This window comes from Triticum urartu, chromosome 3A, assembly GCF_056163025.1.
Source record: "Triticum urartu cultivar PI428250 chromosome 3A, HENAU_Tu73, whole genome shotgun sequence".
NCBI classification, from domain to species: Eukaryota; Viridiplantae; Streptophyta; class Magnoliopsida; order Poales; family Poaceae; genus Triticum; species Triticum urartu.
The window spans coordinates 429,455,579-429,599,757 of record NC_141875.1 but is presented as its reverse complement, the minus strand read 5'-3'; the positions used below and the strand labels follow the sequence as shown (position 1 = coordinate 429,599,757).

Below are 144,179 nucleotides of genomic sequence, written 5' to 3'. Positions count from 1 at the left end.
AAGGAGAGTGCATCTACATACCCTTGTAGATCGCTAAGCGGAAGCGTTCAAGTGAACGGGGTTGATGGAGTCGTACTCGTCGTGATTCAAATCACCGATGATCCTAGCGCCGAACGGACGGCACCTCCGCGTTCAACACACGTACGGAACGGAGACGTCTCCCATGCCTTGATCCAGCAAGGAGGAGGGAGAGGTTGATGGAGATCCAACAGCACGACGGCGTGGTGGAAGTAGCGGGATTCCAACAGGGCTTCGCTAAGCGCTGCGGGAGGAGGTAGATGTGTCACGGGAGGGAGAGGGAGGCGCCAGGCCTTAGATTGGTTTGCTCCTCCTTTTCCCCACTATATATAGGGCCAAGGGAGAGGGGGAGGCGCAGCCCTTGACCCTTCCTCCAAGGAAGGGTGCGGCCAAGGGTGGGGAGGAGTCCATCCTCCCCAAGGCACCTCGGAGGTGCCTTCCCCCTTTAGGACTCTCCCCTTTTTCTCTTCTCTTGGCGCATGGGCCTCTTGAGGCTGGTGCCCTTGGCCCATATAGGCCAAGGCACAACCCCTACAGCCCATGTGGCCCCCCGGGGCAGGTGGCCCCACCCGGTGGACCCCCGGGACCCTTCCGGTGGTCCCGGTACAATATCGATGACCCCGAAACTTGTCCCGATGGCCGAAATAGCACTTCCTATATATAATTCTTTACTTCCGGACCATTCCGGAACTCCTCGTGACGTCCGGGATCTCATCCGGGACTCCGAACAACTTTCGGGTTACCGCATACTAATATCTCTATAACCCCAGTGTCACCAAACCTTAAGTGTGTAGACCCTACGGGTTCGGGAAGCATGCAGACATGACCGAGACGTTCTCCGGTCAATAACCAACAGCGGGATCTGGATACCCATGATGGCTCCCACATGTTCCACGATGATCTCATCGGATGAACCACGATGTCAAGGACTTAATCAATCCCGTATACAATTCCCTTTATCTAGCGGTATTATACTTGCCCGAGATTTGATCGTCGGTATCACGATACCTTGTTCAATCTCATTACCGGCAAGTCTCTTTTACTCGTTCCGTAACACATCATCCCGTGATCAACTCCTTGATCACATTGTGCACATTATGATGATGTCCTACCGAGTGGGCCCAGAGATACCTCTTCGTCACACGGAGTGACAAATCCCAGTCTCGATTCGTGCCAACCCAACAGACACTTTCGGAGATACCCGTAGTGCACCTTTATAGTCACCCAGTTACGTTGTGACGTTTGGTACACCCAAAGCATTCCTACGGTATCCGGGAGCTGCACAATCTCATGGTCTAAGGAAATGATACTTGACATTAGAAAAGCTTTAGCATACGAACTACATGATCTTGTGCTAGGCTTAGGATTGGGTCTTGTCCATCACATCATTCTCCTAATGATGTGATCCCGTTATCAATGACATCCAATGTCCATGGTCAGGAAACCGTAACCATCTATTGATCAACGAGCTAGTCAACTAGAGGCTTACTAGGGACATGGTGTTGTCTATGTATCCACACATGTATCTGAGTTTCCTATCAATACAATTCTAGCATGGATAATAAACGATTATCATGAACAAGGAAATATAATAATAATCAATTTATTATTGCCTCTAGGGCATATTTCCAACAGTCTCCCACTTGCACTAGAGTCAATGATCTAGTTCACATCGCCATGTGATTAACACTCACAGGTCACATCGCCATGTGACTAACACCCAAAGAGTTCTGGGTTTGATCATGTTGCTTGTGAGAGAGGTTTTAGTCAACGGGTCTGAACCTTTCAGATCCGTGTGTGCTTCACAAATCTCTATGTCATCTCCTAGATGCAGCTACCACGTTCTATTTGGAGCTATTCCAAATAACTGTTCTACTATACGAATCCAGTTTACTACTCAGAATAATCTGGATTAGTGTCAAAGTTTGCATCGGTGTAACCCTTTACGACGAACTCTTTTACCACCTCCATAATCGAGAAAATTCCTTAGTCCACTAGTTACTAAGGATAACTTTGACCACTGTCCTGTGATCCGTTCTTGGATCACTCTTGTACCCCTTGACTGACTCATGGCAAGGCACACTTCAGGTGCGGCACACAGCATAGCATACTGTAGAGCCTATGTCTTAAGCATAGGGGACGACCTTCGTCCTTTCTCTCTATTCTGCCGTGGTCGAGCTTTAAGTCTTAACTTCATACCTTACAACTCAGGCAAGAACTCCTTCTTTGACTGGTCCATCTTGAACACCTTCAAGATTATGTCAAGGTGTGTGCTCATTTGAAAGTACCATTAAGCGTTTTGATCTATCCTTATAGATCTTGATGCTCAATGCTCAAGTAGCTTAATCCAGGCTTTCCATTGAAAAACACTTTCCAAATAACCCTATATGCTTTCCAGAAATTCTACGTCATTTCCGATCAACAATATGTTAAAACATATACTCATCAGAAATTCTATAGTGCTTCCACTCACTTCTTTGGAAATACAAGTTTCTCATAAACTTTGTATAAACCCAAAATCTTTGATCATCTTATCAAAGCATATATTCCAACTCCGAGATGCTTACTCCAGTCCTTAGAAGGATTGCTGGAGCTTTGCATACCTGTTAGCATATTTCAGGATTGACAAAACCTTCCGGTTGTATCACATACAACCTTTCCTCAAAAATCGTCGAGGAAACAATGTTTTGACATCCTATCTGCAAGATTTCATAAATAATGCAGTAATTGCTAATACAATTCCAACAGACTCTTAGCATCGCTACGAGTGAGAAAGTCTCATCGTAGTCAACTCCTTGAACTTGTCGGAAAACATCTTAACGACAAGTCGAGCTTTCTTAATGGTGACATTCACCATCATTGTCCGTCTTCCTTTTAAAATCCATCTGCACTCAATAGCCTTACGACCATCAAGTAGTTCTTCCAAAGTCTACACTTTGTTTTCATACATGGATCCTCTCTCGGATTATATGGCCTCAAGCCATTTATCGGAATCCAGGCCCACCATCGCTTCTCCATAGCTCGTAGGTTCATTGTTGTCTAGCAACATGACTTCCAAGACAGGATTACGTATCACTCTGAAGTAGTACGCATCCTTGTCATCGCACGAGGTTTGATAGTGACTTGATCTGAAGTTTCATGATCACCATCATAAGCTTCCACTTCAATTGGTGTAGGTGCCACAGGAACAACTCTTTGTGCCCTGCTATACACTAGTTGAAGTGACGGTTCAATAACCTCATCAAGTCTCCACCATCCTCCCACTCAATTATTTCAAGAGAAACTTTTCCTCGAGAAAGGACCCGATTCTAGAAACAATCCTTTATTGCTTTCGGATCTGAGACAGGAGGTATACCCAACTGTTTTTGGGTTGTCCTATGAAGATGCATTTATCCGCTTTGGGTTCGAGCTTATCGGCCTGAAACTTTTCCACATAAGCGTCGCAGCCCCAAACTTTTAAGAAATGACAGCTTAGGTTTCTCTAAACCATAGTTCATACGGTGTCATCTCATCGGAATTACGTGGTGCCCTATTTAAAGTGAATGTGGTTGTCTCTAATGCTTAACCCATAAACTATTGTGGTAATTCGATAAGAGACATCATGGTATGCATCATATCCAATAGGGTGCAGTTATGATGTTCGGATCACACTATGGTGTTCCAGGCTGTATTAGTTGTGAAACGATTTCCACAATGTCTTAATTTTGTGCCAAACTTGTAATTCAGATATTCATCTCTATGATCATATCATAGATCTTTTATCCTCTTGTCACGACGATCTTTCAACTTCACACTGAAATTACTTGAACCTTTCAATAATTCAGACTCGTGATTCATCAAGTAAATGTACTCAACATCTACTCAAATCATCTGTGAAGAAAGAACATAACGATATCCACTACATGCCTCAGCACTCATTGGACTGCACACATCAAAATGTATTACTTCCAACAATTTGCTTTCTAGTTCCATTTTACTGAAACCGAGGCTTTCAGTCATCTTGCCCATGTGGTATGATTTGCATGCCTCAAGTGATTCAAAATCAAGTGAGTCCAAACGGTCCATTTGCATGGAGTTTCTTCATGCATATACGCCAACAGACATGGTTCGCATGTCTCAAACTTTTCAAAAATGAGTGAGTCCAAAGATCCATCTACATGGAGCTTCTTCATGCGTTTTATACCGATATGACTTAAGTGGCAGTGCCACAAGTAGGTGGTACTATCATTACTATCTTTCGGCATGAACATGTGTATCACTACGATCGAGATTCAATAAACCATTCATTTTAGGTGTAAGACCATTGAAGGTATTATTCAAATAAACAGAGTAACCATTATTCTCCTTAAATGAATAACCGTATTGCGATAGACATAATCCAATCATGTCTATGCTCAACACAAACACCAATCTCGATGGTAGAAGGAGCGTACGATATTTGATTATATCAACACTGGAAACACTTCCAACACATATCATCAGCTCACCTTTAGCTAGTCTCCGTTTATTCCGTAGCTTTTATTTCGAGTTACTAACACTTAGCAACCGAACCGGTATCTAATACCCTGGTGCTACTAGGAGTACTAGTAAAGTACACATCAACACAATGTATATCCAATATACTTCTATCGACCTTGCCAGCCTTCTAATCTACCAAGTATCTAGGGTAATTCTGCTCCAGTGGTTGTTCCCCTTATTACAGAAGCACTTAGTCTCGGGTTTGGGTTCAACCTTGGGTTTCTTCACTAGAGCAGCAGCTGAATTGCCATGTCATGAAGTATCCCTTCTTGCCCTTGCCCTTCTTGAAACTAGTGGTTTCACTAACCATCAACAATTGATGCTCCTTCTTGATTTCTACTTTCGCGGTGTCAAACATCGCGAATATCTCAAGGATCATCATATATGTCCCTGATACATTATAGTTCATCACGAAGCTCTAGCAGCTTGGTGGTAATGACTTCGGAGAAACATCACTATCTTATCTGGAAGATAGACTCCCACTTGATTCAAATGATTGTTGTACTCAGACAATCTGAGCACAAGCTCAACAATTGAGCTTTTCTCCCTTAGTTTGCAGGCTAAGAAAATCGTCGGAGGTCTTATACCTCTTGACGTGGGCACGAGCCTGAAATCCCAATTTCAGCCCTCAAAACATCTCATATGTTTCGCGACGTTTCAAAAACGTCTTCGGTGCCTCAATTCTAAACCGTTTAACTGAACTATCACGTAGTTATCAAAATGTGTATGTCAGATGTTCGCAACATCCATAGACGACGTTCGAGGTTCAGCACACTAAGCGGTGCATTAAGGACATAAGCCTTCTATGAAGCAATGAGGACAATCCTCAGTTTACGAACCTAGTCCGCACAATTGCTACTATCAACTTTCAACTAATTTTTCTCTAGGAACATATCTAAACAGTAGAACTAAAGCGCGAGCTACGACATAATTTGCAAAATCCTTTTGACTATGTTCAGGATAATTAAGTTCATCTTATGAACTCCCACTCAGATAGACATCCCTCTAGTCATCTAAGTGATTACATGATCCGAGTCAACTAGGCCGTGTCCGATCATCACGTGAGACGGACTAGTCAACATCGGTGAACATCTTCATGTTGATCGTATCTGCCATACGACTCATGCTCGACCTTTCGGTCTTCTGTGTTCCGAGGCCATGTCTGTACATGCTAGGCTCGTCAAGTTAACCCTAAGTGTTTTGCATGTGTTCCGAGGCCATGTCTGTACATGCTAGGCTCGTCAACACCCGTTGTATTTGAACGTTAGAATCTAACACCCGATCATCACGTGGTGCTTCGAAACACGAACTGTCGCAACGGTGCATAGTTAGGGGAGAACACTTCTTGAAATTGTTGTAAGGGATCATCTTATTTACTACCGTCGTTCTAAGCAAATAAGATGTATAAACATGATAAACATCACATGCAATCAAATAATAGTGACATGATATGGCCAATATCATATAGCTCCTTTGATCTCCATCTTGGGGCTCCATGATCATCATCGTCACCGGCATGACACCATGATCTCCATCATCATGATCTCCATCATCGTGTCTCCATGAAGTTGTCACGTCATCTATTACTTCTACTACTACAGCTAACGGTTAGCAATAAAGTAAAGTAATTACATGACGTTTATGTTGACACGCAGGTCATAAATAAATTAAGACAACTCCTATGGCTCCTGCCGGTTGTCATACTCATCGACATGCAAGTCGTGATTCCTATTACAAGAACATGATCAATCTCATACATCTCATATATCATTCATCACATCCTTTGGCCATATCACATCACATAGCATACCCTGCAAAAACAAGTTAGACGTCCTCTAATTGTTGTTGCATGTTTTACGTGGCTGCTATGGGTTTCTAGCAAGAACGTTTCTTACCTACCCCAAACCACAACGTGATATGCCAATTGCTATTTACCCTTCATAAGGACCCTTTTCATCGAATCCGATCCGACTAAAGTAGGAGAGACAGACACCCGCTAGCCACCTTATGCAACTAGTGCATGTCAGTCGGTGGAACCTGTCTCACGTAAGAGTATGTGTAAGGTCGGTCCGGGCCGCTTCATCCCACGATGCCGCCAAATCAAGATAAGACTAGTAACGGCAAGCATATTGAACAAAATCAATGCCCACAACTACTTTGTGTTCTACTCGTGCATAGAATCTACGCAATAAACCTGGCTCATGATGCCACTGTTGGGGAACGTAGCAGAAATTCAAAATTTTCCTACGTGTCACCAAGATCTATCTATGGAGAAACTAGCAACGAGGGGAAGGAGAGTTCATCTACATACCCTTGTAGATCGCTAAGCGGAAGCGTTCAAGTGAACGGGGTTGATGGAGTCGTACTCGTCGTGATTCAAATCACCGATGATCCTAGCGCCGAACGGACGGCACCTCCGCGTTCAACACACGTACGGAACGGAGACGTCTCCCATGCCTTGATCCATCAAGGAGGAGGGAGAGGTTGATGGAGATCCAACAGCACGACGGCGTGGTGGAAGTAGCGGGATTCCAACAGGGCTTCGCTAAGCGCTGCGGGAGGAGGTAGATGTGTCACGGGAGGGAGAGGGAGGCGCCAGGCCTTAGATTGGTTTGCTCCTCCTTTTCCCCACTATATATAGGGCCAAGGGAGAGGGGGAGGCGCAGCCCTTGACCCTTCCTCCAAGGAAGGGTGCGGCCAAGGGTGGGGAGGAGTCCATCCTCCCCAAGGCACCTCGGAGGTGCCTTCCCCCTTTAGGACTCTCCCCTTTTTCTCTTCTCTTGGCGCATGGGCCTCTTGAGGCTGGTGCCCTTGGCCCATATAGGCCAAGGCACAACCCCTACAGCCCATGTGGCCCCCCGGGGCAGGTGGCCCCACCCGGTGGACCCCCGGGACCCTTCCGGTGGTCCCGGTACAATATCGATGACCCCGAAACTTGTCCCGATGGCCGAAATAGCACTTCCTATATATAATTCTTTACCTCCGGACCATTCCGGAACTCCTCGTGACGTCCGGGATCTCATCCGGGACTCCGAACAACTTTCGGGTTACCGCATACTAATATCTCTATAACCCCAGCGTCACCGAACCTTAAGTGTGTAGACCCTACGGGTTCGGGAAGCATGCAGACATGACCGAGACGTTCTCCGGTCAATAACCAACAGCGGGATCTGGATACCCATGATGGCTCCCACATGTTCCATGATGATCTCATCGGATGAACCACAATGTCAAGGACTTAATCAATCCCGTATACAATTCCCTTTATCTAGCGGTATTATACTTGCCCGAAATTTGATCGTCGGTATCACGATACCTTGTTCAATCTCGTTACCGGCAAGTCTCTTTTACTCGTTCCGTAACACATCATCCCGTGATCAACTCCTTGATCACATTGTGCACATTATGATGATGTCCTACCGAGTGAGCCCAGAGATACCTCTCCGTCACACGGAGTGACAAATCCCAGTCTCGATTCGTGCCAACCCAACAGACACTTTCGGAGATACCCGTAGTGCACCTTTATAGTCACCCAATTACGTTGTGACGTTTGGTACACCCAAAGCATTCCTACGGTATCCAGGAGCTGCACAATCTCATGGTCTAAGGAAATGATACTTGACATTAGAAAAGCTTTAGCATACGAACTACATGATCTTGTGCTAGGCTTAGGATTGGGTCTTGTCCATCACATCATTCTCCTAATGATGTGATCCCGTTATCAATGACATCCAATGTCCATGGTCAGGAAACCGTAACCATCTATTGATCAACGAGCTAGTCAACTAGAGGCTTACTAGGGACATGGTGTTGTCTATGTATCCACACATGTATCTGAGTTTCCTATCAATACAATTCTAGCATGGATAATAAACGATTATCATGAACAAGGAAATATAATAATAATCAATTTATTATTGCCTCTAGGGCATATTTCCAACATGGATTGCCTACCAAAGATGGCAATACCTAGATCTATCCTCGCTTTTATGCCTAGCTAAGGGCGTTAAACAATAGCGCTTGTTGAGAGGCAACCCAATTTTATTTTTATTCCTTGATTTTTTTCTCCTGTTTAGTAATAAATAATTTATCTAGCCTATGTTTTGGTTGTGTTTTTGTGTTTAATTAGTGTTTGTGCCAAGTAGAACCGTTGGGAAGACTTGGGGAAAGTCTTTTTGATCTTGCTGTAAAAAACAGAAACATTAGTGCTCACGAGAATTGCTGTCATTTTTTATTAGAGAGTGATATTTAGTTAATTCCTTTTGAAGATGATTAGTAGATAAATTCCTCACGTCCATAAATTTATTTTAGAATTTTTGGAGTTCCATAAGTATTCGAAACCTACAGATTACTACGGACTGTTCTGTTTTTGACAGATTCTGTTTTTCGTGTGTTGTTTGCTTATTTTGATGAATCTATGGCTAGTAATAGAGTTTATGAACCATAGAAAAGTTGGAATACAGTAGGTTTAACACCAATATAAATAAACTATTATTTCATTACAGTACCTTGAAGTGGTGGTTTGTTTTCTTTTACTAACGGAGCTCACGAAGATTTTCTTTTAAGTTTTGTGTTGTGAAGTTTTCAAGTTTTGGGTAAAGATTTGATGGATTATGGAACAAGGAGTGGAAAGAGTCTAAGCTTGGGGATGCCCAAGGAACCCCAAGGTAAAATCCAAGGACACCAAAAAGCCTAAGCTTGGGGATGCCCCGGAAGGCATCCCCTCTTTTGTCTTCGTTCATCAGTAACTTTACTTGGAGCTATATTTTTATTCACCACATGATATGTGTTTTGCTTGGAGCGTCTTGTATAATTTGAGTCTTTGCTTTTTAGTTTACCAGAATCATCCTTGCTGTACACACCTTTTGAGAGAGACACACATGAATTGGAATTTATTGGAATACTCTATGTGTTTCACTTATATCTTTTGAGCTATATAGTTTTTTTCTCTAGTGCTTCACTTATATCTCTTAGAGCACGGTGGTGGTTTTATTTTATAGAAATAATTGATCTCTCATGCTTCACTTATATTATTTTGAGAGTCATTTAGAACAACATGGCAATTTGCTTTTAGGCATTATAAATACTTTCATATAAGTGCATTGAATACTATGAGAAGTTTGATACTTGATAATTGTTTTGAGATATGGAGATGGTGATATTAGAGTCATGCTAGTTGAGTAGTTGTGAATTTGAGAAATACTTGTGTTGAAGTTTGTGAGTCCCGTAGCATGCACGTATGGTGAACCGTTATGTGATGAAGTCGGAGCATGATTTATTTATTGATTGCCTTCCTTATGAGTGGCGGTCGGGGACGAGCGATGGTCTTTTCCTACCAATCTATCCCCCTAGGAGCATGCGTGTAGTACTTTGTTTCGATAACTAATAGATTTTTGCAATAAGTATGTGAGTTCTTTATGACTAATGTTGAGTCCATGGATTATACGCACCCTCACCCTTCCACCATTGCTAGCCTCTCTAGTACCACGCAACTTTCACCGGTACCATAAACCCACCATATACTTCCCTCAAAATAGCCACCATACCTACCTATTATGGCATTTCCATAGCCATTCCGAGATATATTGCCATGCAACTTTGCACCGTTCCGTTTGTTATGACACACTTCATCATTGTCATATTGCCATGCATGATCATGTAGTTGACATCGTATTTGTGGCAAAGCCACCGTTCATAATTTTTTCATACATGTCACTCTTGATTCATTGAATATCCCAGTACACCGCCGGAGGCATTCACATAGAGTCATATTTTGTTCTAAGTATTGAGTTTTAATTCTTGAGTTGTGAGTAAAAATAAGTGTGATGATCATCATTATTAGAGCATTGTCCCAGTGAGGAAAGGATGATGGAGACTATGATTCCCCCACAAGTCGAGATGAGACTCTGGACGAAAAAAAGAGAAAAGAGGCCAAAAAAAGAAGGCCCAAATGAAAAATGAGAGAAAAAGAGAGAAGGGACACTGTTACTATCCTTTTTCCACACTTTGCTTCAAATTAGCACCATGATCTTCATGATATAGAGTCCCCTATGTTGTCACTTTCATAAACTAGTGGGAACTTTACATTATAGAACTTGGCTTGTATATTCCAATGATGGGCTTCCTCAAGTTGCCCTAGGTCTTCGTGAGCAAGCAAGTTGGATGCACACCCACTTAGTTTCTTTTGTTGAGCTTTCATACACTTATAGCTCTAGTGCATCCATTGCATGGCAATTCCTACTCGCTCACATTGATATTTATTGATGGGCATCTCCATAGCCCGTTGATACGCCTAGTTGATGTGAGACTATCTTCTCCTTTTTGTCTTCTCCACAACCACCATTCTATTCCACCTATAGTGCTATGTCCATGGCTCACGCTCATGTATTGCGTGAAAGTTGAAAAGTTTGAGAACATCAAAAGTATGAAACAATTGCTTGGCTTGTCATCGGGGTTGTGCATGATTTAATATTTTGTGTGATGAAGATAGAACATAGCCAGACTATATGATTTTGTAGGGATAACTTTCTTTGGCCATGTTATTTTGAGAAGACATAATTGCTTAGTTAGTATGCTTGAAGTATTATTATTTCTATGTCAATTTTAAACTTTATCTTGAATATTTCGGATCTGAACATTCATGCCACAATAAAGAAAAATTGCATTGAGAAATATGTTAGGAAGCATTCCACATCAAAAATTCTTTTTTATCATTTACCTACTCGAGGACGAGCAGGAATTAAGCTTGGGGATGCTTGATACGTCTCCAACGTATCTATAATTTTTGATTGTTCCATGCTATTATATTATCTATTTTGGATGTTAATGGGCTTTATTTTACACTTTTATATTATTTTTGGGACTAACCTATTAACCGGAGGCCCAACCCAAATTGTTGTTTTTTGCCTATTTCAGTGTTTCGCAGAAAAGGAATATCAAACGGAGTCCAAACGGAATGAAACCTTCAGGAGAGTTATTTTTGGAACAAACGTGATCTAGGAGACTTGGAGTGGACGTCAAGAAACAATGGAGGAGGCCACGAGGCAGGGGACATGCCTACCCCCCTAGGCGCGCCCTCCGCCCTCGTGGGCCCCTTGTTGCTCCACCTACCTACTTCTTCCTCCTATATATATCCATATACCCCGAAAACATCCAGGAGCACCACGAAACCCTATTTCCACCGCCGCAACCTTCTGTACCCAAGAGATCCCATCTTGGGGCCTTTTCCGGAGCTCCGCCGGAGGGGGCATTGATCACGGAGGGCCTCTACATCAACTCCATGGCCCCTCCGGTGATGTGTGGAGTAATAGTAGTAGATGCAGGCATGAGTCGGTCTACTTGTCACGGACGTGATGCCTATATACATGATCATACCTAGATATTGTCATAATTATTTGCTTTTCTATCAACTGCTCAACAGTAATTTGTTCACCCACCGTAATACTTATGCTATCTTGAGAAAAGCCACTAGTGAAACCTATGGCCCCGGGTCTATTCTTCCATCATATAAGTTTCCAATCTAATTTATTTTGCAATCTTTACTTTCAATCTATATCATAAAAATACCAAAAATATTTATCTTATTATTATTATCTCTATCAGATCTCACTCTTGCAAGTGGCCGTGAAGGGATTGACAACCCCTTTATCGCGTTGGTTGCGAGGTTCTTATTTGTTTGTGTAGGTACGAGGTGACTCACGCGTGGTCTCCTACTGGATTGATACCTTGGTTCTCAAAAACTGAGGGAAATACTTACGCTGCTTTACTGCATCACCCTTTCCTCTTCAAGGGAAAACCAACGCAGTGCTCAAGAGGTAGCAGTCCTGCACCGCGACGTTCAGGACGGCCGGGCCGGCTCCTGGCGCCCAACCAGGCGGAGCGGAGCTCGAGGCTTCGGTGTCAGCTCCCGGCGAGCTCGCGGTCGCAGCCTCTACCGGCCTTGGTGCGGAAGCCACCCGCGACGGGCGCAAGCGCGCAGAGGCACGTGTCGTCAGGGCTTGGCTTGTCGCCAGCCCAGCACCAGCCAAAGGCCCCTCCGGCCCTTCGGGTTGGTGGCCTCCCCGCTCGTCAGCACCCGGCGCGCGCTGAACCACCTCCACCTCCGAGACGTCGGGGCTGGTCGCCCCTAGCTCTGGGTCGTCTAGTCGGCTCCGGCCGCTCTAGTCGGCGCCTGGATCTCCACCACCGGTGGCTCCGACTGCTCCAGATCGTTGGCCTCTGGGGCCACGTTGCGGGCCGGGTCCTTAGTTGTTTTAGCGTTGGCCTGCGCCTGCGCCTTGGTCACCACCTCAGCCTCCGCCTATGCCACGGTCGCTGCCTCGGCCTCCGCTCGAGCCACGGCCTCCTGCTTCTCCCATGCCTCTTGCACGTTCCTCTCCGTCGCCTCCCGAAGGGCGGCGGCCGGGTCCATGCGGCGGGCCTCCTCATAGCCGCCCGCTAGCCCGATCAGCGAGGCAGAAGGAGCCTGCGATATGGAAAGGGGAGCCCTGCGCGGTGAAGCAAGCAAAAATAAGAAATTTGCAAGAAAGAAACAACCAAGCCAGAGCAGTCAAAGCACTTACCGGGATACCATCGGACGCTCCTTTGGGGTCCTCCGGGTGACGGCTGCCTTTGCGGCCTCTTGCCGCTTGGTCGCAGCTGTCGGCTTGGCCTTCTTGGGTGGCTTGCTGCCAAACATCCCCTCGGAACGGCGCTGAGGCGCGCTGGGGGCACCAGTCGGCACTCCGCCTGTCGGCCACGTCGTCGAGGAGCCAGCACCTGCCCTGTCGGCGCCTTTGGGGCGGCGTTGTCCATCGCTGTCTTCATCATCATCCGGCCAGTCCCGGACATTGCCGCCTCCTTCGTCGCCGCCTCCTCAAGTGGAGTCATTGTTGCCCTCTTCATCCAATGCGCCCGCCCCCAGCTCGGGGTCGCCCACGTCGCTCTCCTCGTGGTCCGCCATCCACTGGTGGCCTGGAGCCGGCGTTCTGGCTGCTACCTGGCCAGGGAAGCGCTACACCACGTCCGGGTGGGTAGGACGAATGAAGAGCATGGCATTAGCAAATAAGGGGAACCAGATACTAACCTGTGGCGGCGGATTGGCGCGGCTATATGGCTCCTTGCCGAAGCTCCAGTCGGTCTCACTAAGTTGGCTGCCGAAGAAGTAATTGACATGGCGGACCACCTCCACAGTCGGCAGCTCCTTAGTCGACATCCTGCATGGGTCTCGGCTACCGCTCATGTCGCAGATCAGATGAGGTCGGGCTTGGAGGGGTGACACCCGGCGCTGGACGAAGGCGACCAGCAAGTCCGATGGCTTGAGGCCCTCCAAGTCCGTCATCTCCTGAAGCCAGATGAGGACATTGGTGATTGCAGCCAGCACCGGCTTCGGCTGCTGGCCCCAGTTGTTCCGTGGCTCGGGAGGTCGGCCGGCTATGTAAGCCGGCAGGTTGATGTAGTCGCGTGTCGGGTGGAGGTTGTGGACATAGAAGTAAGACTTCTGCCATAACTTTGCCGACTCCAGCACGGTGATAGCCGGAAAGCGGGTCTTGGAGCTGGTGCGTCGCACGACTACGCAGGCGCCGCACTAGGCCGGCTCGCCCTTGGCCTGGGTGCCCAGCTTGAGGTAGAAGAACCTGCCCCACAGCTTGACTGTGGGCAGGATGCCAAGATAGCCCTCGCAGAAAGTCACGGAGGCGGAGGGCAACACCACCATATTTGGAGTGAGGTGGTGAGGTTGGAGGTGATAGGCGCCAGCGAGATCTCCCTCGCTTCGGGAAGGCGCGTCCCCACCATCACCACGATGGGAAGCCTCCGCGTCACGCGGAGGAACTCGATGTGCCCCTCATGGACGTTGGAGCTGTCCAGTCGCCTTGTGCCATGTCTCGGTTGTGGTGGCTGGGCGGTGGCGCGGTGAGGTTGGGCGGCGGTGGAGTCGCAACAGCGCTTCGACAGCGACGGGGCGACCGAAGCGTTTCAATGGCGACAGGGCGGCGGCAGTGCTTCGGCAGCGTGCGATGGCGCAGCGCTGGCGAGGGAGCAAGGAGCAAGAAGCAAGGAAGAAGAAGTGAAGGGAGGGGGCGCGTGTGTGTCTGGCCGCCCCCTCCTCCCCTATTTATGCAGCCAGAATAGCGGAGCCGAGGCGACGCATCATGGGGGCGTGGGATTAACTGCGCCCACGCTCCGCACGACCCCGCAAATCACGCGCCTTAAATGCGCGCCATTACTTTGCCCTAGAAGGGCAACCACCCACCTCGGCCGCAGCGGATCCGCGTGCGTGCCGAGGCCCTGTAGTGGTGAGCCTGGGCCTGTGGCAACATCCCGTCGCATGCGTGGGCTGGCGGGCCGGCCAATCCTGCCGGCAACGCGTGGCAAGCATGCAACGGGCGGCAAGCGCGCCACCCGGCGGCGGCAGCCCGGTGCCCGCCACGGCGGTTCGAATCCACTAGGCGTCCGACTCCTGGCAGACGGATTCTTCAAGATGGACGAAGCAAAGGCACAGGATCTCTCAGAGGAGGAAACTGCTGAGGCACTCCGGCATTGAGCGTGGCACCTCACCAGCTTCTGGGAGTACTGTCGGGGGGATAGACCCCAGGTAGCCTCATCTGTACCCCTTAACATTTCAAGACATTGGGGCTAGCATAGCCCCACAAGCCTATTGACCAAGCGGCCACCTTCCAGAAGACGACGTCCCCTTAGAAGGCGGTCCGGACCACGTGGCCAGCCCCTCCTTTCCCTCGGAGTCTGCACTCACCTGCTCTAACAAGACGGGCATGGCTACAGGGCCACCTGCTTCCCCGAATCCCGGAAGAGCGTGGCTACAGTGTGAGCTGACCAAGCGACCACCTACCTGCCAGACGCGGGACTGTAGCCATGTGGCTCATGACATGGCCCTCGTCAGCAAGGGCCATGCTACCGCTAAGGAAAATCAGTACGGCCCGCAGGCCACGGGCCCTACCTATGTGCGAGTTCCCACAAGACAATGCACCCATAGAAGGCGGCTTCGGGGGTGGGCCGGCATCCAGCAGCCAGCCCTTCCCTCCCCTCGGAGTCTGCACTCACGTGCTCCGACGAGATGGAGCATGGCTATAGTGTGCGTTGACCAAGCGGCCACCAACCCATCTGACGTGGGACTGTAGCCATATGACTCCTGACGCGGCCTCCGTCATCAAGTACGAAGCTACAGGAAAAGGCAATCAGCGTGGCCCACAGGCGGCGGGGCCTACCTGTCGGCCGGATTCTCGGTAGCCGGTGAGGCCCTCCAGAGGCGGGCAGCAGCCGGCGAAGACCCTGCGACCTTAGACACTCACGTTCGGGTCCTACACCCGACTGTATTACCATTGTACCCCTGGGGTGGCCTATAACCCCCCCCCCCACCAGGGCTCACCCATGCAAAGGGTTTGGCTCTCATTCCACACACACATCATAGCTAGGAGAAGCAAGGTACAAGCTCTGCCCTTCTTCCTCCTCTAGCAGCACAGCTCAAGGAGCAACCTTGTACACCTTTGATCTTAGTCATCACAACAGGAGTAGGGGTGTTATCTCTCCAGAGAGCCCCGAACATGCTTCCGGAACCCGACGACGTCCTCATGGCTCCACCCACGATAAGCCACTCCCTGGCATCTGACATGAGATTACCACGACAATATGTGATGAACATGTTAGGCAGCATTCCACATCAAAAATTCTGTTTTTATCATTTTCCTACTCGAGGACGAGCAGGAATTAATCTTGGGGATGGTGATACGTCTCCAACGTATCTACGATTTTTGATTGTTCCATGCTATTATATTATCATTCTTGGATGTTTTACAATCATTTTATAGCAACAGTATATCATTTTTTGGGACTAACCTATTGACATAGTGCCCAGTTCCAGTTGCTATTTTTGCTTGTTATTTACTTTGCAGAAAATCAATACCAAATGGAGTCCAAATGCAGTGAAACTTTTTGGAGAATTGTTTTGGGCCAAAAGACATAGGATGGGCCAAAGAAGTACCAGAGGGGTTCCCCAAGGGGGCACAACCCACCTGGGCGCGCCTGGGCCCTGGTGGGTTGTGCCCACCTCGTTGGCCTCCCACACCACCTCTTTGCTCTATAAATACCCCAATATTCCAGAAACCCTAGGGGAGTTGACGGAAATCAATTCTAGCCACCGCAAGTTCCAGAACCACCAGATCCAATCTAGACATCATCATGGAGGGGTTCATCATCCTCATTGGTGCCTCTCTGATGATGCGTGAGTAGTTCATTGTAGACCTGCAGGTCCGTAGTTAGTAGCTAGATGGCTTCCTCTCTCTCTCTCTCTCTCTCTCTCTCTCTCTCTCTCTCTTCTGATTCTCAATACAATGGTCTCTTGGAGAACTATTTGATGTAACTCTTTTTGCGATGTGTCTGTTTGGATCCGATGAACTTTGAGTTTATGATCAGATCTATGTTTTTATCCATGAAAGTTATTTGAGTCTTTTGATCTCTTATATGCATGATTACTTATAGCCTCATATTTCTTCTTCAAATCTTTGGTTTAGTTAGGCCGACTAGATCAATTTTTCTTGCCATGGGAAGAGGTGCTTTGTGATGGGTTCGATCTTACGGTGCTTGATCCCAGTGACAAAAGGGGAAACGACACGTATGTATCATTGCCATTAAGGATAACAAGATGGGGTCTAATTCTGACATGAATAGATCTTGTCTACATCATGTCATCGTTCTTATTGCATTACTTCATTTCTCCATGAACTTAATACACTAGATGCATGCTGGATAGCGGTCGATGTGTGGAGTAATAGTAGTAGATGCAGGCAGGAGCCGGTCTACTAATCTTGGACGTGATGCCTATAGAATGATCATTGCCTGGATATCATCATGATTATTTGAAGTTCTATCAATTCCCCGATTGTAAATTTTTTACCCACCGTATGCTATTTTTCTTGAGAGAAGCCACTGGTGAAATCTACGGCCCCGGGGTCTCTTCTTTATCATATTTTCCTTCAAGATCTATTTTTATTCGCTTTTATTTTCAGATCTATATTTCTAAAAACCCAAAAATACCTTGCTGCCCTTTATTTTATTTTGCATTTATTCGAGATCTATTTATCCAATCTATCATATTTTTCTCCCGTCAACTTGACAATTTCTGGCACTGTTACCCGAAAGGGATTGACAACCCCTTTAACACGTCGGGTTGCAAGTATTTGTTCTTTGTGTGTAGGTACTATTTACGTAGTGTTGCATGATTCTCCTACTGGTTCGATAACCTTGGTCTCATCACTGAGGGAAATACCTACCGTTGCTGTGTTGCATCATCCCTTCCTCTTTGGGGAAATACCGGCGTAGTTCAAGCCGCAATCACGTAACAAGCGACATAAAAATGGAAAAGTTATACGCAACAAGCCTCATCTCGTAGCTCAAGCCTACACACAAGTCGAAGGTATGGACTATGGTGTGACCTATGCCCCCATTGCTAGACTTGAGTCCATTCCCATTTTACTTGTTTCTGCCAATCACCATGATATCACCCTCTATCAGTGGGCATTAAAAGTGCTTTCCTAAATGGTTAAATTGAGGAGAAAGTTTATGTTAAACAACCTCCCGGTTTTTTAAATCCCAAGAAACCAAACCATGTCTATAAACTTCATAAAGCTCTCTATGGTCTCAAACAAGCTCCTAGAGCTTAGTACAAATGCTTGACAAAGTTCCTTCTTGAAAAAGGCTTTGAGATTGGTAAAATTGATACAACCTTGTTTACTAAGAGAGTTAATGGTGAACTATTTGTATGCCAAATATATGTTTGTGATATCATATTTGGTTCTACTGACTCTCTCTTTAGTGAAAAATTTGGAAGGTTGATGTCGGAAAAGTATGAGATGTCCATGATGTGTGAACTCAAATTCTTCCTTGGCTTGTAAATCAAGCAAACTAGAGATGATACCTTTGTTTCACAAACAAAAGTATACCAAGGACTTATTCATGAAGTTCAACATGCAAGAAAGCAAAGGCATGAAAACTCCCATGCCTACCACCGGACATCTTGACTTGACAAAGGATTGCAAAGTCGTCGATCAATAGTTTTATCGTTCCACGATTTGTTCATTGCTATATCTATGTGCCTCCTATCCTGACATTATGCAAAGTGTGTGCATGATATCAAGCGGCACCAAAAGAGTGTCATCTTAAGGCCATGAAAAGAATTGTAAGATATTTGATACATACACCGAACTTTGGCATTTGGTATCCCAAAAGATCTTCTTTCAAACTTGTTGGCTATTTTGATTCGGGCTATACAGGAGACAGGGTTGATAGAAAAACCACTTCAGGTACATGTCAATTTCTTGGTAGATCTCTTGTGTCTTGGTCCTCCAAGAAACAAAATTCGGTATCTCTATCCACCGCCGAAGCGGAATACATTGCAGCCGAATCGTGTTGTGCTCAATTACTATGGATGACACAAACTCTTAAAGATTATGGGATACATGTGACACAAACTCTCAAACATTATGCTAGATCCCTTGTCTCTTGGTCCTCCAAGAAACAAAATTCGGTATCCTTATCCACCGCCGAAGCGGAATACATTGTCGTCGGATCCTGTTGTGCTCAATTACTGTGGATGACCCAAACTCTTAAGGATTACGGGATACATGTGAAACACGTTCCATTGCTTTGCGACAATGAGAGTTCTATTAAGATTGCACACAATCCCATGCAACATCCTTGAATTAAGCATATTGAGGTTCATCACCATTTGATTCGAGATCATGTTGGTAAAGGTGACATTGACCTCAAGCATGTTTGTACCAACAAACAATTGGTGGATATCTTCACTAAACCTCTTGATGAGAAGATATCTTGTCACTTGAGAAGTGAGTTGAATGTCATTGACGCTTCCAATGTGAACTAGAAACTCACTTGAATGCATGCAAGGGCATGAGATTCTATGACTAATCCTTGATAATTCTTTTATGATTATATTATCACATCTTGGATATATTACTCCCTTGTATTGCATATAACCCCTTTTAGGTACTTGGATATACACCATTCCATAAGTTTTCTCGCAAACTCCCATTTTGGGCAAACAAGGTTGGACCAAGTATCTAGATCTTTGGTATGCCCAAGGAACAAGACAACACAAACATATCCTTTGACAATATATGACTTTATGCTTCATTCTTCTCATTTTGGATACACATGTTACTTGAAAGTCTAACCCATGTAGGAAGATGAACTACAGACGAAAAAGGGTAGCTCTCGACTTCACTCAATGAGCGCCCATAACAAGTTCAACTACATCATACATATCAACACCGAAACCCAATATAAGTTCTCACATCTTAGAGAAGCTTTACTCAAAGACATGAGCCAAAGCATCTCAACAAGATGTGAATACATCAACATGCTTAAACGAAAAATGGTGACCCCATTTTGAGCTTAATGATGAGTATGACCTATGTCAAGTGTTCCCACGTGACTCCTAAGTCAATATACTCTAACATAGGTGACCAAGTCGCCGACCCTCTTCTAGATGAAGTTCCTAGTATCTCTTCTAGTTTCTTTTTCTTGTTGCATTTGGTTGTTTTGTTTCCCTTTTCAAAAAACTTCATCTAGATGTCTTTCTCTTTCTTTCTTGTGTTAGTTTCTTTACTTCCAGTCAATCCATTGCAAATCCTATTCGAATTCCTTGAATATCTTTGTGAGAGTCCTTTGCCTAGTGAGATGAGTAGACAAATTTTCTCTCTGCATTGAACTTGGTCCCACCAACTTGAAACACCTTGTACACACCAAAATGCGGTTAACACTACATATTAGTTCATCGGTACAACAGGCGAATTCGGATCCATCAATGTGATCGTTCAGTGATGTACCCATCTCAGACTCACTGAACAATACAACTCAGAGTCGCCGACTTCGCTGCTGAAAGAACATTTTGTCAAATCATTTCTCTTTCTTTTGCCAGCCCCACTCAATGATTATTTCCCTCTGCCTGCATCTGACACTAAAACATAGCTAGTTGTGCCTCTCGAGGACCACACCCACTTAGCCAATAACCTTGAGGCTAGACCCTTCTTGGAAATTGATGTCAAATGGGAGAGAGATGCACATCAAAGCCTTCTGCAATCTCTTCTATATCAAAAGGAATATCCTAAGGGAGAGAGATGCATTTTATAAAAGGGGAGAATTCTACATGTTTCTAAGAGGGGACAAAACATGGTTCCTAGTTGCTTTATTTGCTCTATCTGTTGCTCTAATTTTGTCTTACCCTACCTACTCCCGACATCCAATGTTAGATTCAGGGGGAGAGTAAGTTCATGTTAGGGGGGGAAATCTTTGAAAGCTTGTTGCAAATCTTATTTGATCTGTTGGGGACATGATTGCACCTAAAAGAAGTACTCACCCAGTGATACTTTCTTCTACATGTCATCCCAATCTTGGTAGTCTGATCTTGTGTCTTTTCCTTGGAGAAATTATCTTGTGTTATCTAACCCTGTTTTCTCAAGTGTATTTCTTCAGGAACTAGATCAATCACCTCATGGTAAGTATATGCATCACACTCATGTGCATGATGATCTCTTGCTTGTTGCACATATTGTATGCAAGAAAGAACCATGGACATGAGGATATTCCCTTTCATCATGTTGCTCTGACGCATATAGCCAAGATACATGTAACACACTGCAATCCCTTCCATTCTGCATCTACTCTCTATTGACTATCATCATTTAACAGCTGCACACTTGTAGGAGGAGCATATGCATGTTACATGTTTCCTTCAAAGCTTTCATACAACATTTTGTTAAATCTTTATTTGAAGCTTTCATGTATGTTGCCATCAATTACTAAAAAGGGGGAGATTGAAAGTACATTTGCTCCCTTGGAGGTTTTAGTAATTCATGTCAACATACATATTGTTGGACTAACAACTTTATCTAGTGCATTTCAGATAAGTTTAATAGTGGCATGGCAAGGACATGAGGATGTGGACCCCTTCAAAATGCAAAGACAAGGATTGGAAAGCTTCAAGACTCTTCAGTTTTGGTTAAGTGATCCAAGATCACATTCACTCCTATAGGAAAACCAAAACTATTAAAAGGGGATGAGGTACTGATGACGAGTTTGTTGCTCAAGTGCTTAGAGATATTGCTCCAAAACCCTCAACCACTTTCTCCACATCACATCTCTCCAAACCCTAAAGTTTCATCTCGGTCTCACCAAAATTCTCTATACCGGACTCACCAAGATGACCACATACACTGCCAGAGCCAAACCCTAACATTTATGTTCTACCGATATGGATCTCGGTCTCACCGAGATGGCGTAACCAAGTTTCTGAGGTGAAGTTGCTTCATTTTGGAATTATCGAGATGAAATGATCGAAACTAACTAAATGAGGTCCTGCCCTAGCCATTGCACTTCGGTCACCCCGAGATGTTCCGCTTCGGTCTCATCGAGACCTCCAACGTTCGAATCTTTTACACTAATCGGTCTCAACGAGTTCTGGTCCGGTGTCACCGAGTTGGGTCAAAAGGTTGTAATGGTTGGATTTTTGGGTGAAGCCTATATATACCCCTCCACCCCCACTTACTCTCGAAGAGATCCATCAGAACAAAACACAACTTCCACTATTCATTTTCTGAGAGAGAACCACCTACTCGTGTGTTGAGATCAACAGATTCCGTTCCTACCATTTTAACCTTGATTTCTAGCCTTCCCTGATACGTCTCCAACGTATCTATAATTTTTGATTGTTCCATGCTATTTTATTATAAATCTTGGATGTTTTATAATCATTTTATAGTCATTTTTTGGTACTAACCTATTGACATAGTGCCCGGCGATAGTTCCTGTTTTTCCATGTTTTTACATCGCAGGAAATCAATATCAAACGGAGTCCAAATGGCACGAAACTTTATGATGATTTTTATGGGCCAAAAGGAAGAGGATGGGCCCTGGTTGCACCTAGGGGGTGCCCCGAGGAGGGCACAACCCACCAGGGCGCGCCAGGAGGCCCTGGCGCGCCCCGGTGGGTTGTGCCCACCTCGGGTGCCCCCGGACTGCCTCTTTGCTCTATAAATACCCAAATATTCCCAAAACCCTAGGGGAGTCGACGAAATATTCATCCAGCCGCCGCAGAGTCCAGAAACACCAGATCCAATCTAAACACCATCACGGAGGGGTTCACCACTTCCATTGGTGCCTCTCCGATGATGCGTGAGTAGTTCTTTGTAGACCTTCGGGGTCTGTAGTTAGTAGCTAGATGGCTTCATCTCTCTCTCTCTCTCTCTTGATTCTCAATACAATGGTCTCTTGGAGATCCATATGATGTAACTCTTTTGCGGCGTGTTTGTTGGGATCAATGAACTTCGAGTTTATGATCAGATCTATGTTTTTATATCCGTGGAAGTATTTGAGTTTCTTTGATCTCTTTTATGCGTGATCTCTTATAGCCTCATATTTCTTCTCTGGTATTTGGGTTTTGTCTGGCCAATTCGATCTATTTATATTGCAATGGGAAGAGGTACCCGGTAGTGGGTTCGATCTTACGGTGCTTGATCTCAGTGACAGAAAGAGAACCGACACGTATGTATCGTTGCTACTAAGGATAAAAGGACGAGATCTATATGTACCGCCATATAGATAAACGGATCTTGTCTACATCATGTCTTTGTTCTTATTGCATTACTCCGTTTTTCCATGAACTTAATACACTAGATGCATGCTAGATAGCGGTCGATGTGTGGAGTAATAGTAGTAGATGCAGGCAAGAGTCGGTCTACTAATCTTGGACGTGATGCCTATGTAATGATCATTTCCTGGATATCGTCATAATTATTTGAAGTTCTATCAATTGCCCAACGGTAATTTGTTTACCCACCGTTTGCTATTTTCCTCGAGGGAAGCCACTAGTGAAACCTACGGCCCCCGGGTCTTATTTCTCATATATTTGCCTTTATGATCTACTTTTTCCTTGCTTTTATTTTCAGATCTATTAAACCAAAAATACTTTGCTGCACTTTATTTTATTTGCGATCTATTTATCCAATCTATTACAACATTTTTACCGTCACGCACCAATTTCTGGCGCCGTTATCCGAAAGGGATTGACAACCCCTTTAACACGTCAGGTTGCGAGGTGTTGTTATTTGTGTGCAGGGGATGTTTACGTTGTGTTGCTTGGTTCTCCTACTGGTTCGATAACCTTGGTTTCATAACTGAGGGAAATACCTACCGCCGCTGTGCTGCATCATCCCTCCCTCTCCAGGGAAATACCGACGTAGTTCCAGCTGCCATCATTCCCCAGGTTGCTTTCCACTCAAATCCTTCTCCTACCATAGCCATATCTGTAAGAGAGTGATTGAGTGTTGGGCGTATGATAGCACCACTTGTCGGAACCACGCCAAACATAGTCGTGTCTTCATTGCGTTTGATCTTCCATATCTACGCCTTACTTTTCGCATGATTGCATGTTTTAATATTTCCGCTGCCCTATGTGTAGGAAGTCTTGGTGATATCTTAACTAGTGCTAAAATCTTCCTAAGTTTCAAGAGAACTAAAACCACACCTTTGGTTGGTTAAGAGTCTATTCACCCCCCCCCCCTCTAGACCTATCTTCTCCGATCCTAGATCCCCCTTTCGAAAAAAAACTATGAAGGGCATTTTTAATAGAAAAGGCCAAATGCCATATATTAAATAGCACATAACCTTACAAATGCACCCTTATAAAAGTTGAAAAATACAACCAAACTTTTTGGGGTGCCGAAGTCTTCTCGCATCCGCTCGTGGTGCCCTGTGAGCGGAACCCATTGTCGCCTCTCGGCCTCCGCCTCAAGGGCGTAAACTTATTTAAATCTAGAAGTTTGTACAAGTAGCGGCTGAGAAGTTGTTGATGCAGACGAGAAGACGCCAATGGATGCGATAAGCGTAGCAAATCGTGCCGAAAGAAGAACGCCGGAGAGGACACCTAGAACGCCCCAAATCCTGACCAGACAAAGTTGGGGAACACAAATCTCATGTGCTCCCGTATGAGACTAGGGTTGGTCAACCATCGTCGATCAAAACAGGGCCAGAGGAACAGGACGTACAACCACGTTACCGCTCCGGAGGATAGTGCGGCGGATACGAACCCACAAAAGAAAACTTTAAACCCCGAAGAATCAAATTTGGGAACACATGATCTTCCACGTGCCTCCCAACGATATGAAGAAGCATCATCGGAATGAGGGCATGGCGGGGAGACTTTATTCCACGCCGAAGATGACATGATTGTCTCTCCACCACCGAACGGAGATAACCAAAAAATTATTCTTAACCCTTCCACCACCATACCAAAGCCCAGGGATTCCATGCCCATCATCCCAGGGGCCACTGACAGAGGGAGAGGGGCCCCTCAAACTCATAAAGGGTAAGGTAGATGAGCCACTCCCGCTCCTAGATCAGGGACAAGGAGTCCTAGGATGAAAAATCATCATGGCAGCTAGCTTACAACACATGCAAATTTTGGTACTACCCAATTTTATAGTTGATGATAACTCCACTGTGTGTTGACCGAAATGGTATTCCTATTACTCCCTCCATTTCGAAATATAACTCTTTCTAGAGATTTCAATATGGACTACATGCGAATGTATATAGACCTAATTTAGAGTGTAGATTCACTCATTTTTGCTCTGTATGTAATCTATATTGGAATCTCTAAAAAGGCATATATTTAGGAACGAAGGGAGTGCCGATTGATAGTTGCAATATTCCAAAAATATGTGGGATGGTAGTGTAATATTTAAATTACTCACACATGTGCAATATTTCTTGTATAACTTGTTCAGGGTAGTACCCAAAATTTGAATTATAACCATCATAGTGTTAATTGTTTCAACCTAGTATCAGTTGACAGCTACAACTATAATATGGTAATTGTCCACTATTTTATACTGGGTTATAGTGGAACCATTTTTCAGTATATGCAATTTGTAACTAATCAACAGTCCTGATGGTTGCAATGTATTTAAACTAAGTCTAACCACAAAGATTCTACATTTGCAGTACGCAGTCTTAGATAAGTAGTACATGCTGAATTGGAAATAACAACACAAAAAATTCCCAACATAAACAAAACAATGCATGATATAATAATGTCGAAATTTGATGTAGTTAAAAATCTATGATGACCCTTGGAGCGCTGCCTAAACACATTATAATGGCTGCACCATCTTAAATTAGTTACTTGTGGAGGTATTTATGTTAGAGTTTTGTCCAAAGGTAGGTTACAATTGTACTCCTAGTTGTATTGTGTTTAGACAGGATATTAAATTGTGTCCTAATAGGACACTTGTGTGCTAGGCCTCTTGTATAACGAGGGGCTAGACACGTTATGTAACCCATGCCAACATAATAGCACATGCACACAGGGGGAGTCGGCGGCATGTGTCTGCGCCCGGATGGCCGGTGTGCGGTAGTATGACGGTGTCACGAGGAGCGCCTGTAGTCATGGCCCGAGCAAGTACTCTTGTTGGTCAACCTCCTTAACAAATTTTGGTGTCGTGCCACTTGTGATTGCTTGGTCTTCGGATGTTTGACTATGTGCCTTGGATTAATTCTAAGAAGTGGTATCATGATCAAGATTGTGAGGTCTGGGAGGCGGTCGAGTTGATGAGGCTGATCTGGTATGCTGATTTTGTTCATCATGATGATCGAGTATCAACACAGGAAGCGGCGGGCGAAGCAATTAGAAGCATCAATGGAATCGGTGTGGACGAGGCGAGGACCGATCGGTATGGAAACTGATCGGATGTCTATAAGCAAGTCCGTCTAAAGCAATCGATGGTGAGAACAGCGCAATCGGCAAGTTGCCACAAGCGTCAGATCAGCGGAAGGCGCGTGCGCGTGCCTGAGGCCAGCGGGATGTGCAGCGATCGATTGGATCGATCGGTCAAGCGTTAGGTTTTTTTTGAGTAACAGCCCACTCTTTATTGATCGAAATCCACATAATGTGGAATAACACATATGTCATGAGGTTGGCCAAACCACACATGACGTCCCGGAGCTAAATTCAAAGCAAACCTGGCTAACTTATGAGCCTCTACATTATTGTTCCTACCTTCATAAATAAAATTACAAGAAAAGGAAGTTCTTCTAGCTACAATTCCTTTGATAATTGCCGCTTGTTTTCCTTTGCTTCCCCGGTGTATATCAGCGATCACCTATTTAGCATCTGATGCCACCACAAACTGCTAGAGAAGCAGGTCCTTGGCTGCACAAAGTGCTTCTCTGCAAGCCATTGTCTCCAGGATAGTAGAGTCGTCCACTCCTTGTACCACAATTGCTGAACTCCCCAAGTAATTTCCATTTGTATCTCGGCAAACCACCGCAGCCGAGCCGCCCCTTCCTACTCTCACTGCCGCATCGACATTGATTTTTTCATGATTTAACGGTGGTGCTCGGGGGCGCCTATTGGTTGTGTTTCTTGCCGCTGGGGCTGCTGCAACCTTCAGGTCCTTCTCATTGACAATCTCCAACTCAGCTAAGTATCTTGAGATGAAAGAATGCATAGCTTGTGGACTCTAAAAGACTCCCTCATGAATGGCTTTCCTCCTTGCTGTCCATATTACCCACAGCATCACGGCGAGCTTCGCGAAGTGCCCATGTGATAATGTATCAATCAGTGAGAATAGCTAATGCTTCGCATGTCATTCTGTGTTGGAAACCAAAGCTTGCCCTAGCTCTTCCTCTGCCAAGGCTCAAGTGCATCTAGACATAGTACACTCTATCAGCGAGTGCCGCCATGAATCCGGAGCACCACAAATACCGCAAGCTGAGGTAGTTGACATATGTCGGGTAGCACGTACGTCTTCCGTCGGCAGCGATTGTTTTGATAGTCTCCATAAGAACATCCTTAACTTGGCTGGAACTTTTGTATTCCACAAAGATTTCCAATGCTTCTCCTCTCCCCTTTCGCTAGATGTGGTCGTTGAACCATCTAACCATGCTTCCCTTCTCTGCTTCGTTGCCACCAACATGTTGTAAGCAGATTTTACTGAGAATTGACCCTTCTTCTTAAAATGCCAGCACCAAAAATCTAGAACATTGCTAGTACACATCAGTATTCCTGCTATCACCTTCGCGTCGAAAGGAAGGAAAACTTGATGGGCCTTCTACATGTCCCAGGTCGCCGTCGTTGGGTCTATCAGCTCGTCGGCGCATTGAGGTGGGTCCTGCGTCAAACACCCGTACGGTCTCAACATCTCATCTCTTGGCAGCCAATTTTCTGACCAAATCAGTGTGTCTTCCCCATTACCAATTCTCTTTATCAAGCCTTGATTAAGAATATCTCTTTCATCAACAATTGCTCTCCAGATTTGACTTGGGTGGGATCCCAAGTTTGCATTCAAAATTGTTTGCCCCGAGTAGTAAACCCCCCTCAAGATACGGGCACTAAGGGACTCCGGGTTCTGCAGCAAGCGCCATGCTTGTCTGGCTAGTAGTGACAAGTTAAAAAGCTCAATGTCTTTAAAGCCTAGACCCCCCATGCCTTTTGGTTTCATCATCTCTTTCCTTGACACCCAATGGGGTTTTCTCTGACCATTTTTGCTGCCCCACCAGAATTTTCGTATCAGCGTGTTGAGGTGCTCGCATAACACTCTCGGTAGCCTAAAACATGACATTGAATACACTGGCATGGCCTGAGTCACTGCTTTGACGAGCACTTTTTTACCTGCAGTTGATAAAGTCATCTCAATCTATCCTTGAATTTTGCTCCATAAACGGTGGCGCGCGTATGTTCTCAGACCGCGCGCACCTAGCGGCCAACGAGCACAAGGCCCATGGTGTGTCGACGGCAAGCCCATCGACAAGGAGCGGGTGCTAGGCGAGAAGGTCCCTAGCTGACGCTCGCTAGTGTTAAAAAGACGAGCTTTCGCGCAGGGGCGATCTGAGTGGGCTGGCCCATTCGATGGCGTCATAGGGAAGCCGCTACTAAAGATAAAAAGAAGAAAAACGCTCTATCCAGGATTCGAACTCGTAACCTGGCATCGGTGAGGAAGCGTTTTTCACCTGTTGAGCTGCTAAGTGTTCGCGCTTAGTAGGTCGCGCAATCTTATTTGAACTCCATGTGGTGGCAGATCCAGGAAAAAAATAATCAACCATTGAACATTTTTTTAAATATACCATGGACAATTTCTAAATAGACATTGAACAATATTGGATACATGCTGAACATTATATATGCTGAATATTATATTAAATATACATTTATGTTTTGAAATACAAATTGAATATTTTTGTGAAATACGCTGACTATTATATTAAATATACATTTATGTTTTGTAAATATACGTTGAACATTTTTGAACTACTCATTGAACATTTTTGTGATATAAGCTGAACAATATTTAAATAGATATTGAACATTTTTGTGATATATGATGAACAATTTTTAAATATACATTGTACATTTTGTAATACACGCTGAATAATTGCGATTTTTTTAGAAAACTAACTTTTTTCAAACTGTGTACAAGTTTTAAAATCATGAACAAAATTTGAAATTTCGAACATGTTTCGGAACAAAGAATAAAAAATTTGCAGACTAAGGCATAGCCTAGTGGTGGGGAAGGGTTAATGTCTTCCCACCCACCTAGGTTCAAGGTATGGTATTTGCAATTTGGGTTTGTTGCACTGATTATACTATAAGGGGTTCCCATATAGTCTTTCTATCTTCTTTTTTTGCGATGACATATAGTCTTTCTATCAACAAAGAATAAAAAAAATAAAAAATAAAAGGAAAATAAAAGAAATAGAAACAGAAACAGAAAAAAAAAACAAAGTAAAAGATACAACATGAAAAAACCGGTTCGGGGACCCTCTAGAAGGTTCCCAAAACCGTTTGCCTGGCCCTGCTACAACGGCCGAAATGGGCCGGCCCGTTCGCACTGCTCGCTCGCGCGCTTCAGCGAAAGCGCAGCAGACGGACGCACACGAGCGTCAAATAGGGTTCGCCCGCGGGGGATCCTATACAGCGCGAGCGACTTGGCGTGCACCCCGTAGCGCGCTGGCAGCTCGTATGCCTGCGCCATTTTCCTTTTGTTTTTTCTTCCTTTTTCTTTTTTCTTTTTTTGCCTTCCTTTTTCTTTTTTCTTTTTCTTCTTTACCATTTCACATTTTTGTTAATTTTCTTTTCAAATTGGCGAACATTTATTGTTCATCGAATTCAAAAAATATTAATCAATGTAAAATAATGTTCATCGAATTCAATTTTTATTTCATTGGATTTAAAATTGTCATAGGAATTCAAAAAAATATATAACTAAAAAAATGTTCATAAATTAGAATTTTGTTGATACTTTTCAAAAACTGTTCATCCATTTTTCCAAAAACTGTTCTTGAATATAATTGTTTCCATCAAGTTCAGAAAATGTTCAAGAATTCAAAATTTGTTCATCAAATACAAAAAAGGTCATCGTTATTAAAAATAGTTCATAAAAATTAAAAAATATGTTCATTAAAATTAAAAATATGCTCATTCTTTTGAAATCGCAAATATTTTCAATTCAAGAATGGATTTTTACAATTCACACTTTCTTGAAATTTTTGAACCTTTTTGTAATCCTGAATTATTTTAACACAGAATAAAAAAACAAGAAACAAATAAAACAAAAGTAAAAAACGAAAAACAAGGAAAAAACACAGGGATCGTCCCACCCCGCCTCGCGCCCAGGTCGCGAAATAGGGGCACATGAAAGGGAATTTCCTAACGGACAGTCATTGCGGCAACTTGGCGCTGATTCGCGCAGAGCAAGCGACTGGTTTTGAGAACCTTCTAGAAGGTTCCTCAAGCGGTTTCCAGTGCTTTTTATTTTTCTTTTTCTTTGTTTCCTTTTCCCCCTTTTTTTCTACTAACTTAATTTTTTTCCTATTTTTTTCTAATTCCTTTTTCTTCTGGATTTTTTGTGTCTATTTTATTCAGACTTTCAAATACTATTTGAAAATTCCGAAAATGTTCAGATGTTCAAGAAAACGCTGTCATAAATTTCAGTTCACAAATTCAAAAATAATGTTGATTTTAAAAAATGTTTGCATATTTGAAAATGTGTCATTTCAAAAAATGTTTTTGTTTTAAAATTTTTTCACAAATTAAAAAATATTTGCAAATTTCAAATAACGTTTTCCCCCTAATTTTGTTCATAGTTTCAAAATTTGTTCACGTATGCTTAAAATGTACCTTATTCATAAAATGTCCATTTTTTTCAAAAAATGATCCGCTTGTTCAAAATTAGTTAACAAATTCAAAATCCTTTTCATTTTTTAATTTGTTGGCAGATTAAAAAAATTCACATGTTTAAAACTTGTTCGTGATTCTCAAAAAATGTTACCATTTTAAAAAAATCACAAATTCAAAAATATTCCTATTCTCAAAATTTATTCGGAAATTCAAAATTTTCCTGTTTTATAAAAGTGTTCACGAATTAAAAAATGCTCGCATTTTGTCAAAACTTGTTCGTTATTGTCAAAAATTGTTAGGAATATTAAAAAATGTTCATGTTTTTTCCTGATATGTTCCTATTTTTATATTTCGTTTGGAATTCAATTTTGTTTTGCACATTCTTAAAAACCTTTTTGTGTTTATAAAAGTTGGTCAGAATTCAAAAAAAAATGATCCTATTTTTCAAAATTTGACCACGTCTTCGAAATATTTTCTGTTTTTAAAATTTGAATAATTGCTAACATTTTTTTAAGCTCGTGTGTTTTTGTCAAGAACGTACGGAGTTTGTAAAGATTATTTTCAGAATTTAAAAGAAAGATTAAAAAAAGAGAAAAAAATCTGATCTGCGGATATGGCCAGTTCTAAAGTATTCACATTGCCTTTTGGCCACTGAAATGAATTAGCCTTAGTGGCTAGCAATGTCGCTCCGCATGAGCGTGGCCAAGAGTTCGAATCTTAGTGAAGATTAAGACTCTGCAATTTTTGTTGATTTTTTTAACTGCATGCGTGCGGTTGAGCGTTCTCGACATCTACACGATTGCCTGCGTGGCCCGGCCCAGTCGGGGGACTAACCTGTGCGACACCCGTCCCAGGCGGAAGTGTGGGACCCTAGGGGGGCAATTCCTATTTGGCGCTGCAGGAGCCCGTTACAGTGCAATCTGCAAACGGCCGCCTGCAGCAGTCCGAGCTGGGCCGGCCCGTTCTACGTTTTTCTTTTCTGGAAAGGATAAAAAAAGAAGCGTGCAACAGATTCAAACCCCAGACCACTCCATAGAAAGCAAATCAAAGTAACCACTACGACACAACCATGGGTCATGCAATCTTTCTTCTTTCCACCATTGTATTCCTTTCTGTTCGCGAAGCTTTCCTTTTTCTTTTCTTTTTTTCTTCTTCTTAAATGCGCAAGTATTTATTTTAAAGAAAAATTGAAATTCGCCATAACTTTTTTTCTAATTCTATTTTTTTACGAATTCGGTGACTTTTTTGAATTCGATGAAGTTTTGTTCAAAATCTATGAACTTTTTTCAAATCTGGTGAACTTTTTTCCAAACCCGGTGAACTTTTTTCGAATCTGGTGAACTTTTTTACAAATCCGGTGAACTATTTTCAAAATATGATGAACTTTTTTTTGAAATCCGGTGAACTTTTTTCAAAATCGATGAACTTTCGTTTCAAATTTGATAAACTTTTTTTTTGCAAGCGATGAACTTATTTACAAAATCAATGAACTTTTTTCAAAATGACGATCTTTTTTCTAATTAATTCAAAAAAATTAAGTGGTACAATAGATGAATAAAATAGCGTTGCAACCCTGTTATTATGCTATCGCCTTTGGTGCTAATCAACAATGGCAAGAAAGTCGTCTGGCTAGTGGTCACCCTGGTTCGTGGGGCGGGCCAGTCCGGGGCGCTGCAGGCGCCAGGAGCGCGAACCGGTGCCTGCAGCACCGTATAGGAGCTCCCCCCCCCCCCCAGGGGACCTCCTATTTGCCCACAGCAAGCTGTAAAGTGTCCATGATTTCATAAAATATGTTCGCGAATTCAAAAAACGTTCATAATTTTAAACTTATTCACAAATTAGTAATGTGAAACATGCTAATAATTTAAAACAATGTACAGAATTTTAAAAAAAAATGTAAATATTATAAATAAAATTATTAATGATTTTTAAAATATGTTCTTTAATTCAGAAAAAATGAATTTGTAATGCGAATTCCAAAAATGTCCCTGCTTTTAAAAATGTTCATGAATTTGAAAAACAAAATTCAAAAATATGTTTGTGAATTAATAAATATTCATAATTTCAAAAAATGTTCAAGAGCTTGAAAATGTTGGTAAAATGAAAGAAAAAGGAAAAATAGAAAATAAACGTAAAAAGACAAATAAAAAAGTAAACATAAAAGGAAAATACCAAAAAACAGTGGAAAAAAAATGCCGGTTAAGGGAAGGTTCTAGAACCCTCCCAAAACAGGCATGGGGAAGAATCAGGAATGGACTGGTCCAAAAGAGGACCATGCGCATGAGCAGGCACGTGCTAGGTCGTTAAGTAGCAACCTACAATCAACTAGTAGAATGCCCGTGCGTTGCCACGGGCTCTTGAAATAGTTTACAAGAGTTACATGTTAAATTCCACACGTATAAAGAATATAACACAAACACAATTACTTAATAACTGAAGTCCATTATTGCAATATAATTGCATAACATAAAAGAAAAATTAATGACATGTCCATGTAACAAACTGAGTGATGTTCCAACTAAACATCTATTACAAAACTATTAATATCTAGATGATGCGTTTAAGAAATTCTTTCACAATATCAGGAAAGTTTCCTCTAGCTTCATTCCCACGATGTTTTAGCAAGTATAATAAAAAATGCTTCCTCAATTCATACCCATCCTGCAGAAACAAGACACGTAGTTAGTATGACAATTTCACGCCGAAGGTCTTAACACATGTAACGCACAATACTCACCGCACAAATCGGCTTCACCAATTCTTTACCATTTCACCAGAGCATAAAATGAAAAATAAAATAGCCAGACACATTCCTGCAAAAATTTGAATTAATAATATAAAAAAATATAGTGATAACAAAAGTAAATATTCTTGTTATGAATTCATTACCCGTCCACACTCGTTGGAACGCCGAACGGAAATAAACATTGCCATTTAGATATATCATAATTCCAACCAGACATCTTTATTCCGAGTGCTTCTTTGAAATCCCTTGCAAAACTTTTTAATTTCAGTGAATGCCTCAAGTTGTTATCCTCTGACGATTGTGATGTTTGAATAGGATCCATAATATATAGACGACGTGCCTCTTTGTCAATGATGTACAAGATGTATCGGCCGATGAATGCATAGGGAAGATAAATCTACAAGTGGAGTTATTATAAACAACAATAAACCATGATAACGATGGACAAAATATTTTATTTACCTTATTGCAAGATGAGATGTCGATCTCCATCCCAGGCCAGCTATCAAATAATGTTGCCAACGTCTGGATAGTTTCCTTCTCACAAAACTTCTGACCTCGTGTTGACTCTAGCATCATGGACTAAGTAAAAGAAGAAATATTGTTTAAACATGTTGATACTAATGTCACATAGAACGAAGAGTTACGATAACTTACACAAAATCGTAGATCCATGTAGTGTATAGGAGGGTCTGTGAACAATACTCCCTCATCACATGCCAGCATACGCACGGCAGTGTTGAAGCAATCATTGTCCATAGGTTGTTCCATCTTAAGTATGCACTGAAGTTTCTTAAGACTTAAGCTCATTGGATCGGGTGTGCAGGTCAAGACCCATACCTTCCTATAATTTGGATGGTAAGAAGAACAATAATATACATCCGCACATTAAATATTGATACATGATACTTATTCCAAACACCCGGCATCATCGATCGACATGATGTACTTGCAGAGGTCGGTAAGTATTTGACGTTGGTCCGTGGGAATGATAGTGATTGGGGCAGGATGTTTTTCTTCGACTATGTCAGAAGGATTATCCAGGATCTCGATATCAGAATTACCTAAAGTTTCTTCGCTGACAGGTTGATGGTATATGGGACATCCTTTTAGCTTATTAAGCTCTGAATTGAGCAAAATGACTGCTAATTTTGACGAAAATGTTTCATATCCTCCTACAAAAATTTTATACAAAAAAATTATATAATATTTTCATATAAAATAACGAGATAATGTATAAAAATGAAATACCTGGGTGAACTGGTCTGACAGTCCATGAGATGTCCAATATTCCATATAATTTAGCATAAACAATCCACATGATACGCTATAATATTATAAAATAATGCTTTAGAATATCACATAGATGAATCAAATAAACAAACTATTTTAACAATTGCTTACCCATCGGTTTGTATTGCCTCCTGAACTTGCTCTTCAATCGTCCATTTTGTAACATTGAGATCGGGCCACTTATCACCTCTGATAAACTCCGGACTCTGCTCTGCAAGTTTCAGCCATTTCTCGAGCCCCCGTAACTATCATATGAGAAATGTTAGGGATGAAGTCAAACAAAACAAATGTTAAGATGAGTAAAAAAAATAGATAGTTACCGTAGTAGCAAGGTCATTGCGTTTGACATTCTCACCAAGTGAGTCCAATACTTGGATCTCTCGTTTTTTGGCATTGGCAACTGCTAGATACCAATGGTAGCCTGGCATATTAATCGGAATGAATAACTGGTGTAAATATCATACAAATCACAATCACAATTAGATATAATTATTAATATATCATCACACATATGAACTAAAAAACATTCCATAAGACAAAAACTAACCATATCTTGTTGTATATAAGTATTAACATGACGCACGATGCGACGATATTTTGATGGGTCGATGTCTCTTTCACCTTTTATCTGGCCAGATACAAACGTGCTAATAATGTGTACCTTTTCACCCGCTCTGTCTTGTAGATGGTCGTGAGCAAGCATGCAATATATGTAAGCATTTATCACCTGTAAACAACATTTAGAATATATTAATATTTTATGATATTATATATTGATCATATTATTGATTACAAAGTTTGTACAATTGGTCTTACACCGTCATGTAAGAACATATCATTTTTTATAAGGCATTTCAAATCGTCAGTTGCTAACAAGGCATCTCCCATGTCCACGAACTGGGTATTCTTGGGGGCAGACTTTATTGATTCGATGACTGTAATATCTCTAGGGGTACAAACATAGTCTGTCAAATTCATAAAAAGTGAGACAACTTAGTAACACAAAAAAATAACCAAATTAGTTGAATACAAAAGGCAAGATCACAAAAATAAGATCGATAATGATATAAACATATACCTTGTGGGATAACATGCAATTTAGCATCCTTTTTTGGTTTGTTATGAGATATAACCTCTTCGATGTTATTATGTTGTGAATGTCCGGCCCCTTCCAGCGACATTGCATCTGAAACCTCCATGGATTCTTTCTATGCATCTCCGAAGTCCATATCCATGTCTCCTATATTCTGATTAAACAAGAATATAAATAGACCATTCATATTATCATCTATAATATACATACAGAGTAAGGTTAGCTATATGCACCTCTTCTCGTGGTGTATCAGTGCGGACTCTCATCGTTACATCAGTGCGTATGTCGGAACCCATCACTTTATATCTATGCTGAAATATAAATAGGATTTGTTTATGCATCATATAATATGAAATTAACACAACTATTTTATCTGTGATAAAAAAATGCTTTTGATTATATTAGAAAAATATGCAGTTCAAATCATTTTACTAATACAACAATTGAGGGAAACAACAAATTATAATGTTCATATATAAGTAAGTGGTCATCTGAAATTGCTTAAATGATTTTAAATTAATTACATATGCTATTGAAATTTGAGAAACAAACAAAAACATGCTAACTAACCAGCATTAACCAAGTATATGTGTTTTTTCTATTTTTTTGATCCTCTTAGTATATGTAATAAGAATAATCACAGCCCGGCCAGGTTAACATGTGGTAAGCAAAATACGAGAGCCTTTTAAGCATGGCAGGGGGCGACTGGGACGGCCCATTTGGATGTAACGAGCTCCAGCCGTGTAGAAAACTGGCTAAAAACTAACAACATGTAATAAATATTAAAAAAAATCTAAGGAACTCTTGTAACCCGCAAAAAAAATCTTGCGGAGCGACATATTAAGTATCAAACTTATTTTGAAAAAACTCAAAAAATGCATAGTGATGATAAATATTGTAATATAAGTTGAACAATTTTTTTAATACAGTTTTCAAATTATTGTAATATACACTTAACCAATTTCAAAAACACAGCTGAACAATTTATAATAAATGTTCAATAATTTTTATATATTCACTTAACATTTTATAATAAATGTTGAAATTTTTTGTAATGGATGATGAACTATTGTAAAAAACCATGAACATTTCCTTAATACCGTTGAACACTGTTGTGACATGCAATGAACTCTCTATATTATAATACAAACGAAACAATATAAATAAAGAATAGAAAAGTATAGGAAAAAATTATAAACAGAAAAAAACAGAGAAAAATGAAAAGAAAATAAACAAAAAACAAAGCGATTATATATTTGTGTAATATAAGTTGAACAATTTTTTAATATATATTTCATTTTTTGTAATATACACTTAACAAATTTAAAAAACACAATGATTATATATTCACTTAACATTTTATAATAAATGTTGAACAATTTTGTATTGGACAATGAACTTTTCAAAAAAACATGAACATTTACTTAATACCGTTGAACACTTTTGTGACATGCATTGAACTCTGTATATTATAATAAAAATCAAACATTATAAATAAAGAATAAAAGAGTATAGGATAAAAATATAAAAAAAATAAAAAAAGACAAAAAGGACAAGAAAATAAACAAATAAACACAATGATTATATATTTTTGTAATATAAGTTGAACAATTTTTTAATACATATTTGAATTTGTTGTAATATACCGTTACAAATTTAAAAAACACATTGATTATATATTCATTGAACTTTTTATAATAAATGTTGAACAATTTTGTAATGGATGATGAACTGTTGAAAAAACCCATGAACATTTCATTAATACTATTGAACACTTTTGTGACATGCAACGAACGTTGTATATTATAATAAAAACAAAATAATGTAACTAAAGAATAAAAAAGTATAGGAAATAAAATATAAACAGAAACCCAAAAAAATAAAGAGAAAAAAAGAAAAAAAGCCAGGCCCGCCACGACGGGCCTGTTGCGCGGCCCGCCACCACGGCCCACCTGGCACGCAGGCCTCTAGGGCGGCAGTAGAACTAAAGCGACGCGGCGTCGCCCGTTCCCCTCCTCCCGCTGCATTTTACATATCCTCTCGTCTCGCTCACTCTCTCATCTCGTATCGTCTCACTCACACAAACCCTCTTGCCCTTTCCCCTCCCCCCGCCGCATCGCCGCCCGCGTCGACGAGCAGGAAGCCCCACTCTCCCCTCCGCCGGCCACCGCATCGGTCTCCTGCATCCACTGACCTTGGGGCTGCCTGCTGTGGGCTGCGTGACCGAGCGGGACGGATGGGGCGCGCTTCCTAGAGCACCTGCGGGTGATGGATGCGTTCCCGTTCCGGTCGGATCCGCGGCGGCGCTACTCTCCGGCGATGTCGCAGCTGGATCCGCAGCGACGCGTCACTACCTGCAATGACACAACTCCGGTAAGCCACTACCCATGCCTGGCAAATCCATTCAACGCGGGCTGCTCAGATCCGCCCCTCCTCGTCTTCTTAGCCACTGAATTCCTTATCTGTTCTCTCTGTGCCGCGGCGCCATGAGCAAACCTCACATGGACGGCGAGGACAACGACTGCTGGGGGAGGGGAAAACATCACAAGAAAAGCATGCAGAAAGGAGGAGGAGACCGGTAGCTAGCTAGCTTCCTCCACTGCATCGGAAGCCAAATGTATTCCCTCGCCTAGGTAAGTAAAATCTTGGCCTATATTTTCTTGTTTTAATCCGTTGTTTATTTAGTATATTTGGTTGCCTTTCCTCCTACCGGTCGATTGTTTGTTTGATCTCAATTAGATTCTCTGTTGCTTGCTCGGTTGCTTGTTGTTGGGTACAGTCCAGTCCAGGGAGGGGGCAGATCATATCCGATGTCATGGATTTGGATCTCAACTGCGCGCCGCCGTCGCCGGAGCCCGCGCCCCAGGACCACTGCCTCGGCCACGCAATGCTCCGCCAAGAACACGCCTACCGCCACCAGGTGCCTTCCCCTGCTTACCTACTTGCTCCCTGCAAAAATCTCTTCTTTCCTCACAAGCCAGCCCGTGTAAATCACGATTAAAAATAATATATAGCCACGAATAAAAGTCAATTGTTTTCGCAATTTCTTCGGCAGATTCGGTAGACGTAAAGCTAATTTGTTTGTGCTGTGAAATATTTCCCTTGCTCATGTGGTTGCATCTGATTTGGTGTTTGTAGGTCGAGGAACTGCATAGGCTGTATTGGGCGCAGAGGAATCTCAGGCCTGATGTGCCCTTCTGGGAGCAATCCCATGATGTCCTCTATCCCACCCATTCCATGCCCATGGCTACTTCCTCCCAATCCGACATGGTGAGCTACGCTATTCAGGCCAAACATGAATCATCTAAACTTTCCCCAAATTCCTACTGCTACAATCTAAATCAACAAGTCTCTCTGCTTTGCTGCCATCTGGGATCTGCTGGGTGCTTGTTCTCATGAGCTACGAGGCAAGCAGGCCATTTGGTGTGGCAATGGGGTTGCAGGGAAATTGGGTGTTGAGGGCTCAGTCAGGAGAAAACCTGATCATGGTGGTGTACACGGGAGGTCTGGTTACCGCCATATGATCGATCTGGAGAAACCAGCGACATCAGAGGACGACGATGATGATGTGTAAATCTTGTCTCCTGCTCGGTTCAGTGACTATGCCAAGCGCAATGCTGGGTTTGCGGATAATTCTCAGTGTTATCCAAGGGAGAATGCTGCCCATGTTCATTTCGGTGAGTTCAAGAGCATTCCTCCCTGCCCTGCCCTGCCTAGTTATGTTAATATAACTATCATTGTCTACTTTGGTAGAGTAAAACTGTTTGTCAAGCAAAACTAAGAAATGTAGAGCCTAATGCCTTCTTAATAATGAGTTCTTCTGATAGAATGGTCCTTGATATTACAACTCACATTGTTCTTCTAAAATGAATCTGTGAGTAATGAATCTTGATTTATACATGTAGGCTGCAGTTATGTGCTTTGGGTTCAAACTTGTGTCCTGCAAGGTTGCATTGTCAATAATGTTCACACCATGCCATTGTATTGTAGGCTAAACTTTTCTCCATTCTTTCTATACATTCCCAACCTTTTAAGTTTCATAGTAAAAGAACAGGATGGCCGGAAAATTCTATGTAACACTTACGTAATTGTGTGTTATGCTAGCTCCAGTTTTTACAGTATAGCTTTTACGTATAGCTGTAATTTGTGCCTGCAAGCTTGAATCTTCTAGTCTTGTTGTGATGAAACATCAATTTAGCCTATTATTTGTGCCTGCAAGCTTGAATCTTCTAGTCTTGGTTTGCTGAAACATCTCTTTAGCTTAGTTCGAAGAAAACATCCATTTATAGCTTATTTATAGGAAAAACATCCATTTAGCTTCAACGGAATGTGTGCTCTTGTTGTAATTCTCTATACTCGTACAAAATAACCTCTTGCCAGTCGCAAGCCTGGATCTCTCTTTCTGTTTGTTTAGTCAGTTGCAAGCCTGGATCTCTCTTTCAGTTTGTTTTTCTAGGCAACAGTTCATTTATCTATCTTGATGAGACGTGAACATGAAAAGGCTTCTTTGATTTATTTATTTTCCCGTCTTTACGTAGTTCCTTTATCCATTGTTTGTAATACAAGAGTCTAGGAGACACAGTATTATTACTTACTCCCTCCGTAAGGTAATAAAAGAGCGTTTAGATCACTAAAGTAGTGTTATACATGCTCTTACTACCTCTGACCCGAGACGACGACTGCTTGCCGACACCGCCGCCCTCGCCGAGGAGGGATGACATGCACAAGCACTCAGCACATTGTGCGCCGACCGACGCGCCGCGGGGACACAACCACCTCAACCAACGGCGCTTCTGACCACCCGTCCACATCCCCACCGCTCCAGCCAGCTGGCCAGAGGACATCGCTCTGTGCCCGCCTCATGCTGCTGCACCCCTCGGCAGCAACTCCCTCTTAGCAACAGCTAGCTCGCACGGATCCTGCTTATCTGATGGTAAGCAAATTAATCCTTAATCTGTGGCAGCATCTCTGCATCCTTAGCTCTATTTTGAGGGTTTGTGGAGATGTTTCACTGAATATTGAGCATTTTAGTTTCCATATGTTTGTGTAGATGCTTGCTAGATGTTTGCTAGGGTTTTGGAGATGTTTGCTAGAACCTTGAGCATTTTTTAGGGTTTGTGCAGATGTTTGCTACAACTTTGAGCATTTATTGTTCCTCAGTGCGTTTTTAGAGTATCTTTAATGACGCTGCAAGTGTTCTAAACTAACCAATATGGTTTCTTAAAAGAAGTTTCCAGCTAAATATATATGCCTAAATCATCCCTTTGTTTGTGAGCAATTTAATAGTTTGACACTTTCTATAGGTGGATATTTTAGCAGTTCAGCTGTCCAAAAGAGAAAATGAGTTGCTTCAGCAGAAAACCGAGGTCACGAGAATAGCGACTTCACTGAAACTGGTGAGTTGATCCTTGTACTTTGGAAGTATCTTTATTCTATGGACCTTTGTAAGCACATTTTAGTACCATGATCCATTCTGTGTTCTCTGTTTACAATGTACTATCAAATGCCATGTGTATTTTCCCTGCTTGCTACTGGCTTTGGAGGAAAATTTAGTTCTGTCATTTTTAAATGTTAATTATCTGCCATGATTAAGCATGGCAAGCTAAAGTTTTGCCTTTGTTGGGACTTATGAAACAGACTATCAAACAGTACTACAAATTTGAAATGGTTTTCTTTTCTTGCAAATGCACAACAAATTTTCAGGGGCCTGCCGATGGTTTGTTGAACAACAAATTTTTAGGAGTTTTGCCTGATTTTCTTACCATGGTTAAGAAAATAACATGCTGGCAATGATTTGTGCGTAAAGCATGTTCCAATTCCTCTTGGATTCACAATCGTTAGTATTTTTTATAAACATCATTTATCCATATAAAGTATGCTTAATCTTGGTATATTCCCATTTTTTGATTTTTCACAAATCACTCTTTCTATATCGTTCACAGGCTTCTGAAGATGCTATTAGAATTGTTGACGAAGAACGAACTAATGCACGCATGGAGATTGAAAATGCTAGAGCTGCTGTACAAAGAGTTCAAAAAGTACTTAAAGTGAAAGAGAACAGTTCACAAATAATTGGAAAGCAGGTAAATTGTATATAATTATATGAGCAGCATATTATCTTGTTTTATGTACTTTAGTACCATGCTTACCTGGAACTTATGCCTGAATCTGTATTCCTTATATGTTCTTTTATTTATGTCATATACAATTACTCCCCTGGACTTCTGTACAGTTTTTTCTGTTCAAAACCAGTGGTACTCCCTCCTTCCATCTATATAGGGCCTAATACATTTTTCGAGGCTAACTTTGACCAAATATTAGAGCAATAAAATATGACATGCAACTTACACAAAGCATACCGTCAAATTCGTATGTGAAAGGAGTTTTTGATGATATAATTTTCACATTATGCATGTCATGTACTATTAATTTTGTCAATAGTCAAAGGTTGTCTTAAAAACGCATTAGGCCCTATATAGATGGAAAGAGGGAGTAGTTTATTTTAATTTGACTATGCAACCTTCTACGTACCGCATCATACAGTAACAGATCTTCCTGCCCAACTTTGCTTTTATTGCTTGCTTGTCCAGATGATGTGCTTTGACACTGTCCTCAATTTGTTATATTCATTGTATTACTTGCTCTATCTTGAGAATGTAGATTCATTCGGTTGGGATATAGTTGGCATTAGAGTATTACATATCCATTGTGAATAATTTTAGACTATTCCATCGAAGCATTTTGTCCTCATGCAATTTCTATTACATGTAAGGACTTAATATTATGACTCTGATGATATATATATTCAAGCAGTCCTATTCTATTTGTTTGTTTTCTGGCATGTTGAAACACTTAATAAGTTATTTGTTTGTTTTTCTGGCTCAAATATATATATGAGATTTCATTAAAAAGTTAGGCAGTCAACTATGGTCATGACTTAAAAATTTAGGTGTATGACACACGTGCGATGTCCAGAATAGACTGTTAGCATATAATATCTGAAAGAACTGTTTGTATTCAGTTGCAGCCCACCTAATAGGACTGCTTGATTATATCTACAATCAATTGTATTGGCTATGATCTTTTTATAAGATGGCACTATCTCCACTGGTGTGTTTTTTTTGGAATCTGATGGTATGCCTGACCAAACATGATCCTAATCTAATACCTGTTACCCTTTTACAGAAGAGAAAGATCCAGAAAGTTGCATACCTAGAGGAACTCGCCTTCTTGATGCCCCATGCTTACTGAAGGTACTCCTCGGGAATTTCTCCTCCAAGTCTGGGTATTTTGATCCTTTGATATCTGTGATGGGGGAAGGGAGAGTAAGGAGGGGGGTGAGGGATGGCACATGAGGTTAACATATATAGGTAGGCCATGCAGGGGAAGGCTGGGTAGCAGATATCTTTCCTTTTTTTAGATATATACTTATGTATGGTGCAGATATCTTTCCTTTTTTAGATATGTACTTCTGTATGGTCAGATATCTTTCCTTTTTTCATCAAACGCACACATCTTAATCAATTAGAAAATATGTCAGAAATTAGAACTTACTAAATAATTAAATTGATGTATTAATTAAATAAACAACTTATCATTGATTGCATGCCACTAAGTTACTTATTAGTTCTTATGAGGTATAAAATTTTCCCATATATAAAAACGAAATATCTTATTTGTCTATTTAAATATTTATTCTTTTGTTAATATTGTTCAATTTGAAGAGGTAAACATGAACTTTCTATATAATTTATGTGTATTTAATCAGTCCAACATGTACTATATATCAAGTTAAAATAACAAACAAACAATCTTAAATGTTTTGTTTCTGAAATATGGCAATTAACAGCCTTCGAATTTTGTTGTTTGCACAATCAAAACACAAATGCACCTAATGCATCATCGATCTTTTGCAAGGTCGACATCGACTAAGTACAAGCGACCGTAGGTCACAAGGAGGCGTGGAACTGCAGCAGCCCATCTGTGACAGAGCAGACTCCTGCGAATTTGCCCAGTTAGGTACATCCGATACATGGTAGCAACTTGAAGAAAATTCTTCCTTTTTGCTTCCATGACCTGATATCCTCCTCGCTGATGTATCGAGGAGCCGTGACCCGGCCTCACAGGCAGGGCCAGGGCGAAGACGTATCCCCAACGGCCAAGACACAACCACGGTGGTGATTTTTGATGGTGAGACAGAGCAGACTCGAGCGACTTTGCCCAACCAGGTACATCCCCTACACAACTACACGGTAGCAAATTGAACAAAATGTGACTTGATTAGTATAGTAGCTTAGTAGTTGTAGGTTCCTGTACTCGCAAGTTGTCGAACATTCACTGCACCGGATATGCAAGCCTGGGATTATATATGTGTGGGGGTTTATGATATTGTGAGTGGTCTTATATATGTTAAGCTTGATGATATTTGCACAAACTGTGTAAGACAAACAGACTGTTTGATTTGTTATTTTTTCTTTCACGTGTGAAGCAAAATGCATCGTCATCTTGGTTGGCTAGGATCCAATTAGCCAACCCAAATTTCATATATAAAACAGTACCAGGCTAGTCTGTTTAGTAATAAGATCCATAGATATTATGGGTTTCCAAATAATTTATAACAAACACTATGAATTTAATTAAATGAGAACTAAAACCTAAATTGCTTGATGATTTCCTCATTTGAAATATTAATATTACTAAGCTCAATTATGGTATAATAGCATTGATTAAAAAAACAATGGCGTTAAGAAAATTTATAAGTTCCAATGTATTTGGCCGTTTAATATCAGTCTCTTTTTTTAATCAAAATTCTCATGAATATACTTTGGTGTCGTGGTGGCTCATTGATTTCCCTGTACAAATGTTTGTTTTCAGTGCAAATGTGTTCCTTGATCAACTAAACTTGGTGAATGTACAATCAGGATCAGCCTTGAAGCCTTATCATGTAAGAGTATGCTCAACTAAATTTTGATAAGTGAGTCCATTAAATCATTCTAATAGGGTCAAGTTACACTTAATTTGCAGGCAAAGCATGCAGGAAATGATCGTTGGATTTCAGTAAGACTTGAACATGAGGTACATACTTTCCATCACCCTATGATTTACGACAACTGCTTTTCTTTTAGTGCTGATTTTGATAAGTAGGCATTGACATGATAGTTATATATAGTTCGTATTGCCAAAGAATAGTTCGTGACATCATTGGATGCCTTGAGCTTGCCAGCCAGGCAGGGAAGTAGTTTTAGGTGGGAAACAATCTTCTGGTGGGTAACAGAGATGTTGTTGGCGTCAACAAGTAAGGGGTGAAAGAGAGGGAGAAACAACCGTCAATCCACACACATCCTCCTCCTTCTCTGGATCCTCTCCATACAATACAAAGATCCTCATCCCCTCCTCTCCAGCAGCTCCTCATCCTCCTCCTCTCCAGTAGCTCATCCTCCTCCTCTTCAGTACAACAGCAACCAGCAACAGCAAGGAGACAACACCTCTGCCTCCCCATTCTCCCCCACCATCCTCTGCTCTGTATCTTCCATGTTAAGTTGTTAATTGCTTGTTGTTTTCAGTTGTTCATTGTTTCCTAGTTTGCTGGTTCCTCACTGCTTTGCGCTAGCTGCTTTGCTGGTTGCTCACTGCCTCTGTTATAGTGGTTACTGTTGGGGAGAAGAGAAAGTGCAAAGAGGATGGATCCTATATGCGCTCTACAACCAGCAGCAAGTGCAAGATGTGTAGTGTTTATGCCTAGTTGCCTACCAAATTCTACTTCATTCTACTGCTTAGAACTATCTAACGCGTCCGCGTTACCTTATGCCTTATCGCTTAGGCGGTGAGGCCCCCCCTCCAGCGCCTTGCCTCGCCTTACCACCTTAAAAACATCGCCCTTACCGCCTTCAAAACAATGCATGACTTTATTGTACTCATTGACGTGATATTTCGAGTTATAGTTCTCATATCTTGGATCGAGTTATACGATACAAGGAATTATAGGGTGGGTCACAAAACCAACGTTTAATATATCCAAAACACCAAAAAGTATTTAAACCTATATGTATATATAATCCAATGCATTATATAGTTATTCGTATTGCCAAATAGATAATTCTCACTTCAATCCCTAAGATAGCTGTAGTATCCATTTTTTATGACATATGAATATGCATCGATCCATATTCAGTCATTTAAAACCCTCAAGGCCGCTCTAATTCCAGCCGGTATGTTTCCAGCTGCTTCATTGTTTTTGATCGTCAGCATCTGGACCAACAGGTTCTTTCTGAGCTGTATTGAATCCTATAAAATTGAAAAAAAAATTAATAACTTGCTGGAAAATAAATTGCATGACAAACCTTGTTATTGTGTACTTACACGAGTGGTCATCCTACCAGAATGAGCAGTACCATTCTGGTGGGCCATCTCCTGTAGGACAAGGAAAGCGGAGTCTTTGCTGTTACAAAAAAAGTAACTATATTAAAACTATAACTGTGTGCTTATAAAGTATGTGATAAATTTAGTATATTACCGCCTGCCGTTAGAAGACTTGCCGTTCACTGACCAGTCCATGAGATTGGTATTCCAACCAGGGATCCTCATCTGCAACACATTGTTGAACTCTTGCTTCAACATTGTGACTTCCTTCCTCGTTTCAGTGCTATGAAAGCTGTATGGTCCACCATAGGCGTCGATACATGGATCAATTGGGAGAACCCTCCTACTTTCCATGTTGACTACAAATAGTCCCTAGGAAGAATCCACCGAAACAAATGGTAGTAGATACTACGGTAAATAGACACATGTTAGTAGCTAATATAATAAGCAAAATAAATGATAAGAATGAGTCTCTTACAATGTTAGAGTTGAACACATCATATTTAGGAAACGGCCGGACAACGACATTGTCAATCAGCACTGCGGTGCGTGATTCTTGATTCATCCAAGAGTGTCTGAGGGCCCGTGCCTGAGAATGAAACTGCAAGTCGAAAAAATGTTTGTTTCCAAGCATTCTTGTACCTGCAGTGCTCTCTACTTCAGCACTCGCAAGCTTACGAACTGCAAGATTGAAGCATTCGGGATGAAATTGTCCAAAAAGCAAAATTGTTTCCTGGAGCATCCGTAGGCTGATTTCAATCGGATACGGTTGTTCACTTCTAATCCAAATTGTGCTGCCAAAAAAATGCAGACCAATCTTTACCAATAAACATCACATATAGTTTAACTCTTTTGTATAATAAGGATCAGTGAAATTTTTTATTTAATTAAAAACATGCTAACTCCTTTGTGATAATCTGTTGCAATTTTTGTGTGTACAAAATTAACATGGCAACATGTACCATAGGTAAAAAAGTGTAGGAGACAATGAACACTCAAGGTAAAGCAACATTAATATAAGGAGTTATAATTAGAAGTAATCAATTAAGGTAAAAGCAACAAGCAAATTGTAGCATTCATCAACATATTCCTAATAGTCAGTACTACACAAGTCTAGATGAATAGCTAATGAGGCAATAAATATGTTTTACCTGTACATGACTTCAACACTTAGATTATATAATTATCACTATGCAATCAGAAGCCAAGCATATTGAAACCAAATATTAGGTAGAGCAATACTACTTACTTTAGTGCCTCATCGTCTTGGACAGCAGTGATAGATTGAAAAATGTATTCAACGGCATCTGCTAGGGCATTAACGTTGGCCGCATCCTCCTGAGGGGCGGGCAAAGCTTCTTGTGGTGCGACTTGAAAACCAATTGCTCCGTGGACAACCTCCATTGATGAGAGTGGTGAGTGATCGGAAATTGGTGAAGAGACCACGTCCAAGGTGTTGAAACCGGAGCTCGTCGAAGGTTATAAGAAGGGATCACGTCCTGATTGACAGATGCATCTTCGAGACTTAAGTGCCTTCCAAATAATAAGGCAACTTCCATTTTTAAAGCCAACTAATAAGCAAACTTTTGATTCCACCTGATTTTCAACATCGGGGGCATTAAAGACTGACAGGACATGGTCGCTCAGGCAGATGGAAGGTCCCCATATCCTTCCATACGTGCATGCTTTCCATTATTCATTTCCTAGTATGAATTATTTTCACCTGCGTACGCAAGATATTCTCAACTATCTTATATGTTAGGAAAAGACGTGGTTCCATTAGAGTAGCTTAATAATAAAATTATTCTTACCCCTAAGATATACTATAAATAAGTTAAAACATGTCCAACGTGTTTGTATAAATGTACGAATAATTTTACACATTAATTTTTTTTATTACATGTTCAATTTTTAAGATAGATTTTTTTCTTTTTTTGAATACATGATGAACATTTTTCAAAAACACATATAATTTGGGGCATATACTTTTTGATCTGAATGTCTTTTTCAATAGGTGTTGTGCTGATTGTCCTTACTGTCCTATCCATACTTTTGATCATGTTATTGTCCATTGTATAGCCTTATTTTTTTGTGTAGTCCTCATTTTTTCCCAAATGCATATGTTCTGACACAAAAGCTTCATGAACTATTGATTTTTGTGCTCTTGATTAAACTGGCGTAGCTTCCCATATTAAATGCCTCCTAATGTCAGTCCTTGCTATATACTTAACGTCTGTATTTGTTCTGTACTAGTAACTCCACTCCTACTGTAACAAGTAGCAATGTAGTGTTAATTGATATGATATTTGACTGTGTAGAAGTACCTATTCACGCACTTTGTTTATCTTTTCTTGTATGATATTCTTTCTGCTTGTCTTGAGATATATAACAAATGCAGCTCTAAAAGCACACCCAGGCATGTTTATCGATAGTAACATGTTTGACATATGCCATTATAAATTTTCCTGTAACAAATTTTTGTTACGGAAATTATATTAGGATTAGGACTATTATTCTCTAAGCCCCGGATGAATGGCACCAACCCACCAGGTTCCCTTTGAAACCACTTAGCCCGGCCTGAGTCAAATACAAGGCCATTGTCATCTTTGAAACCACTTAACCTCAGATAAGACCCCCAAGGTTGATGGTTTTAGAATGTTGATGGACAAGTATGAGGGGGCCAAACATAAACAAAACATTTTTTATCTAATTTTCATCACCCCTACTTGCTGAAGATCCTGCAAAAGTGTACGGGCAAAATGTGTTGAGATCAAATGGTTACTTAGTTTGTTTTCTTTACAAAATACCGTAGTTTTCAAATGACAGCTTGCTTATGGTGTACAGTTTACACAGGTATCAGATAAAATGCACACACTCGTAATCTTGTTGCACAACACTGGGATCAGATTTTTGACAACATTATACAGTAGACTGAGTAAGATATAAGTAGGGAACATTCTGTAATGTGCTTATGGATATTGATAGCAGAACAGATAACAAAATTGACTTGAAGCACAAGCCCAAACCACTGAAGCTTCTGGTGGCTGATGCAGTCTAACTTCTCGCCCATCTCGTGACTCATGTGGTTCACCCAGTCCCCTACTCCTGATTTCCTATAAACCAGGAATTACCAAAGTAAACTTTGTTTCCGTGGCTAACGGCACCAACCTGGTTAACTTATAGGCTGGTAAGTGTCACAAAACTGGAGAGTCTCACCACCTCTTTAGCAACACCAGAGCTCTATCCTCCTCTTCAGTCAGTGCCATGCTGAGGAATTTAGCTAACTTGCTCACAACTTGCAACGGGTTTGAGGACGTATTTTACACCGAGGCACCCGCGGTGTATGTAACTCATTAAATTATGAACTTATCATTGATTTGTATGCAACTCATTAAAATTCACGGCCTGCACACTAACGTATCTACTGTTACCATGGTTTTACTTTTTTTACTGTAGGTACTGATCAATAAGAAAAACTATTCATCTCTCATTTTTGTTACTCTATTCAGGAGCACATAAAAGATAATAAGCGTTTATTCGCTAGCTGGAATTAAAGGCAAGGCGCGAGAGAGCAAGATCAAGGACACCTTCAATATTTAAGAATACATGCAAGGTACGTGCCGTATGACCGTCATATGTTTATTGACTATTCTCTAGATGGAATGTGATTATTTCGGACTAAGAAAACCTCGTATAGTATAACAATGTGTGTATGGATGGAGTTATACTATACGAGGTAGTATATGGTGCCTGTATGACCGTCATATGTTTATTGACTATTCTCTAGCTGGAATGTGATTATTTCCGATGAAGAAAACCTCGTATAGGATGGAGTTATACTATACGAGGTAGTATATGATGCGAGGCATGGAATGTTTGAAAACATCACCTGCCGGACTTTGAGTACGTTGTGAACCTGCCATGGTCCAACACAAAAGTACTTAGGTTCACATGGAGCAAACCTGGTCCAAACTGTCTGGTCTACAACCATAACATTTAGATAGAAGGAAAGATAGATATACAACCAACATAGCTAGTGGATGCCACCATCAATCACTCTTTAAACTTTAAAAATATTTCAGAAAATGTCATCTGATCATCTAATCAGAACGGGCATTCAAAAAGATTATTACCTAGCAAGCAACTAAACATCACTTTATTTTTAGGTATTTATCGATGCAGCAGTCCTCCTTAGCCACCAATAAATCTCAAAGCTGCTCTAACTTGATCTGGAATGTTATCCTTTGCTTCATTCTCCCTGACCATCAGCATCTGGACCATTAGTCGCTTCCTGAGACTTTGTGGATCCTTCATCTTATGCATAAACAAAGTTAGAAGAAATATTTAGCAAATATATGAAAGCTGTAACCTCATTACAAATGCACTTACATCGGCCCTAGGCATGTTATGAACCATGTCATTCCCGATGGTTTCATACAGATGGGCCATCTCCTGTAAAACTTTGAATCCAAGAGTCCATGCTGTCACAAAAAAACACCATATTGTAATAGCTATATTAGAGAACGCACTAAAACATAAGCCAAATTTAAAATAGTACCGCCGAGGTGAAACATGAATGTTCTCTTGTTCGGGCCATTCCACAAGTTGGCTGTTCCTATCAGGGGCCTCCTGTTGCAAGACAAAGCTGAATTCTTGCTTCACTAAAAGGGCTTCCCTCTGAAGTTCGGTGTTATGGAAGTCCTCCTCAAACTGAAATAAAGCCTGGTTTGAATAATCAATAACAATAGTCCTTTCGATTTCCATTTTCACTGCTAAAAGACCGTATGACGAGTCCACGAGTGCCAGTGGGAGAAGATACTGCATTTGGTAGACAAAGGTAAATGGCAAACAAAGAAACAAAACTATTTTTTAAGAATGAGAACACTTACAATTGTAGGGGTGCGAAACATGTCGTATCTCGGAAAAGGCTCAAGCACGACATTGTTAATCAGCGCATTGGTGCGCTGTTCTTGGCTTAACCAAGTTTGCCTTAGCGCCCGTGCTTGCTCATGGAATCCCAAATTGAAAAAATGTGTCTTTCCAACAGAGCTGGTGCCTGCGCTCCTCTCTGCTGCGTTGGTACTAATCTTACGCACAGCTAGATTGAAGCATAACGGATGGACAACTCCATCTCCTCTAATGGTGTCTCGCATGATCCGTAGGCTAATCTCGATAGGGAATGGGCGGGGGCTATTAATCCAGATTGTGCTGTAAATAGGAAGAACAAGGTTCATAAAAGTCATGAGTTATAGTAAACGTAAACTCAAACGATCATCTAGTTATAAGATCTCGATACTACGAACTTTAATAGAAGTGACTGCAGTGGACTTATACGATCACGTGTATAAACAATATATATGTAAAGGGCAGTGGACTTAGACGATGAAGTGCAAACAAGAACAGATATGTAGGGTTGCGAGAACTTACTCTAGTTGTTCTTCGTCTGAGGAAAGCGTGATGAAATCGTACACAAAGTCGACTGCCTATCGCACTCCCCCAAAAAATCGCCATTGCTTCCATTACTGGGACAAATGTTTGTCATAGCACTGGTAATGCGAGGGAGGGGTCAATGGACGACGGTGAGGTCAGGACCGTAGGCTTTTATTGAGTAGAGATGAGGGCCGTAGGGAGTTGTGCGACAACAGATAGGAGGGTGCCCCTTATCGTTCCTTATTTGCATGTTTCCGTACGAAAAAACTATCAACAATTAAGGCAAGATCTTTATTTTGATTGCACTATGCAAATAAATCAGAGATAGATTAAATTTTTCCTAATATATACCTCCCTTTCACCATAACTTTCCCAAATGAAAAATAGAAGGAAACATGATTTACTCTTTCACGAGCCATCGCTGCGACGCTCGATGCCCACACGGAAAGCGTTGATGGCTGCGATTGTTGTGGGACCCAGTGTTTTACTTCTAATATTTATGCCCCCCTCTAATTAAATTTGCACCCCCATCATTTAATCGGTGGGGCACTGATTTCTTTCCATAATAAATCTGCCCCCCTCTTTTCAACGGTGTGGCCTGGTGCCTTTCGTCTAATAAATCCCGGCGACTCATCTCATATTGCGTCAAACCCTATTAGCCCTGTACAGCTTCCCAGATGGGTCTCACTGCTACTTCATGGCAGACAAACGAATGATTCGTTCATGACGTTGCAACAAAATATTAATAATCCAACAGTATTGTAGTAAAACCAAACTTCAACATTACCAAAACACCATAAAGTTTGGATAGTTTGATAATACCAAAACATCATAATTTTTTTAAACGTACGTGTATAGAAGACCCCATAAAGTAATTATCTAACTATTCATATCAAAAATAAATAATTATCAAATTGATCCCTAACAAAGCTGAAGTATAGGATTTTTTTGGCATATCTGCATGCATTAGTCCGTCTTCAGTTGCTTATAACCCTCAAGGCCGCTCTAATCTCTTGCGGGATGTTTGCAGCTGCTTCATTGTCTTTGACCATTATCACCTGGACCGTAACTTGGTGTCTGAGCTGTATTGGATCCTAGGAAAGGTGCAAAATTTCAATCAATTAATAAATTGGTTGGATAATAATTAGCACACAGCAAGTGATTGTATATGTACTTACGCTAGTGTTCATCCAGCCCATGCTACGCAAACGACCTATCTGGTGGGCCATCTCCTGTAGGACAAATAAGCCAGAGTGTTTGCTGCGACACAAAAATTAAATATTAAACATTATAATGGTCTGCATCTTATGTATGCGATCAATTTATTCCATTACCTACGACTAGCAGAAGACATGGTTTCTTGTTCCCAATCCATGATTTGGGTATTCCAACCCGGGATCCTAGTCTGCAACACATTGTTGAATTGTTCCTTGAGCAAAGTGATTTCCTTCCTCATCAATATGTTATGAGTGCTATCTTCAGGATCAAACATGTTGAAGGATGGATCCATCACGACAACCCTCCTCCTCAGCCGGTTGACTACAAGTAACCCGTACGAGGAATCCGAAAGTTTCAACGGTAGTAGATACTGTGGCAGGTCGACACATGTCAATTACTATTATAATAATTAAAACTAACTTTAAGAACGAGCGTCTCTTACAATTATAGAGTTGAACACATCATATTTAGGAAGAGGCTGGACCACAACATAGTTAATCAGCATCATGAAACTGCAAGTACCTCAGGGGCCTGTGACTGAGCATGAAACTGCAAGTCGAAATAATGTTTGCTTCCAACCCAGTTGGTGCCTGCGGTCCTCTCTACTCCAGCGCTCGCAAGGTTACGAACAACAAGGTTGAAGCATTCGGGATGAAGTTTCTTATGAAAAAAAGGGTGTCCTGGATCATTCGGAGGCTGATTTCGATCTGGTACGGCCGGGCGCTTTTTATCCATATTGAGCTTCAAAAAAATGCACAACAACATATAGCAAAATACATAAATGGTCCTCTTCTAGTTTAACTTTGTCTACATTAACCTATAAACCGAATTCATGTTTAGATTGCATGACATTGCACGAGGTCAGATTGTCCTCACCTAGATGTATCTACACGTATCAAATATAGAATCTGAATTCATGGCCTTTGCATGACATTGCATGAGGTCACATTGTCCTCACCTACACGTATCTACACGTGTCAAATCAACTAAAAACGTATACATGTACCTATGCATGTTTTAGGATTGCCAGTCTAGCTATCTTTCCTTGATGTGTACCAGAGTGTTCCAACATGATTTGTATGTAGCAAAAGACAACTTACTTTAATGTATCTTGGTCTCGAATGCCCATGATAAAGTGAAATATGTATTCGAGTGCATCTTCCATGGCATGCATTGGTGGAGGCAGATGATCCATGGGCGCAGGCACATCCTCCTGGGGCCTGGGAACATCCTCCTGGGGCACGGGTGCACCTTCTTGGGGTGCGTGCGCAGCGCTCCCAATGATCGCCTCCATGCGATAGAAAATTCGTTCTTGATCAGAAATTGTTGATGGGATATATGTGAACTTAGGTGGATGGTGAAATAGTAGGCAGATGGAGTTTATCATTTTGTTACCATGAAATCTAATATATTGGAGAGTTGATATTGAGTTCCAAATGATGAACGCCGTTTAATTAATGCCGTTATTCATTTCCTTGTAGAAATTATTATTAATTGTGGACGGATCTTATATATCTCCCAATATTAGATAATATCTTCCCAATTCCATTATTTCAGCCCACTTCCTTTACATGTACAAGCATTATTTCTTTATTAGGAAAATCATATCTCTAGATTTAATACAATCTTATTTTTCTATCCCAGACAAATGAAATATTTAATGTACGAACTCATATTAATGTATATACACCGAAGGATTGCAACGGAATACATCTGCTAATAAATTAGATAAGATGTAAAAGATCCAAACTTGATAAAACAATTTAGTTTATTTATTTCCCAAATCCACGCACATTTTTTGATTTTCTCTTTCCTGTTTGAAAAAGACACCTATTTTTTCGTCCTCTGAATCAGTTATTAGTGCCTCCTTTATTTTATTATTTTATTGTTATTTAACGTCATATCTAGGAATATATGGCTATTCTGTTTAGAGAAAGTTCATACATAGAACACAAAATATTTTCGATTATATTATATTTGAAAAAGATGTGACTCCATTAGAGTAGCTTAATAATAATTTTCTTCTCCCCACCTCAAATTAGAAAATGTTGGTCACGTATATTGTTTGTCGGAAAATGCTGGCACCGTATTGTACTTTATGTAGTCAATAAGAAAACACCCTGGCGGGGACTTATTTTGGTTACTCTATTCAGTAACACATACAAGATAATCAGCGCGTTATCAGAAACAAAATGAACACGACAGAGATATGTGGATCACGTGCGAACTTGAAGATTAAAGGGAATGGAAGCAACGTGCCTTATAACAAACATGTTTTTTAGTTGGCTATTCCATAGCTAGCATGTGACGATTTCCGACCCAATAATCCTACACTTACGGGGCATTGGACACGGGAAAGAGGTTACGTGCTAACGTGCCTACTCTTCATTAATCTCTTCCACCTTGAATTTCGTTGAGGGTCCCATCACTAACTAACCACAGATTTGCACTTTCATCGGTAACTCCTTTCGTGTCAAAACAGTCCGTAAGTATAGCATTTCCCTTTCCGACCCTTATAACGTATAGCAGTGCGTGTATGGATGGAGTTACACGATATATGATGTGAGGGATGACTGAAAACCTCATTTGCCGGCTAAACCTGCCATGGTCCATTCCAAAATGCCTCCGGTTCACCGGGAGCAACAAACCTGCTCCTGACCGCACCGGTATTATAGTACAAAATATACGTAGAAGCCAAATTATATAGATAGAACCAAAACAAGCAGACAACGTTGAAGCGAAGACGAAGCTAGAGGGTGCCATCGAAGCATTTATTCCCTACATATATATAATCCAATACATTATTCATATTGCCAAAAGGATAAATATGATATTTGATCCCTAACAAAGCTATATTGGCTTATTATATCTGCGACATTTGAATATGCATCAGTCCATAGTCATTCGTCCAAAAACCTCAAGGCCGCTGTAATTTCAGCTGGGATGTTTCCAACTGCTTCATTGCCTTTGATCGTCAGCATCTGGACCAGCAAGTTCTTTCTGAGCTGTATTGAATCCTAGAAAACATAAAAAAATGAATTGTTATATATATGTAGGGAATAAATTGCTGAAGAATGAATTGCACAACAAACCTATGTGAGTGGAAGAACATAAATTTATATTCAACAAATATATGGAAGAGAGAAACTTGATATATATGCACCTACCAAAGTCCTGGAAATGTTATGCCCGAGAGTATCATCTTGGTGAGCCATCTCCTGTAGGAGTTTGAATCCAGAGTCCAGGCTGTGACAAAAAAACTCCATATGTTAGAACCTATACCAGTGATGCTATAATGTGCATGGCCAATTAAAAATATTACTGCGGGGCTGTAATATAGGTATGATCTTGTGGCCAATCCACGAGTTGGGGATTCAAACCAGGCCTCTCCTGTTGCAATACACTACCAAATTCTTGCAGAACTATCAGGGCTTCCTTCTTAAGTTCCTTGTCATGAAAGTCCTCTGATCCTAGGAATGACTCGTTAGAATGATCAATCAGGAGAGTCCTCCTATTTTCAATATTAATTGCAAGGAGGCCGTAGGAGGAATCCACCAAATACAACGGCAATAGGTATTGCAATAAGTATACAAAGTTAATGGTGAACAGATAGTATACACACCAAATTTTAAGAAGAAAAATCCTTACAATGGACGGGGTCATGAGCACGTTGTATTTCGGCAAAGGCCGTACAATGACATTGTTAATCAACAAGTTGGTGCGTTCAGCTAGGCATAAGCCAGTCTGACTCAGCACCCGTGCTAGGCCATGGAATTGCAAATCAAACATATGCGTGGAGTCAAGAAAGTCTGTTCCTGCGTTCCTCTGTATCGCGTCGCTACTAAGCTTACGCACTGCAAGATCGAAGCAGCTCGGATTGATCCATGTATCACCTCGCATGTGTCTTGGATAGTCCGTAGACTTAACTTGATCACGAATGGACGAGGGCTCCTTATCCATATTGTGCTGCAAACAAACCGGCATGATAAAATCAGGGTATCATAAAAATATTGTACTTCAATATGTGGGCAAACAATACTTAGTATTCACAATTCTAGAAAGGTCTGAAATGTATGTACCTAAAAATTGGAGTTGTCGTGTCATTTGAGGAAATAAATACTATTTCGTAAGATAACCAAATTTATTATGATATGTTCGGTTGCAACTTATTCCTATTACAGATATGATAAAATCTATAGATGGTACATGTATCATGCACCAGGACCCGTTGCAATATACTACAGTTCATTGAAAATTTGTAGTTTAAAATAACGTGCTGTGGATGGTACTAACATGGCGTAATGTAAAAGGATAATATTAGCGCATGACCAGATTTTTGTAACCACTACGTTAGATCTTAAGAACCGTATGGACTTAGAAAGGATCGCATGATCCTAACCAGTGCATGCACGCAACAACTTATGAACGTGACCAACTCATCGACGTGGATTAGGTGAAAGAACATATTTTTACTCGGGTTCAAAATAAGATGCCGGTAATGCATAATATAATGGTATTGATCTGCAGCTAATAATTGCAAATAAATTATAGATATAGTTTAGGGCTGCCAGAACAAACTCTAACTGCTCCTCGACTGAGGAAAGCATGACGTGGTTGTATATGTACTCGACTGCGTCGTTCACTCCATCAAAAATCGGCATTGCAGCCATTGGCACGGGCAGAAAGTCGTCTTAGCACCAGGACGAGCGAGCGAGGGGGCAGTGGACAACGGTGGACTCACAGCCGGACCATATATATAAGTGTCCGGCACCAGGTCGGTGACGCATTAGCATGTTGTATGGATTGGAAGGTGCCCCTTATTATTCCATCCGTGCACGTGTCCATTATAGATCCTTGCTAATAAAAGGACAAGCATATTTTTTCTTTCAAACTCCACTGGGCAAATAAATATACGCCGGATTATATATCTATTATATATGTCTCTCTTTCCCGATCGGAAGAAGCCTAATATAACTTTCCTTAAAAACAAATCCGATTAAGGGAATATTAATGGCCACACTGGGAAACCCATTGAACGTATGGTAGGCCGGACCGGGAGATTGGGCAATATAACGTTTTGGAAAGAAATGACTTTAATGATAATTATAATTCTAATTGACATATCCTCGCCGGGAGGAATCGTGGGCATGTACTCGGAAGGTGGCCCATATCCTTCCATAATTACAATATTCCATAACAAAAACTATAGGAAAACATGGTATAAAATTATTTTCGTTGCATGCTCCACCCGGCAAATGTATCAACACCGGATTATATATTTCCTAATTTATGACTCCTTTCCAAACTTTGCCTTCAGATATATAAAAAGAAACAATTAGTTTATTTCCCAAATATACGTCAAACACGGGCGTCCGAGAAATATAAAGAAACACAACGTTTTTTCTTCTTCTATTTTTGTCCTCCTCACCACGATCAAAAAGCCCGCGCCACTTGAAGAACTATTGTTTCCGTGTGTAGAAAGAAACACAACACACGGGCATACGGCAGTCCTTGATTCCTTTTTGCGCTGCACTGTATATTAACAAATTTGAACCTAGACTGAAAGAGATTCATACGTGTAGCTCAAATGAGAGTAGACAGGCTACCATTTGAAGTCCATTATTGACAGTTTGGTCATCAAATATATATTAGTCAAATATATAGTTCAGAACTTCACATTATATGGCTCTGAAATATGACGACACTGTTAAATAGATTTTTTTATTGAATATCACATATTATTAAACCTCCAAGACATAAGCGAACACTTCATAATGTGACAATTGGCAACAAAATGTTGCATGCAAAGCGTTCATACATTTTTATATCCAAGACAAATTGTGCACTTGTGTACAAAGATAATTCTAGCCTCCATTGTTCCTAGCTTGAACAACACCATTGACGTACGCACGTGTTTCGTCAAGTGTCATGAGGCTGGCTTCATGGATATCTACGATAAAAATCAGTGTTATATAGTAGTGACATAGTAATACATAAAAAATACATTGACAACAAATTTAAAATAGAACGCAACCCCTACCTTGTAGATAATGATGATCATCATTAATGTTAGTAGAGAAGAAGAATGTGCTCTCCCTCATAGTTTGCAAGCATCGATACCTTCGATTTACCTGAATGTAAGTAACAACAAGCTTCTCGAACAGCTTGTCAGTGCATTGCAAGTGGCAGAAGTTTCGCCCAACGTGCTCTTCACGTACACGTAAGAAAATTATCTGCCGTCTATAGACAAATACAAATGTTAGTCTATCATTGCAACAATAAAATTACAAAAAAAAGCATATGAAAATCTCAAATCATAAATGGCGCTTACTGAAAGTTCATGAGGCCAATCTCGAGTGAAGGGACGCGGCGTTCATATATTGAATCCCACTTATATTCTATCTGACCAACGTAGGCAAGGATAGCAACCACATCTGCAAATTTGAAATCACAATGAGACGCTGAGTTGTACGGATTAATATGCAAGAACAAATATAAAGATGATGCACCAGTGATGGTTTTGTCCCGTAGCTCAAATATTTCTCCAAATTGTGGGAAGCACGGTGGGAAAATTGTCGACGTTATTTGCTGTGCCGACATCCTAACATCAGTCATAGCAGTTAGTGTGGTGACAAAGTCAATGGCTAGGTACCAGAAATGTCCATCTGGCAAATCTGTGGGGTTGAACCCGACGCGATTGAAATCATAGGTCCTACCGGTTTGTAGTATGCTGTTGAAACGGATTGCCTGGCTGTTGTACGCAATCGCTTCCAACTTTGTTCCCTAATATATATTTATGAACCATAACAACTATGAGCAAAAAAATACATGTTTATCAAAATTGTATTTTGAAAATGTGGGCTATCAAGTAGATGATTAATGCCTTACCAGCCGATCAAGTAGTATGCACTGAAGGTACAAGTTTCCCATGCCATCCTCTTTGATGTGAGCCTTCCATATGACCCTAGCTTGAATAATTCAGCAATTCTGATATATGTGCTCCATTTGGACGCGATGAAAATTCAAGTTCCTGTGCGTAGAATAAAAACAAAAGGATGAGGTAAAATTATTTTGCAAGGGGAGGATAAAAATAAACAAACAAGGAACATAACATTCCAGTGGCCAAACAATGGTGACTATTTCAATAAAATAACACATTACCTAGTGATGGCAAATATACGTACAAAAATATTATTCTATCTTGCCTGTTCATCGGAGGGGTGATGGGACTGATGACAGGAACTGGCGGCGACGCCATCACCCTCTTAGAGGTGAACGATCCGTATGAGATTACCATTGTAGTCGTGGAGGAGATGACTTCTCCTCTACATAAAGATGGTGACAAATATGGTGCAGCGGGGCTTTGTTTATATAAGCATAGGGCGGCGGGAAAACGAAATAGTGATGAAAATTTGTTTTTGACTGGCTAGGCCCCCGTGGGTGGCATATCTATATTAAGATATTTAATATTTGGCAACCTATTAAAAATTGTTTATTAATCAAGGAAACGGACATCTCAAAATCGGGCCATGATCCTTCGTAATGATTCATATTATATTTCATTAATGCAAATTTGTGATTTATGATCACTTGCCTATGAAAACGTATCTGATTTTTCATTTGCCTATGAAAAATTAATTTTCTTCTATATGGATATTTCTTAACCTTTATGATAATCACATTAATTTATTTATTGTTTTCCCTTCTATTATGTTATTTTCCATTACCTTGATGATATATTTAATTATGTTATAGGTTATTGCCCGTGCGTAGCTACGGGACAAATGTTAATTTTAGTATTTTCAAATAAATCATGTATAACACATAAATTTACGATCCTAATGTATATCAAAAAATATAATTGGACTGCAAATATTTCAGTCAGACACAGCTTTGCAAAAGATCATATTGTTTATTCTTTTTCATCATAACAATCTATACAACACACATACGTACAAATGATAAACAATAGTAGAGCACCAAAAGATAATAGTAGTAGAAGTACACGCTCCCATAGCTAGCACACAACATAATTTTGTCTATCTATGCCTATGCATTAGCAGCAACGGTATTAGACACATGCCACTCTCTGTCCATGCATTAGCAGAAGCAGCACAAGAGCGGCATAATTCGGTCAAAAAAATGGCTCATCTCTCGCTCTGTCTCCCGAACGGAGCAGCAGAAGCCAGCAAGCCCATGGCGGCGTCGGCCCCCTGACCGTCCCTCTCTTATCTCCCTACACCTCGAAACGAACTGATCCCCTCCAGCAGCGGCCGAAGCCACCGTCCTTCTAGCAGCTCCAGGTATCCAGCCTCGGCGGCCACGCAAACGCGCGGATGTAGACAATATGATCATGGTCATGCCGTGTCAAACGATGTAGGCATAAGCAGAGTACATGACATTAAACAAATTAGTCCAAAAATGTGTTCCACGCTGTAGAATTCAGACAAAGAAAATCAGTGAAAGGATAAAAACTTATATCATAAAGGGTTTGTTTCATCCTCAAATCTTATTGTATATCCTACTTCTTCTCCAAGTTCCACACCAACTTCTTCAGCTACTCTAGATGCAAGCGTCTGTTCAAATTATTAAAATGGGTTGAAAAGGTAATTGAGAGCAGAGGATATGCATCTACAAAGGTAGTCTAATAGCAGGAAAAAAATTAAAACATTTTCAGCTACCATCTTCTAAGCAGTACAGTTATGGTTCTATCAGCTGACTGCTCCGTATAGTTAGAAATCACTGCCGGAGCACATGAATAATTTTGCAGGATGAAGTCTCCTGTTACAGATACACTTTTGGGCACTATGGCCACTACCACATGGCAACCCTGTCACAAACGGGTAGGTCACAAAGGGGAAGCTGGATAAATCTCCGTGGCTGAGGCCAGAGAAAGTCCTCCAAGCTTATCTTTTAGGAGTTATCAATCTCTAATAATTTATTTATTTGATTCATGTTGCCCGGGTTTGATTCATGTTGCACCAGAAAATCCATAAGTAATACAGAAGCTTGCTCTAGATAATTAGCTAAGAGCCTTAGTCGCCATGCTAGTTGCTAAGGACGTACCCAAAAGAATATAATCTGCTGCATGCTATGATCAGAAGGTAAATAGAGAAACCTAGTATTAAATGGCATCTAGAGAAGGATAAACATTTTGATGAACATTTAAACAGTTGATACCTGCACAGCCAATCGTCTTGGCTGGGTGCAACCTATAAGTCGACCACCCTCAGCCCAACCAGCATCATTAAAATACTACAGAACGATGCTTCCTCTCTGAACCAATACTCGCCAGGTCCTAGATTAATGCAGCCTTATACAATTTTTTAGGTTAGAACTCTTTCAGATCCGCAGTAAACTCATGAAGGTACATGAGCCAATGCAAGAAATTAAAATAAAACTTGAGCTGAACTGATAAATAATTAGTTTAGATACGTGAAAGTACAAATAATCAATCTTTTTTCCAAAATATTGCACACTTCAGCGATCAGACACGTGCATTGTCACATTCTCCAGAGTAGCACGTGCATTTGAACATATTTGCAAGTACGCAGGCTACCATTTTATTATTTATTAGATGTACATATGCAAAATATATCTTGAAAAGCTACACAAACTTCCCTTCTGCGTGTGTTGGTCTTATAATTCAGACCAATCATAATCCTATACTTCTGACATATCAGAATAATACAGGGATAATAAGGACGCCAATAAACTTACGTTCAACCATACTATCAAAATACCAAAATAATAACAATGGATATGATCACTTGCCGTAACACAAAAGTTTCATTGCATGTTCAAGGTATTTTTCAGGCCAATCATTATATCTGAATCACATATCACACATGAAATACTACGGTGGGTGACATGTACACTGCCAGAAACATTGCGATAGTAGAAAAGATATAACAGCGATGATGGTGCCAACATGACGGCTGATTATTGAAATGCATTTAGTAGCTCAACTAAATGGAGTATACATCCAACTATCAAAATACCAAATAAAAAGGATATATGTAAAAACGAATTACAATAAATCTTGACCATCACAAGAGTAAATGTTGCGTCATTAGATAACCTGCCGGTCTATTAAGACCGGACTTCAGCCTGTAAGGACTTCCTTGTAGACGATGTTCTTCATCGAGGTTAGTAAGGACACGGTCGGACTTTTTCGCTTCTTTGGATTGTCCTTTTGCTTGTTGGACTTCTCCTTCGGCTTCTCCTTCTGAATGAGTATCTTTATGTTTCTCTTTGCGGTGGCTCGAGACAAAGCAACATAGAGCTGATCATGAGAGAACACGGGATTGGGTAGGTAGACACCAACAATCGGGATTGTCTGCCCTTGAGCCTTGTTAATGGTCATAGCAAAGCTAAGCCTTATAGGAAATTGCTTCCTCTTAAACTTGAACGGAAACATGTCGTTTTCAGATGGGCAGAGAGGTATTCGAGGAAGGAAGACCCTCCTGCCAGCGTGTTGTCCAATCACGATTTCGGCATCAATGGTGTTCCTCTCAAAACCTCTAACAACAAGCCTAGTGCCATTACACAATCCATTTGCTGGATCAATGTTCCTTAAAAGTATGACAGGGCAGTTCAGCTTTAGCTTGAGTGCATGCGGAGGAAGACCGTTAGGAGTCAATCCATTCAGAAATTCCTGAGCGTAGTAGCCATATGGGTCGTCCTCCGCACTGTCAAAGCTATGGTATATTACTTCATCTCCCTGAAAACGCTCTATCATGCGTATGTATATCTTGTCGACATTGTCGTTTGTCGTGGAAAGGATTGCTCGAGATGTCATGTAATTTGAATCAGACATGTTGTCATCTAGACTCGGAAACACATGGTGAATAAGCTTCTCCAGGTCGTCAACCTCGCCTGTAGACGGCAGACAAATGTCTTCAGGGAGAAGTATGTTGCCTTGATCGTCGACTTCCTTAGTGCCATTGCCGACCCTTAGCAAGTAATTTGCAAACCACGTGTCATTATGAGCCCTCATGTTGGTGATGAGCCGAAGCTGCCGCATACCCTTCCATAGATGAGAACTTCGTAGGGTTGCATCAATTATCTGGCCCCGCGACCCCCTTCTGACGACCGGAAGCACCTGCCTAAAGTCCCCGCCAAAAACAACAGTCTTTCCTCCAAAGGGTTGGTCGCGTATTCCCATGATGTCGCGCATGCTATTGTCCAATGCCTCGACCGCTTGTCGTTTCGTCATGCTGGCCTCGTCCCATATTATCAATGAGGCCATCCTAAGCAGCTTGGCGGTCCCACTCTGCTTCGTGAAGCTGCACGAGGCTCCATCATCGCAACTCAATGGGATCTTGAACCTCGAGTGGGCAGTCCTGCCGCCAGGCATGATAGAAGCGGCGACGCCCGACGTCGCGGTAGCGATACCAATCTTGCCATAGCTCCTCACCTTGGCAAGAATCGCCCTATATAGAAAGGTCTTCCCTGTACCTCCAGGGCCATCAACAAAGAATACACCCCCATCACCGCGTTCAACAGTCGCTAGTATCTCGTCGTATGCGGCCCTCTGCTCCAAGTTCAGGGAAGATGCCAATTTAGTGTCATGCACGTCAAACTCAACGGTTGATTCCTCGATGACCTCTCTTGCCTCACCCTCGGTTGGGTCAAACGCATCATCTATGCTTTGAAGAGCGAAATCAACAATGTCTTTACCCATAGATTGCAACATACCCCTAATGTCAAGCAACACCATCTGCTCCACCTCGACAGGGGACGTGCGTGATCGATGATAGTCATCTGACATAGGATCGAGGTGCCTATGCCATAAACCATGCACGTCGCCTGGCTCGCAGTGCACCAAGATGGTTGCGAAGAGCCTCCTAAGAGAACATGGCATCACCCACTGCTCAGCCTCAGTAAGACAGTCGTCGAGCGTGTTGTCTGCCTCGATGAGTCCCAACCTTTCAGCAGCCTCTCTAAAGCTCCCACATAGAACGCCGTCCATGGTGAGCAAGTCATCGAAGGATGTTTTGCCCGTAACATGGTTTAGCAACACATGCAGGTAGTATCGGTCACCCTCGGCAGGATTGGCAGACACGATGCGACCTATTTGAAAACGCTCGACCCGCGGCTTCCAAAACTTCTTTTTCTTCTGCCACGTGAAGCTTCCAGGAAAATCCTTGTACAATATATGCCTAGCCCGAGGGTGTTCCTGGTTAGCCTTGAAATACTCCGTTAACATGGATTTTGAATTATTTTCGGAGGCGAAAACATTATTCAAGTTAGCCTGCGCATTGAATGCGACCCTGTGCATATTCGGGAGATGAAGAGGCAACTGCAAGACAGGCGGGTAATTGGCACAAAGTGGAAAGCCAAATATCCTCCACATAGCCTCCGGAGGGGTGATCCACCTTGCATCAACGTATCTCTTGATCTCATCAATGTTACCATCGGTGTCGGGCTGGTCGATGCTGAAAGAAGCCTTATCATGGCCCTTGTAAATGTACTTATAAAGATATTTGATGGCCTTTATGCTAGAGCAGACCTCAACGTTGATGTGGCAATTGAACATCCGCATAAGGTATGGGTTATAAGGCACAACCCATATGTTGTCCAACATCTTCCCTCGGACCTTAGCACGCCTTCCATCGTCTCTATGCCGATAAATTGGGTACGAGTCCTTCCCTTGTGATGTGTTTTCATTGAAAGGCTGTGGGTATCTGCATTTGCAACCGTTTTCTTGCATGCAAACATTCTTCGGGTTGAGAGCACCGCATGGTCCGTGCATCATATGTTTTACCACCATAGCATACTATTCCGGATACTTATGCTTGTCTGGGAGCTCTGCGGAAATGAGTCGGTCATACTGCTCCGGGACGATAAGATTATATTTAGAGTCCATGATCAACAAAAAATGTGCGTGGGGGAGGCCCCTTTTTTGGAACTCGACTACGTATACATATGCGACAACAACACCCAGGATCTGCTTCTTGAACAACATGTCCTTCATAGCCTCTAGCTTGCCGTAGAACACGCGAGCCACAATATCAGGTCGGTCTTGTGCCGTCTGACTAGGCAGCAACTCATTCGTTATCTCTTCCCATTTAGGATTGCAAGTCATCGTCAAGAAGATGTCAGGCTTCCCGTATGTATGGACAATTGCCATGGCATCCATATGCCTCTTCTTCATGTCGCGGTCGCCACCAGGGTATGTTCCAGGGAGCACTATTCTTACCCCAACAGCGCTTGCTCGGGTCTCCCCCGATGTTATTGCATCAACAACTCCTTTATACAAGTCGGCACGAATCTGCGTCTGGTTTTTCCTGTACCACCTCAACCGACAACTTTCAATCTTGACGTACATGTCGACCGCCCATTGCTGCAAGAGGCGTGCTCCACAGAGTATGGGATTGAAGATTGCAGGCCGTGTCTGCAGCATGTAACAGTAGTAGTCTCTGACAGAGACGCACAACCTGCTGTTGCCCTCTGCACATGATTGAGTACAATCAAAATGAGGATATATTCGAGAAATAAGATATTATTTGTAGCAAAATGGGACGCAGACGGCATACCTGCATCCTCATCATCATCATGGACCAGTTGAGGATGTAGTACAACCTCCTCCGGAACATTATGTTTAAGTAGCTTTGGATGCCAACCTAGCTCCCCCCTTGGATAGAATAGGGGATAAGACAACGGGTCATATGCTCCGGAGGTCACAGGTATAATGTGCCTTTCGTTGTTGTTACCACAAAGTGTTATCCTCCTGTCAAATCTTTTTGCTAGGTCGTTTCCCTCAACCCAAATTGCAGCGACCTCAGATGACAACGGTCTATTATATCTTCTTTGGTCAAGCCTCTTGTCGGTGTTTAGGTCTATCCTATAATCATCGAGGTTGTCCTTGTGTGCACCCAAACTCCTAAATTGCTGAGAGTACGGGTTTTCTTTGAGTATGTCTACTAACTTCTTCACGACATCTTGGTCTAATTGCTTGGTGGCCACCTTACGATGAGTTATGGTTGGGTCGTCATCATAGAAGTACAACTACAGATGTTCTGGAGGGAAGCTAGGCCCGAACGAATGCACATTGTGGTAGATGGAGCCGTGCACACGGAATGTGTACACCCCAGACTTCATGTTTGTGTAGTTCTCATCAAGGCTGACGCCAAGGGTTGTGAAGGCGAAATGCCCGTTGAAGAACCGTATGTTCTCCCGAAAATGTCTAGAATCTGCATCCATGCTTGACCATAGCCTCATCAGCTCTAGGACTGGTTCCGATTGTTTAAGTTCGATTTGGCCATTGCGACAGCAGAACCCGTTGGTCTCAGACACAAACTTTTTGGCCTTGCAGTGTTTGCAGTTTGCGTCGAGTTTCAGGATGTGAGTGGTGTCTGGGATGTTTGTGTGAACAAATTCTAATGGATCAACCTCGCTAGGTATAGAAGACAACATGCTCCCTTCCTCGTCAGCATCCATGTTATCATCATCGGACCCTACGGGCATTTGTTGAAACATAATGTTCAAAACAAAATTTACATAAAAAATTTAACTACAATATAGCTGCACGCCGTCGTACTTCATATCTGACCATACCTTCGTTGCGGAACATGTAGTACTCCTCATCCATCAATTCGGCTGCTGTCGGCTCATCGCCCATGATGCCGCTTTGAAAAAATTCAATGTCCTCTGGACATTCGTCGTTGCGAATGTCACAATAGATAACATCATGTTAGAAGATGGTTGATGATAATGACAAGACGAAAGTGACATTGGCAATTTCATACCTTCGATACCATCAATGTAATTCGTCTTGTTCGTCGGAGGGTCGCCATCAGATGTATCATCTTCGGCCGCCCGAGAGACGGGTGATGCGCGGCAGATTAAAGTGGGACATTCAGAGGTTGAGTTTGATAGGTCTGGACGTGGGAGCGCAATGGATTCGTTGCATGGGGTGTTTTTTCTTCTGGCATAATTGGCCTTCCTCCGAGCACTTGACTCCCCCTTCTCAATCACTGACATGCTTTTGCGACGTTACATTCGCTTCTCTCGTACAGATACATCGTCCTTATTCCGTTGATAATCTGCACGCCTCTGTGCGTTTATTTGCTCCCTTTGCTCGTTTGTTAAATTTCTTTTCCGCTCATTATCACGTTGCCTCCTAGCTAGATCATTGTCATGAGTGACAACAGACGCGTCTAATGTTGAATGGGGAAATATTGCTGCGCCACCCTCGAATTCAACATAGCTGGAGCTATTATGGTTGGCTGGTTTTGTGTTGATTTGAAAACATAGTTAGAACCAATATTATTTAAGACGTCTATAGGAAAAAACCATGATGGTGCATTAATATGCAGCAATAAACTGTACGCATCGAGCATGATGGTGGCTAAAAGAACATTTACCTATGATCAGCAAAAGAAGATATGTAATTCATGGTGAATATATAGATCATGTTTTACCTGATAACGAAAGTGGACGTAGGTTTTCATCATGGATAAGCTTATCCTTTCTCCTCCTATAAGCAGCTCTCCGCAGTGCGTTTCTACGATCTCTCTTGAGTTCTTCGTCGGTTTTTTGCTTTGTTTCTAGGGTGTCATTCAAGATCACATCTGATGTCGATCAGGACATTAGACAATAAATCATAACAATGGCAGCAATTGATGATGGAGTATGCACAAATCGATTACCTTGTACTTCTTTGTCATTATTGAGACCAGATGTGACTGTAGTAGTAGCATGAAATGTTGTCGCATCAACCGAAAATGATGTATAGTTGGAGCTAGTTGGGTTGTCTGGTTAAACAAATTGGATCAACATGTGGAAACCTTAATCGTTAAGACATGAAGTCGGGTACTGACTATAATGGTAAAAACCGTTAGAGGTTACCAGATAAATTAAGAGCCTGTGCATGTTGATCTTGCAGATTCCGATCTTTTCTCTGCCGATATGCAGCTCTCCTCAAAGCATTTTTACGGTCTCTTTTGCGTTCTTCTTCTATTACTTGCGTATTTTCTGTGGTATCATTCAAGTCATCTACTGATGTCTTCCATGTCATTCTCTCAACTACGAAAGGAAAAAACAACATGAGAACAAACGAGTATGGAAAAAGCACTATCATTTTACCTTCTATATTTTTATCTGCAATTACATCAGACGTGCTTGTAGCTTTAGGAGGATATGTTGATTCATTATGCGAGATTGATGTATCAACCGAGCTAGCAGGGTCATCTGATATAAAATGCTAGGTTACTATTTATTAAAATGGCTGAACCATGAATGCTAGGATGTAACATAAAATAATCTTACTTGAATTACAAAGGGGACGAAGATCAACTTTCCGGTGCTTATCATCTCGCGTGGGTTTGATTAGCTGCCCCAACATATGATCTGCCCCAACATTAGTTCCTATTGTAATCCAGCACGGGCGTTCAGAAAGCAAAGAGAAGTTAAACATAATCACAAATAGTATGATTATCAAATACACGCATATAACTAACGACATTGTACCAGGGATCACACATGAAGGTTGTTGAACATTTGTGATATCACATAGAGTACGGCGGTGAACAATCGGCCCACCGTCTAGCTGGTTTATAGAACCATCTGACTTCTTAGTGCGATAAGATGCCCGCCTCCACGCGTTGATAAGATCCCTATGGTCTACCATTGTTACAACAGGTATGACAGTTAGAGAACAAAAAAAGTAGGTACAAATCACTTAGATATATGTTGATACAACATATATGAAACCAACACGGGGAACATCTATGAAGTCAGATTACCATAACGATTAAGTTGCATAGTATAGGTATTCAGAAAACACCAAGATTAGTGAGCACAATCACGCTATAATACTTACCAGTCTTTGTAAGGGATGGCTGATAATCTTCTTGTAATCTGACCATATCCTCCTCTTTTTTCTTCCAATAAGATTCACGCCTCTGTGCGTTGTACTGGTCCCTTGTTTTGCCAACTTTTTTTATCTTCATTAAATATGCATATTGTTGCATGCTGCTTGTAAGTTTTGTCATCTGCATTACGTTAAGCGTAAAAACCAGAAAGCCCATTAAGCTCATCTGGGAAAATGGACTTAACCTCTCTGATCCGCTACCGAAGATGTCTATTTGGAAGCTGTATAAGCATGCATGTGAATACCTTGAGTATCATCTCGTAGCTTAGTCGTACCATCCATATTATTCTCAGAATACGACGGAATCCCATCGTTTGAAGTTTCCCGCCCTACAGCTTAGAATCAACAAAATATAAGTTATGCACGAAACATTATCAGCAATGTTGACACAGTCTTATACCTGCTCCCGTCGTGTAAATATCGTGAATATTTGCATGTAAGGGTATGAAGTTTGCATTGTAGTCTCCAACATTTATCCCGCCCGTAAGGACTGCAACACATAATGCATTATGCCACATTCAGAAATGGACGTGAGGCAACAGTTATAACCAATATTCGCACAGTATTATACCTGATTCCGTCGTGTAAACGTTATCGACATTTTCAGCTACGGGTATGATGCTCGCATTGTGGTCTGCATCTCTACTCCCGCTTGTAAGACCTAGAAGACATTATGCATAGAGTCTGTCACTGTCAGATATTCAGGTCTCGCGACTAAAAGTAAACATGGTAGATTGCAGCATACCTGTAGTTACGTCATCTTCTGGTTGATGTTCGCCTGCCGTGCTTTTTGAATTCCCCATATGCAACTATTGAATGGCAAAAAACATGAAGACAGAAATGGTAGTTTATTCTAGCATATACTGCAATTGTATTTTATTCTACATATATAATGCAATGGCACTTTCATCTGCATCTTCTACATCTCTGTACTTGCTTGGAAACATACTCTTGGGTCCAGTATGGTTTGTGTTTTCTTTCTTGCCATACTTATACAAGTGCAGGATGCAGGATACTCCTTGGTAACAAAAAATTGCCAATTGCCGACTGTAAACATGTGTACTTGAGACTATTATTAACATGAAAAAAAACCTAAACTGTGTAGAACAGAATTCAATCATGCAGGCGGATCCATCCCATGTCAAAGCACTTGCCATGGCTGGATGATATGCGATGGGTGTATGGGTTGTATTGTATGGCATTTGAGATGTATGAGATGCGATTGATGTTTGAGATGGTTTGTATACCTATTTTTCGGATCTAGGGCGTATTTTGGCCGGGTCCTGGACGTGTCCGCATATCCTCGTCCAGGATCAGCGCCGAATCATGTATCAAGGGTGAGGAGTTCAGCGCGGCGGCGAAGTGATGGATGGCATCGACGACCTGATCCAGGACCACCGCCGGATCAGCGCCGGATTGTCGAGGTGTCCAGGATCGACGCGGATGGAGGGCAGCGGCGACCTTGTCCAGGATCCCAGCGCTGGATGGAGGGCAGCGACGACCTTGTCCAGGACCCTTCACGGACGGAGGAAGGCGAGTGAAGCGGGGCGACGACGTCGACCAGGATGGAGGGCGGCGAGGATGTAGGGCAGCGACTGAAGCGAGGCGGCGCAGGGATGTAGGGCGGCCACGAAGGGAGACCTCGCTCGATAACAGGAGTCGTCGCTCCTACGTGCGGCCGCACGGTTTTTCTATCGCTGGTTAACCGTCGTAGGTTTTTTTGTCGCAGGTTTTCCTTCGTACGTCTATTGAGGGTCGCATGTGGATAGGTGCGGTTTCGGGCCTCAGGAGGTTTTTTCGGTTTGTGGTGGCTTAGTCACAGGTGGGAGGAGGTACCAAAATAAACTGTGGGAGGTGGGACTAAAAAAAACCTGGAAGCGAGACTACCAACTGCTCCCTTAGGAGTAGAGAAAAGGTTTTGTCAGGAATACCAGAATGATATAAATATTTCAAGCCATGAGTATGATTTGAAATAATGTGTCAAGTAGCTAGAATTTGATAAAGTAATTGGAGAATTTGGAATTTATCAGGAAGCTTGTGGATAAAAGAATTTTAGTGGGAGCTCTATGATATTTCTGATCTTACACATGTATGACATATCACTTGATCGGAAATAATATAAAGTATATTCGCACAAAGGACTTAGAATTATTGGATGAAAATCTATATAGACAGATTGAAACATCTAATTTTGTTAAGCAAGGTTTTGAGGAAGTTTAAGATGAGAAAATGTTTTCTCAAACTGTCACATAGCATAACACTATGCAGAAATCAATAGTTGATGAGCATGTGTGGATGAATAAAGTTCAATATATTTCAGAGATTGAATTCATCATATATGCTATCAAATGTATAAAGTCATATGTTTCGTATAAACAAATCCTTAAGAGTAAATACCATGGTGACTCTAGAGAGGTTCACTAGGGTAATTACTTAAAGATTAAGTTGAAGGAACCCTAGAGGCAATAATAAAGTTATTATTTATATTTCCTTATATCATGATAAATGTTTATTATTCATGCTAGAATTTTATTAACCGGAAACTTAGTACATGTGTGAATACATAGACAAACAGAGTATCCATAGTATGCCTCTAAACCCTAAACCCTAAACCATGATTAAGTTTCCTGACCATAGACATGCGTTGTCATTTGATGCACGGGATCACATCATTAGAGAATGATGTGATGGTACCTATTGGGGAACATCACTATGAGCCTTGCAAGCAATGTGACTAATGAGTTAGTCATGGGATGATGCATTACGGAATGAGTAAAGAGACTTGCCGGTGACGAGATTGAACTAGGTATGATGATACCTGTTGGGGAACATAGTAATTTCTAAAAAATTCCTACGCACATGCAAGATCATGGTGATGCATAGCAACGAGAGGGGAGAGTGTGATCTACGTACCCTCGTAGACCGACAGCGGAAGCGTTATGACAATGCGGTTGATGTAGTCATACGTCTTCACGGCCCGACCGATCAAGCACCGAAACTATGGCACCTCCGAGTTCTAGCACAAGTTCAGCTCGATGACAATCCCCGGACTCCGATCCAGCAAAGTGTCGAGGAAGAGTTCCGTCAGCACGACGGCGTGGTGACGATCTTGATGTTCTACTGTCGCAGGGCTTCGCCTAAGCACCACTACAATATTATCGAAGACTATGGTGGAAGCGGGCACCGCACACCGCTAAGAGAACGATCTTAGAGATCAACTTGTGTGTCTAGGGGTGCCCCCTGCCCCCGTATATAAAGGAGCCAAGGGGAGGGTGTGGACGGCCCTAGGAGGAGGCGCACAGGAGGAGTCCTACTCCTACCGGGAGTAGGACTCCCCCCTTTCCCTAGTTGGATTAGGACTTGGGGAAGAAGGAAGAGAGGGAAGAAAGGAAAGGGCGGGCGCCGCCCCCCTCCTTGTCCAATTCGGACTTGGGGGGGGGGGCGCAGCAGCCCCTAGGCCTCCTCTCCTCTTCCTCCACTAGGCCCATTAAGGCCCATTAGGTTACCGGGGGGTTCCGGTAACCTCTCGGTACTCCAGTAAAATGACGATTTCATCCGGAACACTTCTGATGTCCAAACATAGGCTTCCAATATATCAATCTTTATGTCTCGACCATTTCGAGACTCCTCGTCATGTCCGTGATCATATCCGGGACTCCGAACTAACTTCGGTACATCACAATATATAAACTCATAATGAAACTGTCATCGTAACGTTAAGCGTGCGGACCTTACGGGTTCGAGAACAATGTAGACATGACCGAGACATGTCTCCGGTCAATAACCAATAGCGGAACCTGGATGCTCATATTGGCTCCCACATATTCTACGAAGATCTTTTATCGGTCAGGCCGCATAACAACATACTTTGTTCCCTTTGTCATCGGTATGTTACTTGCCCGAGATTCGATCGTCGGTATCTCAATACCTAGTTCAATCTCGTTACAGGCAAGTCTCTTTACTCATTTCATAATACATCATCTCACAACTAACTCATTAGTTGTAATGCTTGCAAGACTTATGTGACGTGCATTACCGAGAGGGCCCAGAGATACCTCTCCGACAATCAGAGTGACAAATCCTAATCTCGAAATACGCCAACCCAACATGTACCTTTGGAGACACCTGTAGAGCTCCTTTATAATCACCCAGTTACGTTGTGACGTTTGGTAGCACACAAAGTGTTCCTCCGGCAAACGGGAGTTGCATAATCTCATAGTCATAGGAACATGTATAAGTCATGAAGAAAGCAATAGCAACATACTAAATGACCGGGTGCTAAGCTAATAGAATGGGTCATGTCAATCACATCATTCTCCTAATAATGTGATCCCGTTAATCAAATGACAACACATGTCTATGGTTAGGAAAGATAACCATCTTTGATTAAAGAGCTAGTCAAGTAGAGGCATACTAGTGACGTTTAGTTTGTCTATGTATTCACACAAGTATTATGTTTCTGAATAATACAATTCTAGCATGAACAATAAACATTTATCATGATATAAGGAAATAAAATAATAACTTTATTATTGCCTCTAGGGCATATTTCCTTCAGTCTCCCACTTGCACTAGAGTCAATAATCTAGATTACACAGTAATGATTCTAACACCCATGGAGCATTGGTGCTGATTATGTTTTGCTCGTGGAAGAGGCTCAGTCAATGGGTCTGCTACATTCAGATCCGTATGTATCTTGCAAATCTCTATGTCTCCCACCTGGATTAGATCCCGGATGGAATTGAAGCGTCTCTTGATGTGCTTGGTTCTCTTGTGAAATCTGGATTCCTTTGCCAAGGCAATTGCACCAGTATTGTCACAAAAGATTTTCATAGGACCCGATGCACTAGGTATGACACCTAGATCGGATATGAACTCCTTCATCCAGACTCCTTCGTTTGCTACTTCCGAAGCAGCTATGTACTCCGCTTCACATGTAGATCCCGCCACCACGCTTTGTTTAGAACTGCACCAACTGACAACTCCACCGTTTAATGTAAACACATATCCGGTTTGCGATTTAGAATTGTTTGGATCAGTGTCAAAGCTTGCATCAACGTAACCATTTACGATGAGCTCTTTGTCACCTCCATATATGAGAAACATATCCTTATTCCTTTTCAGGTATTTCAGGTTGTTCTTGACCGCTGTCCAGTGATCCACTCCTGGATTACTTTGGTACCTCCCTGCTAGACTTATAGCAAGACACACATCAGGTCTGGTACACAGCATTGCATACATGATAGAGCCTATGGCTGAAGCATAGGGAACATCTTTCATTTTGTCTCTATCTTCTGCATTGGTCGGGCATTGAGTCTTACTCAATTTCACACCTTGTAACACAGGCAAGAATCCTTTCTTTGCTTGATCCATTTTGAACTTCTTCAAAACTTTGTCAAGGTATGTGCTTTGTGAAAGTCCAATTAAGCGTCTTGATCTATCTCTATAGATTTTAATGCCCAATATGTAAGCAGCTTCACCGAGGTCTTTCATTGAAAAACTCTTATTCAAGTATCCATTTATGCTATCCAGAAATTCTATATCATTTCCGATATGTCATCTACATATAATATCAGAAATGCTACAGAGCTCCCACTCACTTTCTTGTAAATACAGGCTTCTCCAAAAGTCTGTACAAAACCAAATGCTTTGATCACACTATCAAAGCGTTTATTCCAACTCCGAGAGGCTTGCACCAGTCCATAAATGGATCGCTGGAGCTTGCACACTTTGTTAGATCCCTTTGGATCGACAAAACCTTCCGGCTGCATCATATACAACTCTTCTTCCAGAAATCCATTCAGGAATGCAGTTTTGACATCCATCTGCCAAATTTCATAATCATAAAATGCGGCAATTGCTAACATGATTCAGACAGATTTAAGCATCGCTACGGGTGATAAGGTCTCATCATAGTCAATCCCTTGAACTTGTCGAAAACCTTTTGCGACAAGTCGAGCTTTGTAGACAGTAACATTACCGTCAGCGTTAGTCTTCTTCTTGAAGATCCATTTATTCTCAATTGCTTGCCGATCTTTTGGCAAGTCAACCAAAGTCCACACTTTGTTTTCATACATGGATCCCATCTCAGATTTCATGGCTTCAAGCCATTTTGCGGAATCTGGGCTCACCATCGCTTCTCCATAGTTCGTAGGTTCATCATGACCTAGTAGCATGACTTCCAGAACAGGATTACCGTACCACTCTGGTGCGGATCTTACTCTGGTTGATCTACGAGGTTCAGTAGTATCTTGTTCTGAAGTTTTATGATCATCATCATTAGCTTCCTCACTAATTGGTGTAGGTGTCACAGAAACCGGTTTCTGTGATGTACTACTTTCCAATAAGGGAGCAGGTACAGTTACCTCATCAAGTTCTACTTTCCTCCCACTCACTTCTCTCAAGAGAAACTCCTTCTCTAGAAAGTTTTCGAATTTAGCAACAAAAGTCTTGCCTTCGGATCTGTGATAGAAGGTGTATCCAATAGTTTCCTTTGAATATCCTATGAAGACACATTTCTCCGATTTGGATTGGAGCTTATCAGGTTGAAGCTTTTTCACATAAGCATCGCAGCCCCAAACTTTCAGAAATGACAACTTTGGTTTCTTGCCAAACCACAGTTCTTCCCAACGGATTTTGATGGTGCCCTATTTAACGTGAATGTGGCCGTCTCTAAAGCATAACCCCAAAACGATAGCGGTAAATCAGTAAGAGACATCATAGATCGCACCATATCAAGTAAAGTACGATTACGACGTTCGGACACACCATTACGCTGTGGTGTTCCGGGTGGCGTGAGTTGCGAAACTATTCCGCATTGTTTCAAATGTACACCAAACTCATAACTCAAATATTCTCCTCCATGATCGGATCGTAGGAATTTTATTTTCTTGTTACGATGATTTTCAACTTCACTCTGAAATTCTTTGAACTTTTCAAATGTTTCAGACTTATGTTTCATTAAGTAGATATACCCATATCTGCTTAAGTCATCTGTGAAGGTGAGAAAATAACGATATCCGCCACGAGCCTCAACATTCATCGGACCACATACATCTGTATGTATGATTTCCGACAAATATGTTGCTCTCTCCATAGTACCGGAGAACGGTGTTTTTTTCATCTTAGCCATAAGGCACGGTTCGCAAGTACCAAGCGATTCATAATCAAGTGGTTTCAAAAGTCCATCAGTATGGAGTTTCTTCATGCGCTTTACACCGATATGACCTAAACGGCAGTGCCACAAATAAGTTGCACTATCATTATCAACTCTGCATCTTTTGGTTTCAATATTATGAATGTGTGTGTCACTACTATCGAGATTTAATAAGAATAGACCATTCTTCATGGGTGCATGACCATAAAAGATTTTACTCATATAAATAGAACAACCATTATTCTCTGATTTAAATGAATAACCGTCTCGCATCAAACAAGATCCAAATATAATGTTCATGCTCAATGCTGGCACCAAATAACAATTTTTTAGGTCTAATACTAATCCAGAAGGTAGATGTAGAGGTAGCGTGCCGACCGCGATCACATCGACTTTGCAACCATTTCCCACGCGCATCGTGACCTCGTCCTTAGCCAATCTTCGCTTAATCCGTAGTCCCTGTTTCGAGTTGCAAATGTTAGCAACAGAACCAGTATCAAATACCCAGGTGCTACTGCGAGCATTAGTAAGGTACACATCAATAACATGTATATCGCATATACCTTTGTTCACCTTGACATCCTTCTTATCCGCCAAATACTTGGGGCAGTTCCGCTTCCAGTGACCAGTCTGCTTGCAGTAGAAGCACTCAGTTTCAGGCTTAGGTCCAGATTTGGGTTTCTTCTCTTGAGCAGCAACTTGCTTGCTGTTCTTTTTGAAGTTCCCCTTCTTCTTCCCTTTGCCCTTTTTCTTGAAACTAGTGGTCTTGTTGACCATCAACACTTGATGCTCCTTCTTGATTTCTACCTCCGCAGCTTTCAGCATTGCGAAGAGCCCGGGAATAGTCTTATTCATCCCTTGCATATTATAGTTCATCACGAAGCTCTTGTAGCTAGGTGGCAGTGATTGGAGAATTCTGTCAATGACGCAATCATTTGGAAGATTAACTCCCAATTGAATTAAGTGATTATTATACCCAGACATTTTGAGTATATGCTCACTGACAGAACTGTTCTCCTCCATCTTGTAGCTATAGAACTTATTGGAGACTTCATATCTCTCAATCCGGGTATTTGCTTGAAATATTAACTTCAACTCCTGGAACATCTCATATGCTCCATGACGTTCAAAACGTCGTTGAAGTCCCGATTCTAAGCCGTAAAGCATGGCACACTGAACTATCGAGTAGTCATCAGCTTTGCTCTGCCAGATGTTCATAACATCTGGTGTTGCCCCAGCAGCAGGCCTGGCACCCAGCGGTGCTTCCAGGACGTAATTCTTCTGTGCAGCAATGAGGATAATCCTCAAGTTACGGACCCAGTCCGTGTAATTACTACCATCATCTTTCAACTTTGCTTTCTCAAGGAACGCATTAAAATTCAACGGAACAACAGCACGGGCCGTCTATCTACAATCAAACATAAACAAGCAAGATACTATCAGGTACTAAGTTCATGATAAATTTAAGTTCAATTAATCATATTACTAAAGAACTCCCACTTAGATAGACATCCCTCTAATCCTCTAAGTGATCATGTGATCCAAATCAACTAAACCATGTCCGATCGTCACGTGAGATGGAGTAGTTTCATTGGTGAACATCACTATATGATTCACGCTCGACCTTTCGGTCTTCATGTTCCGAGGCCATATCTGTATATGCTTGGCTCGTCAAGTATAACCTGAGTATTTCGCGTGTGCAACTGTTTTGCATCCGTTGTATTTGAACGTAGAGCCTATCACACCCGATCATCACAAGGTGTCTCGGCACGAAGAACTTTCGCAACAGTGCATACTCAGGGAGAACACTTCTTGATAATTAGTGAGAGATCATCTTAAAATGCTACCGTCAATCAAAGCAAGATAAGATGTATAAAAGATAAACATCACATGCAATCAATATAAGTGATATGATATGGCCATCATCATCTTGTGCTTGTGATCTCCATCTTCGAAGCATCGTCATGATCACCATCGTCACCGGCGCGACACCTTGATCATCATCGTAGCATCGTTGTCGTCTTGCCAATCTTATGCTTCCACGACTATCACTACTGCTTAGTGGTAAAGTAAAGCATTACAGCGCAATTGCATTGCATACAATAAAGCGACAACCATATGGCTCCTGCCAGTTGCCGATAACTCAGTTACAAAACATGATCACCTCATACAATTAGCATCATGTCTTGACCATATCACATCACAACATGCCCTGCAAAAACAAGTTAGACGTCCTCTACTTTGTTGTTGCAAGTTTTACGTGGCTGCTACGGGCTTAGCAAGAACCGTTCTTACCTACGCATCAAAACCACAACGATAGTTTGTCAAGTTGGTGCTGTTTTAACCTTCGCAAGGACCAGGCGTAGCCACACTTGGTTCAACTAAAGTTGGAGAAACTGACACCCGCTAGCCACCTTTGTGCAAAGCACGTCGGGAGAACTGGTCTCGCGTAAGCATACGCGTAATGTCGGTCCGGGCCGCTTCGTCCAACAATACCGCCGAACCAAAGTATGACATGTTGGTAAGCAGTATGACTTATATCGCCCACAACTCACTTGTGTTCTACTCATGCATATAACATCAACGCATAAAACCTAGGCTCGGATGCCACTATTGGGGAACGTAGCAATTTCAAAAAAATTCCTACGCACATGCAAGATCATGGTGATGCATAGCAACGAGAGGGGAGAGTGTGATCTACATACCCTCGTAGACCGACAGCGGAAGCGTTATGACAACGCGGTTGATGTAGTCGTACGTCTTCACGGCCTGACCGATCAAGCACCGAAACTACGGCACCTCCGAGTTCTAGCACACGTTCAGCTCAATGACGATCCCCGGACTCCGATCCAACAAAGTGTCAGGGAAGAGTTCCGTCAGCACGACGGCATGGTGACGATCTTGATGTTCTACTGTCGCAGGGCTTTGCCTAAGCACCACTACAATATTATCGAGGGCTATGGTGGAAGGGGGCACCGCACACGGCTAAGAGAACGATCTTAGAGATCAACTTGCGTGTCTAGGGGTGCCCCCTGCCTCCGTATATAAAGGAGCCAAGGGCAGTGCGGCCGGCCCTAGGAGGAGGCGCGCAGGAGTCCTACTCCTACCGGGAGTAGGACTCCCCCCCTTTCCCTAGTTGAATTAGGACTTGGGGAAGAAGGAAGAGAGGGAAGAAAGGAAAGGGGGGGCGCCGCCCCCCTCCTTGTCCAATTCAGACTTGGGGGGGGGGAGGGGCGCGCAGAAGCCCCTAGGCCTCCTCTCCTCTTCCTCCACTAGGCCCATTAAGGCCCATTAGGTTACCGGGGGGTTCCGGTAACCTCCCGGTACTCCAGTAAAATGCCGATTTCACCCGGAACACTTCCGATGTCCAAACATAGGCTTCCAATATATCAATCTTTATGTCTTGACCATTTCGAGACTCCTCGTCATGTCCGTGATCATATCCGGGACTCCGAACTAACTTCGGTACATCAAAATATATAAACTCATAATGAAACTGTCATCGTAACGTTAAGCGTGCGGACCCTACGGGTTCGAGAACAGTGTAGACATGACTGAGACATGTCTCCGGTCAATAACCAATAGCGGAACCTGGATGCTCATATTGGCTCCCACATATTCTATGAAGATCTTTTATCGGTCAGACCGCATAACAACATACTTTGTTCCCTTTATCATCGGTATGTTACTTGCCCGAGATTCGATCGTCGGTATCTCAATACCTAGTTCAATCTCGTTACCGGCAAGTCTCTTTACTCGTTTCGTAATACATCATATCACAACTAACTTATTAGTTGTAATGCTTGCAAGGCTTATGTGATGTGCATTACCGAGAGGGCCCAGAGATACCTCTCCGACAATCGGAATGACAAATCCTAATCTCGAAATACGCCAACCCAACATGTACCTTTGGAGACACCTGTAGATCTCCTTTATAATCACCCAGTTACGTTGTGACGTTTGGTAGCACACAAAGTGTTCCTCCGGCAAACGGGAGTTGCATAATCTCATAGTCATAGGAACACGTATAAGTCATGAAGAAAGCAATAGCAACATACTAAACGATCGGGTGCTAAGCTAATGGAATGGGTCATGTCAATCACATCATTCTCCTAATAATGTGATCCCGTTAATCAAATGACAACACATGTCTATGGTTAGGAAACATAACCATCTTTGATTAACGAGGTAGTCAAGTAGAGGCATACTAGTGACGTTTAGTTTGTCTATGTATTCACACAAGTATTGTGTTTCCAGATAATACAATTCTAGCATGAACAATAAACATTTATCATGATATAAGGAAATAAAATAATAACTTTATTATTGCCTCTAGGGCATATTTCCTTCAATACCGACGATTGAATCTCGGGCAAGTAACATACCGATGACAAAGGGAACAACGTATGTTGTTATGTGGTTTGACCGATAAATATCTTCGTAGAATATGTGGGAGCCAATATGATCATCCATATTTCGCTATTGGTTATTGACAGGAGAGATGTTTCGGTCATGTCTACATAGTTCTCGAATCCGTATGGTCCGCACGCTTAACGTTCGATGACGATTTGTATTATGAGTTATGTGATTTGATGACCGAAGCTTGTTCGGAGTCCCGGATGAGATAACGGAGATGAAGAGGAGTTTCGAAATGGTCGAGAGGTAAAGATTCATATATTGGAAGGTTGAACTTGGACATCATAATGGTTCCGAGTGGTTCGGGCATTTTTCCGGAGTACCGGGAGCTTACCGAAACCCCGGGTAGAAGTTATGGGCCTTATGGGCCATAAGAGGGAAGCGCACCAGCCCACAATGGGCTAGTGCGCCCCCCCCCCTTGGGCAGGAAGCCGATTAGGACTAGGAGAAGGGGGCCACCCCCCCTTTCCTTCTCCTTCTCCCTTCCCCCTTTCCTACTCCGTGTGGGAAGTGGAATCCTACTAGGACTAGGGAGTCCTCGTAGGACTCCACACCTTGGCGCGCCCCCCTAGGGCCAGCTGCCTCTCCCTCTCCCTCCTTTATATACGGAGGCAGGGGCACCCCAAAGACACACAAGTTGATCTTTTAGACGTGTGCGATGCCCCTCCACAATTATACACCTCGGTCATATCGTTGTAGTGCTTAGGCGAAGTCCTGCGTCGATAACTTCATCATCACCGTCACCACGCCGTCGTGCTGACGGAACTCTCCCTCGGCCTCAACTGGATCAAGAGTTCGAGGGACGTCATCGAGCTGAACGTGTGCTGATCGCGGAGGTGATATGCGTTCAGTACTTGGATTTGTTGGATCGTGAAGACGTTCGACTACATCAACCACGTTACTAAACGCTTCCGCTTCTGGTCTACGAGGGTAAGTAGACACACTCTCCTCTCTCGTTTCTATGCATCTCCTAGATAGATCTTGCATGATCGTAGGTAAATTTTTTGAAATACTGCATTCCCCAACGGTGGCATCCGAGCCAGGTCTATGCGTAGATGTTATATGCACGATAGGACACAAAGAGTTGTGGGCGATAATAGTCATACTGCTTACCAGCAATGTCTTACTTCGAGTCGGCGGTATTGTTGGATGAAGCGGCCCAGACCGATATTACATGACCGCGTTCATGAGACTGGTTCTACCGACGTGCTTCGCACACAGGTGGCTAGTGGGTGTTTGTTTCTCTAGCTTTAGTTGAATCGAGTTTGACTACGCTCGGTCCTTGTTGAAGGTTAAAACTGCACACTTGACGAAAAATCGTTGTGGTTTTGATGCGTAGGTAAGAACCATTCTTACTAGAAGCCCGTAGCAGCCACGTAAAACTTGCAACAACAAAGTAGAGGACGTCTAACTTGTTTTTGCAGGGCATGTTGTGATGTGACATGGTCAAGACGTGATGATATATAAATTGTTGTATGAGATGATCATGTTTTGTAAAAGTTATCGGCAACTGGCAGGAGCCATATGGTTGTCGCTTTATTGTATGAAGTGCAATCGCCATGTAATTGCTTTACTTTATCACTAAGCGGTAGCGATAGTCGTAGAAGCAATAGTTGGCGAGACGACAATGATGCTACGATGGAGATCAAGGTGTCAAGCTGGTGACGATGGTGATCATGACGGTGCTTTGGATATGGAGATCAAAGGCACAAGATGATGATGGCCATATCATATCACTTTTTTATTGCATGTGATGTTTATCCTTTTATGCATCTTATTTCTCTTAGTACGGCGGTAGCATTATAAGATGATCTCTCACTAAATTTCAAGGTATAAGTGTTCTCCTTGAGTATGCACCGTTGCTACAGTTCGTCGTGCCGAGACACCACGTGATGGTCGGGTGTGATAAGCTCTACGTTCACATACAACGGGTGCAAGCCAGTTTTGCACACGCAGAATACTCAGGTTAAACTTGACGAGCCTAGCATACGCAGATATGGCCTCGGAACACTGAGGCCGAAAGGTCGAGCGTTAATCATATAGTAGATATGATCAACATAGTGATGTTCACCATTATAAACTACTCCATCTCACGTGATGATCGGACATGGTTTAGTTGATATGGATCACATGATCATTTAGATGACTAGAGGGATGTCTATCTAAGTGGGAGTTCTTAAGTAATATGACTAATTGAACTTTAATTTGTCATGTACTTAGTCCTGATAGTTTTTGCATATCTATGTTGTAGATCAATAGCTCGCGTATAGCTCCCCTATTTTATTTTTGATATGTTCCTACAGAGAAATAAGTTGAAAGATGATAGTAGCAATGATGCAGACTGGGTCCGTAATCTGAGGATTATCCTCATTGCTGCACAGAAGAATTATGTCCTTGATGCACTGCTAGGTGACGGACCTATTGCAGGAGCAGATGCAGACGTTATGAACGTTTGGCAAGCTCGGTATGATGACTACTTGATAGTTTAGTGCGCCATGCTTTATGGCTTAGAACCGGGACTTCAAAAATGTTTTGAACCACAAGGAGCATATAAGATGTTCCAAGAGATGAAATTAGTATTTCAGACTCATGCCCGAGTCAAGAGGTATGAGACCTCTGACAAGTATTTTTCCTACAAGATGGAGGAGAATAGTTCAACCAGTGAGCATGTGCTCAGAATGTCTGAGTACTACAATCACTTGAATCAAGTGGGAGTTAATCTTCCAGATAAGATAGTGATTGAACAGAGTTCTCTAGTCACTATCACCAAGTTACTGGAACTTCGTGATGGACTATAATATGCAAAGGATGACGAAAACGATTCCGCAAGCTCTTCACGATGTTGAAATCGGCGAAGGTAGAAATCAAGAAAAGCATCAAGTGTTGATGGTTGACAAGACCACTAGTTTCAAGTAAAAGGGCAAGGAAAAGAAAGGGAACTTTAAGAAAAATGGCAAGCAAGTTGCCACTCCCATGGAGAAGCCCAAAGCTAGACCCAAGCCTGAAACTGGGTGCTTCTACTACAAAGGAAATGGTCACTGGAAGCGGAACTGCCCCAAATACTTGGCGGATAAGAAGGATGGCAAAGTGAACAAAAGTATATATGATATACATGTTATTGATGTGTACTTTAGTAGTGTTCATAGTAGCCCCTGGGTATTTGATACTGGTTCAGTTGCTATGATTAGTAACTCAAAACAGGAATTACAAAATGAACAAAGACTAGTTGAGGGCGACATAACGATGTGTGTTGGAAATGATTCCAAGGTTGATAAGATCACCATCGCACACTCCCTTTACCTTCGAGATTAGTGTTGAACCTAAAATAAATGTTATTTGGTGTTTGTGTTGAGCATAAAATGATTGTATCATGTTTATTGCAATACAGTTATTCATTTAAGTCAAAGAATAATTGTTATTATGTTTACATGAATAAAACCTTCTGTGGTCATACACCCAAGGTGAATGGTTTATTGAATCTTGATCGTAGTGATACACATATTTATGATATTGATGCCAAAAGATGCAAAGTCGATAATGATAGTGCAACATACTAGTGGCACTGCCGTTTAGGTCGTATTGGTGTAAAGCGCATGAAGAAACTCCATGCGGATGGACTTTTGGAATCACTTGATTATGAATCATTGGATGCTTGCGAACCATGCCTCATGGGCAAGATGACTAAAACTCCGTTCTCTGGAACAATGGAGCGAACCACTGACTTATTGGAAATAATACATACCGATGTATGCAGTCCGATGAGTGTTGAGGCTCGCGTCGGGTATAGTTATTTTCTGACCTTCACAGATGATTTGAGCAAATACGGGTATATCTACTTAATGAAACACAAGTTTGAAACATTTGAAAAGTTCAAAGAATTTCAGAGTGAAGTTGAGAATCATCGTAACAAGAAAATAAAGTGTCTACGATCTGATCACGGAGGCGAATATTTGAGTTACGAGTTTGGCCTTCATTTGAAACAATGTGGAATAGTTTCGCAACTCACGCCACCTGGAACACCGCAGCGTAATGGTGTGTCCGAGCGTCGTAACTGTACTTTATTAGATATGGTGCGATCTATGATGTCTCTTACCAATTTACCACTAGCATTTTGGGGTTATGCATTAGAGACAACTGCATTCACGTTAAATAGGGCACCATCTAAATTCGTTGAGACGACACCATATGAACTGTGGTTTAGCAAGAAATCTAAGTTGTCGTTTCTTAAAGTTTGGGGATGTGATGCTTATATGAAAAAGTTTCAACCTGATAAGTTCGAACCCAAATCGGAGAAATACGTCTTCAAAGGATACCCAAAGGAAACTATTGGGTACACCTTCTATCATAGATCCGAAGGTAAAATATTCATTGCTAAGAATGGATCCTTTCTAGAGAAGAAGTTTCTCTTGAAAGAAGTGAATGGGAGGAATGTAGAACTTGATGAGGTAATTGTACCCTCTCCCGAATTGGAAAGTAGTTCATCACAAAAATCAGTTCGAGTGATTCCTACACCAATTAGTGAGGAAGCTAATGATGATGATCATAAAACTTCATATCAAGTTACTACCGAACCTCGTAGGTCAACCAGAGTATGGTCCGCACCAGAGTGGTACGGTAATCCTTTTTGGAAGTCATGTTACTAGACCATGACAAACCTACGAACTATGAGGAAGCGATGATGAGCCCATATTTCGTGAAATGGCTTGAGGCCATGAAATCTGAAATGGGATCCATGTATGAGAACAAAGTATGGACTTTGATTGACTTGCCCGATGATCGGTGAGCCGTTGAGAATAAATGGATCTTCAAGAGGAAGACGAACGCTGATAGTAGTGTTACTATCTACAAAGCTCGAATTATCGCAAAAGGTTTTCGACAAGTTCAAGGTGTTGACTACGATGAGATTTTCTCACTCGTATCGATGCTTAAATCTGTCCGAATCATGTTAGCAATTGCCGCATTTTATGAAATCTGGCAAATGGATATCAAAACTACATTCCTTAATGGATTTATTAAAGAAGAGTTGTATATGATGCAGCCAGAAGGTTTTGTCAATCCTAAAGGTGCTAACAAAATGTGCAAGCTCCAGCGATCCATCTATGGACAAGTGCAAGCATCTCGGAGTTGGAATATACGCTTTGATGAGTTGATCAAAGCATATAGTTTTATACAGACTTGCGGTGAAGCCAGTATTTACAAAAAGGTGAGTGGGAGCACTACAACATTTCTGATATATATGTGAATGACATATTGTTGATCGGAAATGATGTAGAATTTTCTGGAAAGTATAAAGGAGTGTTTGAAAGGATGTTTTTCAAAGAAAGACCCCAGTGTAGCTACTTATGTATTAGGCATCAAGATCTATAAAGATAGATCAAGACACTTGATAAGACTTTCAATGAGTACATACCTTGATAAGATTTTGAAGAAGTTCAAAATGGATCAGTCAAAGAAGGAGTTCTTGCCTGAGTTGTAAGGTGTGAAGTTGAGTAAAGACTCAAAACCCGACCACGGCAGAAAATAGAAAGAGAATGAAAAGTCATTCCCTATGCCTCAGTCATAGGTTCTATAAAGTATGCTATGTTGTGTACCAGACCTATGGTATACCTTAGCATGATTTCGGCAAGGGAGTACAATAGTGATCTAGGAGTAGATCACTGGACAACGATCAAAATTATCCTTAGAGGACTAAGGAAATATTTCTCGGTTATGGAGGTGACAAAAAGTTCGCCGTAAAGGGTTACATCGATGCAAGCTTTGACACTGATCCAGATGACTCTAAGTCTCAATCTGGATACATATTGAAAGTGGGAGCGATTAGCTAGAGTAGCTCCGTGCAGAGCATTGTAGACATAGAAAATTTGCAAAATACACACGGCTCTGAATGTGTCAGACCCGTTGACTAAAACTTCTCTCACAAGAAAAACATGATCACTCTTTGGGTGTTAATCACATAGCGATGTGAACTAGATTATTGACTCTAGTAAACCCTTTGGGTATTGGTCACATAGAGATGTGAACTAATCACATAAAGATGTGAACTATTGGTGTTAAATCACATGACGATGTGAAGTAGATTGTTAACTCTAGTGCAAGTGGGAGACTTAAGAAAATATGCCCTAGAGGCAATAATAAAGTTGTTATTTATATTTCCTTATATCATGATAAATTTTTATTATTCATGCTAGAATTGTATTAAGCGGAAACTTAGTACATGTGTGAATACATAGACAAACAGAGTGTCCCTAGTATGCCTCTACTTGACTAGCTCGTTAATCAAAGATGGTTAAGTTTCCTAACCATAGACATGTGTTGTCATTTGATGAACGGGATCACATCATTAGAGAATGATGTGATGGACAAGACCCATCCATTAGCTTAGCATTATGATCGTTTAGTTTTTCTCCTATTGCTTTCTTCATGACTTATACATGTTCCTCAGACTATGAGATTATGCAACTCTCGAATACCGGAGGAACACCTTGTGTGCTATCAAATGTCACAACGTAACCGGGTGATTATAAAGATGCTCTACAGGTGTCTCCGATGGTGTTTGTTGAGTTGGCATAGATCGAGATTAGGATTCGTCATTCCGTATATCGGAGAGGTATCTCTGGGCCCTCTCAATAATGCACATCACTATGAGCCTTGCAAGCAATGTGACTAATGAGTTAGTCACGGCATGATGCATTACGGAACGAGTAAAGAGACTTGCCGGTGACGAGATTGAACTTGGTATGATGATACCCGACGATTGAATCTCGGGCAAGTAACATACCGATGACAAAGGGAACAACGTATGTTGTTATGCGGTTTGACCGATAAAGATCTCCATAGAATATGTTGGAGCCAATATGAGCATCCAGCTTTCGGTATTGGTTATTGACTGGAGAGGAGTCTCAGTCATGTCTACATAGTTTTCGAACCCGTAGGTTCCACACGCTTAACGTTCGATGACGATTTGTATTATGAGTTATGTGATTTGATGACCGAAGCTTGTTCAGAGTCCCGGATGAGATCACGGACATGAAGAGGAGTCTCGAAATGGTCAAGAGGTAAAGATTCATATATTGGAAGGTTGCACTTGGACATCGGAATAGTTTCGAGTGGTTCAAGTATTTTTCCGGAGTACCGGGAGGTTACCGCAACCCCCCGAGAGAAGTTATGGGCCTTATGGGCCATAAGAGGGAAGCACACCAGCCCACAAGGGGCTGGTGCAACCCCCCCTTGGGCAGGAAGTCGATTAGGACTAGGAAAAGGGGGCCGCCCCCCTTTCCTTCTCCTTCTCCCTTCCCTCTTTCCTACTCCGTGTGGGAGGTGGAATCCTACTAGGACTAGGGAGTCCTAGTAGGACTCCACACCTTGGCACGTCCCCCTAGGGCCGTTTGCCTCTCCCTCCTTTATATACGGAGGCAGGGGCACCCCAAAGACACACAAGTTGATATTTTAGCCGTGTGCGGTGCCCCCTCCACAGTTACACACCTCAGTCATATCGTTGTAGTGCTTAGGCGAAGCCCTGTGTTGGTAGCTTCATCATCACCGTCACCACGCCGTCGTGCTGACGGAACTCTCCCTCGGCCTCAACTGGATCAAGAGTTCAAGGGACGTCATCGAGCTGAACGTGTGCTAATCGCGGAGGTGTCGTGCGTTCGGTACTTGGATCAGTTGGATCGCGAAGACGTTCGACTACATCAACCGCGTTACTAAACGCTTTCACTTTCGGTTTACGAGGGTACGTAGACACACTCTCCCCTCTCATTGCTATGCATCTCCTAGATAGATCTTGCGTGATCGTAGGTAAATTTTTTGAAATACTGCGTTCCCAAACATAAGTACCTCAAATGGACGAAGGTTTTACTTCTTATCCTTGGAGGAGATGAAGATATTGTTGGGGAACGTAGTAATTTCAAAAAAATTCCTACGCACACACAAGATCATGGTGATGCATAGCAACGAGAGGGGAGAGTGTTGTCCACGTACCCTCGTAGACCGAAAGCAGAAGCGTTAGCACAACGCAGTTGATGTAGTCGTACGTCTTCACGATCCGACCGATCAAGTACCGAACGCACGGCACCTCTGAGTTCAGCACACGTTCAGCCTGATGACGTCCCTCTAACTCCGATCCAGCCGAGTGTTGAGGGAGAGTTTCGTCAGCACGACGGCGTGGTGATGATGTTGATGTTCTACCGGCGCAGGGCTTCGCCTAAGCACCGCTACAGTATTATCGAGGTGGACTATGGTGGAGGGGGCACTGCACACGGCTAAGAGACGATCAACTTGATCAACTTGTGTGTCTAGAGGTGCCCCCCTGCCCCTGTATATAAAGGAGCAAGGGGAGAGGCGGCCGGCCTAGGAGGAGGGCGCGCCAAGGGGGGAGTCCTACTCCCACCGGGAGTAGGACCCCTCCTTTCCTTGTTGGAATAGGAGTGAAGGAAAGAGGAGGAGAGTGAGAAGGAAAAGGGGGGGTGCACCCCTTGTCCAATTTGGACCAGAGGGGGGGGCAGGCCTCCTTCCTTTTGGCCTATCTCCTCTATTCCCTTATGGCCCAATAAGGCCCATATACTCCCCGGCGAATTCCCGTAACTCTCCGGTACTCCGAAAAATACCCGAATCACTCGGAACCTTTCCGAAGTCCGAATATAGTCGTCCAATATATCGATCTTTACGTCTCGACCATTTCGAGACTCCTCGTCATGTCCCCGATCTCATCCGGGACTCCGAACTCCTTCGGTACATCAAAACATATAAACTCATAATATAACTGTCATCGTAGCGTTAAGCGTGTGGACCCTACGGGTTCGAGAACTATGTAGACATGACCGAGACACGTCTCCGGTCAATAACCAATAGCGGAACCTGGATGCTCATATTGGCTCCTACATATTCTACGAAAATCTTTATCGGTCAGACCGCATAACAACATACGTTGTTCCCTTTGCCATCGGTATGTTACTTGCCCGAGATTCGATCGTCGGCATCTCAATACCTAGTTCAATCTCGTTACCGAAAAGTCTCTTTACTCGTTCTGTAATACATCATCTCGCAACTAACTCACTAGTTGCAATGTTTGCAAGGCTCAGGTGATGTGCATTACCGAGAGGGCCCAGAGATACCTCTCCGACAATCGAAGTGACAAATCCTAATCTCGAAATACGCCAACCCAACAAGTACCTTCGGAGACACCTGTAGAGCACCTTTATAATCACCCAGTTACGTTGTGATGTTTGGTAGCACACAAAGTGTTCCTCCGGTAAACGTGAGTTGCATAATCTCATAGTCATAGGAACATGTATAAGTCATGAAGAAAGCAATAGCAACAAACTAAACGATCAAGTGCTAAGCTAACAGAATGGGTCAAGTCAATCACATCATTCTCCTAATGATGTGATCCCGTTAATCAAATGACAACTCATGTCTATGGTTAGGAAACATAACCATCTTTGATCAACGAGCTAGTCAAGTAGAGGCATACTAGTGACACTTTGTTTGTCTATGTATTCACACATGTATTATGTTTCCGGTTAATACAATTCTAGCATGAATAATAAACATTTATCATGATATAAGGAAATAAATAATAACTTTATTATTGCCTCTAGGGCATATTTCCTTCAGTCTTTTACTTGCACTAGAGTCAATAATCTAGTTCACATCGTCATGTGATTTAATACCAATAGTTCACATCACCATGTGATTAACACCCATAGTTCACATCGACATGTGACCAACACCCAAAGGGTTTACTAGAGCCAATAATCTAGTTCACATCGCTATGTGATTAACACCCAAAGAGTACTAAGGTGTGATCATGTTTTGCTTGTGAGAGAAGTTTAGTCAACGGGTCTGCCACATTCAGATCTGTACGTATTTTGCAAATTTCTATGTCAACAATGCTCTGCATGGAGCTACTCTAGCTAATTGCTCCCACTTTCAATATGTATCCAGATTGAGACTTAGAGTCATCTGGATCACTGTCAAAACTTGCATCGACGTAACCCTTTACGATGAACATTTTGTCACCTCCATAATCGAGAAACATATCCTTATTCCACTAAGGATAATTTTGACCAATGTCCAGTGATCTACTCCTAGATCACTATTGTACTCCCTTGCCAAACTCAGGGCAGGGTATACAATAGGTCTGGTACACAGCATGGCATACTTTATAGAACATATGGCTGAGGCATAGGGAATGACTTTCATTCTCTCTCTATCTTCTGTCGTGGTCGGGTTTTGAGTCTTACTCAACTTCTCACCTTGTAACACAAGCAAGAACTCCTTTTTGACTGTTCCATTTTGAACTACTTCAAAATCTTGTCAAGGTATGTACTCATTGAAAAACTTATCAAGCATCTTGATCTATCTCTATAGATCTTGATGCTCAATATGTAAGCGGCTTCACCGAGGTCTCTCTTTGAAAAACTCCTTTCAAACATTCCTTTATGCTTTGCAGAATAATTCTACATTATCTCCGATCAACAATATGTCATTCACATATACTTATCAGAAATGCTGTAATGCTCCCACTCACTTTCTTGTAAATACAGGCTTCACCGCAAGTCTGTATAAAACTATATGCTTTGATCAACTTATCAAAGCGTATATTCCAACTCCGAGATGCTTGCACCAGTCCATAGATGGATCGCTGGAGCTTGCATATTTTGTTAGTACATTTAGGATTGAAAAAACCTTCTGGTTGCATCATATACAACTCTTCTTTAATAAATCCATTAAGGAATACAGTTTTGTTTATCCACTTGCCAGATTTCATAAAATGCGGCAATTGCTAACATGATTCGGATAGACTTATGCATAGATACGAGTGAGAAACTCTCATCGTAGTCAACACCTTGAACTTGTCGAAACCCTTTTTTTGACAATTTTAGCTTTGTAGATAGTGACACTACTATCAGCGTCCGTCTTCCTCTTGAAGATCCATACTTTGTTCTCATACATGGATCTCATCTCAGATTTCATGGCCTCAAGCCATTTCGCGGAATCTGGGCTCATCATCGCTTCCTCATAGTTCGTAGGCTCGTCATGGTCAAGTAACATGACCTCTAGAACAGGATTACCGTACCACTCTGGTGCAGATATCACTCTGGTTTACCTACGAGGTTCGGTAGTAACTTGATCTGAAGTTACATGATCATCATCATTAGTTTCCTCACTAATTGGTGTAGTAGTCACAGGAACAGATTTCTGTGATGAACTACTTTCCAATAAGGGAGCAGGTACAGTTACCTCATCAAGTTCTACTTTCCTCCCACTCACTTCTTTCGAGAGAAACTCCTTCTCTAGAAAGGATCCATTCTCAGCAACGAATATCTTGTCTTCGGATCTGTGACAGAAGGTGTACCCAACATTTTCTTTTGGGTATCCTATGAAGACGCACTTCTTTGATTTGGGTTTGAGCTTATCAGGTTGAAACTTTTTCACATAAGCATTGCAACCTCAAACTTTAAGAAATGACACCTTAGGTTTCTTGCCAAACCATAGTTCATACAGTGTCGTCTCAACGGATTTAGATGGTGCCCTATTTAACGTGAATGTAGCTGTCTCTAATGCATAACCCCAAAACGATAGCGGTAAATCAGTAAGAGACGTCATAGATCACACCATATCTAATAAAGCACGGTTACGACGTTCGGACACACCATTACACTGTGGTGTTCCAGGTGGCGTGAGTAGTGAAACTATTTCACATTGTTTTAACTGAAGGCCAAACTCGTAGCTCAAATATTTTACTTCTGCGATCATATCATAGAAACTTTTATTTTGTTACGACGATTCTCCACTTCACTCTGAAATTCTTTGAAATTTTCAAATGTTTCAGACTTGTGTTTCATCAAGTAGATATACTCATATCTGCTCAAATCATCTGTGAAGATCAGAAAATAATGATACCTGCCGCGAGCTTCAATATTCATCGGACCACATACATCAGTATGCATGATTTCCAATAAATCTGTTGCTTGCTGCATTGTTCTGGAGAATGGAGTCTTAGTCATCTTGCCCATGATGCATGGTTCGCAAGCATCAACTGATTCATAATCAAGTGATTCCAAAAGTCCATCGGCATGGAGTTTCTTCATGCGCTTTATACCAATATGACCTAAACGGCAGTGCCACAAATAAGTTGCACTATCATTATTAACTTTGCATCTTTTGGTTTCAATATTACGAATATGTGTATCACTACGATCGAGATCCAACGAACCATTTTCATTGGGTGTGTAACCATATAAGGTTTTATTCATGTAAACAGAACAACGATTTATTCTCTTACTTAAATAAATAACCGTACTGCAATAAACATGATCAAATCATATTCATGCTCAACACAAACACCAAATAACACTTATTTAGGTTCAACACTAATCCCGAAAGTATAGGGAGTGTGCGATGATGATCATATCAATCTTGGAACTATTTCCAACACACATCGTCAATTCACCCTTAACTAGTTTATGTTCATTCTGCAACTCCCGTTTCGAGTTACTACTCTTAGCAACTAAACCAGTATCAAATACCGAGGGGTTGTTACAAACACTAGTAAAATACACATCAATAATCTGTATATCAAATATACCTTTGTTCACTTTGCCATCCTTCTTATCCGCCAAATACTTGGGGCAGTTCCGCTTCCAGTGACTAGTCCCTTTGTAGTAGAACCACTTAGTCTCAGGCTTAGGACCAGACTTGGGCTTCTTCACTTGAGCAGCAACTTGCTTGTCGTTCTTCTTGAAGTTCCCCTTCTTCCCTTTGCCCTTTTCTTGAAACTAGTGGTCTTGTCTAGCATCAACACTTGATATTTTTCTTGATTTCTACCATCGTTGATTTCAACATTACGAAGAGCTTGGGAATCGTTTCCGTTATCCCTTGCATATCATAGTTCATCACGAAGTTCTACTAACTTGGTGATGGTGACTAGAGAATTCTGTCAATCACTATCTTATCTGGAAGATTAACTCCCACTTGATTCAAGCGATTGTAGTACCCAGACAATCTGAGCACATGCTCACTGCTTGAGCTATTCTCCTCCATCTTTTAGCTATAGAACTTGTTGGAGACTTCATATCTCTCAACTAGGGTATTTGCTTGAAATATTAACTTCAACTCCTGGAACATCTCATATGGTCCATGACGTTCAAAACTTCTTTGAAGTCCCGATTCTAAGCCGTTTAAGCATGGTGCACTAAACTATCAAGTAGTCATCATATTGAGCTAGCCAAACGTTCATAACGTCTGCATCTGCTTCTGCAATAGGCATGTCACCTAGCGGTGCATGAAGGACATAATTCTTCTGTGCAGCAATGAGGATAATCCTCAGATCACGGATCCAATCCGCATCATTGCTACTAACATCTTTCAACTTAATTTTCTCTAGGAATATATCAAAAATAAAATAGGGGAGCTAAACGCGAGATATTGATCTACAACATAGATATGCTAATACTACCAGGACTAAGTTCATGATAAATTAAAGTTCAATTAATCATATTACTTAAGAACTCCCACTTAGACAGACATCCCTCTAATCTTCTAAGTGATCACGTGATCCATATCAACTAAACCATGTCCTATCATCACGTGAGATGGAGTAGTTTCAATGGTGAACATCACTATGTTGATCATACCTACTATATGATTCACGCTCGACCTTTCGGTCTCCGTGTTCCGAGGCCATATCTGTTATATGCTAGGCTCGTCAAGTTTAACCTGAGTATTCCGCATGTGCAACTATTTTACACCCGTTGTATTTGAACGTGGAGCTTATCACACCCGATCATCACGTGGTGTCTCAGCACGAAGAACATTCACGACGGTGCATAATCAGGGAGAACACTTGTACCTTGATAATTAGTGAGAGATCATCTTATAAAGCTACCGTCGAACTAAGCAAAATAAGATGTATAAAAGATAAACATCACATGCAATCAAAATATGTGACATGATATGGCCATCATCATCTTGTGCCTTTGATCTCCATCTCCAAAGCGTCGTCATGATCTCCATCGACACCGGCATGACACCATGATCTCCATCATCTTGATCTATATCAATGTGTCAGTCACATGGTTGTCTCGCCAACAATTGCTCTTGCAACTATTGCTATCGCATAGCGATAAAGTAAAGCAATTATTTGGCGCTTGCATCTTATGCAATAGAGAGATAACCATAAGGCTTTTGCCAGTTGCCGATAACTTCAACAAAACATGATCATCTCATACAACAACTTATATCTCATCACGTCTTGACCATATCACATCACAACATGCCCTGCAAAAACAAGTTAGATGTCCTCTACTTTGTTGTTGCAAGTTTTACGTGGCTGCTATGGGCTGAGCAAGAACCGCTCTTACCTACGCATCAAAACCACAACGATAGGTTGTCAAGTTGGTGTTGTTTTAACCTTCGCAAGGACCGGGCGTAGCCACACTCGGTTCAACTAAAGTTGGAGAAACTGACACCCGCCAGCCACCTGTGTGCAAAGCACGTCGGTAGAACCAGTCTCGCGTAAGCGTACGCGTAATGTCGGTTCGGGCCGCTTCATCCAACAATACCGCCGAACCAAAGTGTGACATGCTGGTAAGCAGTATGACTTATATCGCCCACAACTCACTTGTGTTCTACTCGTGCATATTACATCAACGCATAAAACTGGCTCGGATGCCACTGTTGGGGAACGTAGTAATTTCAAAAAAATTCCTACGCACACGCAAGATCATGGTGATGCATAGCAACGAGAGGGGAGAGTGTTTTCCACGTACCCTCGTAGACCGAAAGCGGAAGCGTTAGCACAATGCGGTTGATGTATTCGTACGTCTTCATGATCCGACCGATCAAATACCGAACGCACGGCACCTCCGAGTTCAGCACACGTTCAGCCCGATGACGTCCCTCTAACTCCGATCCAGCCGAGTGTTGAGGGAGAGTTTCGTCAGCAAGACGGCGTGGTGACGATGTTGATGTTCTACCGGCGCAGGGCTTCGCCTAAGCACCGCTACAGTATTTCGAGGTGGACTATGGTGGAGGGGGGCACCGCACACGGCTAAGAGACGATCAACTTGATCAACTTGTGTGTCTAGAGGTGCCCCCTGCCCCTGTATATAAATGAGCAAGGGGGGAGGCGGCCGGCCTAGGAGGAGGGCGCGCCAAGGGGGGAGTCCTACTCCCACCGGGAGTAGGACTCCTCCTTTCCTTGTTGGAGTAGGAGTGAAGGAAAGAGGAGGAGAGGGAGAAGGAAAAGGGGGCTGCACCCCTTGTCCAATTCGGACCAGAGGGGGGGGCACAGGTCTCCTTCCTTTTGGCCTATCTCCTCTATTCCCGTATGGCCCAATAAGGCGAATTCCCATAACTCTCCGGTACTCCGAAAAATACCCGAATCACTCGGAACCTTTCCGAAGTCCGAATATAGTCGTCCAATATATCGATCTTTACGTCTCGACCATTTCGAGACTCCTCGTCATGTCCCCGATCTCATCCGGGACTCCGAAATCCTTCGGTACATCAAAACATATAAACTCATAATATAACTGTCATCATAGCGTTAAGCGTGCGGACCCTACGGGTTCGAGAACTATGTAGACATGACCGAGACACGTCTCCGGTCAATAACCAATAGCGGAACCTGGATGCTCATATTGGCTCCTACATATTCTACGAAGATCTTTATCGGTCAGACCGCATAACAACATACGTTGTTCCCTTTGTCATCAGTATGTTACTTGTCCGAGATTCGATCGTCGGCATCTCAATACCTAGTTCAATCTCGTTACCGGCAAGTCTCTTTAGTCGTTCCGTAATACATCATCTCGCAACTAACTCATTAGTTGCAATGCTTGCAAGGCTCAGGTGATGTGCATTACCGAGAGGGCCCAGAGCTACCTCTCCGACAATCGGAGTGACAAATCCTAATCTCGAAATACGCCAACCCAACAAGTACCTTCGGAGACACCTGTAGAGCACCTTTATAATCACCCAGTTATGTTGTGACGTTTGGTAGCACACAAAGTGTTCCTCCAGTAAACGGGAGTTGCATAATCTCATAGTCATAGGAACATGTATAAGTCATGAAGAAAGCAATAGCAACAAACTAAACGATCAAGTGCTAAGCTAACAGAATGGGTCAAGTCAATCACATCATTCTCCTAATGATGTGATCCCGTTAATCAAATGACAACTCATGTCTATGGTTAGGAAACATAACCATCTTTGATCAACGAGCTAGTCAAGTAGAGGCATACTAGTGACACTTTGTTTGTCTATGTATTCACACATGTATTATGTTTCCGGTTAATACAATTCTAGCATGAATAATAAACATTTATCATGATATAAGGAAATAAATAATAACTTTATTATTTCCTCTAGGGCATATTTGCTTCAGATATTGTTGTAAAGAGTTACACAAAATATTTGTTGTAAAGGTTACACAAGACAACTTCATGACTGATATGAATTAACTATCGGGCTATAACAATTTTCAGAAACGAACATAAATTACGGATCTATAAATGGTATAGATTGAGGCTTGAGAAGTATTGATAGAATATAATCTGGATCAATAAAATTTTATTGATAGATTGTGGTGTAGTCCCAAATGAATATTGACTATATAGAGATATAGCAAATGGACTATATGGAGATATAGTGTCACTATAAAATGGACTATGTAGAGATATAGTGTTACCATTAAAGTGACATAAAGTATTACATAGAGAATCGGATATTACCGACACAAATAATATTGGGATTTGAGAAATATCAGACCCAGTGACGAAGGCTCTACCACTAGCAAAGCATGACCAACACAAGATAGCCATGTGTGTTAGAAAAAACATGCAACTAGATTATTGACTCTAGTGGAAGTGGGAGACTATTGGAAATATGCCCTAGATGCAATAATATTTGTATTATTATACTTTCATATTCATAATTATGGAGTTTATATTTCATGTTATAACTTCTATGATCCTGGAATATGTGATTTAGTGAAAAACTCATATGCACGTGTGGAATGATAAGAGTTAAATAAAAGGTTCCTAGTCTTGCCTCTAGGACTAGCTCAAGTGTCATTGGTGATCATTTTTTCCGGTTAGGATATCATTAGGTGTAACGATAGTCCTAAAACAACATTGAGATTATGACGTTGGAAGAAAAATCATATTGAATCGACCCAATCTTGTATGTTATGAATTGAGTTAATATCGTTTGCCATCAATTGTACTAACACAAAGTGTTAACATGTGAATTTTCTCCTTAGAACATGAGAGTATCATAGTAACTTCTCACCGTACGGTGGACTTTGGGGTTGCTCAAACTTCACCTGTGACACGGTGACCATAACAACAACTTACAAGTTCATCGGAAAGTTTGACAAGGGACTAGATAGCTCGAGAGTGGGGTTTGGTCCTTCGAAGATGGAGAGATATTCTTAGGGCCCTCTCGGAGTGACGGCGTCAATCATCATCTGGCCAAAGACAGGTGACTTTGTCACAGGGATGCCGGAACACAATAACGAGAAAGAAGAACAAAACCGGTAACAAGGATTTCAGTATAGTGAGCATGGTGATGACTCAGGAGGAAACCGACACATCCTGGGTTTTGTAAAGTATCGTGAAGCAAAGGGAACATCACATAATTACCAAATGTTCACTCGAGTATCATTCCTATGCTCATAGGGATCGATATGGACGTCCACGGTTCCACTGTCGGTCATTAAACGAACAATTTCGTTCATGTCTATGAGTTACCAAACCTACGGGGTCACAAGCTTAAGGAAAATCGCGATCTTCTAAGTTTTAGTAGGATGGTATTGATGAGAATATATTTGTGGAGTTGTTTTATTAATATTCGGAATAGTTCCAAGAGGATCCGGAAGCGTTTCGGGGTCACTGGAAGGGTTTCAGAGAGTATTGGGTAATACCGGTAAATATTTCCACAGATGTGAAATTATATATAAAATGGTTTGCAAGTATTTAGAAAATTTTTTATATTTAATTTAATATCACGGGACTAAAAAGGCCAAGAGGTAGAAGGCAACTTGGGCGACAAAGGCCCAAGTGGGGGAGGCGCTTCCTTCCCTAAGGAAGGAGGCCGAATTGGAGGAGGGGAGGAATCTTCCCCTCCTTAGGCTGGCGCACCAATGGGAGATCTTTCCCCCTTGGTGGCAGCCCCTCCTCTCCCCTCTATCCTATATATACATGAGGATTTGTGCTCTTTTAATATACATTTTTTGAAGGTTTCTCTGGTTCTTCTAGTTTTAGTTGGTCCTAGTTGACTAATTAAAGCTAGGTTAATCCTCTAGTCCTCATAGCTAGAATCCTTGTGTGGTTCTAATCCCTCTAATAAAAGTTCTGTTAAGTTTGTGTGGTAATTAAGGCGCTCATTTTAATAGAGAACTGGAACACAACATTAACACACAGTGTATACATGAACTCCTCAAGTTAAAGTCATCCCCGTCGATATCCCAATTCATGGTCACCTTGGGGGTTTAAGGTTCGGAAATGACTCGTGCATACAACTTGCACGTAAGATCAACATCTCAAATATAATCATGAAAGCATAAATGTTCGTATCTGAAATGATGGCACTCGGGCCATAGTGACAAGCATTAAGCATAGTATTGTCATAGCAACATCAATCTCATAACATAGTGGATACTAGGGATCAAGTCCTAACAAATTGACTCGATTACATAAGAAAGCTCATCCATCTCCATCTACCTCTAGTATGCCTACAAGAGAATTACTCACACATGATTGTGAGCATCATGAAAATGTTGACGAAGAAGGGTTGGTGATGACAATGGCGATGAATCTCTCTCATCGGAGCCTCGAACAGACTCCAGATTAAGGCTACCGATGAAGAACAGGAGGTGGCGGCGGCTCCGTATCGAAAAACGCGATGAAATTTTCTCTTTGTTTTTTTTCTCGGGAAGACAAAATTTATAGCACTGGAATTAGGTCAAACGGGGTCCAGGGGGGCACATGGACAGGTGGCATGGCCTGGAGGGGTGGTCGCGCACCAGCCCGTGTGGCCAGCCCCTGGCTCCTTTTTAGTGGATTCTGGCTCCAGTATTTTTTATATTTTCCAACACAATTCTCCATAATTTTTCATCCAATTTTGAGAACTTTTTATTTCTGCACAAAAATAACACCAAAGTAGTTCCACTGAAAATAGTGTTAGCCCAGATTAGTTTTACTCAAATCATGGAAATTAGGGGATAAAACAAGAGCAAAAGTGTTTGGAAAAATAGATACAATGGAGACGTATCAAACACCTCGAAGATGGAAAAGTTGTCCAGCGACACTATAGTCATCGGCACTAACTGAGGTCGGATCTCGATCATTTTGCATAGAGCACACTACTGCCATCGTACCTAAAACCTGCCAACCGAGCCCGTCCAATTGCGGGAGAGATGCACACCGAGTAGTGCATCAGTGTCACCTTGACAAATTTCGCTAAAATTAAAACTTTTGGTACATATTTTCGGAGTTCTCCATTGGCCACAATCGAACTAGGAAACTAAGGAAAGAAGACTTCCAATTTCTCGAAGATAAGGTGGCCAACAAATTGGTTCCTTGGGATGGCCAGAATATTGCATCCATTGGTAGCACAACCCTCATCGAATCGATGCTCTCCTCCCAAGCAATCTACTTCAACACCACGCTCATTGTCCCTCCCATCACTCTCTGTAACGTCAAGAAGCTTGAGAAGGCCTTCCTTTGTGCGGGCATAGACCACCGGTGCAATGTGCAAAGTTACTTGGGAGGCTGTCTGCCGGTTGCTTGCTCTTGCTGGCCTAGGAGTGTTCAATACAGAATTTTTTGCAAGGGCTCTCCGACTATGTAGGCTTTGCCATGAGCGGAAAGAGTCCGCGAAGATGTGGGTCGGAATGGGAAACCCGTGCAATGAGGCGGAATACGACTTCTTCTATGCTTATACTACCATCATGGTTGGGAACGGTGCATGCACTCCATTTTGGGGTTCCCCTTGGATCCAAAACATGAAGCCCAAAGACATTGCACAACTTATTTTCGAGGCATCTACAAGAAAAGAGATGGAAGGTCTGGGAGGCCCTGAGAGATGATGCTTGGATCTACAAGAACAAGATTACGTCAAGTTTCTCTATTGATCACTTCCGCCAATTCGTTGAGCCTTGGGCCATGTTACACAACTTAGCCCTCCAAGAGGAGGCGGATGATGACATTCTCTAGAAGCACACCAATAGCGACACTACTCGGCGGAGTCTGCATATAATGCTCAGTTCCTTGGCACCGTTTGGTCCTCTTTGGATCATGCCATTTGGAAAATTTGGGCTCGACTTAAAGTCAAGTTTTTTGCTTTGTTGGCCTCCCAAATAGAATCTAGACTGTGAATAGATTGGCCAAGCGGGAATGGGCAAACTGTGGCCTTTACCCACTCTGTAAGCAAGTGCAAGAATCTTCAAACCACCTCTTCTTCAAGTGCCGGTTCTCACTCGGACTTTGGGCTATTACCCAGGAGTGGTTACAATTGGAATGCATTGACACCTCCACATGGCATTTGATGCAATTCACCAAGGAGTGTAGGTTAGGTTATCCAATGATAACCTTCCCAGCCGCAAAGTGATGGCCTCGTTGACCGCGCTCACCTCATGGATATTTTGAAATGAGCGGAATATGCGGATCTTTCGACACGAGTGTTCCTCCTATGATCCTCCCCCAACACATTAAGGAGGGGCGCCTTGGGTTACCGCGGGCGGCAAGCAATTGGGTGCTATTATGCGTGAGAGAAATGACATTTTCCGTAATCAAGGATATGTTGCAACTTGTAACACAAACATTGAAACTCTTTCCAAAAATAGCATACATTGAAACTCTACTCTCTTCTCAATTAATAGATGAGGGCAAACCTGTTGGCAGGGTTTCAAAAAAATTAAAAAAATTGAACTAAACTACTACTCACCAATAACCAACCTCACCTACCTACAGGAAAGCTACCTAATATGTACGCACCGTAAGGGATTACTAGTAGCAGGCACTTGTGCATATTTGTGTTTCTGTAAAGTCTTCGAGCACGAGCATGTTTTGCAGAATAAAGTAATCAAGGGGACCAAAATGGTAGTGACAATGGAGGGTTAGATGACGCTGCATCTGTAACGCATATCCGTTGACACCGCCTACCGCTGCTTATGTATAGGTGGGAGCAACGCATTTTACAGCGAAATGGCACTCGCTAGTAATTGCAATGCCTACCCGTGTGCGCGTGACGTTGCGACGACGCTTGATGACTATATAATCCAAACCGGTAGTTGGCATGGCGCCAACGTGCAACTGTTGGGTGCTTGGGTGTTAGGCAACCCTGCATTAAGACGCTGGAATCACACGAGAGATCCGGCATGCCCGTACCGTCCCATGCCATCATCGCTTTCCGACGGCGCCGTCTGGTTCGCTGTTGCAATCACGCCGGTGTTGGATTACATCGTCATCAAGACGGGTCTGGAACCCATGTAATGTTACTACGACGAACGACGCGGCTTGGTACGTGCGACCTGAAAGCGTGCAGGTGCAGGTTGCCTCCCCGTTGGGGAAAGCCTCTGACTTCGGATTCCCCCTTTCATCTCCTGGTGAGAATGAGAGGTTTTACCAATCGGCTGAACTGCCGTGGCAGCGGTGGAAGCTCCCTGACCGAGCGTTCACTCGGATATCGTGCAATAGAGAGGTCCAAGGCAAGACCAAGCATGAAGCAGCCAAGCAAGATCGGACAGGTCAGTAAACAGTACTAGTACTACGTCGCAGCCCAGGGTGCGAATGACAGAAAAGATACCTGAACGCGGCAGTCGCTTTTCCCGGGCGATTTTTTATTTTTGAAAGTGCTTTTCCGGGGCGTTGAGTAGTCACCTGCGACTGCAACACGCCGACACGACACGACTTCTCGCACCCGCCCGCGGCAAATATGATCGGAGTGGACGTACCGAACTTGTAGTATTGACTATGCTTGCGGACCACGGATTGTGTTACAGCCTCCGTTTTTTAGACACTAGGCGTGGATTTTGTTTCTGGCGGATCAAATATCCATTGCTCTGTGAGCGTAGCTCAGATGGTTTGGTTTCTTGTGATGGAACAGCCATCAGAATTTTAAACTCCTACACTTGTATTGGATTTTGCATTTTTCTAAAATTAACTAATGTCGGACTTTCTGATGATATTTGTTCTGTCGGAGGAGACGTTCTCGTCGACAGCAAGGCGTCCGTGGTGACTTTATTGATCTTAAGATGTTGTGCCGGCTCAGTATCTCGAAGATGCTCACATAGATATGGTTTATGTGTGTTCATAAGGGCGAATATATATGCATGTATGTGAGCATCCATATATGTACTGTGTTAAAGAAAAGACAAGTTTGCAAATCGTGTTGTGTACTTTTGCGTCTTTGCCTGTAGTTATCGTCGCATATTTTGGGATAAAGAATATACATTTTTGCTAATCGTCAGGTCCCTCACCGCATACAATAATGACGTTGCAAGTGAGCGAGTTGCGGCATTTTAGATTGTACTAGCGAGGAAGAAGCTTAACAGGGAGGGGAGAGTACAAGGGGGCGCTGGAGCTATTCATCGGGCAGGGCTTAGAGGAATGGCCGGAAGCAACTGCTCCATAGTGGTGGGAAAGGTCAAGGGAAGGGCTAGGCGACGATATCTGACGGCTGCGCGCGGCAGAGGCAAACACTTAGGGTTGGGTAGGTCAGCGGTTGCATGAGGAAGGAGATGTGGGTGGTAGAAGATGAACAATGCACAATCTATTTTCGGCCGTATGATGGAGATCTAACGGTCCAAAGCGAAAGTGACTGGTGCAAACAAAAATTTCAGATGCCTAAAAAAATCACTGTCGTCGCGCAGAAATACTTGGACATGAGATTGCTACAAGCAAAAAAATCAATCTATTCTTCTAGTTGAATATACATGCATGTACAGGTAACACATGACCACTACAAACTTTTCTGAGCATCACGTATTTTAGTCTGCTACAGTCCTACTACGTTCACATGTCGATCACAACTTCACATTGACTTGGAGAGCCCGGTATCCCCGACTGGATTTTTGTTTTTGAAAATAGAATGAATCCAGAATTTAAGGCTCACATTTCCCTTGCTCTGACTTGACGCCTCGTCTTTTTGGACTAGCTCAATCCCGTGCAACAATCCAGTATTACCATCGCCATTTACGAACACAAAGTTGCTCCCGGGTCAAAAGTTCGAAACTTCAACCCAAATGTGAAATCTCACATTTTGAAACTGGTTCTTCACGGCGGGACGGGGGACGCGCCTCCTTGGAAGTCAGAAGTATTGGCTCCGGCTGAGCCCCTTGGGCGCGGAGAAGAGGCCGACGAGATCCTGCCGGTACGGCAAGAACGTCCGCCGCGCCGCGCCGGGGGAGGCCTTGGCGCCGTAGAACTGTCGGTGGCTGGCGGCCACCGTGTCGAGCTCGGTGGCGGCTTTGCTGTCCCGGCCTCGTGGCTTCGCCTTGGGCTGCTCCCTGGCAGGTGAGGGCGGCGCGGAAAGGAAGCGGAACTTGTCCCTGCCGTCGCTGTGGCTGCGGCCGACGACGAGCTCGCTCACGCGGCGCCACCGCGACAAGGACCCCGTGGATCCGCTCTTCCGCGGCGACCGCGCCGGCGAGGACGCGGCCGAGGCGCCGGGCGTCCAGACGCAGTAGCTGTCCGGGGACGCGCCGTCGAGGTCCCCGGCGTCCGTGGCGGCGGAGGAGGAGGACGAGGACGTGGACCCGACAGACGAGTTCCGCGCCTCCTCGAGGAACAGCCGGCCCAGCGGCCTCCGGCCGGGCGCCGACTGCACGTGCGCGTCGTCGAAGACCCGGCCGAACACCGGGTAGAACGGCCTGATGCGGCCGTCGGCGAAGAGCTCGTCGGCCGCGGCGCCGCCCGTGGCAGGCTCCCGGCTCCCGAAGGAGAACTCGAACTCGTCGTCGGACTCGTCGGCGGGAATCGGGGGGGCATCCGCCCTGGCCACCGTGGGCTCCTGGCGTCGGTCGTCACTGCGCCGCTCCCCCATGTCTTCTTCTTGGCTGAAACGTCGTTTGTTTGGCTTGCTTGCTTGCTTTCTTTGCGGATTTGGGTGCGAGGCTTTGGTCTAGTTCGTTGGGATAACGCACCGGCGTTTATATAGGGAAGGCAGATCGGGGCGGGGCGACCTTCGAGAAGGTCTACCCTTTGTATAGTTTTGGGCGGGGATGGGCGTGATGGCGCGCGATGCACGTCACTCGTGAGGCACGCGGTGCCGCCAATCTCTCTGTTTACTCTGCTTCCGTTCGGTTCCGTGTGACCCTTTTTCCTCTCTCTGTTTTACACTTGTTTCCTTAGGATTCTCTAGAAGAACATTGGCGGGTGCCTACGTAACACCTGCGCTGCCTGCTTGCTTGTGGTACAAACAAGCTGGAATTAATTAGGTCGGTTCTGGGGCGGGCCGAACACACTGACATCAGTTTCGTGGCCAGGAGGTAATCCAAAACCAGCTCAGGGACTCTCAAGGAAACTGTAGCTTGGGGACACGTGTGTTTTGGGAGGCAATCTTGCTACCAATATTAGGCCTCTTTCAGTGGGAAAGTGCTTAAATATGGTGATAAGGATATCTCCAACGGCAACCTGTAAATTTTCTCTTTCATCTGTTCACGGACAAAGTGACCAGTCCGTGGACACGGATGCGAAAGACAGTCATCCAATCATAGCCGCATACATTTTCACAATAACTTGAACCAACCGAATGAAATCCGATCAAACCGGACGAATTTTGATATAAACATGACGGATTTCATTAAAAATATGATAGTTTGTACATAAAAACGGACGACATTCGTCCGGTGAACTAAAACCCTAAAACTAAAATACTAAACTATCCTATACTTCAGGGTGACCTCGTAGGCCATGTCGGGCGGGCTCGCGGCTCCTACTCCGTCATCGTTGCCCGACCCGGCGTTGAAGTCAGAGTTGTCGGGTTTGGGGCGGCAGAAGGTGACGGCGCCGCGGCAGGGCTTCCCAACGGCCGCTTGACGCTCGCGGATGATCCTCTCCGCCTCCTCCTGTGCCGTGCGCAGTGCGGCCGTGGGCAGAGGGCGGAAGTCGTTGGAGGCGGCAGCAATCTCGGCGAGGGACCATTCCTGGTTGTACCTTGCCATCTCCCCCTAAGTGCATGAAAATACTTAGCAACTATTTTTTACTCAAGTGCTTAGCTTTTTTAGCTAAGCTTCATTTAATTGTTTAGCGGCCAAGATCGCCATGAATAGCTGTGTACATAGGTCAACATGCTCGACATTGTTCCTATCTAGGGTAACAAAAGTGTTCTCTCTTTTTCTTAGTTGCTTTCGACGACAATTTTCACCTTTGTGGCATAATATTTAGCACCCGTACACCCCGTGGAGCATTCGAACATGCTGCTCTCCATCTCGTTCACTCATCCAGCTTTCACATGTGTGTCAATTTTTTTGCACTTAAATACAATGCATAGAAAATCAAAATATATGGGAGTGAGATACATAATATAATAAACGATGTCCCACATTTTGCCATTGGGTTATAGTCCTACATCGAAAGGAGTTGATTAAAAGGTATGCAATTACCTTTATTCAAAGGAAATATCAATTGACAAACTCTCCATGTCAAGTTTATGGGTGCATTGACCCTTTCTCTCTAATTAACACATAATCTATAATTTTTAATGTTTTCTGTGTACAATATTTGTATCTTTTTTTATCCGCAATAGGTAAAAGAAAAGCACCATAATATCTGGGGCACGTCAGCTGGGGGTGTGCTTCAACTAATGATTGGTTCACTCGTGAAGACGCCCTCCAGCGATCGTTTCAGGCTGTTCGCTCTGGGGAGGACCAGGGTGGACCCCCATCGGCCTAGAGGCCCAGTTTACCCTTTGTTTAAATGCCATGACCAAAAGTGTACATATCTTTCTTATAAAAATAGCGAAAAGCATAAATTGTATAATTTCCATGATAATAAAATTATGAAAAATGTCATGCGAGTTATAAAATGTGATGCTAATTTATAAATTTACAAAATGGTATGTTTAAAGAAAAATGTGTCGTCAAATCTATTTTTTTTATGAATTCTGCCGTGGAGATGTTTCACTATGAAAAAAGGCATGTTTTGGAGAATTCTTTTTCTTTATTTTTGCCAAGGAGCAAAAACAAAATGCCATGTTGTATTTTTTTGCTTTATTTGATCCACCGTGCAGAAGATCTTAAAAAATGTCATGTCAGTGAAAGAAAATTACCATCCTCTTAAACAATAAAACTGCCCTCCTCCTAATAATAAAATGTCAGGCTCTCACTAATGAAATTGCCATACTGTTAATAATAAAACTGCCATATTCTTAATAATAAAATGCCATATTATTATTATTAATAAATGGCATGTTCTTAATCATAAAGTTGTCATCCTCTTAACAATAAGACTGTCATGTTATTAATTATTAAAATGCCATGCTCTTATAGTCTTAGTAATAAAAATGTCTTAATATTGCCACATTATTAATTATTCAAATGTCATGTTATTAGTAATAAAATTTCTATGTGAGAAAGTAAAATAATAATTCCAAAATTGCCATGAATAAGTGATAAATTTTCCCAAAAGCTTGGCATGGAGGGCATTACAAAAAAAACCTAGAAATTGCCATGCTATCTATAATAAAAATGCAGCTGGCAAATTTAAAAAATTCCCCTCTAAAAATAGGGGATTTTTGTTCTTTCAAAAATTTATTTTACTTTGTATTTTTTGTTTTTAAAATGAAAAATTGAATATATATATATATATATATATATATATTAGCTTAAAATACATTAAAACAGGTTTAATACATGTTTTTCCGCAAAACCTGTTTCAGCCCAACTATTAGAGTGTGTGTGTTTCTCCCACAATAGGTCTCGAGTTCGAGTTCCCCGATGGCACACCTCCGTGAATTTTTTGGGAGAAAACAAAAGCAAGTGCAGGAAACACTTTATGGCGAATGACTCCAGCTGATCTACATGGCATCGGCCCGCGCCAAGATCCATGCATGGCAGGGAGGGTGTTCGCCTGTGTTAGCCTCCTGACGAACGTTCGCCAGATATCATTTCCAGAAAAAAAAACATGCCATCATATTTCAGTCCTGCAGTTTTCTAGTCCTCTGAAGTCTATGCGCAAGTTGCGCCTACCTACCAGTTAGTGCCAAACAGCGAAGACATGGATGAAGTAGTGAAATTATTTAATCAGGACTGACGTTTTGTTTGGGGGCTTTGACCCGTAAGAGAGATCTAACAAATCCGACAGAAGCCCAAGAATCGGGTCAAAATAATGCAGCATTAGGCATGCTCTGACTAATTGGCGCGGGTCCCATACAGAAGCTTCCATGAGCAGAGTATTTCAAGGGGTATCCAGCTTCATTCTAGATGGCGACCAGTTCGACTTGCGGGCCAAGTAGCAACGAGGTGCTGGATTCCGACCTGCGATCATTGCTTGCTTCACTTGCGTCGCTTAGCACTGCGGCAGCCCGGGTATTGTTCGTGGAAGCCAGCTACTAACAGATAAGTCAACTGGTTCTGCTTGTGTGCCACACCCTCGTCGTACGTAAGCGGGATACAAGATGTCGCTCAGTCCGTTAGTTTTCCATTCAAAATGGGTCATCTCTACTATAACTACTTGAAAAAAAGGAGTGTTTCTTTTTCTGCAAGACGGAGTGCTTCGTTCAACCTTTTATTTTTGTTCTCTTTAAACATCATTCCTTGAAAACCGCCTTAATTGTCTGGCATTTTATTGACTTCCAAATAATAAGTGATTGAAAAATAAAATCCTAAAGTATATTTAGATAGGTAGATCACGGACATGATTTAGTTACATTTATTATTTATGCAACCACATAATGTGGGCAGGTAAATCACAGACTAATATATCAGAATTTTTATACCCATGACAATGCATAGGCAATATCTGGTCATATTCTAAATTACAACCTCCGTCTCGAAATATAAACGTTTTTATATGCTAAACTACAAAAATGCCTTCTATTCTAAAACAAAGCTAGTAACTAGTACTGTCGATGGAAAATGACGAAGTAGACAAATATGCTCATACCACAGTATATCTACTCATAAGAATTCGAACAAGTGCGATGCAGAGGAATACTCAAACTGTTTATGAACAGAGTATACTTATGCACATATATTCACCCCTATAAACGCATACACACACGCATCCTATTGTTGAGTTCTATGATAGAGTGCGTTGACTGCAAATTAATCACATATCGTTACCACTAGACGCGCAGTGCCGTGCAGTGGAAGAAGAGTTGGGGCAGCGTGTCCGCGTGGATCGTCTCCTCCCCGTGCGATCTCCCTCGAACGGCCGGTCGTCGCTTCCCACGTATAGGTTCGCCGGAGTGGCGCAAGTGCACCGCCTCTAACGGTATCCACGCGTGCAGGAGGAACATCGTGCGACGGACTGCTAGATCCGATCACACAGTCGGCGGTCGAGTGGAGGTGGCTATTCGCAACACATGCAAACTCTAGTGACAGCGCCGAAGCGATCAATCGCATGAGTGTGCCGCACCCCCACTTTATATAGACGTCCGTCGCGGGCTCAACACTTGGGCCTCGCACGGATCCTGAAGCCCAAAATCTGTTCGGCCTGGACCCGAGTCCGAGTAGGATCACTTCTGACTCGTTGAGTCGGACCGGGCCTCACAGGTTCCTTCCCTTAAGCGCGCGACCCCTTAGGTTCTCGTTTACTTGGTCGCGAGTCATATCACATCCGACTTGGCTGGTCGGTAGCGGCCTCTAGCAAGCCGACTCCAAGTGTCCGATGAAGCTGGTTAGGCGAACCCGTACATCACACATCTGTTCCCTTTGTTGGGGAACGTAGTAATTTCAAAAAAATTCCTACACACACGCAAGATCATGGTGATGCATAGCAACGAGAGGGGAGAGTGTTGTCTACGTACCCTCGTAGACCGTTCGCGGAAGCGTTATATCAACGCGGTTGATGTAGTCGTACGTTTTCACGTCCGACCGATCCAAGTACCGAAAGCACGGCACCTTCGAGTTCTGCACACGTTCGGCTCGGTGACGTCCTCGCCTTCTCGATCCAGCAAGAGGGACGAAGTAGTAGATGAGTTCCGGCAGCACGACGGCGTGGTGACGGTGTTGGTGAAGAACAATCTCCGCAGGGCTTCGCCTAAGCACTATGAAAACTATGACGGAGGATAAACTAGAGGGGACAGGGTTGCCGGCACACGGCTTGCTGTTTCTTGATGTGTCTTTGGTGCTAGCCCGACCCCTCTATTTATATGTTAAGCCCTGGGGTCGAAACTTGGAGTAAAAGCCTCCTCAAAGTCGGTTTCACTCGAAAGGCAAGAGTCTTTCTCGGACTCCAGGGCTAGACGCCAGGGTTCCCGGCGTCTACCCCCTAGACGCCAGGATTCCTGGCGTCTAGCCTCTGGTCTCCGCAAAACTTTCTTTTGCACTTTCCAAAAGCCTCGTGGGCTTTCCCCTTTGGCCCAGATAAAGTGTTCTCGTGCCCAAACATTTCGGGAAACATCCGGAACCCCTTCCGGAGATCGAACACTACTATCCCATATATCAAACTTTATCTCTGGACCATTCCGGAGTTCCTCGTCATGTCCGTGATCTCATCTCGGACTCCGAACAACATTCGGTCATCAACATACATAACTCATATAGTACTATATCGTCAACGAACGTTAAGCGTATGTTACTTTTCCGAGATTCGATCGTCGGTATCTCAATACCTAGTTCAATCTCGTTACCGGCAAGTCTCTTTACTCGTTCTGTAATACATCATCCTGCAACTAACTCATTAGTTGCAATGCTTGCAAGGCTTAAGTGATGTGCATTACCGAGAGGGCCCAGAGATACCTCTCCGACAATCGGAGTGACAAATCCTAATCTCGAAATACGCCAACCCAATAAGTACCTTCGGAGACACCTGTAGAGCACATTTATAATCACCCGGTTACGTTGTGACGTTTGGTAGCACACAAAGTGTTCCTCCGGTAAATGGGAGTTGCATAATCTCATAGTCATAGGAACATGTATAAGTCATGAAGAAAGCAATAGCAACAAACTAAACGATCAAGTGCTATGCTAACGAAATGGGTCAAGTCAATCACATCATTCTCCTAATGATGTGATCCCGTTAATCAAATGACAACTCATGTCTATGGTTAGGAAACTTAACCATCTTTGATCAACGAGCTAGTCAAGTACAGGCATACTAGTGACACTCTGTTTGTCTATGTATTCACACATGTATTATGTTTCCGGTTAATACAATTCTAGCATGAATAATAAACATTTATCATGAAATAAGGAAATAAATAATAACTTTATTATTGCCTCTAGGGAATATTTCCTTCACCTGGAGCACCCAGTGGTTTGCCCGGGTTTATCTTGCTCGACCATGTCTTGTAACATGGGTCTGGACAAGTCCGAAACCTACCTTTGTAACTACCCAGTCACGGAGTAGTGTTTGGTTGGCCCAAAGCAAGTCTGTCACCATCTCGAGTACATGCGCCAGCTCAGGTCTTAGGACATAGAACGTATGTTGTACTAGAGACTCACAGATGGCATATCGCTACGTCTCATAGTTGGGTCTGTCTGACTCGGACCTTATCTCAACTCGGATCTAACTACGTCAAATCCGACCAGATCCTTACGAGTCCATATTATTCGGTTAGCATCCAATGCTCCATGGCTAGTGAGACCAAGCCATCGACCGTGTCATATGGTAGTCTAGTCGGCTGCGCGTCCACACAGCCCTTTCGACTAGGGAACTTTTAGGACGTTCATCATACAATGCATAGTCCCACAAACAAGTCACGTACTTGCTGATACACACCATTGATAATGTCCAAGGACTATATTTATTCGTAAACACATAGGAAATATCATCATACATGATTGTCTCTAGGGCATATCTCCAACACCTATCCCTATGAGCATCTCTGAGAGAGTGAGCCATACATTATCTTGAGATTAACGAAGTCGTCACAGACGCATTTTTAGTTGACGGACATCTCCTCCTACTAAACGGATATCGCCGGAAGGCCTGGAATAAATCCAAAAAATGCGAGCACCGGTGTCAAGTCTAGGACTTGAACCCTAGTGGACTGGGGATACCACTGTCCTCCTAACGATCCAACCACAAGCTGGTTCGCAATGAATACTCAAACTTGATAATCATGAAATCTAAAGTTTGTTAACCTTAGGGGAAAAAGGTCTATGATTTCTTTTTTGAACCGCTCGTCGTGTCCTCACGTCAATGTTTTAGAAAGTGAATCTCATGTTGATAGATTTCAATGAACTTTTACTTGAACGTGCAAGTACAATTCTGTACTACTATGTGTTTTTTCCATACCACTTTATGTAATTCACATGCTAGTATTGTGTACTTCCCATAGGCACTGCAGTACATCTGCCCAGATGGAAGTACAAATGCATTGACGGAGCAATAAACACGAACTGCATGAGCTATACAATGCACTGCATCGATGGTTGAGGAAGTACACAAGGAAAATCAAAGAAACTTGATGAAAACAAAGAAAGCAAAGAAAATGTAAGAAACTATTTCTTTACTACCACCTCAGAAAACCAACCGCCAGTCCAGAGTAGGCTCCTCGCTTGTCATATTTCAGCAAGGGCTGGCCATAGTGGGGGTAACATAACCGGCATCATGCACTTGGTACTAGCAAACATGCTCATTGGCAGGTAATTAAAGAAGATAGAGGGTTAGAGTAATATAAGTAAATACCATATCATAATAGAAATTATGCTACTATGTGTCACGCATGACAATAAATAAGATGATTTATGATACTAATCTATAATACTATGCACTATGAAGATAGTAGGGATAATATCTGGTACTCCCACCCCTAGGGTGCTCCCGGTGCTCCAAACTTGATAGCACATTTTTAAACGTTCGAAAAATTCTGAAAAACATCCAGCACATAGACACAACATCAATGTATGTTGTCATAAAATTTGAAATCAATTTTCAAAACATAGCTTGAGAAACATAGATGAAAAATTCAAAAATAAATAGTACACAACATAAGTTGGGCTTTAGATTTGGCCCATTATCACATTGATGTCAATTTTTTCATTTTTGTATCTCGAGCAATGTTTTGAATTTTGATTTGAATTTCTTTGACAACATACATTGATATTGTGTCAATGTGCTAGATTTTGTTTCTAATTTTCAAACATTTTAAAATGTGCTACCAGTTTGGAGCAACACGAGCACCCTCGGGATGGGAGTACCAGGTATTCTCCCGAAAGTAGTATCATAGACTAGTATTATATGCATGATACTCTCCACTATAAGTAGCCTAAAACCATGGTTTGATACAATACTCTCTCATAACAACGACACAAGCTCACCGAAGTCAGTGCCTAAATCCATTCAACTTCTTGAGTCTCCAAGTGGAAATACATGGTGCGTCGTCATTAAAGAAGACTGTGGAGAAATCATATGTGTGCATTCTCATGCTAAAGCAAGGAATGAAGGTTTTATTTTCTAAATGGCAGTTATACTGCATTCATTAAGAAGAACGAGTTGCTCAGTTAATTAGGGAAAACCGAGCTAAAATTAGATTGCCCAGTAAATTATGGAGAACCGGACGAAAACCATCACAACTACTAAGCAACACGCATAAGAAACCCACGCACACCGCTCCAAAGAGGACCTCGGCGAAACCGCATGTAGTCGTCATTGTCATCATTCCTCCTCTAGAGGCGTCATCACCATCCCTAAATTCTGAGCAAACGACTCCGACTTCGCTGTAGGCGATCGTCGACTCAATCCACGCTGTAGCGGATGCGTGAAGTTGCATGAAGATCTACGCCAAAACTCAGCCACATGAGGCTAGACAGCACGGTTCTGACTCTGACGAAGAAATCTGAAGGACAAAACCAGGCATGACCGGTGCCACGGAAGATCGCCGAATGGGCCACCCGCAGCTAGTCATCGTATACCACAGGGCCACGCCTCCGCAGTTTCGACTCCACGACAACAAAAACACCGAGAATGGAGGATTTTAGGGCCAAATAATTACACACTCATCAGTGTTCTAAGTAGCTTATGCACACGATGACAACCAAGGCTACCGCTTCCTAATATTTTTTGAAGTGTTCTTCATTTATGAATTCGTTTGTTGGTACATTTATCTCCACTGGTGGCAAAGTTGATGTCAATTGGTTGTATCTAAAAGTTGATGTCAATTGGATGCTAGTTCTGGCCGGCCTATTGGGTCTCGACGATGGGGGTCGCCCAGGGGTGTGAAAGGTGGGACCTTTTCGCTCGTCTCTTTGGTCGGGGTAGCGGCGGGTCTCGGGTGAGGCGGTGTCAAGGTCTTGGATGCCGGGCCGACGGCCCTAGTGGTGGTAATGCGGTGCTCTTGGGCAGAGCCCGTGGCTTGGTGTTGCCCGCTCGCCAGGGCCGTGTGGGCGGCGTGGTAGCTGGGGTGTGGCGTTGGGTAGCGGTGAGTGTTGGCCAGGGTGAAAACCTGTTCTTTCTTCGTGTTGGACTTGTGTCAAATATATTGTACAAGATAGGTTACAGTTGGACTTGTAGTAGTATTGTGTTTAGATAGGATACGGAGTCGTGTCCTAGTAGGACACTTGTATCCTAGGCCTCTCATATATAGTGGGGCTAGACACACGATGTAACCTATGTTGGAAATATGCCCTAGAGGCAATAATAAATTGGTTATTATTATATTTCCTTGTTCATGATAATCGTTTATTATCCATGCTAGAATTGTATTGATAGGAAACTCAGATACATGTGTGGATACATAGACAACAACATGTCCCTAGTAAGCCTCTAGTTGACTAGCCCGTTGATCAATAGATGGTTACGGTTTCCTGACCATGGACATTGGATGTCGTTGATAACGGGATCACATCATTAGGAGAATGATGTGATGGACAAGACCCAATCCTAAGTCTAGCACAAAATCGTGTAGTTCGTTTGCTAAAGCTTTTCTAATGTCAAGTATCATTTCCTTAGACCATGAGATTGTGCAACTCCCGGATACCGTTGGAGTGCTTTGGGTGTGCCAAACATCACAACGTAACTGGGTGGCTATAAAGGTACACTATAGGTATCTCCGAAAGTGTCTATTGGGTTGGCACGAATCGAGACTGGGATTTGTCACTACGTGTAAACGGAGAGGTATCTCTGGGCCCACTCGGTAGGACATCATCATAATGTGCACAATGTGACCAAGGAGTTGATCACGGGATGATGTGTTACAGAACGAGTAAAGAGACTTGCTGGTAACGAGATTGAACAAGGTATCGGATACCGACGATCGAATCTCGGGCAAGTACAATACCGCTGGACAAAGGGAATTGTATGTGGGATTGATTGAATCCTTGACATCGTGATTCATCCGATGAGATCATCGTGGAACATGTGGGAGCCAACATGGGTATCCAGATCCTGCTATTGGTTATTGGCCGGAGAGTTGTCTCGGTCATGTCTGCATGGTTCCCGAACCCGTAGGGTCTACACACTTAAGGTCCGGTGACGCTAGAGTTGTTATGGGAAATAGTATGTGGTTACCGAAGGTTGTTCGGAGTCTCGGATGAGATCCCGGACATGACGAGAAGCTCCGAAATGGTCCGGAGGTGAAGATCGGTATATTGGACGAAGGGTATTGGAGTCCGGAATTGTTCCGAGGGTACCAGGTGATGACCAGCGTGTCCGAAAGGGGTTTCGGAGGCCCCGGCAAGCGTTGGGGGGCCTTATGGGCTAAGGGGAGAGGGCACATCAGCCCACTAAGGGGCTGAGCGCCCCTCCCACCCCATCTCACGTAACCAGGAGAGGTGGGGGCGCCACCCCTAGGGCAGCCGCCCCTCCCGGCTTGGGGGGCAAGTTTCCTAGGGGGTGGGGGCGCCCAAACCCATCTAGGGTTTCCCCTGTGGCCGTCGCCCCTCCCCTAGCGATCCCTAGGGCGCCTCCCCCTCCTCCCTTCCCCCTATATATAGTGAGGGAGAGAGAGGGCAGCCGCACCCTTCCCCTGGCGCAGCCCTCTCCCTCCTCCTACACCTCCTCCTCCTCCTCCTCCTCCATAGTGCTTGGCGAAGCCCTACTGGAGAACCACGAGCTCCATCACCACCACGCCGTCGTGCTGCTGTTGGACTCTCTTCCTCAACCTCTCCCTCCTCCTTGCTGGATCAAGGCGTGGGAGACGTCTCCATTTCATACGTGTGTTGAACGCGGAGGTGCCGTCCGTTCGGCGCTAGGATCATCGGTGGTTTGGATCACGACGAGTACGACTCCATCAACCCCGTTCACTTGAACGCTTCCGCTTAGCGATCTACAAGGGTATGTAGATGCACTCTCCTTCCCCTCGTTGCTAGATTACTCCATAGATTGATCTTGGTGATGTGTAGAAAATTTTGAATTTCTGCTACGATCCCCAACAGTGGCATCATGAGCTAGGTCTATGCGTAGTTTCTATGCACGAGTAGAACACAAAGCAGTTGTGGGCGTCGATATTGTCAATTTACTTGCCGTTACTAGTCTTATCTTGATTCGGCGGCATCGTGGGATGAAGCGGCCCGGACCGACCTTACACGTACTCTTACGTGAGACTGGTTCCACCGACTGACATGCACTAGTTGCATAAGGTGGCTAGCGGGTGTCTGTCTCTCCCACTTTAGTCGGATCGGATTCGATGAAAAGGGTCCTTATGAAGGGTAAATAGAAATTGGCATATCACGTTGTGGTTTTCGCGTAGGTAAGAAACGTTCTTGCTAGAAACCTATAGCAGCCACGTAAAAAACTTGCAACAAACAATTAGAGGACGTCTAACTTGTTTTTGCAGCATATGCCTTGTGATGTGATATGGCCAAAAGGATGTGATGAATGATATATGTGATGTATGAGATTGATCATGTTCTTGTAATAGGAATCACGACTTGCATGTCGATGAGTATGACAACCGGCAGGAGCCATAGGAGTTGCCTTAATTTATTTATGACCTGCTTGTCAACATAAACGTCATGTAATTACTTTACTTTATTGCTAAAGCGTTAGCCATAGTAGTAGAAGTAATAGATGACGAGACAACTTCAAGAAGACACGATGATGGAGATCATGATAATGGAGATCATGGTGTCATGCCGGTGACAACGATGATCATGGAGCCCCGAAGATGGAGATCAAAAGGAGCAAAATGATATTGGCCATATCATGTCACTATTTGATTGCATGTGATGTTTATCATGTTTTACATCTTATTTGCTTGGAACGACGGTAGCTTAAATAAGATGATCCCTCACTAAAATTTCAAGAAAAGTGTTCCCCCTAACTATGCACCGTTGCGAAGGTTCGTTATTTCGAAGCACCACGTGATGATCGGGTGTGATAGATTCTAACGTTCGAATACAACGGGTGTAAGCCAGATTTACACACGCAATACACTTAGGTTGACTTGACGAGCCTAGCATGTACAGACATGGCCTCGGAACACGGAAGACCGAAAGGTCGAGCATGAGTCGTATAGAAGATACGATCAACATGAAGATGTTCACCGATGTTGACTAGTCCATCTCACGTGATGATCGGACACGGCCTAGTTGACTCGGATCATGTTTCACTTAGATGACTAGAGGGATGTCTATCTGAGTGGGAGTTCATTAGATGAACTCAATTATCATGAACATAGTCTGAATTGTCTTCGCAAATATGTTGTAGATAAATAGCTCACGTTGTAGCTCCCTGTTTCAATACGTTCCTAGAGAAAGATTAAGTTGAAAGATATTGTAAGCAATGATGCGGACTAGGTCCGTAGTCCGAGGAGTGTCCTCACTGCTACACAGAAGGCTTACGTCTTTGATGCACCGCTCGATATGCAAACCCCTACAACGTCATCTGTGGATGTTGTGAACACCTGACAGACACATCCTGATGACTACATGATAGTTTAGTGCACCATACTTTACGGCTTAGAATCGGGATTCCAATGACGTTTTGAACGCCATAGAACATATGTTCCAAGAGCTAAAATTGGGATTTCAGGCTCATGCCCGTGTTGAGAGGTGTGAGACCTCTGACAAGTTCTTTAGCCAACAAGATGGAGGAGAATAGCTCAACTAGTGAGCATGTGCTCAGAATGTCTGGGTGCTACAATCACTTAAATCAAGTGGGAGTTAAACTTCCAGATAAGATAGTGATTGGTAGAGTTCTCTAGACACTATCACTAAGCTACTAGATCTTCGTGATGAACTATGACATGCAAGGGATGGAGTTAATCCTGGAGCTGTTCGCGGTGCTTAAGACCGCAAAAGGTAGAAATCAAGAAGGAGCATCAAGTGTTGATGGTTTAACAAGACCACTGGTTTCAAGAAGGGCAAGGGCTAGAAGGGAAATTTCATGGATGGCAAACCAGTTGCAGCTCCAGTGAAGGAACCCAATGTTGAACCCAAACCCGAGACTAAGTGCTTCTATTGTAAAGGGAACGGTCACTGGTAGCGGAATTACCCCAAATGCATGGTAGATAAGAAGGCTGGCAACTTCAACAAAGTATATACATGTTATTAATGTGTACCTTACTAGTACTCCTGGTAGCACCTGGGTATTGGATACCGGTTCAGTTGTTATTATTGGTGACTTGAAGCAAAAGCTACGGACTAAATGGAGACTGGCTGAGGGCGAGGTGGCGATGTGTGTTGGAAGTGTTTCCAAAGTTGATGAGATCACCATCGCACACTCCATCTGCCTTCGGTATTAGTATTGAACCTAGATAAATGTTATCAGGTGTCTACGTTGAGCATGAATATGATTAGATCATGTTCATTGCAATACGGTCATTCATTTAAGTTAGAGAATAATGGTTATTTTGTTTACATGAATGATACTTTTCATGGTCATGCACCCTATGTGAATGGTTCATTGAATCTCGGTCGTGGTGATACACATGTTCATGCCAAAAGATGTAGAGTTAATAATGATAGTACCACTTTCTTGTGGCACTGCCGCTTAGGTCATAGTGGCGTAAGATGCATGAAGAAACTCCATATCGATGGATGTTTGGAGTCACTTGATTTTGAATCGCTTGACACATGCGAGCCATGCCTCATGGGCAGGATGACTAAGACCCCGTTTTCAGGTACAATGAAACGGGCAAGTGACTTGTTGGAAATCATACATGCTGATACGTGTGATCCAATGAGAATTGAAGCGTGCGGTGGATATCACCATTTTCTCATCTTCACTAACGATTTGGGTAGATATAGGTATATCTACTTAATGAAGCACAAGTCTGAAACATTTGAAAAGTTCAAGCGATTTCAGAGTGAAGTTAAGAATCATCATAACAATAAGATCATGTTCCTACGATCTGATCAAAAGGGGATTTTCTGAGTTATGAGTTTGGCAATCACTTAAGACATTGTGGAATTGTTTCAAAGTTGAAGCCACGTGGAACACCACAAGGTAATGGTGTGTCCAGACGTCGTAATCGAACACTATGAGATATGGTGCGATCTATGATGTCTCTTATCAATCTACCGTTTTCATTTTGAGGTTATGCGTTAGAGACATCTGCATTCACTTTAGATAGAACACCATATAAGTCCGTTGAGACGACGTCGTATGAACATTGGTTTGGCAAGAAACCAAAGTTGTCGTTTCTTAATGTTTGGGGCTGCGATGCTTAAGGCTTCAGCCGGAGAAGCTTGAACCCAAAGCGGATAAACACATCTTCATAGGATACCCATAGGTGACAGTTGGGTATACCTTCTATCTCAGATCCGAGGGCAAATTGTTTGTCGCTAAGAACGGGTCCTTTCTCGAGAAGGAGTTTCTCTCGAAAGAATTGAGTGGGAGGAAGATAGAACTTGATGAGGTTGTCGAACCTTTACTTCAACCAGAGAGTGATGCAACACAGAAAGATGTTTTCTGTGGCGCCTACGTCTGTTGAAGAGGAAGTTAATGATAGTGATCATGATGCTTCGGATCAAGTTGCTATCGAACCTCGGAGGTCGACAAGGATATGTACTACTCCTGAGTGGTACGGTAATCCTGTCTTAGATATCATGTTGTTAAACAACAATGAACCTAGGAGCTATGGAGAAGCGATGGTGGGCCCATATTCCGACAGATGGTTAGAAGCCATGAAATCCGAGATAGGATCCATGTATCAGAACAAAGTATGGACTTTGGTGGACTTGCCCGATGATCGGCAAGCCATTGAGATAAATGGATCTTTAAGAAGAAGACGGACGTGGGCGGTAATGTTACCGTCTATGAAGCTCGACTTATGGGAACGAATCTTTTCATAAGTTCAAGGAGTTGACTACGATGAGAATTTCTCATCCGTAGCGATGCTTAAGTCCGTCGGAATCATGTTAGCATTAGCTATATTTTTCGATTATGAAATCTTACAGATGGATGTCAAAACAAGTTTTCTTACTAGTTTTCGTAAGAAAAATTGTATGTGATACAATAAAAGGTTTTGTCAATCCTAAGGATGCTAAAAGGTATGCTGGCTCCAGCAATCCTTCTATGAACTAGAGCGAGCATCTCGGAATCGGAATATATGTTTTGATGGAATGATCAAAGCTTTTAGGTTTATACAATGTTTGTTAGAAACTTGTATTTACAAGAAAGTGAGTGGGAGCACTACAACATTTCTGATAAGTATATGTGGATGACATATTGTTGATCCGAAATAATGTAGAATTTCTGGAAAGCATAAACGTTTGTTTGAAGAGTGATTTTCAAAGGAAGACCTGGATAAAGCTGCTTACATATTGGGCATCAAGATCTATAGAGATAGATCAAGACGCCTGATGATACTTTCAAAGAACGCACACCTTGACATGTTTTTGAAGGAGTTCAAAATAGATCAGTCAAAGAAGGGGTTCTTACCTGAGTTGTAAGGTGTGAAGTTGAGTAAGACTCAAAGATTGACCACGGCAGAAGAAAGAGGAAGGACGAAGGTCGTCCCCTATGATCTTGTCATAGGCTCTATACGGTATGCCATGCTGAGTACCACACTTGATGTGTGCCTTGCCACATGTCTGGCAAGAGGGTACAAAGGTGATCTGGGAGTAGATCACCAGATAGCGGTCAAAATTGTCCTTAGAGGAATAAGGAAATGTTTCTCGGTTATGGAGGTAATAAAGAGTTCGGCATAAAGAGTTACATCGATGCAAGCTTGACACCTATCCGGATGGCTCTGAGTAGAGATACCGGATACGTATAATGGAGCAATAATTTGGAATAGCTCCAAGTGGAACGTGGTAGCAGCATCTACGATATATAAAGTTTTGCGAAATACATAGGGATCTGAATATGGCAAGACCCGTTGACTACAACCTCTCTCACAAGCATAACATGATCAAACCCAGAACTCTTTGAGTGTTTATCACATAGTGAAGTGAACTAGATCATTGAGTCTAGTAGACTCTTGGATGTTGGTCACATGGCGATGTGACCTGTGAGTGTTAATCACATGGCGATGTGAACTAGATTATTGACTCTAGTGCAAGTGGGAGACTGTTGGAAATATGCCCTAGAGGCAATAATAAATTGGTTATTATTATATTTCCTTGTTCATGATAATCGTTTATTATCCATGCTAGAATTGTATTGATAGGAAACTCAGATACATGTGTGGATACATAGACAACAACATGTCCCTAGTAAGCCTCTAGTTGACTAGCTCATTGATCAATATATGGTTACGGTTCCTGACCATGGACATTGGATGTCGTTGATAACGGGATCACATCATTAGGAGAATGATGTGATGGACAAGACCCAATCCTAAGCCTAGCACAAAGATCGTGTAGTTCGTTTGCTAAAGCTTTTCTAATGTCAAGTATCATTTCCTTAGACCATGAGATTGTGCAACTCCTGGATACCGTAGGAGTGCTTTGGGTGTGCCAAACGTCACAACATAACTGGGTGGCTATAAAGGTATACTACAGGTATCTCCGAAAGTGTCTATTGGGTTGGCACGAATCGAGACTGGGATTTGTCACTCCGTGTAAACGGAGAGGTATCTCTGGGCCCACTCGGTAGGACATCATCATAATGTGCACAATGTGACCAAGGAGTTGATCACGGGATGATGTGTTACGGAACGAGTAAAGAGACTTGCTGGTAACGAGATTGAACAAGGTATCGGATACCGACGATCGAATCTCGGGCAAGTACAATACCGCTGGACAAAGGGAATTGTATGTGGGATTGATTGAATCCTTGACATCGTGATTCATCCGATGAGATCATCGTGGAACATGTGGGAGCCAACATGGGTATCCAGATCCTGCTATTGGTTATTGGCCGGAGAGTTGTCTCGGTCATGTCTGCATGGTTCCCGAACCCGTAGGGTCTACACACTTAAGGTTTAGTGACGCTAGAGTTGTTATGGGAAATAGTATGTGGTTACCGAAGGTTGTTCGGAGTCTCGGATGAGATCCCGGACATGACGAGAAGCTCCGAAATGGTCCGGAGGTGAAGATCGGTATATTGGACGAAGGGTATTGGAGTCCGGAATTGTTCCGGGGGTACCAGGTGATGACCAGCGTGTCCGAAAGGGGTTTCGGAGGCCCCGGCAAGCGTTGGGGGGCCTTATGGGCTAAGGGGAGAGGGCACATCAGCCCACTAAGGGGCTGAGCGCCCCTCCCACCCCATCTCACGTAACCAGGAGAGGTGGGGGCGCCACCCCTAGGGCAGCCGCCCCTCCCGGCTTGGGGGGCAAATTTCCTAGGGGGTGGGGGCGCCCAAACCCATCTAGGGTTTCCCCTGTGGCCGTCGCCCCTCCCCTAGGGATCCCTAGGGCGCCTCCCCCTCCTCCCTTCCCCCTATATATAGTGAGGGAGAGAGAGGGCAACCGCACCCTTCCCCTGGCGCAGCCCTCTCCCTCCTCCTACACCTCCTCCTCCTCCATAGTGCTGGCGAAGCCCTGCTGGAGAACCACGAGCTCCATCACCACCACGCTGTCGTGCTGCTGTTGGACTCTCTTCCTCAACCTCTCCCTCCTCCTTGTTGGATCAAGGCGTGGGAGACGTCTCCGTTCCATACGTGTGTTGAACGCGGAGGCGCCGTCCGTTCGGCGCTAGGATCATCGGTGATTTGGATCACGACGAGTACGACTCCATCAACCCCGTTCACTTGAACGCTTCCGCTTAGCGATTTACAAGGGTATGTAGATGCACTCTCCTTCCCCTCGTTGCTAGATTACTCCATAGATTGATCTTGGTGATGCGTAGAGAATTTTGAATTTCTGCTACGATCCCCAACAACCTATGCCAGCATAATAGCATAGGCGCGCAAGGGGGAGCCGGCGGCGTGTGCCGGCGCGCGGGTGGCCGGTGTGCGGTATTGTGACGGTGTCACGGGGAGGAGCGCTCGTAGTCAAGCCCCGGGGATGTAGCCATATCGGTGAACCTCGTTAACAAATCTCGGTGTCGTGCTCGTGTGATTGCTTGGTCCTCGGATGACTGACGGTATGCCTCGAATTTATTCTAACAAGTGGTATCATGAGCAAGGTTGAAAAGTTCCGGAAGGTGTGAATTGTTGATCTAGAGGAGATATCGAGTTTGAGATGCAGCCGACGGTGTGGTTCTCGATGAGATTGGAAAAGGCAGCTTGGTTGATAAATCGCAGCAGTAGTTCTCAGCGGCGTCAGCGGGATCGGAGTCGCGAGCAGCGGTCGGATCGGAGCAGGCGGTCGATGGCAACAGACGTGTGGCGGCGACAGAGCGGAAGCGCAAGGGTTCGCTGGAAGGGATGTAAGTGGCAAATAAATGGTGTCCGCAATCCCGTTTAGTTAGTTTTTGCTAGCTTGATAATTCATTTTTCTTAAACAAATGAAAAACCTTTTTCAACTATCATATCATAAGTGGACTTTAAATGGAATTAAACGGGTTGAGATCCCTAGCTGCTGGGGCGTCCTTGTGGGTTGGCCGAGCCAGGGCAACGTGGAAGTATGAGGTCCACGTGCACGCGTGCCGTGTGCGTCGCGCAAGAAACTGCCATGGCGTGATATGCTGTTGCGATGTGCTGTACCAAGGCAACAAACTAGATTTTTTTTGTAAAAAAAGGACCGGGTCCTCATGTGACTCGAAAAGAGGCGACAGATCGAATCGGCGTAGAAAATTCATTGATACGCATCATCAGGAGAGCTGAGGCAAGGCAAAGCTAGCATTACAAAATTTGTGCCAAGGGAGCTACACCACGTGAGAAGACCAGAAGGTGTTTTGGTTGGAAGTGGTATTAGTACATGAGGGTGTACCACGTTAGGTTTTGCTTGTATACTTGGACATCACGTGAGGAAATCTTGGATAATTTTTCACAGGGTCTGCCGTATAAAGAACCGTGGCGCCAATGGGTACCAGGTTTGAGGTGGAAAAGTTCAACGAAACTGAAAACTTTGGGTTATGGTAGACAAGGATGAAAGATTTGTTGGCACAATGGAGATGCTTGAAGGCATTGCAGGAAGTCATGTCACCTAAGATGGAATTATCATGTGATGGATAAAAATTCGCGGAAGATGATCTGGAAGCCTGGGTCGGACTAGATAGTCTGACGGATCGACGTGAGTCGGTTGGAACAGAAGACGGTGGTGGGATCGGCGACAACGACATAGGAGCGTGATGCTGATGGTGACCGACTTCTTGGCGTGGAAACACATGGCGTAGGCCCGAGGGCTTGTGTGGCTTCGACAAGACTATGGCACGAGGTTGATTCAAGGTGATGTGCACACGGAGCTTGAAATCGATGGGTCGTGAGGGTGGACTGATCATCTACCATGGAGTCATGTCAAAGGTGAAGCTGGATTGAGGGGCTACGGTGTAAGGATCCAGAGAATCGAAGCCTATTTCATCTAGGGAAAAAGCGAGTGACACGTAGTTCGGACTGGGGCCCAGTGGTCTGATGGAAGCGTGAAACTCGTCATTGGTCGGCAATGACCGATGGTACTCTGCAGTGAGGGTTGAGTGGTGTGGGTTCGCGACCCTTGAGACTCGACCAAGACAGCGGAGGCTCGACGCGGTAATAGCAGCAAGGCATGCGGTATGTGTCATGGTTTTGTCACGGCAGATGTCCTAGAGAAAGGACTTAGTCGTGGAGCCATCGCAACGGGTTAGCTTGAAGGGGTTAAAGCGGACACAGGGACGCAAGAGAGTTTATACTAGTTTGGCCCCTTTGATGAAGGTAAAAGCCTACGTCTAGTTGTGATGGAATTTATGGGGTTTAGATGACTAGGGAGCAAACAAGCTTCGCCTAAGCCTCGAGTTGTTGTCTGTTGTCCTTGAACCGCTGCCGGGTCGTCCCCTTATATACACGGGTGACGCCCGTCGGTTCACAGAGTCCCAATACCGGCTCATAGATGTGTCTGGTTCGGTCTCTACTTATTCCTAACTTATAATACAAGTTACATACCAACGCCGGTTTACGGCTACAGGCCTTGAACCGGCTATGGGTCTTGAGCCCTCATCTGCCTTCTTGGGCTTTAACATAGTTAACTACTGACGAAGTTAACCCGGCCTAGATAGGTCGATTTACGCCCAGTAGTGATATCCCCAACATTAGGCCCCAGATTGATTTGAACAGGTTCATGTCAATCCTTAGCAAAAATCTTCATCTTCAACATTTTTTTGTAGTTTGTTGAACCGCCGTGACGTCATCTTCTCTGGTTGTTGTAAACCGGCGTGACGTCACCTGTTATAAAGAACCTTATCCATGATACCTTTTAATAGGCCTGCGACAATTGAGGCGACAACTTCGTTTCCAAACTCATGGTCCCTTGATTTTCACGCCTGAGACATGTCCCTTGGCTTATAAATAGGACCGAAGGGTCATTTCTTTTTCCCCTTCGTGCCCTTCTGCTTCGTCTTCCCCGCGTCGTCCAGCTTCGGAGCTCCGCCGCCGTCGACGACCTCTGCTCCAACCTTGGCCACTGCATCACCCTGATTGTACCAGAGCATCGCGGCGACCTTCTGTTTCTTCCTCGGCTCCGGTGAGTTCTTCACCTTTTCCTCCGTAGATCCGTTCTAGGGTTTCCAAGTTCTTCAGTGTTCATCGTCTGCTTCGTACTCATATGATAGATCTTAGATGAACCTGTGAACCTTTGCTCTGTGTAGTAGTAGTTTTTAGCATCCGCCCTCACTTACATGCCTCAAGACCATAGATCTACCTGTATCTCTGCCCATTGATTTGGTACTGTTCTTTTTTGAACCTTGAATATTTTCCTTCTTTTCTGAACTTGCTTCAGATCCGTCGCTATAGAGAAATCTTGTGAAATCTGTTTCTGTACGCTTACCCATCCGCAATCTCAATTGTTTCAATGCTTAGATCCGGCGGTTTAACTTGGTGTAGAAAAAATTAACAAACCGGTATATACCATTAGTCCCCTTGTTGAACCGCCAGATGTTGTTGCTTCATAAAACTCCGGTTTAGTTAGAGCTGTCTCCGGTTTAAGATTGTACATACCAGTGTACTTTAATCAATGCATTCTTGAACCGAAATCACCTATCTTGTAGATTTCATCATGGCCAAGCAAGTATATGAGTGCAACTGGGTTCCTTCTCGCGTCACAGACTCAACTAAACAATTTAGTCCTGATTGGCGCTTTAGGCAGCAAAAACACCATCCATTGGAGGGTCCCTGGCAAAGAATGCCCTCCCACACCTCAAGAAGGAGAGGTCGTCGTTTTCGTAGATCACTTAGCCCGGGGCTTTAAGCTGCCCGGTTCTAAATTTTACCGGGACGTTTTAGCCGATTTTCAACTCCGCCCACAAGACACTGGCCCCAACTCTGTTACAAACATGTGTCACTTCCAAGTGCTCTGTGAGGTGTTCTTTCAAGAGGAGCCCACAGTGGAGTTGTTCAGAGACTGCTTCCATCTAAACCGCCATACTGAGTTTACTAACGGTTCCAATACGGAATTGGGTGGTGTGGCGATTCAAAAAAGGAAAGAGGTCACATACCCTCACGCCAAACTGCATAGCCACCCCAAAGAATGGAATCAAACATGGTTCTATTACAAAGACACCTCCCCTGCTGGTGAAAATCCTTTGCCTGGCTTTCGTCCGTAGCAGCTTAGCAATACACAACCCTTTCCGCAAAGGTTGACTGCCAAGGAGAGAAGCAAATACGCTCCTCAACTGTCCAAGCTCAGAGCCTTCATGGCCAATGGTTTAACAGGAGTTGATCTCGCTCGCTGTTGGATATCGTGGAGCATACTGCCCCTTAGTCAGCGCTCCGGTTTGATGTGCGAGTATACTGGCAGTGTTGATGACCCACTGCGACATGCTAACATCCAGCTCACCGACGAAGAAATCACAGAGGCTGTGAATAAAATGCTGAATGAACCGAAACACGTCTGTGCTCGAACCGGCCTGCTTCCCTTCTGTGCCACCAACAAACCGCCAGCTGTAAGAGTTTGATTTTTCTTTTTACTGAACCTGTTATTGATATATCTGGTCATTGTTTAATATCAATGTCTGTTTAAACAGGGTAATGATCCGTTTTGGAGCAAGAAACTTCCACGGGAGAAGCCGGAAAAAACAGACAAACCGGAACGACCAACCCGGCCAAAGACTAAAGTCGTGAAACGGCCTGCTCACAAGAAGAAAACCACTGCATCTTCTGATCCGGCCCCTGATGATGATGTGGGTAATCCGGACCTTGAGGTAGAGCTTGACTCACTTGGCTTATTTTTCATGCGCCTTATTGATGATGATATTTGTCAGGATGATGCCGAAGCTAGCCATGCTGATGCTGCAGAGGTAATTATTCTCTCTTCCGATTCAGACCCTTTGCCTTCACTAAAAATCCGTCAGGCAAACCGGAAGGTTAAATTTTCTCATCCTCTTGCTTACTTGGATTCCAAATTTCTTATGAAGACCCAACAGCACGAAGCTCGCCACACAACCCGGCACAGCGGCCAGGTAGTTACCTCCGCCGGTTTACCAAACAGTCCAGTTCGGAAACGCCGTTTAGAGGTCTCTAATTTGCTTGTCAGTGCTTGTCCTAAAGCGGGCTGTTTTCGTCAACCTCTTAATCCATATGACTCCGATTATCAGGTTACTTCCCACTCATCCTCTGGCGAGTCATCGGCTACTCAGCTGCCACCGCTCAAAACGGTGCTTGGGTAAGCTATACTTATCATAATATTTCCGGTACATCACCTTGGAACATATGTTGTATTTGACTTTGTTATTCCTTTCAGGGCCAAGCCTAGGCCGAGCAAGAAAGCTCGCCTGGATAGAGCGGCCGAGGAGAACGCCGTCCCTGAACCGGGTAAAGCACCAGATCTTGAAGCGGCTATTCCTGAAGATATACCCAATGATCCACCACAGCAAGATGACGCTTTTATTGCTGAAGAAAGGCCTATTGACACCTCAAGTCCTGTCAACCAGCCCACAAGCCCTATCCGGTTTGGAAGATCCACCAATCCATCCCAGCCTGCTGACAAACCGACTGCGCCAGTGCAAACCGGTGATGCTAAGGATGATGAAGTTGTAATTACTAGCATTGGCCGTATAGAGCCCAGTAATCCTGTTGTTTTATCCAAGCATACTGCCAAAGAAGACTTTGCTGCCATGGGCAAAGGCAAGTGGAATGTTGACTTGGCGACCTATGCTGCTCTGAATGCCCAAGATCTTCATTCTGGCTATCTGAACTGACTGTATACCAGCCGTGATTATGAAGCTGGTCTAGTGAATATGATGAAAGAGAAATTTGAGGTAACTTTCATGTACTTTTTCCTGCTTGGATATTTCAATCTTATTAACTCTCCTAGCCCCCAAGGGCCGGTTTAGAATCTTCATCTAAACCGGGACTTGCTAATATAAATCCCAATGCTTCGGAATTCGCTGATGTAGCCCCCAAGGGCCGGTTCAACTTAGCGTAGTTAAACCGGAACTTTAAGTAATTGAGAATGTAGCATCAGAATTTATTCGAGCAAATAGCCATTAGCCCCCAAGTGCCAAGTTGAATACTTGTATTGATCTTGGGACTTTATAATCAAGTGAAATATGAGGATCAAATAGGCATTAGCCCCCAAGCGCCAAGTGCATAACTTGTTATGTGGTTGGTGCTTCAATTCTTGCACTGCTTGCTGAATCATATAACTGTCTGTATGCAGGCTGAGCTGAAGACAAAAGAAACCCAAATCGCCGATCTCCAAGAAAATCTGAAGTCCCAACAGACTGAAACCTCAAAAGCAAAAGAGGAGTTGACCAACGCCTTAAGCGTCATAGAACAACTTAAGAAGGATTTCAAGAAGGAGCGGGCGGATTGGGCCACTGAAAAATCCGCTTTAACCAAACGAGCAAAAGATGCCGAGGCTGCACTAAAACCGGTGGTGGGCGAACTGACCAGCATAAAGTGGCACGTGCATGCCATGACCGCTGCTATCTTTGGTAAGCCGGTTTGATTTCTGGATTGATTTGGCCGTCTTATAGAGCTGCCGGTTTGTTAAATCTTTGTGATATTTCAGGGACACGCATTGGTCACCTGGGGTCAGATGTGCGGAAGAAATTGAAAGCCGCCTACACATTGATCGAACAACTGTACACTGGTGCACAGCGGATCATCTCTACTGCATCCCACAATAATTCGGTGCCCACTTTGATTCAAGACACTCTGAAGAGACTGTCGATGCTTCCTGCCCGGGTTGAAGAGCTGAAGAAATCTGCTGCTCGAACCGGTGCGATCAATGCCTTAATCCGGGCAAAAGCTTGGGTGCCGGATTTTGATCCTGTTGAAGCGGCTCAGGGCTATCCCAGCTTGAAGGAAGACGGGTCAGAGTTTAGTGAAGTGGATCTGCGAGCAATAAACCGGGAGGTGCGTCCGCTAGCTTGTCAATTGGTTGAAGAAGCAGACTTGTCTCATTATCAAGCCCAATATGACAACCAAAACAAGCGAGTACCTGCACCAATTCCTGAAGCAGAAAATCTTATCCCTCCAATCCGTAAGCATACTTATGCTCCCGATATTGAACCGTCGTCGCTGATCCATGATGAAGCTGTCTTTCGAGCATTAATGGGAATCGACTGGACAACTGTTGATTTCCAGCCGCTGGGTAGAGAAGCTGAAGTTGAAGCGGCGCGGGATGACCCACAACCATCAGGCCAGGCTGGTGACCAAGCTTGAACCGGAAGCCGGTTTAAACTGCCTCTCCTTTGAAAAAACAATGATCTTATTTTGGGCACCGTGTTGCCTTGTAATAGGCTAGCCGATACTCTTGATTTTGATATGCCTTCGTGCATAATTACTGCAACTTGTTCTTCCTTTGGGGATGAACTTTCCAAAGTATTTTCTGCAATATAAAAAATCTTAAAGTGCCACCGCGGTTGTACTGTCAGGCGGAGTATGATGTCTGCATATATGAAATCAAAATATCTAAAATTTAAGCATATGATCAAATCTTTGAGATACATAATACCTGCCATCGTTGGGCATGAAGTTGGCTTAGCCAATCTTGAAGCGGAGGTTTATAAACCCACACTGTTGGAGGAGATAGCAGCTCATGTATATATATAATGCCGGTTTACCATGTAAACCGTGCCGGTTTATAATAAAACACCGTGTTACTCCGTAATAGGATGTTAATAAAAAATCAAACCGGGCAAATAGTCTCTGAATTAAAAATGGACCGTGTTCCGTCAATTGACAGTTTGAACCGGCTTAAAACTTTGTCGGTTTAAAAACACAACAAAAAGAAAGAAATATCTATCAAAGAAAATTGGGAAGCAAAGGCAATGATAAAACCGTTTGCAAAAAGAGGCTTTATTTGAGCCGATCAGATGGCGTTACCATGGTCGGACACGACCAAGCTCCCAATAGGTATAGCTATGGTTCAAGTCAGCCAGGTCCCCAAATGAAACCGTGGCATTTATGCCGATCAAGAGGCGTGGCAATGGTTCGGGTTCGACTAAGCCCCCAAGTGATTCTGTGGCCTTAGGCCGATCAAGAGGCGTGACTGGTTCAGACGTGACCAAGTCCCCAAGTGATCTGGTGGCTCTCGCCTATCAAGAGGTGTTGCATTGGTTCGGACACGACCAAGCCCCCAAGTGATATAACATGATGCTTTGAAAAGCTAACTCAAGGGGTAAACCGGAGGCCGCTTGAGAACAACTCTATGTAACCACACATGATGTAAAAGAATAGATACCCCGCTTTAGCTGAGGTTCCGGTTTATTATATTTAATCATATATATACATCATCGTAATATGTACATAAGTAGAGCCAATGGCTCAGGTATAGTAAGGCCGAAGATGAGCTATGTTCCACGGCCTGTTGGTCTCCTCCTCTGATGTACGTGAGTCTTTATGCTCTCGAATATCGATCAGATAGTATGACCCATTGTGCAGATTCTTGCTGACCACGAAAGGTCCCTCCCAAGGTGGGGATAGCTTATGCATATTAGTCTGATCTTGGATGAGTCGAAGCACCAAATCTCCTTCCTGAAAGGTTCTGGTTCTGACTCGGCGACTGTGATAACGACGAAGATCCTGTTGGTAAATCGCCGAGCGGGCGGCTGCTATGTCACGTTCTTCATCCAACAGGTCCAAAGCGTCTTTCCGTGCTGTCTCGTTGTCCGCTTCAACATAAGCCGCCACACGAGGTGAGTCATGACGGATATCACTGGGGAGAACCGCATCCGCTCCATAGACCATGAAGAACGGTGTATATCCTGTTGATCTGTTGGGTGTAGTATTGATGCTCCACAACACAGATGGTAACTCTTCTACCCAACAACCCGGTGTTCTCTACAAAGGAACCATAAGTCGGGGCTTGATGCCTCTCAAGATCTCTTGATTAGCCCTTTCTGCTTGACCATTGGACTGTGGGTGTGCTACTGATGAAACGTCAAGCCGGATGTGCTCCCGTTCGCAGAACTCCTTCATGGCACCCTTGGACAAATTGGTACCATTATCTGTGATGATATTGTGTGGAAAGCCAAACCGGAAAATCACTTTTTTGATGAACTGAACCGCCGTGGCCGCATCACACTTGCTAACAGGTTCTGCCTCCACCCACTTTGTAAACTTGTCAACCGCCACCAGGAGGTGGGTCTTCTTATCTTTGGACCTTTTGAAAGGCCCAACCATATCCAGCCCCCAAGTCGCAAACGGCCAAGTAATTGGAATCATTCTCAATTCTTGAGCCGGCACATGAGCACGTCTTGAAAACTTTTGGCAACCGTCACATCGTCTGACCAGATCCTCCGCATCAGCATGAGCAGTTAACCAATAAAAACCATGGCGGAACGCTTTAGCCACCAAAGATTTTGAATCGGCGTGGTGACCACAATCTCCTTCGTGGATCTCACGCAAAATTTCACAGCCTTCTTCAGGAGACACACAGCGTTGAAACGCCCCTGATACACTGCAATGATGCAACTCGCCATTGACAATAGTCATGGATTTGGACCGTCGGATTATCTGTCGGGCCAGAGTCTCATCCTTTGGTAACTCGCCCCGGTTCATGTACGCCAGGTAAGGAAGCGTCCAATCCGGAATGACATGAAGAGCTGCCACCAATTGAGCCTCCAGATCAGGAATAGCCAAATCCGCTTCACCAGGGAGTTTGATCGATGGGTTGTGCAGCACATCTAGAAAAACATTGGGCGGGACCGGTTTGCGCTGAGAGCCCAGCCGGCTTAAAGCGTCCGCCACTTCATTCTTCCGTCGGTCCATGTGGTCCACCTGATAGCCTTTAAAGTGACCTGCAACAATATCCACCTCACAACGATATGCTGCCATGAGTGGGTCCTTGGAATCCCAAGTGCCAGATACTTGTTGAGCCACGAGGTCCGAGTCACCAAAGCACTTAACTCGACTTAGATTCATCTCCTTAGCCATCCGGAGACCATGGAGCAAGACATCATACTCAGCTGCATTGTTAGTACAAGGGAACATTAAGCGGAGAACATAACAAAACTTATCACCTCGTGGGGAAGTTAATACGACTCCAGCCCCCGAGCCTTCCAATTGCCTGGATCCGTCAAAATGGATGGTCCAATATGTGTGATCCGGCTTTTCTTCAGGTGCTTGCAATTCCGTCCAATCATTGATGAAATCAACAAGTGCTTGAGACTTAACCGCCGTCCGAGGCACATACTTCAACCCGTGCGGCCCAAGCTCTATAGCCCACTTGGCAATCCGGCCAGTCGCTTCCCGGTTCTGGATGATATCCCCCAAGGGAGCAGAACTGACCACCGTAATGGGGTGCCCTTGGAAGTATTGCTTAAGCTTTCGACTTGCCATAAAAACTCTGTATACCAGCTTCTGCCAATGCGGATACCTTTGCTTGGACTCAATGAGTACCTCGCTGATATAATAGACCGGCCGTTGAACCGGATGCTCCTTACCTGCCTCTTTTCGCTCCACCACAATAGCCACACTGACCGCATGAGCATTAGCAGCAACATATAGCAACAACGGCTCCTTGTCAATGGGAGCGGCGAGCACAGGCGGATTGGCCAATTGCCGCTTTAAGTCCTCAAATGCTTTATCAGCAGCAGAACTCCAGACGAATTGGTCTGTCTTCTTCAACATCTGATACAAAGGGATTGCCTACTCACCAAGGCGGCTGATAAACTGGCTTAACGCGGCAATCCGGCCTGCCAGGCGTTGAACATCATTGATACACTTCGGTTTAGCTAGGGAGGTGATGGCTGTGATCTTCTCTGGATTAGCCTCGATTCCCCTGTTAGACACCAGAAAACCCAATAACTTGCCTGCCGGTACACCAAAGACACACTTGGCCGGATTAAGCATCATCTTGTATGTCCTCAGGTTATCAAAGGTTTCCTCCAAGTCATCAACCAGAGTCTCCTTCTCCCTTGATTTAACCACGATATCATCCACGTAAGCATGTACATTACGGCCAATCTGCTTGTGAAGACAATTTTGTACACACCGTTGATAAGTTGCCTGGGCACTCTTGAGCCCAAAGGGCATAGACACATAGCAGAAGGCTCCAAAGGGAGTTATGAATGCCGTCTTCTCCTAGTCCTCAACTGCCATTTTTGATCTGATGATAGTCAGAATATGCATCCAAAAAACTCAAACGCTCACAACCCGCCGTAGCATCAATAATTTGATCAATACGGGGGAGGGCAAAAGGATCTTCTGGACAAGCCTTATTAAGATCTTTGTAATCCACACACATGCGCCAGGTGCCGTTTTTCTTAAGGACCAGCACCGGATTGCCAAGCCACTCAGGGTGGAAAACTTCAATAATAAAGCCAGCTGCTAAGAGCCTAGCTACCTCTTCTCCAATCGCCTTGCGTCTTTCTTCGTTAAACCGGCGGAGGAACTGTTTCACCGGTTTGTATTTAGGATCCACATTAAGAGTGTGCTCAGCGAGTTGCCTCGGTACACCTGGCATGTCAGAGGGCTTCCATGCAAAAATGTCCCGATTCTCACGGATGAACTCGATGAGCGCGCTTTCCTATTTCGGATCCAAGTTGGCACTGATGCTGAACTGCTTGGACGAATCGCCAGGCACGAAGTCAACAAGCTTAGTTTCAGCTGCCGATTTGAACTTCAGGGCTGGATCATGCTCCGTAGTTGGCTTCTTTAATGGAGTCATGTCCGCCGGATCAACATTGTCCTTATAATACTTCAGCTCCTCGGTGGCACAATCTGACTCTGCGTAGGCCGCATCTCCTTCCTCGCACTCCAAAGCGATTTTACGGCTTCCGTGAACCGTTATTGTCCCCTTGTGACCCGGCATCTTGAGCTGCAAATACACATAACAGGGCCGTGCCATAAACTTGGCGTAGGCCGGTCGCCCAAACAGGGCGTGATATGGACTTTGGATTTTCACCACTTCAAACGTCAATGTTTCCGACCTGGAATCATGATCATCTCCAAAGGCCACTTCCAGAGCTATCTTACCAACAGGATATGCTGACTTGCCAGGTACCACACCGTGGAACACCGTATTGGACGGTTTGAGATTTTTATCTGTTAGTCCCATACGACGGAAGGTCTCATAGTATAAGATATTAATGCTGCTCCCTCCATCCATGAGCACCTTGGTGAACTTGTAACCTCCCACCTGAGGCGCCACCACCAGAGCCAACTGACCCGGATTATCAACCTGGGGAGGGTGATCCTCTCTGCTCCATATGATTGGCTGTTCAGACCAGCGTAGATAACGGGGCACGGCCGGTTCAACAGAGTTGACTGCCCGCCTCTGAACCTTCCGGTCTCGCTTGTCCAAGCTAGTGGTGAAAACATGGTACTGCCCACTATTCAACTGCTTTGGGTTGCTCTGGTAACCCGACTGTTGCTGCTGCTGGTTGTAACCACCCTGGTTGTTCTGATTATTTTGATTGTTATGTCCGCCCGGATTACCATTAAATCCTGAACCGGAATTTCCTCCACCGTATCCCGGCCCGGATCCTGAGCCACCGCCGGAGCCGTGATCATACCGGAAAGCATTAGAATTCTTGAACTCCTGCATAATGAAGCAATCCTTCCAAAGGTGGTTTGCTGGCACCTCCTTCGTCCCATGCTTTGGACAGGGCTGGTTCAATAGATAATTTAAGCGGTCCGGGTTAGGGTTAGGCGCTCCACTGCGATTCGGCGGTTTACCCTTGCGTCGCTGACCCTTGTCCTGCGCGTTGGTATTAGCCACGGAGTCCATGTTGCCATCCGCTTTACGCTTGCCTCTGTTACCGTTACCTGCCGAGTGGTGCTGTTGACCTTTGGAGTTGATGTTCTTTTTTCCCTTCCCTGTCTTGTCATCATCAGACTCGGGATCCTTGGTACTATCAGAATCAGCATATTTTACCAAGGCAGCCATGAGGGTCCCCATGTCAGTGCAATGGCGCTTCATCCGTCCTAATTTCAGCTTTAGGGGCCCAAACCGGCAATTGCCTTCTAGGGTTATAACCGCGGTGTCAGCGTTGATGCGGTCTGATGAATGCAGAACCTGCGAGACCCGGCGCACCCAATGAGTCATCGATTCTCCTTCCTCCTGGACACAGGCAGCTAAGTCCACTATCGACATAGGCTGCTTACATGTATCCTTGAAATTACTGATAGAGCGGGCTCGTAATTGGTCCCATGAACTGATAGAATTGGCCGGTAAGCTTTTTAACCAAGTACAGGCCGTTCCTTCGAGCATCATGGTGAAGTACTTCGCACATGCCGCATCATCCACATCAAGCATTTCCATGGCCATCTCATAGCTCTCCACCCATGTCTCTGGAGGTTAATCCCCAAAGAACTAGAAGTAACACCAGGTTCGACCGAGATAGTTGGACGAACCGGCGTAAGCTGCCGAGCCTGGTACTGTGCAGCTAACTCGGCCTCCCTGCGCGCTCGGGCCCGGTCCACCACTTCCTGAGCGTTATCAGCACCACCCGCCGGGTTGTTGCCGCGGGGTGCTCCACGTCGTTCATTACTTGATACTGCCGGTTCATCCATACGCCTGCTATAGCTCTGGCTTGGACGAGGGGTCGAGTGGATCCGGTCGCGGCTGTACGAGTATGCTTCCTGTTGGACCAAAGCTGTCCTAAGAAGCTCCTTGACCCGTCGCGTCTCTACCACCTGTGGCGAGTCACCTTCAATTGGAATGGCCTCCAGCCGTGCAGCAGCGGCAACGAGATTGTCCATCGGGTTGGAGTAGTGACCCGGAGGTGTTGAAACAGCCTGAGGTATAACAGTGTTTTGACGAGGCAGATCCATCAGACGGGGCTGAACCGGCGCACCGGTCCCAGGAGCTTCCGCCCGGTTTCCCTCCAGCGGGTTACTGGTTCCTGCTCCTGGGGTGTTGAAAAGGTCTCTGGCCTCGAAAACCGAAGGCAAACGGGATCGGTACTTCCTCTTCATGACTTCATGCGACACGTTCTGGTCCAACATGAGCCTGTAGGCTTGTGCGTCTAAAGCGGCCCGCTCTGCGGTCATCCTGGCATTCTCAGCTGTCAGGTCCGCCTTGGACTGGGTGATCTGTTCCTTCACCTTTGCAATATCCGCGTTGTGGACGTCCTGATCCACTGGGTTAGCTTCTGCCATAAGCACGACCAATGCATCAAATAGATCTGATAGAACTTGAGCCGGCGGGCGTACAGAGCTTCCTGCCCCGGCAGCCGTCGCCGCTACTGAACCGGAGGTAATTGGCGCATCGGTCGAAGAATGAAGCGCTGCTTGTGTGCCGGCCATGAATATTCCAACTCGGTTGGGTAGATTAGAGGGGTCCGGAATACTGTCGCCATCGGAACAGCCCCCAATCCGGCCATCTTGTAGCTGATATAGAGATTCGGTTTCTCCGGTTGATGACTCATCGCCGGAATAAACGACGGTCTCGCCGCGAGATTCCGATCCATCCTCATAACTTCCTCCATGGATGACTCCCACGAAGGCACGCTTCACGGCTGGTTTAACCCGGGCGGACCGTGCACGCTGAGCCGTTTCGACGAGGTCGGTGCAGATGTCCGGCTCAGGGCCTGGTTCACCGATCTTGCCGATGAAAACGTGTATGCCACCGAAGGGGATCCGGTACCCGTACTCAACTGAGCCGGCCTCGGGGCCCCAGCCTGCATCATCGATGTAGAGCTTGCCGCGATGACTCTTAGTCATCCGGCCCACAGCGCAGCCCTCGAGTCCTTCAAAGCGGCCCTCCAAGAACTTGAAACCATCGTGCGATAGCCCCACGGTGGGCGCCAACTGTCATGGTTTTGTCACGGCAGATGTCCTAGAGAAAGGACTTAGTCGTGGAGCCATCGTAACGGGTTAGCTTGAAGGGGTTAAAGCAGACACAAGGACGCAAGAGAGTTTATACTAGTTCGGCCCCTTCGATGAAGGTAAAAGCCTACGTCTAGTTGTGATGGAATTGATGGGGTTTCGATGACTAGGGAGCAAACAAGCTTCGCCTAAGTCTCGAGTTGTTGTCTGTTGTCCTTGAACCGCCGCCGGGTCGTCCCCTTATATACACGGGTGACGCCCGTCGGTTCACAGAGTCCCAATACCGGCTCATAGATGTGTCCAGTTCGGTCTCTACTTATTCCTAACTTATAATACAAGTTACATACCAACGCCGGTTTACGGCTACATGCCTTGAACCGGCTATGGGCCTTGAGCCCTCATCTGCCTTCTTGGGATTTAACATAGTTAACTACTGACGAAGTTAACCCGGCCGAGATAGGCCGGTTTACGCCCAGTAGTGATATCCCCAACAGTATGCATGGGACATGGAGATGGGCCAGGGCTCTGGTGGTCATACATGTGGTGAGACAACTGCGAATTTGACTCGGGATGACTACAATCAACAGTGAAATTCATTCAAGTTTCAGATGGGCGGTCATGAAAGGAGCGGTGATGTTGAGTTCAGGTAACTCTTATGTGTGTCACCCAATATGTGAGTTGTTCACTTTCACATAGTTCAGTGATTAGTGTGTGATGGCGTTGGACGGATACTCTGAAAGTTGGGACAACAAACTAGAGTAACAAGGAACTTAAATTTGCTCGAGTGTTAACTGTGGTCATGAAAAAAGGGACCACAAGTTACAGGTGGAGTCATATGGAGTCTTTGGAGTAGCAGCGGTACTCATGGGATAAGCTCAAGTCTAATGTACATAGAAATTTGACGCATGGACAAATCCAGGATGATGGAGTATATTCGCCAAGGTGAAATTTGTTGGAGTTGTGTTGAATATAGTGTATAAGGTAGGTTACACTTGGGCTTATAGTAGTATTGTGTTTAGATAGTATATGGAGTCGTGTTCTAGTAGGACACTTGTATCCTAGGCCTCTCATATATAGCGGGGCTAGACAAACGATGTAACATATGCCAACATAATAGCACAAGGGCGCAAGGGGAGCCGGCGGCGTGTGCCGGCGCCCGGATGGCCGGTGTGCGGTATTGTGACGGTGTCACGGGGAGGAGCGGTCGTAGTCAAGCCTCGGGGATGTAGCCATATCGGTGAACCTCGTTAACAAATCTCGGTATCGTGCTCGTATGGTTGCTTGGTCCTCGGATGATTGACGGGTATGCCTCGAATTTATTCTAACACTTCGGACGAACCGGTGGCGGTGAAGCTCGTTCCTTTCTTGAAGGCGTCGTCGCGGCTCTCATTGCCCATCATGTGGCTTTAGTAGAAACTCTGATCCTCAGATCAGGCGGTGGCGGCGCTTCGGTGTCGTTTCATTTCTGAAGGCGCCGTCTTAGAGCCCATGATTTGTCATATGTGACTTCATCTCTTCGCGGCGGTAGTGTTAGAGGTGGTGTTGCTACACTTAGCGCCTATGTGTCTTGTCTTAGATATATGTGTGTTGTGATGGCATGCATTTGTATTGGGTGTTCTTGGTCTGTACTTTATATATAAAACAGGATGAAAATCTTTTTCGATAACTAGATGCGTATGACTAATCACACATAAGTGTGCTGAGGACGTCTTGAACTTACGTGCAGCTTCAGAGGTTTTTAGAAAATGCATTTTAAAATGTCAAAAAATACCCAGGGAGAAAAATTAATGTGTACATCTTGCAAATATATGTGTGCGGTGTAAAATTTTGTGAAAATGTTGTTTTTTATTTTGCCTCCGTAAAAAGACAAATATCAATGCCGAAAAATAGCGTTCCATGAGACGTTCGTGTTTGAACAAATATTCAATTTTTTCAAACAGAAAATATCTCTGAAATTTCTAATTTTTTTAAATATGTTGCCACTTATAGTTCATATGCACCGGGTTGCTTTTCCAGTTACAAATTTCAAGGAGTTACAGTGGCTAGCGATTTTGGTTCACTGGCAGCAGGTCCTTGGTTTGATGTTCTATATCTCTACTTCTCTACTACTCCCCCCGTTCAGAATTACTTGTCTCGGAAATGAAGAGAGTACTTAAAAAGAACGTAACGTTTCCATTTCACATTTCTTCCCACCACCTCTTCGTCCAACCTTCCTTGCATGATAATAAATCAAATTAATTTACTTACCATCTGAACCGGTTCCACTTTAATTTACTCACGAAACTTCAGATTATAAGGTAATTCATGTGCAGAATTTGATAATCATTTATTTAAACAATCATAATATTATAGACGCGTAAATCACAAGACGGCGTACTAGAAGATTTATATCCCGTTGCAATGCACGGGCATTGTTCTATACTAGCACAAATGCCCGTGCGTTGCAACGGGGAAAGTAGTTTATATTCAAGTTTATTTATGATAATATATGCATAAATACATTCATTTTTCTTGCAATTTTTAGTCAATTTTTTCAAGATCCAAATTTTCTAAATAAGACATGCTAATCTCATAGAATATTTCTTTACCTACATCAACATACTTTCCCCCATGAAAGAAAATAAAGTTAGGAACTTCTCCTTAAAAGAAATTGGGAACTCAATAAAGTTTAGCCAATACCGCTCACAAAATTCCGAGAAAAGTATTGCACAAAGATCCTTAATCCTTTGGGTAATATAACATAGAAAAGCGAGAGTTCATGTTGGACACACCAGGGACTTCAAGTCCGACTCCTCAGTGACACGTCCAATGCTAATTACAACGTGTTATACAATTAATTCACAGTGATCAATACAAAAAATAAGTTATATTGGATCCTTTCATTATTAGAAAAAAAAATAGCCCAGCATGTTTTCACAAAGACCAACAAACATGCTTGTAAGTAGTAATCTCAAGGATACTTTTATAATATTACATTGAGAAAACTTCACAAAATGAACATCGTTAGCTGGTTAATTTGATTCTTAACGACACTTATCTTGGTTCATTTTTTGATTTGAGAGGTTTCTTGGTAAGTTTTAATATTAGAATAAGCAGAAAGCTCACATAAACCCATATAAGCCTAGGATCCATAAGCAATGCAAATAGAATTGCAAGATAGCAACAATATTATTTCACAAAAAAAGATAGCAACAATATTTAGTGCAAATTCATGAATGTAATTTTTTTTGCAGGTGAAATTCATGAATGTAATTAAGATTACTATATTTAGCTGGTTCATATGATTGTCTGCAACACTAAATGCATGCACACTATATGATGTCCAGGACACCCAAAATAATGACATTAGGATACTGATTTCCCATACAAAAAGTTGAAAGGAAAATATATTACTTCACACTGTCCATGTATACTGCAGGAAAGCAGCAGACATCTTACTGCTTGCAAACTGTCGTATACATATTCATGAACTCATGCTATGGAATAGGAGTCATGCACCATAAAAATCAGTAAATTCAAGAGAAGCATTGCCTATAACAAAAGCACACACAGATTAATAATCAAACTCTTAGCGTTCAGCACGTTGGTGATTAGTGACACAGAGGCTGTTGCTATTGGCGAGTAGGTGTAGGTGTCAAGAAGCGATGGCTCTTCAAAAACCTAATCAATGTAAGTAGTGCTTCAGCAAACCTTAGACCTGTAGGTAGTAGTGCTGCTTAGGCGACAGCTGAACTCAAAACGTGCCTGCGAGTTCCTCCACCCAGCAACCTGCCCAACAAGGGGAACGTCTCTGGTCCGCTTCAAACTGATGGCGCCATGTGCCACCTCCTCCGCTGTATCCACAACCATGAGAAAGATTTGTTAGCTAGTTCACTTTGAGTTCACTTTGGTGTGATAACGCTTCAATCAATCAAGACAACTAAATTGAGTAGATCAAACTCATTCCCAACTGGCCCATCTAGACATGTGAGACCTGGAGGAGAGAGCTTCAAGGCTTAACTACGAACTTACGAAGACACACAAGGAGATAAGGGCAGCCACGTACTACTACGACCCATGCATCTCCAACATCGACTACGGCGAGGGACACGTCATGGTGCTCCACCGCATCACGATGACCCACGGCCTTGTCGCCTCCGACGGTCTCCTCAAAGACATGAGTCGCCTCCTCACCATGCCGGCCAGGCCAGAGGAGCCGCTTGTGTTTCACGACCAGAAATACGTCGACCTCCTCTGCAACCTCAACCCGGCGGGTATATAAGCGACGATGATCTCCACCGAACTGCCGAGGAGCATGGCATCGGCACCATGCGCCGCCAGGACGGCGCCTGCTCGAACAACAACCCTGTCATCGACAACCTCCTAGGGTAATGCCTGACCTACGCCGGCGGGTCGCTGGCCGTGGCGTGCGCGCTCGGCGGCGGCGACTAAATTGGTCCGGCGGCATGCACCATGCATGCCCTGGCCACGCCAACAGCTTCAGCTATGTCAACGACATCGTTCTCGCCATCAACCAACTCCTCGCCCGCTTCCGGCGTGTGCTGCACATGGACATCAACGCGCACCATGGGGACACAGCCAAACCTTGGTGCTCGTGTTGCCGCTGGCCAGGGTGTGGACGCGGGCGCTGCCGCCGATAGCGGGCCTGACTCGTGCAGGCGGCCCTTGTCTCCGGCAACGCCCTCCTCTCTCGAGCTGTGGTGGCAGCTCCGTCGTGACGGTTGTTGAGGTACCTATCATGAGACATCCAGCAAGTCAAGGTGTTTGCATGCAGATTCGATCAAGAGGAAGACCAAGGAGATCCAACGTTGTATGGCTGCCTCACAAGTCGCTGCCATCGTAGCAAGCTGCCGCACCAGCCGCGAGATCTCTCAAGGCCGCGCCCAGATCCGCCAGTTTTCCTCCCACCGCCACCGTGCCTCGCACAGCCGGAGGAACGGGGGAACGGGCAGGCGGCCGGCGGTGGCGGCGCGCGGCGGAGGGGCGTGGGCCGGCTGCGGCAACGCGTGGTGTGGGCCAGCGGCACGCTGGAGCGTGGAAGGGGTGGTGGCGCGCTGGACGATGGAAAGCAATGGCAGGTGAGAGAGATCGAAAGAGACATAGCTGATGGGGAAAAGCAGCGGCGGATCGACTTTTTAGTTCCCCACTCGTGTTTGTGCCGGAGACGAACTGCTCCTTCGTGAGCGAGACAGACGGCCACGTATTTTTTTCCTGTGGACTCCCATACGGATTGTGGGTTGAACAGAAAAAATAGCAGGGGCTTTTTCGCAAAAATGCGATGACGGTGAACCCGGAGGCCGATTGACAGCAAGATGGGCCGATAGCTCTCGCCACGCATGATTGACAGCCAGATGGACCTTTGCTACTATGTGTGGATTCGAACACAGGACCTATGTGTCCAACGAAGACAAGCTAGCCATCCGATCAGCCAACTTTTCATGCTAATGCAAGGAGAGACTCTGTATATATTTATTGTGCTGCAGGTTGGCCCATCCATTCTGCACAGCTCTACTTTGGCTGCTCCATCCGGCCGAAGGCCTAAGCGGGGCAGGATTGTACCAATTTTAGAATCAGCCGCGTCTTTGCATCCGTTAAATAGTCTCACATCGTTTTCTTACAATGAAATCTACCAATTTATATATGTTACCAAGTTGAGGAACCAACAAGCCGCCTCACAAATCAACAACCAGGGAGATTGGGATTGTAGCGACGAAGAGATGTATTCCCTCCGGTCCTTTTTAGTTTGCATATAAATTTTGTTTGAAATCAAAGCATCTCTACTTTGACCGAATTTATAAAAAAAAGTATTAACATTTATGATGCCAAATCAATTTTGTTAGATTGATTACGAAATGTAGTTTTATGGAATATATATTTGGTATGGTAAATATTGATATTTTTTAATATATATTTGGTCAAACTTTGCAAAGTTTGACTTGACCCAAATTTAATATGCGGAGTAAAAAGGACCGGAGGGAGTACATTGTGTGCAATGAAATGAGGAGCCAATGAAAGAATGACCCGATGAAAAGTAGACTAACAATTTTTTTTCCTCCATAGTGCCTCTATGCACCACTTCTTCCGGTTGTCATGTCTCATATCAAGATCTTTTCTTATGTATAGCACA

General features: G+C 43.4%; 3 protein-coding genes, 1 long non-coding RNA gene and 1 pseudogene across 21 annotated transcripts; 1 reads left to right on the top strand and 4 right to left on the bottom strand.

Moving 5' to 3' along the window:
* Positions 1-12,320: 12,320 nt before the first annotated feature.
* On the bottom strand, positions 12,321-13,213 carry LOC147979957 (uncharacterized; annotated as a pseudogene).
* A 24,665-nt stretch (positions 13,214-37,878) lies between these two features.
* LOC125544219 (stomatal closure-related actin-binding protein 1-like) lies at positions 37,879-71,806 on the top strand. Of its 18 annotated transcripts, none has more exons than XM_087547274.1 (13): positions 37,879-38,486; positions 38,633-38,773; positions 38,992-39,123; positions 39,203-39,530; positions 41,157-41,249; positions 41,796-41,936; positions 43,039-43,106; positions 43,771-44,081; positions 44,728-44,797; positions 44,878-44,928; positions 49,669-49,825; positions 71,004-71,453; positions 71,509-71,806. In XM_087547274.1, exons 2-4 carry the CDS (start codon positions 38,669-38,671, stop codon positions 39,425-39,427), a joined length of 462 nt encoding a protein of 153 aa, XP_087403400.1. In that variant the 5' UTR covers positions 37,879-38,486; positions 38,633-38,668; the 3' UTR covers positions 39,428-39,530; positions 41,157-41,249; positions 41,796-41,936; positions 43,039-43,106; positions 43,771-44,081; positions 44,728-44,797; positions 44,878-44,928; positions 49,669-49,825; positions 71,004-71,453; positions 71,509-71,806. The 18 variants fall into 18 exon arrangements, with proteins under 18 accessions (XP_087403400.1, XP_087403404.1, XP_087403416.1 ...); XM_087547278.1 differs by lacking the exons at positions 71,004-71,453; positions 71,509-71,806 and adding an exon at positions 68,419-70,972 and having other exon boundaries at positions 37,879-38,226; positions 38,345-38,486; XM_087547290.1 differs by lacking the exons at positions 71,004-71,453; positions 71,509-71,806 and adding an exon at positions 68,419-70,972 and having other exon boundaries at positions 43,771-43,872; positions 43,980-44,081.
* LOC147979956 (uncharacterized) lies at positions 62,966-104,515 on the bottom strand. The gene is made up of 11 exons (XM_087515413.1): positions 104,507-104,515; positions 70,485-70,548; positions 70,311-70,400; positions 70,174-70,229; positions 69,985-70,068; positions 69,689-69,860; positions 67,423-67,515; positions 66,916-67,322; positions 66,402-66,831; positions 65,655-66,315; positions 62,966-65,549 (listed from the first exon to the last, which is right to left on the bottom strand). The coding sequence occupies exons 1-11, from the start codon at positions 104,513-104,515 to the stop codon at positions 62,966-62,968; spliced, it is 4,650 nt and encodes a 1,549-aa protein (XP_087371539.1).
* On the bottom strand, positions 104,392-105,469 carry LOC147979955 (uncharacterized). The gene has a single exon (XM_087547272.1). The coding sequence runs from the start codon at positions 105,363-105,365 to the stop codon at positions 104,631-104,633; it is 735 nt and encodes a 244-aa protein (XP_087403398.1). The 5' UTR covers positions 105,366-105,469; the 3' UTR covers positions 104,392-104,630.
* Positions 105,470-140,747: 35,278 nt separating this feature from the next.
* LOC147979954 (uncharacterized) lies at positions 140,748-143,216 on the bottom strand. The gene is made up of 3 exons (XR_015599755.1): positions 142,878-143,216; positions 142,637-142,785; positions 140,748-141,885 (listed from the first exon to the last, which is right to left on the bottom strand). It is a non-coding gene; the product is annotated as an uncharacterized LOC147979954 (long non-coding RNA).
* Positions 143,217-144,179: the final 963 nt, after the last annotated feature.

What these genes read in the sequence shown, in the direction of transcription:
- LOC147979956 (XM_087515413.1), bottom strand. An exon ending in GCTACGAGATGATACTCAAG is followed by an intron (nt 69,861 to 69,984) that starts GTATTCACATGC and finishes AACGTAATGCAG; the next exon opens with ATGACAAAACTTACAAGCAG. An exon ending in GAGCTCCCAGACAAGCATAA is followed by an intron (nt 65,550 to 65,654) that starts GTATCCGGAATA and finishes TTGCAAATGCAG; the next exon opens with ATACCCACAGCCTTTCAATG.
- LOC125544219 (XM_087547274.1), top strand. Translation starts at nt 38,669, where the DNA reads ATGGATTTGGATCTCAACTGCGCGCCGCCGTCGCCGGAGCCCGCGCCC. An exon ending in AACACGCCTACCGCCACCAG is followed by an intron (nt 38,774 to 38,991) that starts GTGCCTTCCCCT and finishes TGGTGTTTGTAG; the next exon opens with GTCGAGGAACTGCATAGGCT. An exon ending in CTTCCTCCCAATCCGACATG is followed by an intron (nt 39,124 to 39,202) that starts GTGAGCTACGCT and finishes TAAATCAACAAG; the next exon opens with TCTCTCTGCTTTGCTGCCAT.
- LOC147979955 (XM_087547272.1), bottom strand. Translation starts at nt 105,365, where the DNA reads ATGGGGGAGCGGCGCAGTGACGACCGACGCCAGGAGCCCACGGTGGCC.